Source organism: Peromyscus californicus, unplaced genomic scaffold (assembly GCF_007827085.1).
Source record: "Peromyscus californicus insignis strain IS unplaced genomic scaffold, ASM782708v3 Scaffold_15__1_contigs__length_86483966, whole genome shotgun sequence".
Taxonomy (NCBI): Eukaryota; Metazoa; Chordata; class Mammalia; order Rodentia; family Cricetidae; genus Peromyscus; species Peromyscus californicus.
In genome coordinates, this window is record NW_026294447.1 from 86251232 (window position 1) to 86395410 (window position 144179).

General features: G+C 42.3%; 3 protein-coding genes across 6 annotated transcripts in view; 1 reads left to right on the forward strand and 2 right to left on the reverse strand.

Annotated features, from left to right (window-relative positions):
- The first annotated feature begins 23189 nt into the window (after window positions 1–23189).
- Nemf (nuclear export mediator factor) lies at window positions 23190–83208 on the forward strand. Of its 3 annotated transcripts, XM_052739683.1 has the most exons (33): window positions 23204–23353; window positions 24058–24126; window positions 24275–24377; window positions 25873–25998; window positions 28905–29053; window positions 30890–30957; window positions 36561–36647; window positions 39909–39982; window positions 41271–41341; window positions 41418–41493; window positions 41958–42020; window positions 46605–46682; window positions 46768–46976; window positions 47147–47332; window positions 48418–48481; window positions 51052–51140; window positions 61094–61197; window positions 62026–62088; window positions 65740–65852; window positions 68496–68553; window positions 68993–69051; window positions 69133–69253; window positions 70762–71056; window positions 72680–72722; window positions 72848–72897; window positions 75989–76142; window positions 77050–77127; window positions 77478–77678; window positions 79781–79813; window positions 82046–82146; window positions 82252–82295; window positions 82377–82456; window positions 82657–83208. In XM_052739683.1, the coding sequence occupies exons 1-33, from the start codon at window positions 23295–23297 to the stop codon at window positions 82732–82734; spliced, it is 3246 nt and encodes a 1081-aa protein (XP_052595643.1). In that variant the 5' UTR covers window positions 23204–23294; the 3' UTR covers window positions 82735–83208. The 3 variants fall into 3 exon arrangements, 2 of the variants coding, with proteins under 2 accessions (XP_052595643.1, XP_052595644.1); XR_008218547.1 differs by lacking the exons at window positions 82252–82295; window positions 82377–82456; window positions 82657–83208 and having other exon boundaries at window positions 23190–23353; window positions 78709–79813; window positions 82046–82136; XM_052739684.1 differs by lacking the exons at window positions 23204–23353; window positions 24058–24126; window positions 24275–24377 and having other exon boundaries at window positions 25881–25998; window positions 28955–29053.
- A 600-nt stretch (window positions 83209–83808) lies between these two features.
- Klhdc2 (kelch domain containing 2) lies at window positions 83809–97348 on the reverse strand. The gene is made up of 13 exons (XM_052739685.1): window positions 96922–97348; window positions 93656–93735; window positions 92308–92425; window positions 89838–89953; window positions 89476–89557; window positions 89012–89095; window positions 88446–88526; window positions 88309–88367; window positions 87078–87187; window positions 86650–86722; window positions 85005–85092; window positions 84230–84282; window positions 83809–84118 (listed from the first exon to the last, which is right to left on the reverse strand). The coding sequence occupies exons 1-13, from the start codon at window positions 97072–97074 to the stop codon at window positions 83995–83997; spliced, it is 1221 nt and encodes a 406-aa protein (XP_052595645.1). The 5' UTR covers window positions 97075–97348; the 3' UTR covers window positions 83809–83994.
- Window positions 97349–130202: 32854 nt separating this feature from the next.
- Klhdc1 (kelch domain containing 1) overlaps window positions 130203–144179 on the reverse strand; it is a 44589-nt gene continuing 30612 nt past the window's right edge. For both annotated transcript variants that reach the window (XM_052739687.1, XM_052739686.1), the window contains 3 exons: window positions 140730–140814; window positions 138449–138501; window positions 130203–132941 (listed from right to left, as the gene is read on the reverse strand). In XM_052739687.1, the coding sequence (XP_052595647.1) occupies window positions 132755–132941; window positions 138449–138501; window positions 140730–140814 (325 nt within the window). In that variant the 3' untranslated portion in view covers window positions 130203–132754. The remainder of the gene's footprint in view (window positions 132942–138448; window positions 138502–140729; window positions 140815–144179) is intronic.

The following is a 144179-nucleotide window of genomic DNA, read 5'->3' on the forward strand; positions in this document are numbered from 1 at the left end:
AGGCCAGCCTGGACTACCAAGTGAGTTCCAGGAAAGGCGCAAAGCTACACAGAGAAACCCTGTCTCGAAAAACCAAAAAAAAAAAAACCAAAAAAAAACCAAAAACATGGTTTTATGCAGCCATCATGCTGGCCCCGAACTCATGATATAGACAAAACCAACTTGAATTACTCTGATTCTCCACCAAGTGTTGTGGTGACAAGCATACACCATCAGAGATGACTTTTATAGTATTTTTAAAAATTAGGTCTTATTATGTAACCCAAACTAACCCCAGAATCAAAATCTTCCAGCCTCAAACTTTCAAGTGTTAAGAAAATTAAGATTTTTGGCTGAGCGGTGATGGCACATACCTTTAATCCCAGAGGATTAAAGGGAGGCAGAGCGAGGCGGATCTCTGTGAGTTCCAGGCCAGCCTGGTCTACAGAGTGAGCTCCAGGACAAGCAACAAAGCTACACAGAGAAACCTTGTCTCGGAAAAAAAAAAAAAAAAATTAAGATTAAAAAAAAATCCATGTCTGGCATTCTTTTTTTCTGTGAATTATTGTATTTATGGGTGACCTCAGGAAGCTGCCTAGATCAATGGCTTTTAGCATTGACTGCACATGTGAATCACCTGAGGAACTTTGAAACCACATCCCAGATCAATGAAGACAAGATACCTGAGGCCAGAGGTTGGGGTTTTTCCCTTTCTTTTTAAGAATTCTGATTTTCTTGGTTTATTTTATTGACTGGCTACTTTTGATTTTCCTGAGACAGGGTTTCACACTGTAGCCCAGCCTGTCCTGGAACCCATATGTAGCACAGGCCGGCCTCAAAATCATGGCAATCTGCCCCAACCTCCCAACTGCTAGGGTCACAGGCATGTACCACCACTGCTGGCTGATGTTTTAGCTGAGTTTGAGGCTCATGTGAAGCTGAGGTTGAGAACTACTTGCTAAGTTCTTCTCACATTCAAAGTTCTGTGAAGTTTGAATGCCGTTCACTGTCTCTCATCCCTAAAATGATACACCCTACACATCTCTTTTGCATAGTGTGATCTGAGAATGGATCGTAACCTATCACGGTAGAGCTGTCCGCCAAAAGCATAAGTCATTCGGAAATGCTTTTTTTTTTTTTTTTTTTGGTTTTTCGAGACAGGGTTTCTCTGTGTAGCTTTGCGCCTTTCCTGGAACTCGCTTTGGAGACCAGGCTGGCCTCGAACTCACAAAGATCCGCCTGCCTCTGCCTCCCGAGTGCTGGGATTAAAGGCGTGCGCCACCACCGCCCGGCTACGGAAATGCTTTTACTTACATAAAATAAGGGGTTTTATTCTGAAACTGTCATTGATACACGTTATTGTACCGTATTGTATTTGTTCATAACCCCCACCCCATTATCCTCCCATATTCCCATTCATCATTTCTGAGATTGTTTTTGGTTTTTTGAAACAGAGTCTCACTATGTAGTCTTAGCTCGCCTGGAACTCACTCTGTAGACCAATGTGGCCTCAAACTCATGAAGATTCACATATCTCTGCCTCCTTTCTGAGAGTCGTAAAAGCATTTTGATTCTACAAGAGCGACCCTAGCAAAGGCTCCTAGTAAGGGGGGATATGGAGCCCGAACTGGCCATCCATATAACCAGACAAGGCTTCCAGCAGTGGGACTGGGACACCAGCTCAGCCACCAAACCCTCAACCTACAATCTTTCCTGCCTGCAAGATGTGCTGGGGTAATGGTGGTGCAGAACTTGTGGGAGTGGCCAACCAACGCCTGGTCCAACTTGAAGCCCACATCATGAGAGGGAGCCCACCCCTGACACTGCCTGGATGACCAGGAACCAGAGGCAGAACAGCCCAGACAGTCAGGATAGAACCAAATATGACTGGCCAAAAAAAAAAAAAAAAAAAAAGCAAATGAAATTAGTCCTAATGATATTCTGTTACACTCATAGATCAGTGGCTCGCCCAATTGTCATCAGAGGGGCATCATCCAGCAACTGATGGCAGCGGATGCAGAGACCCACAGCCAAACACCAGGTGAAGCCAGGGGAACCCCACAGAAGATGGGGAAGAAGGATTGTGGGAGCCAGAGGGGTCGAGAGCACCACAAGAACATGGCCCACAGAACCAACTAAGCAGGGCTCACAGAAGCCGAAGTGACAAGCATGGACCCTGTATGAGCTAGATCCTCTGCATGTACCTGATGATCTAGCTTCTTGCTCCTGTGGGACTCCCAACAGTGCGAATGGGGGTGTCTCTGCCTCTTTTGCCTGCCATTGGGACCCTTTTCCTCCTGCTGTGTTGCCTCAGCCAGCCTTGACAGGAGGGTTTGTGCCTAGTCTTACTGTAATTTTTTATGCCCTGTTCAGTTGATATCCCTGGGAGGCCTGCAGTGTTTTTTTAAGGGAAACGGAGGAGGAGTGGATCTGGAGAAGAGGAGATACTGTGGTCAGGATGTAATGTATGAGAGAAAAATAACTTTAAAAAAGGTATTTTGGCCGGGCAGTGGTGGCGCACACCTTTAATCCCAGCACTCGGGAGGCAGAGGCAGATGGATCTCTGTGAGTTTGAGGCCAGCCTGGTCTACAGAGTGAGTTCCAGGAAAGGTGCAAAGCTACACAGAGAAACCTTGTCTCAAAAAACAGAAACAAAAACAAAAAACAAAACAACAACAAAAAAAGGTATTTTGACAACATACCATAATTATAGCTTAATTATTAGTAGAACCAGAATCAACTAATTAGTGCCACTAAAAGAAGGGACTCAGGCCAGGCATGATGTATTCTTGTCATCCAGCATTCAAGAAGCCAACACAACAAGATCTTGAGTTCAGAGCCTGCCTGAGCAACACAGTGAGACCCTATCTAAGAAAAATAAAAGGTAGAGGGGAGAGGCTAGAGATATAGCTCAGTTAGTAATTGTCATTATTATTAGTTATCGTTATCATTATTATTTTCTTTTAATTTATTTTTATTTCATGTGAGCTCATGTTTTGCTTGCATGTATAACTGTGTGAAGGTGTCAGACCATCTGAGACTGGAGGAGCTACAAACAGTTGTGAGCTGCCATGTGGGTGCTGGGAATTGAACTCAGGTCCTCTGGAAGAACAGCCAGTGCTTTTAACCTCTGAGCCATCTCCAGCCCCATTATCATTATTATTGAGACGGGATCTCTCTACATAGCCCTGGCTGTCCTGGAACTCACTGTCACTATGTAGACCTGACTGGCCTCCAACTCACAGATATAAGTGCTGGGATTGAAGGTGTGTACCACCATTCCAGGTCAGCAATTGTCTTAGCCTACAGGAAACCAAGAAATTGATCCCTAATAGCACGTAGAGACAAAAACCGTGTGCCTGTAATCCCAGCGCCTCGAGGGGTAGAGACAGGAAGAGCAGAAGTTCAAAGCCATCCTGGGTTACATGAGATTGTGGAAGGGCTAGAAAGGTGAGAGGGAGATGGGAGGTAGTGATAGAATATTTAGCAACCATTATCATCTACAGAATTCATGCTCAAGAACCTCAAAATTGAGTTACCCAAAAGAAAAACAGAAAATCTCATTTTTTGAAAGTGAGTTTCTAATTTTGTGTTGGGTCCATTCACAGCTGTCCTGGGCCACAAGCCTCCCTCTGGCTGCAGGTTGGACACACCTGCTGAACTAAAGTTTCCTACGGATCCTTGAACCATTTAACTACCCAGTGTGTCAAAATCTCTCCTGTTGGCCTTATCCCCAAATCAGGAAGAAGGGAGGATGAAGATGAGCGATTAAATCCTCTCTCCTGCCTTGGTGTTCCATAGGATAGGTGTGGGTGAGCAACACTCAACCAATCAACTAATCAGTGTGTTGTTCCAAGGTTTGAATTTTGAGAGATTGAAAGTTCCAAAGTTTTAGCTGGATGCACATGCTTTACTCCTGGCACTCCAGAGACGGTGGCAGGTGGACCTCTGTGAGTTCGAGGCTAGCCTAGTCTACAGAGTGAGTTCCAGACCAGCCAGAGCTACATGGTGAAATCCTGTTTCAATCAGAAATTTGACTTTTTAAAATCTGAAGGTAGTTTTAAGCTAAAATGAGACTACTATTTCAGCAGAAACTGACACAGACTTTCCACCGCTGATAGTCTTCAGTTATTTTTAAAGAATGGAGAGGCCCAGTCATTCAGGCTGTTTCATTAGCTGAATAGTCCAAACTTAATCATTAAGTAATAAAACAACACTGCGTACAGCATCTGCGGTGACAGTTGTTGGGCCTGTATTATCAGCTCCTTGGTTGTACTGTCAGATACAGTAACACAGTGGCTGCATCTTGGTACAGATGGTTCAGGAGATCAAGGGAAACCAAGACTCTGATGGCTCCTTCTTGTCCTTCAAAGGACACTGCCATCTGACATTGTCATTTTCAAATACATTGGGCTGCCTTCCTAGCTCTCCTGGGACAAGTGCAGGTTGGACATGTTCTGGGGATTTCAATGTAAAATTTCCCAACATCCAGATTTTCTGCTTTGTTCTGGTTTTACTTGTTTTCTCCTCTAGACGTTGACTGATGATGATGATATAGATTCAAACACTAACTTCTAGTTGGTGACATCACAATGGTACTAAACAGAGTCAATCATTTAAAGTATCTTACAAGATACTCTGTGTTGCTCTTTTGCCTCTAGATGGAATTTTGCATTTTAGCTGCCTAGCTTGATAACTTGTAGGTTAAAGGGCAGCTTTTCAAGTGAGTCCTCCTAGTGTCTAGCTTGTAGTAGTGTCTAGCTTGTCTAGGTGGTAACCACGAGTTAGAACATACCAGTCATAAGATCCAGAAAAAAAGAGCTAATCTTCCAAATCACAACAAAATAATTGATAAACCAGTCTGGTCTAAAGAGCGAGATCCAGGACAGGCACCAAAACAACACAGAGAAACCCTGTCTTGAAAAACAAAACAAAACAAAACAAAATAATAATAACTTTAGTGCCATACAGTGTTGCTTTAAAGAGAGAGTAAGTAGAGTAATAAAAAGGAGCAGGAAGGATGAAGGAGGAGTGAAGATTAGCGTTACAAGGGTGAGTTGGGAAATGCAGGGCATGTGCTGAATGAACAGCTTCAGGACGGAAGCCACTGCAAACATACCCAGGTAGGTTCCTGTGAGACTTTCTGTTCCTTATCCTTTGGAGGTTTTGCTTTGTAAGCACACATAGTACGTGTACCAAGAACAAATACAAATACTGGAGCAGCTTTGATGCGCTCAGAACCTTTGAACCACCAGTATGTGATTACCTGCAGTAGCTTCTACCCTGAGATACAGAGTATGGAAAAGGTTGTAAAATCCTAGGTAAATGTTACACTGTAACCAATTTAACAACAGTTTAGCTGAGCACAATTTATGGGTCTGTTTCTATTCTGAGAAAGAAGGATTTACACCACAGTAGATTTAGAAAGACACCTACTGGATTTTATGTCCACAAATAACAGCCCTGTCACACAGGCTGTGGTGCTGAGGACTGGGTCACTGGTGTGTGACCCTCTCTGGTGGATACTGGGGCAGCCGTTTCTCTGCTGTATTCACTGTGTGAAGGTCAGTTAGTTACCCTGTGCACTGATTTCAGAGTCCACTAGAACCACCACCGTCCAGCTTCTATGGTTAACGAGTGGCTAGGTCCACCCTCTGATCTCCAGGCAAGCTTTATTTGTCAGAACACAAACAAAATATCACCACAACAAATGCCACAAAAGGGAAGCTCCAGCAGGGGCTTTGCAGCAGTTTTTAAGGCTTGACTTCACTTACAAATGTAAGAACGGATCTTTCTTCTGCTCGTTTTATCTTATTACCACCACAAGAAAAACAGGTCCTATGAATGAACATGCTTATTATAGAGTAGTAACCCTGGTTATGTAAGAAGATTGAGCTTTGGCTGGATACATCTTTAACAGTGTGTTAAAGAATCTAGGAATAGAACAAGTCCTGCTGCATGGACACTCAGATGCCTTCGGGAACACCACCCCCAATGCAGAACACAGAGTCGAGTCCTGGTGTCCATTTTTCAGGTCTCCCCCAACACAGACATCCACACCACCTGAACCACAGGTAGACAAACTATTCTAATTACTGGCTCTTCCTCTCTCTCTCTCTCTCTCTCTCTCTCTCTCTCTCTCTCTCTCTCTCTCTCTGTCTCTCTCTCTCTCTCTCTGTCTCTCTCTCTCTCTCTGCTAGGGACTGAACCTGCCTACCAGCATGACCTCTAAGGTATATCCCCATATTTTGTTTTTTGAGATGCAGTCTCACTAAGTAGCCTAGGCCAGCCTCAAACTTGTGATTTTTCCTGTCTTCGCTGACAAGCACTAAAATTTTAGGTGTGCACCGTGCTTGGCACTATCAAATTAATACTGATAATTTAGAATTAGATACAAGGAAAGATGATGTGATCTGTCTCTCCTCAGCACATCTACATGCTACTAACCAGGATCTGTGTCAAAGTCTATCCTTTGTGTTGGTGGATACTGGGTGACAATATAAGTTTTCTTTTTCCAGGAGAAAAAAAAGGAACAGATATGTGGAGGGAGCAGACTACTCCTCTATAGTTCCAGGTCCTTCCTTAGCTCTGTAAGTCAACTCTTGAGCTTTATGACACAGATTATATCTTCATATCAAATTACCTTTCTTCAGCTAAGGCAAGCTCTAGTCAGTTTCTGTTACATGTAAACAGAAGTTACAGCTTTACAAAACACAGCAAGGGAAAATATGCAGGTAAAATAATTTTAACATCAAAACAATTGCATCAAGCTGGGCATGGTCATCCATGTGTGTAATGTAGCACTCGGGATGGTATGACTGAAAGACGTGTTCTAGGCCGACCTGGACTACACAGTGAGCCCTATCTGGGAGGTGGTCAGGGCAGGCATTGAGGCACCAATCTCAGTTTATAAAGAGCACTAAACTGCTATGGGACCTAGCCCTTTGGCCTATCTCTAAATTGGTTTATAGAGTCCTTAGAATAATTCAGTGCATTCCAATCTGGATGTGGTGGTACATGCCTGTAGTTCTAGCACTTGACAGTGACCAGAGGATCGAGTTCAAGGATAACCTCAATGACTTGTGAATTAGAGGCCAGCCTGAGGCACATAAGACCCTGTCTTTAAAAAAGGGGAGGAGGAGGAGAAAGCAAAAAGTCAGGCAAGCAGGTACACAAGAATACAAGGATACTCTAACACATCTTTCAGGCTCTAGAAGTAGTATTCTTGCTCTTGTTTGGCAGAGTCCCACTGCGCAGTCTAAGCTGACCTGAAACTTCCGATATAGCACAGGCTGGCCTTGAACTTGCCTCCCACGTACTGGGATTACAGATGTGTACCACCATATGGGGCTAGAAGTAGTTTTCTTTTTCCATCCTTCCTCCTTTCTTTCTCTCTCTTTCTTTTCCTTCCGTCTTTCTTTCTTTCTTTCTCCCTCTCTCTCTCTCTCTCTCGTGTGTGTGTGTGTGTGTGTGTGTGTGTGTGTGTGTGTGTGTGTGTATGTGTGTGTGTGTGTGTGTGTGTGTGAGAGAGAGAGAGAGAGAGAGAGAGAGAGAGAGAGAGAGAGAGAGAGAGAGAGAGAGAGAGACTCTCACTATGTAGCCATGACTAGCCTGGAACTCACTATGTCAGTGTGTGTCACAACCCCTTTGTGTATCAAACAACCCTTTCACAGGATCACATAACAGATAGACTACGTATCCGATATTTACATTATGGTTCATAACAGTAGCCAAAGTACAGTTATGAATGGCAACAAAATGGTTTTTATGGCTGGGGGTCACCACAACATAAGGAATTGTATTAAAAGGTCACAGCATTAGGAAAGCTGAGAACCACTGCACTATATAGACCAAGATGAAGCTGGCCTTAAACTCGCAAGAGATCTACCTGCCTTTGCCTCTTAAGTGCTAAGATTAAAGGCGTGCACTTCCATGCCCAGTCCAGAAGTAATTTTGTTAATGTGGGAGAAGAAAGGGACATCATAGAATCCCTGGGGCAGTCTCTCAAATAGCATCATTAGCCTAAATAGAAAATAGTCATAAAAAATGCAATGGACATCTAGTTCTTGGATGTTGGAGTAGGTATGTATTTCTACAATTCTTCTTTCTAGACAGCACTGAGAACCATGGGCTCTACACACAAGACATGCACAAGACGACACTGGGGTGACTCTCCATTAAGGAACCCACACACTTGAGTCTGTCTTACTTTATGTGACTATTTGGAAAAACCCAGAACCCATGCTCTGAGGTGTGTCTTAATTCCTTCTAGGCTCCTGTCTGTCTCTTAACCATCACGCTTAAGCCTATATTAAAATATCTTCATTAAAACCCAACTCTGCTTCATTTAAAACAAGGGGAAAAGAAGACACTAGAAGGTAGAGAGAGGTAGACTGGCCTTGTGGTGAGTGCTCTGAATTTTCTTTCTACGTCATATCTTCCAGATCTGGAGCTTAAGAAGCCAGCTACTGAGAAACGGCAAACTCCCCAAACCAAAAACAACCAAACAGAAACACAAAACCCAGACACTTGCAGAAAAGCCTGCCCTCTTGAGAAAACCAGAAGGGAAGAGACAAGCTAAAGACTGGAAAACTTGTAGAAATGGTGGCAAGGGCTAGGTGGGGAGTCCCCCTTTGCTTTCTGTACCTGCCAGGCTCCTGAGGAGCTACCCCAGTGCCCTGCACCCTCACTAGATGGAGGAGGGAACCTGTGTGTCACCGCAGGATGGAGTCACAGGGGGGCCTGGGCTCGCATTGCCACTTGACAGCACCGACCACTTGAGCACTCTGTTTCCCACTGGGGTGATGACAGAAGGCGCGGTGGAGAGCCCGGACATTCACCACAATGAGACCAGGCCCCTCTCACTGTGTCCTGATGTGACATTGTGGCACAATATGTAATCTGTATTTGGGTTTTGTCCCCAACTTATAGTACAGAGCTGACACGGTTGGAATTCTCTGAACAATCAGCAGAGTGAAGGAAACATCTTATTATTCATTATAAACCTTTCCAGCCACATCCAAGTTTATTCTAACGAGGTGACTCGAGAGGAGGTGGGTGTTGCCTGATGAAAGAACCATGTGATTAGAAAGGTTGGAATTTTGAGATCTCAGGGGAGTGGAGGAAAGGTGTGGAGATTGTCAGCCACTTTCAGTCAATGATAGCCAATCACACTTACACCATGGAACCTCTATAGCAGCCTGAATGTTCAGAGAGCTTTTGGATTGGTGAATACATCAGGGCCCCCCCAAAGCCTGGCACCCACAGAAGGGCATAGAAGCTCTGGGTGCCTTGTACCACCACACCCTGACCAGACATCTCTCTCCCTTGACTGTTCCGGTGTTACACTGTGTAAAACAAGCTGGTAGTAGTCAAGGTCCTGCCTGAGCTCTGTGAGTTACTGCAGCATATTAGGAATCCTCAGGAGGAAGCCATGGTTCATAGGCAGTTGGTCCAAATACAGATTAACCCACACCTCAAAACACAGCTCCCATTTCAAAGGGACCAAGAGATGGTTTACTCTGAGCCAAAGACGAGTGACCACAGCCTAGGAAGACAGAGCCAAGTTGCCCCAAACATGTTCCAGTATGGAAGCAGTTGCATGAACTTTTATATACTCACAGGACAACAAAAAGTTCTAAATCAAGATATTTTCCAAATACATTGGTGGGAACATCAGGTAGGCAAATTCCAGCAAAGTGGAGAGAACTTTGCTAGGGGTCTCAGACACTATCTGATGACATTCTCGGCTTCTGAGGCAGTGGAAACTCGTGGTCTAAGTTAATACATTCAACCATATAGTCGAAAGGATGTCGTGTCAGACATAGATGTCTGCAATAAATGGCTGCTAAGGAGACTGAAGGTGGCCCGGGATAATTCGGCTCTGGATCTGCACCATCCCAACTATCTAAAATCATGACATTCTAATCAGTCAATCAGCCTTGTGGAATATCCTAAGTTTGGCTTTTTTCTGGAACCAGCAGCTCGTACTTGGGACTTGAAACTGATACTCGAAACAGGAACATTCTGTTTATTTATGAATGTACTTATTTATTCAGGGTCTCATGCCACCCAGCCTGGCTTTGAACTTGCTGTGTATCCAAGGATAACTTTAAATTCTTGATCCTCCTGCCTCCACCCCGCAACTGCTGAGATTATAGGCCTGTACCACCAAACTAAACCTTTAGCCAGTAGGATCTGCACTGACTCTGGGTACCTCCTGTCAGAACCGAATTGTAGGGCACCCATTGGGGTCCAGAGAGTTACTAAATGGCTTAATGTGAGGGGAACTCCCACATTTGGTTATTCTAGAAATGTTGTGAGTGAATAGGAAATGGTTTTTCTTTTACTCTTCACCCTGAGTATCATCATCTCCTGTGATTAAATGTCACTGAAAACCAAGTGGGTCAATTAGAAGGTAAGGTGGTTTATATGAGTCTGATGAGGAACCAGTGTCCCCACATCCACCCAGCAGTGACAAGGACTTCACCCACCCCTCACCACGTCAACAGAGGCCAGTAGGAAACCTAGACCACTGATTGTCCTTACCTGGCAGAAGCAAGGTTCCTTTTTTGTCAGGAGTTAGCTAGTTAGATATTAGCAGGCTTGGACGCCTTTAGGGTCTGACAGCTCCCTCGTGAAAGCAGCTCGTAAAAACAAGAACTGAAACCACAGGACTCTGACTACTGGTATACAGAATGGAGTCTGAGTCATAGCTCTGACCCTGGGTGGAAGCATGACATTCAAAACTGCCTGAAAGGTCCTTAGCAGATAGCCACCTAAGCTCTATGAGGTCATCATCTATCTGGAGGCTTTGTGCTGAAGAACAAGAATATACTGTTGTTCTCTCCCAAAAATGTCTATCCAAATGGATCTGTCAATCACTTGGGCAGGAAAATACCCCCTGTAAAAAGCTGTCTCTCCTCTGAAGATTTCAGAAATAGTAAAAATCCTACCTAAAAAGTAGTTCAGGATGGGTAGGGTGCTGGAGAGATGGCTAGTGGTTAAGAGCACTTGCTGCTTTTCCAGAGTCCCCAGGTTTAGTTCCTAAGCACTCAAACACCAGCTCCAGGGGAACTGATGCCCTCTTCTGGCCTCTGAGTGTATCTCACACATATTGAACACACATAATGTAAAAAAAAAAAATAAGAGAACAATTTAGAGGAGACATACAGTGTCGTATAGAGGAGAGGTTGTTTCCAGCAGAGTAGATGAGAGCACACTCTCAAAGGGTGACAATGAATAGTAGATCCACTGACAAGATATCATTGTGCTGACCTACTTGTTTTTAAAGGTGTGTGTGTGTGTGTGTTTGTGTGTTTCCCACAGTGTGAATGTGGAGGTCAGAGGACAACCTAAATGAGTCAATTCTTTCCTTCCACCATTGGGTTCTAGGAATTGAACTCAGGTCTGTGGGCTTGGCAGCAAGTGCTCCCCTCCCTCCCTCTCTTTCTCTCCCTCTCTCTCTCCCTCCCTCTCTTTCTTTCTCCCTCCTTCCCCCTCCCTCCCTGCCTCCCTTCCCTTCTGCTCCCCTCCTCTCCCCTCCCCTCTCCTCCCCTCCCCCTCTCTCATCTCTCAGGCTGGCCTTCAATTAATATGCAACCAAGGATGGTCTTGAAAGTCTAATCTTCCTACTCTACCTCCCATGTGCTCTATTAGAGGTGTACACCACCACACCCAGTGTCATAGTTAGGGCTTTCATTGCTGTGAAGAGACACCATGACCACAGCAACTCTTATAAAGGAAAAACATTTCATTGGGGTGCCTTACATTTTCAGAGGTGTAGTCCATTATCATTATGGTGCAACATGATAGCATACAGGCAGACACGGTGCTGGAGAAGTAGCCGAGAGTCCTACACCTTGACTTGCAGGCAACAGGAAGTGGTCTATCTCATTGGGTGTAGCCTGAGCATAAGAGACCTCAAAGCCCACCCCCACAATGACATACTTCCTCTAACAAGGCCACACCTTCCATTAGTGCCACTCCCTTTGGGGGTCACTTCCTTTCAAACCCCCACACCCAGTTTACAGAATACTGGGATCAAACACAGACTTCTTGCATGCTAAGCAAACACTCTACTGGCTGAGCTACATCCCCAGCTCCTCATCTGAATTCTTTTGCCAGAGATCTCAGGGACTTGTGGGCTGGGAGGTGGGGGTGATCCAGAGCCATCCCAGTAACACTTTCCTTGTTGGAGAGGCACTAGAAGAAGCCAGCTAAAAACAGAAGTCTAAGTAAAATCTAGAAATATAATGCTCAAAATATTCAACTTTCAACCCAAACCTACTCATCATAATAACTCAAAGTGATTTGTTTAAGATAATAAATGCCAATACCAAGATGGAAATCATGTTTGACTCTCCAATAAAGATCTCAGCTAGAATAAAAATGCTGTAAGCAATTATGAACATAGCTCAAAGAACTGAAAAAATATAAAATCTTGGCCAAAAAACAGTCTCAGCAGAAATATAGAAGATAGATGTTGGGCGTACTGACCTATGCCTTTAATCCAGGAGCCCAGCTGGTAGAGTGCTTGCCTAGCTTTCAGGAAACCATGAGTTCAATCCCTTGTACCACCTCTGTGGGAATTAGGGTACATGTTGTAAGCTCAGTACTTGACAGGGGGAGGATGGAAGGTCAGGATTTCAAGGTCATCAGTTGCAAAGTGATGCAACTAAGCCACATATGACCCTGTCTTTAAAAAAAATCCTGACTGGATGTAGTGGTACACACATCCTTTAACCTAGCAGTTGGGAGACAGAGGCAGGCAGGTCTCTGTGAGTGAGTTCAAGTCAGCCTGTTCTAAAGAGACAGTTACAGGCCAGCCAGAGCTGCATAATGAGATTCTGTCTCAAAATAAAAAAGCTGGCAAAATTTGTTTTATTGTTTGCTTATCCGCTTATATTTCTTTGCTTGAGACAGGATCTTGTTATGTAGCCCAGGTGACACAGAATTTACGTAGCCCAGGTGAGCCCCAAAATTGATTCTTCTACCTCAGATTCCTATACATTGGGACTATAGGCATGTTTCACTATTACATCTAGCTGTCCTGGCAAGATTATTTTTTTAAGATGTAGGAAAGATTGTTATAAAGCATACATAGGAAGCTGAGCATGAAAGCACATCCCTGTAGTTCCAGGACTCAGAAGCTTGAGGCCAATCTAAGCTACATAATAAGTTTTGGGCTAGCTTTGGCTGCATAGTAAGACCGTACCTCAAAGATCAAACAAACCCCAGGGCGGTGGTGATGCACACTTTTGATCCCAGCACTCAAGAGGTGGGTGTCTGTGAGTTGAAGGCCAGCCTGATCTACAGAGCGAGTTCCAGGACAGCCAGGGCTACACAGAGTATTGCAGTTATCATAGTAGGTTTGGAGTTACAGCTGATTGTGCTTTTGTTTTTGCTGTTTTTCGAAAGCAGAATTATTTTTCTAGAGATTTTAAAGGCTTTATTTATTTACATAGAGGTAGTGCATGCCACAGCATGTCCAGCTGGTGGCAAGTATCTACTCGATGAACCATCTGCCTACCCTGGTTTTTTGACATATGGATACATGGAGCTTAGGCAGACCTTGAACTCCATGTGTAGATAAGGATGACCTTGAACTCTTGATAGCTAGTCTGCCTCCACCTCCCAAGGAATGGGATTACAAGCATCTGCCTCTTCTCCCAGATATTAGTAAACCTTTTAATCAGAGTAGATAAACTACTTCCTTTATAGTTTTCAAAATGATAATTCAGAAAAATAAGTATTATTATTATATACATACCCTTCTGTAGTATGCATATGCAACATTGTTTGTATACAGCAGTGACAACAGATTGTCCATCTCTCTTGCTCTTTTTTTAGGCAAGGTCTCAGCTATGTAGCACTGGCTGGCCTGGAACTCACTATATAGACCAGGCTGGCCTTTAATTCAGACCTCTACGTGCCTCTGCCTTGAGTGCTGGGAGTAAAAGTGTACATCACAATGCCTGGCTATATTGCCCTCTTTTACAGAATGTGACTTATCTGTGGTGGCTTTCCTTTCATCTCTTGCCATACCTCAGGCCATGTTCCTCTTTGAGAATAAACTGTGACACAAATGAATCAGAGCGTTGTCATTGTGTAGTGGGGTGGCATACACAGAGGTCAGTTGTAGCCTGTGCCTTCTGTATTCTACATATAAATAGGGTTGCTTGCTGAGGGCATTAGCCCTAAATCCAACCTCTGAGGAAAGACTGAATCCTTTTAATGTGGTCATTAAAAGTGGAACAGAAGCCACAGTGTAATGCAACATTCTTAAATTTTTTGGTTTTTGTTTTTTGTTCTTTGTTTTTCAAGATAGGGTTTCTCTATGTAGCTTTGGCGCATTTTCTAGAACTCAGTCTGTAGCCCAGGCTGGCCTGGAACTCATAGAGATCGGCCTGGCTCTGCCTCCCAGAGTGCTGAGATTAAAGGCGTGTGCTACCACGCCCGGCAACATTCTTAATTATTGACAATGTAAACTGGGTTAATATACAGTATTTAGGAAGCACCCCCTAGCATGAATCTTGACTCTATGTACTCAATAATTACATCACAAAATTGAAACGAAATATTAACAAGTTGACTAACCACACAGAGAAAAGCTTAAAATTCCCCTCCACAATAAAAGAAGTGAAAGTGGGTTGCCATTTGAGCCCGGTAAGGCTCTTTATAGTTTCAATATTCTCACATCAGTTCTTGAGGAGAGGAGGTCTCCTGGAAGATGTTACTCCCCTAAAACCTCCACAGAAGGAAAGTCTTTGGATTTTTGTGTTACTGGAGGTCAAGACCAAAGGTTAAACAAGATTGTACACATTTTCAGTCCTTACTCAGAAATGATGCCCTTTCCCTGGGATTCAAGATGAACAGACATAAATTTGTACATGGTTAGACTGTCTGTAACATGTTGAGAAAATGATTCCTGGCTTATAGTTTTAATTTCAATACTTAACACTTATCCCCCAAATTAACATTTCAGGACACCCAGAACACAGCAGTCTCAGTATGTATTTTTTTTTTTTTTTGATGAGTAAATAGAATGGTTTAGAGCTACAACCCAATACAAGTTCCTCATGTTGTGATCCTCATGTTAGGATCCCCCTAACCATAAAATTATTTTTGTTGCTACTTCATAACTGTAATTTTGCTACAGTATGAATTGTAATGCAAATATTTGATGGTTATAAGTGACCCCTGTGAAAGAGTCATTCGACTCTGAAGGGTTCAAGACTCACAAGTTGAGAACCATTGATTTACACAAAGAATGTTATCTTGATCTCTCACCTTAGTAAGTAATTTGATTTCCTATCAAAGCTAGGCTGTTCTAGGATTAAATGTCAGCATTCACATAAATTAGATGAAGTGGGACTCCATTTTTACAACCTGCTGTACTTAGTCTTTGGATTTAGAAGTAAAAATAAGGTATCTCTGGTTTTCTGTTTTAAACAGCTAGCCTGTTTAAACACATTAACTTTGGCAAACAATTAGACTTGAGAATATAAATTCAGGAAGGGCAAATTGATATGCCCATTATTTTGACTGAGTGTGACATCAGGCTTAGGGACGTCCTTCAAAGGAAGAACCCTTCCAACATTGGTTGACTTAAATGAAGTCTTAGAATGATTTTCAAAATAAATAGCAAAGAGCCTCTGCCCCACTGCAGTGAATGGGCATTATATATATATATATATTCCACACTGTAATGAAATTCTGTTATATTCTAAGATGTCAAAGCATTCAGAGTTGTCAGATGCAAATTAAAAATATATTCAAGTAGGAGAAAATAGGCCTACCAACTATGACATTGGTTAAGTAGCTTTTAGCTGTTGGGATTTAGTCTGAGAGTTAACCTGACACAAGAAATTCGTTTTTGAATTTTGTTTTTGAGATGGTTCCTCAACTACCTCCAACTGGCACGAAACTGCTACTTACTCGAGGCTGACCTTGAACTTTGATTCTACCTCCACTTCTCAGGTGCTAGGATTACCGGTATGCGCCACCATGAATGAGATTATGGGATGTTGGGGATCTAATCCAGAAATCCAGGGTTTCACGCAAGTTGGGCATGCCCAGCCTGGTTTTTGTTTTGATAAGAAAATATTAATTCCATTCAAGTTAATCCCTCCAAGCAAGGTGCTGCCATTAAGTAAACGTGTGCTATATCAAAGTGTAATTCCAGTTACTTCGTAGCTCAATTATTAAACGTAATAAGAGTCAAGGTCAGACTACAAGGTACATGTCCCTAAAAGGCAAATAAAGTCTGCCTTAATAAATATCCTGTATGCCGTATCAGGTAACCCCATTATGGCGAACCGCAGAAAAGTCTATCCACGATGGGGAAACAGGGTTTGGTCTGGAGGGCGCAGCTCAGGGACAACCGCGGAAGTTCCACCCGAGTTCACCCTGGGTGATCAGTTTTCTTCTTGCTCAGCTGGGGCCCTGTCCCGCCTCCCCCTGGCTCCGCCCTGCCATTTCCAGCCCCGCCCTTCCCTCCGTTACTGGCCCCGCCCTTCTCGTTGTCGCCCCGCCCTTCCCGCCCGCGTAGGCTGTGGGCTTTCCGGCTACTGCGAGTCCGCGCGCCCTGCAAGCTTCCGCCCTGAGTCCCTTGAGTTGGAGATGGGAACTGGACTCCTGAATCCCCCCTGTGGCAAGCTCGGCTCTAACCTCTGCACCGCCTCCAGCCGCACGGCGGCCCTTCTCCAGCGTCCTCTCCGCGTCCAGCCTCCCCTGGTCCTGTGTGGCTGCCCAGGTGGCTGCCTTGGCCAAGACCCTGCAGAAAGCTGTTCCCTCTGACCCCTTGCTCTTCTGGGATTAATTTAGAAACATCATGAGTCCTAAGGTGTGCTTTGTAGACAGGTTTACATTCCATTTGTGACGAGGGTGTTACCTACAACAATGTTCAGGGCCCAGGATTCCCCATGGTACAGGTTACATTTCAAAAGAGATTGCCTTTTATCCCATCACTGCTGCTCCCAGGCAGCAACAGGAGGATCTCCGAGAGTTGGAGGTCACCTTGACCTTCAGGGGAAGTTCCTGGAGCATAGTGACACCGTTTCACCAATAATATAATAACAATAATAATAATAATAACAATAACAATAATAATCTTATCGTTGGGGGCCACCAAACATAAGGAACTGTATTAAAAGGTTGCAGCATTAGGAAGGTTGAGAACCACTGAGTTAGAGCATCCTGTGATGATGCAGAGGCCCCCAAATATAGTGATTTAAAAGCCGGAGCTGGCCTACTGGCTCAAGATTACTCGTGTTTAGACCCTGGTTTCTTTCTTCCTAAGGCCATCCCAGGTCCCGGATGGGATCCCCGCATCTCTTCCTGATCTGCACGTTAAGTTTAAAGCTGGCGGCACTGCGGCTAGCCTTCACTGACGCCCTCTAGCGCCGGAGCAAGGCAAATGGACAAAGGGGAAGAGGGATTCTTCATTTACTTTCGGTTTTTCGAGACATGCCTCCAACTCCCAATGTGGCTGAAGATGGCTTTGAACTCTTGACCCACTAAATCGCCTGTTGAGTGCGGGGATTCCAGGAGTGTGCCACCCTGGACTGAAGTTATTTTATTTTTAAACAAGTATCACAAATTACACCACTCTTCATTCTTGTGCCACTAGTGAATAGGGAAACTATGAAATGTGGTCCACTAGAATAAAAATATCAAACCAAAATGTATTAGCGTAATAATGGGGGTAAGAAGTTTTGGGTACAACCAACTTTAAGCAACATCCTCGTTTTTATTTAATTCCTTAAGAGGAGCTCTTTAGTTTACATTGGGTCTTTGTTACTTTCAACCAGAATCACTGCGACTCCTTCAGTTCTCAGCTCTTGCTTTACTTTGGAAAGAGGCATCCAGGGAATAGTTGTTTTTATAGTGAAGGCTCGGGGTGGAGTGGGAGAGAGCGGGAAGGAGGAAGATAGATTTGGTAGAGGAAGTTTTACAGAGTTAAGAGACCACGGAGGGTTTCCCTTCCCGGAAGGTCTAAAGATTAAACTTAGAGGAGGGTTGGAAACGGGAACGGGTTGAGAGACTTCTCCCCTCTAACGGCCAGAAAGTGAAGTTATCTGCTGCAAGGACGGACGGAGGGAGCAGGGAGAAACTCAGAAAGGGTCTGCTGCAAGCAGATCCGTGGTCGGAATTTTTCTCTCTCCCCATACATGCCTTCTTAACCTCAGCTTGTTCTAAAACACTCTCCAACTGTAAGGAATCCACGCCCACTCCCGTCTGCCCACTTGCTCTCTTTCCTCCAACAACAGAGGAACCGAAAGCAGGGGTAGGCGCGGGGAGACTGACGTCCTAGGTTTCCTTCCTTCCAGTGAAGACCCCGCTAGTCTCGGCACCTTTGCGAACCCCTCACCTCTGCCGCTAGGGGTCGTGCTACACAGCCTTTAGATGGCTCGCTTGTAAGCAGCATCTCCCAAAAAGATGCAGCAGGGACTTCGGGCCTCAGAAACAACCGCAATGCAGAGCAACGGGATCGGTGCTCTGCCTTCGCCTCTTGCGGCGTATACACCTACGGGCAAGAAAACACAGGCCAGTTTTTGAAGAATACGCACGGACTTGGAACAAAACGCCTGGCTCCAGCGGAAGAAGGCGGGCCCAGGTGACATCACGCCGCCTCGGCCCCCAGACCGCCCGGCGCTGGGCGTGTCTGAGGCGTTGTGACCGAAGGCTTCGCCCCGCCTCCGGTGACGTCACGCCAGCCCGAAGCTCTAGTATCTCCCCGGCCGCGTTCCCGACCGCCGGGCGCGGTGGCGCACGCCTGTAGTCCCAGCTACTCGGGAGGCTGAGACAGGAGGATCGCTTGAGTCCAGGAGTTCTGGGCTGTAGTGCGCTATGCCGATCGGGTGTCCGCACTAAGTTCGGCATCAATATGGTGACCTCCCGGGAGCGGGGGACCACCAGGTTGCCTAAGGAGGGGTGAACCGGCCCAGGTCGGAAACGGAGCAGGTCAAAACTCCCGTGCTGATCAGTAGTGGGATCGCGCCTGTGAATAGCCACTGCACTCCAGCCTGGGCAACATAGCGAGACCCCGTCTCTTTTTAGTTCTATCTACCACTGCGGGTTTTTTTGTTTGTTTGTTTAAAATGGCATTTCGCTCTCTAAAGTTAAGAAAATTCGGAAAAATTATGTTTTTAGGTTTCAAAGGAATTGGCTAACACAAAGTTTAAAAATATATACTGCCATTTTTTTTTCTAACTTAAATCTCTGGCTTCCTCGTTCCCACTCTTCCCCCCGTGTATTTACCGGTTTTATATTTCCTTTGGGGTTAAAACGTAACAGGTTCGCGCAAGATTTTCAGGGACTTGTAGCCTCTCACTACTGACTCCTACCGGAGGATAATCAAAACATATCCCAAAACAGATGTTATTACCCAAGGAACCAGCAGGGGCTGCTAGTTTGTTTAAAAGCGGCTGGAGAAAAACTGCCATCTGATAAAAAGTGCTTTCCCAAGCAGCTTACTACGCTGAGTTGCAGCTTAGTGGCAAGTGATAAATTTAGCTGTCTGTGTTCCCGCGTTCAGTCCTTAGCTGGAGATTTTTCTGTTATGTCTTCTGAGCTTTTTTTGTTTTTTTTTAATGCATGCCTCTGCATTCATTTGTGATGATAAGTCTTATTGCAGATGAATACAGAATGACTTTTAAAAACTTGGACGCCATGCCTAAGGATGTAGCCCATGGTAGTCCTAACTTAGAATGCATAAGGTCTGGCCTCTATCCTTATCACTGCAAAAGAACAGAAGGAATTTAAGTCATACATATTTACTAGATGGAAACAGCAGAGATGCCAAATATTAAAAACAACAACAAACGTACTGTCTCCCTACTACAAAAACAGAGACAAAACAATTTTGGTATATCTCATTCTGGTTTTTGTTTTTTGCTTTTGTTTTTTGTTTTTTTCCTCCTCTTCTAAATAGGTCCCTGAATTTGAGCCATAGCAGCTTAGTTGAGCCTGTAAGTACCACATCAGAGTAGCTAGCTTCCTTCTTAGCCCTGGAATTCTTACCCCCTTAGTCCTTTCTGAGACTTTTAGAAGAACTTCTCAGCTTTGTGGAACCTAAGAGTGACAAGTGGCGTAATTCCTCTCTCCTCAAAAGATGTCTGTATGCTAACATCTGGAAATGGCCATACAGACACAGGAGGGATAAAAAGACTTCATAGATTCCAGTAACTTTGGGGTCATGAGGTAGAAAGGTTATTCTGATGGGGCCAAATATAATCCAAGGGTCCCTATGTGAAGACAAGAGTGCTAGAATTATGGAAGGAGATATACCTGGAAGCAGAGATCAAAGCCATTCAGGATCACTGATGAAAGAATATGGCAACTTTGGGAGCTGTGAGAGAAAATGCAGGGGATTTTCCTGAGACATCCCCCCCAACATACACACACACACACACACACACACACACACACACACACACACACACCACACACACACACCACACACACACACACACACGGGGGTGGGGGGAATGCAGCTCTGCAGACCCCTTTGGGACCTCTGACCCTCAGAACGCTCAGAGAATAAACTCGTGTTATAGGAGTGGAGAAAGCCTCAAGTGAGTATGGGTTGTTGACATAGGCACAGTCATAGGGAGGGACTCCAAAGACCCCCATTAAGACCCGGGAGGAATGGCAAAGCCTTCCCCTAGGGTGAGGTTTAGAGGCATGGCAAAGCCTTCCCCTAGGGTGAGGTTCAGAGGCATGGCAAAGTCTTCCCCTGGTCCAAGTATGGATGTTGGCAGTGTATGCAGAAAATGTCCACCATAGCTTTTTCCCTCTATGTATTTACAGTCTGAAGACTGCTCCTCTACAGAGACTGCCCCTACTGAGACGAGCTAAATCTGTCTCCAGCTGTATACCGTAAACTCTGCCTCCTTGTTCAACTGTATACAATAACCCACCTCTCTGTTCAACTCTAGATAATAAACACGCTGAGCTCAGGGCAGGGGCTGGCGTTTCTCCCGCAGAGAGCCCTGGCCATTTGATCCCAGCTTTCTGTCTGTGTGTCTATCTTTTTCTTCATTCCCTTACTGCCCTAGTCAGACCCATCCCTGGATGCTGTGCATGGACAAGGCCTTGCATTCTTTCCATCTCCACACTTGTGGCTGTTACAACAGTAACAGGAGCCGTTTACAGAGAGAGTAAAGCTTCATGGGTACGCAAAAACAAAACAAAACAAAACAAAAAACAAAACCCTGAGAACTGAAGAGATTCTTGTCTGTTGCTCTCTTCCGTAACATGCCTGTATTTTATTTTAAATATATTATGTTGGTCACTTTTTTGTCAGTTCTTTCCCCCATGCCTGTGTCTCTGGATGTGTTTTGGCCATACACTGAACCTTCTAATTGTATTTAGGACAGAAAAAAAATTTTTATGCTCATTACAGAATGCTGTGATATGGATAGGGTTTGAGTGCTGGAATCTTGGTGCCAGGCGAAGTGGTGTAGAGGTGACAGAATCTTTAATGGTTGGGGCTTAGATATTACCAGGTGGGTGGTGAGAACACTGGGGTCCCTGTATCTCGGGAGAAAACAGTTTCACTCCCATGAAAGAAAACTTTCATAAGGAGCAGCCTGGCCAGGTGTGGTGGTGCATACCTTTAATCTCAGTACTCAGGAGGCAGAGGCAAGAGGATCTCTGTGAGTTCCAGACCAGCCTGGTCTACAGAGTAAGTTCCAGGACAGCCAGGGCTACACAGAAAAACCCTGTCTCACAAAACAAAACAAGAAAAGGAGGAGGAGGAAGAAGAGGAGGAGAAGAAAAGAGCAGCAGCAGCAGCAGCAGCAGCAGCCTGGCCTCTTGAGTCCCTGCTGTGTCCTGTCTCCCCTTGTAACTGTTCCCTCCTTCTCACACGTGATGCAGCCTGACAACCCTCGTTAAATTTGAAACAGACAAGACCACTCCATCTCAGATTTCCAGCTTTCCAAATTGTGAAGGAAGTAAACTATGTATCGTCTAGCCTTTGGCATTTTGTTACAGCAACAGCAAACAGATCAAGACATTTGCCAATGTTGAAGGCTTATGATGTGGGCATGGCAGTGTGTACCTGTATTTCCAAAACCAAGGAGACTGGGTGAGGGAGTATGAGGCCACCCTAGGTTATATGGTGCATTTAGACCAGCCTTGACAGTACGCTGTCTCAAAAAACTCCAAATAATAATTACAAAAATCCTTATGTATTTAGATATACTAATCTGACCCTTTTCCTGCTTTTGGTGTTTTGTTCTGCAGGGTCTCACCCATCGGTCATTTGAATGCTTATGACTTTTAACTTCTAAGTACACACATCACTGGTCTAAAGTTTGCCCGCTTTGCTAAGAGTGTTGGTAATTTCAGCTGAGGCAAGAGCATAGAGAATTCTAAGGCAGCCTGGACTACGTAACAAGACCCTGTCTCAAAACCAACCACACACACACACACACACACACACACACACACACACGCCCTTTACTGTCCAAAACTAATAGATCTTTCTTCTTTAAATTTGTTTATTACTAATACTAGAACTTTAAAAAAGAAAAAAAAATAGACTAATTAATTAGCATATATTTGGACCCGGAATAATTCATGAATCAGTAGCGCGCAGAACCAGAAGAAGTTCAGAGAACGCTGGGATGTGGGCGAGGAGTAATTATTCTCCTTCTCCCACAGGAACTCACGCTTTATTTTTATCTGACATCTTAGCTAAATTCTTGAATATTTGAGGTGGTAAGAATTTATGGAACTCAGGCTGTATAGCACACCCACCACATTCAAGCTGAATGAGAATCCTGCAGTACGCTGCAGAATCCTACTTCGGGTCCTACCCATCAAAAGAGGAACCCCTCTCTAGGGACTCGTCTGGATGCGGAAATGCCAACAATGCGGGTTTTCTCTGGGCTCAAAATCGCGTTTGGAAAGTGCCCTTGTTCTTCCACCCTGAGCGCCAGCGCCCTCCAGGGGAAATTCTCCTCCAACTCGCTTCAAAATTGTTACTGACAAGCTGTGCCGTTGTGGAGGTCGACATGAACTAATCCTGTCAATGTTCAAGGAAGGGACGCGGTTTCGAGAAGGTAGCTGGCCCTATTTCGAGTTGTTTTAATACAGTGGGGAAAAAAACAAAAAAACAAAAAAACCACGAGCTGATCATGATTGAACCAAAATTCCCAGTCACACGACGCACTTTCGCTTCAAGAAATATTGGGTCGTCTGGGCTGCCGTAGAGACGAGCCAAGCGCGCGTGCGCAGAAGCCTAGCGGCCGGGCGTCGGGTCAGCAGCCGAGAGGACTGCGGTAGCGACCGGGACCCTAGCCATGAAGAGCCGCTTCAGCACCGTTGATCTCCGCGCGGTGCTCGCGGAGCTGAATGCCAGGTTCGGTGGTACGGTGGTACGGGGTGTGCAGGCTCGCGCGAGGAGCGCGGGAAGCAGAGGCCGGGCACCGGGTGGCCGCGAGACGGGCCCGGGATCCCCGCGGTCGTCCCCGTGCCCCGGGGATTGGTGAGGCCTGGGGGCCGACCTCCGGGGCCGGGGCCCTCGGGAGACCCCCGGGGACGTGTGCCCGCCTGCAGCCTGTCCCTAGCGCTGGCCCAGCGGGATCCTGCCGGGTCGATCTGATAAACACTGGAGGTGCCAGAGTGATGGCCATTGCCCCGTACTGGCGGCCTGGTTTCTTCGGAACTCCCGTCCTTCCATCCCAAAGAGGGGGACCCATGCCATTTTTTTACCCCCAGCTGTAATTCGCAGTTTTGGACCTGGATGCTGAACTTGTCTTTGACTGTATGAGCTTTGTCGTATTTTCGTGGGGCTCGGCTACTCTCACTCGTAATAAATCAGTGAGATTAAGTTTTACTGTATTTCCCCCGAAGTCCTGGGCTGTTTCAGATGAAGGCAGTTATCTGGTGTTCCTGAGGCCAACAGACCATTTTTGTGCTTAAATGTCTATTTGGATGATAACCTTAGCAGGTGGTCCTGATATCCTACTGAAGAATACCCCTTCCTCAACCTTAATAAATGACGGAAAGTTTTGCTTCAAACAAGAACATGATTTTGTTATTTGTTTCTTTTTATCTTTGCAGCTTGCTAGGGATGAGAGTAAACAATGTTTATGATGTGGATAACAAGACATATCTTATTCGGCTTCAAAAGTAAGGATATTTTATAGACTTACTTTTGGTAAAAAAAAAAAAAATGACATTCTTGTTGGTTTTTAACCTGCATTTTAGGTTTGTTTTTTTTTCCAGAGAGTAAGCTTTGGCAATTCCCTAAAGAAAAATTTGACTTTCTCTTGAACAGACCTGATTTTAAAGCTACATTGTTACTTGAATCTGGTATACGTATTCACACAACAGAATTTGAGTGGCCTAAGAACATGATGCCATCTAGTTTTGCCATGAAGGTAAATTTTAAGTTTGAAGCTAATTTTTAAAACTACGTTTATGTATTGATTGTGTGTAAGTATGTGTATGTAGGTGGAAACAACAGACAGGCACAAGTTGGGGCTCTCAAGTGAATGTCAGGACAGCTTGTGGAGAGTCAGTTCTCCGAGGGGAAGGGGGTAAGATCCAACTCAGATCCTCAGAGCTGGTATGCTTTTTCTGTCCGACCTGCCAGCTCCCAAATAACTACATGGAGACTTCTTACAATGAAAGCTCAGCTGATACCTTAGGCTTGTTCTTAACTAGCTCTTATAACTTAAATTAACCCATATTTTTATTAATCTATGTTCGACCATGTGACTTTTACCTCTATCCTATTTATGTGTCCCACTCATTTCGAGGCTCTCTGGCTTCTACATCCTTCTTCCCAGCATTCTCTCTGCCCTGAAAATCCTGCCTAGCTATTGGCTGTTTAGCTTTTATTTAAACCAGTCACAGTGACAGATCTTCACACAGTGTGTTCTGGCCTGGAACTTGCTCTTTTTTGATGTTGTTTTCGAGACAGGGTTTCTCTGTGTGGCCCTGGCTGTGTAGACCAGGCTGGCCTGAAACTCAGAGATCATCTGCCTTGCCTCCCTTGCCTCCTGAGTGCTGGAACTAAAGGCATGTGGCACCATTCCCAGCTTGAAATTTGCTATATTAGACCAGACTGGTTTCAAATTTAGGATGATCTTTCTTCGTGTGCTAGGATTACAGGAGTTTGCCATCATGTGTCACTCTAAAAACATTCTTGAGCTGGGTTTGGTGGTAACCCCAATGTTCAAGGGGCTGAAGTAGGATGGTTGGTCTGGGCTACTGGGTGACATTTTGCCTCAAAAAAAAAAAAAACCCCAAACAAACAAACAAAACAGAAAACAATAACAAACTCTTAGCAATCTGATGAGTTAAGTATGTTTGTTTACTTAAATGATAAGTTTTTTTTTTTTTTTCAAAAGAGCAGAAGGTATTTTAGATAAATAAAGAGCTATTGGTATATGACATAAGCAGGGTAATGCCTAGTGTATGGTAAGTCAGTAGTTGCCCTGGTTCTCATCATTATTCTGAAAAATAGAATACAAAACAACCATTTCAGTTAGAAGTTATTAGAATAAAGGCTTAAGGATTTTCCCGCTCATGAGGGCCTGGCAGGATGGCTCAATGGACAGAAGCTACCAGCCTATTGACCTGAGTTTGATCCCTGGAGAGTGGAAGAGAACTCATTCGTGCAAGTTATTTACTGACCTCCACATGCACACTGTGGCATGCATGTGTTACCACACATACCCCAAATAAATAAATATGTAAAAATTTTTTTCTTCTAATTATCATTTGTAAGCTTTTGTTTTATGACAATACTGTTTTATTTACCATTTAAATATTCTCAGTGGCATAAAACTAATTTTCATAAACTAGTACCAGGTAGTTAGGAATTTACTTTTACTGCATAAATGCTTTTTTTCTTCTGTTTCTTGCTAGTGTCGAAAACATTTGAAGAGTCGGAGATTAGTCAGTGCAAAACAGCTTGGTGTGGATAGAATTGTGGATTTCCAATTTGGAAGTGATGAAGCTGCTTATCATTTAATCATTGAGCTCTATGATAGGGTAAGTTAAATTGAGAGGAGTAAGGAATAGAGCAATATGCCCTTTTTGTTTTTCACTCCTTTCATTCAGTGTTATGTTTAAGGTGTTCGTCATGTTTAGCACTGTCGTTATAATTGATGATATTAAGAGTTATTTTAGCCAGGTGGTGGTGGCGCACGCCTGTAATCCTAGCACTCGGGAGGCAGAGGCAGGCGGATCTCTGTGAGTTCGAGGCCAGCCTGGTCTACAGAGCTAGTCCAGGATAGGCTCCAAAGCTACAGAGAAACCCTGTCTCGGAAAAAAAAAAAAAGAAAACAAAAATTAGTTATTTTAATTCTACATCTTTGCTAATAGTCTTTTTTTTTTTTTAAATTTTTTCAAGGCTGGGTTTCTTTGTGTAGCTCTGGCTGGCCTCAAACTCCCAGAAATCCACCTACTTCTACCTCCTGAGTGCTGGGATTAAAGACACACGCAAGTGCGCACACACACACACACACACACACTTTTTTAAACTTGGACATAACACCACGTTCTTGTGTATTGTACACTTAGTTTTTACTAATGTTTTATAATATTTGTTAAACAGTGATACATAATGTTAATTGCATTGTAGGCTGTCTTCATTCATGATTTTTCTGTTCCAATGTATCATTGATTTTAGGGAGTTTCCATTTGAAGGATCTGAGCAAGGAGGTATGCATACTGTCTAGGTTCTAGAAATCCAATAAGTGATGAATTAGTGGTGAATACTAAGAATTTATGTATGAGAATGTGCGCTTGGAAATCTTTTTAGTCATTGTGGTATTTGTGAAAGGAAGTTGTTAAGAATATATTTTAAGCTGGGCGGTGGTGGCGCACGCCTTTAATCCCAGCACTCGGGAGGCAGAGGCAGGCGGATCTTTGTGAGTTATATATTTTAAAGATTGCTCTTTCCTTTCTGTGGACCAGAATTTGACCTCCTAGCTTTCTTTCTTTCTTTCTTTCTTTCTTTCTTTCTTTCTTTTTTTTTAAAAGATTTATTTATTTACTATGTATATGGTGTTCTGCCTGCATGCCAGAAGAGGACACCACATCTCATTACAGATGGTTGTGAGCCACCATGTGGTTGCTGGGAGTTGAACTCAGGACCTCTGGAAGAACAGCTAGTGCTCTTAACCGCTGAGCCATCTTTCCAGCCTCCTCCTAGCTTTCATGTCTGGAATTTTGAGGATTAGTGTTTCTAGGGTTGATTAGACTGTGTGTAAAGAGGATCACTGCAACTTAAGACCAACTTAAGAAACTGAGAAATATAAATTTATGATAAATTTGGGCTGTTGAGATGGCTTAGGAGCTAAAAATGCATGCCATGAAGCCTGAAGACCTGAGTTCATTCCCTGGAACCTGTATAAAGATGGAAGGAGAGAACCGACTCCACAGACCTGTCCTCTGACATTCACACACAGAGTGTGACACATTCATATGCCATCTCCACCACACACACAGCATATATGTATATGTGTGTGTGTGTGTGTATGCATATATACACACAAAAATACTAAAAATTCAAAACTTTTTTAAGTTATGATACATTTAGTAGGAGCAGTTCTGAGAAAAGTAACATAAGATGAGAAAGTAGTGTAGCAGGGGAGGGATTATTTAATTAGTTTTTTTAATTTTGTAAAAAAGATTTTCAGTATTGGGGCAATGGTGGCACCTTTAATCCCAGCATTTGGGAGGCAGAGGCAGGCAGATATCTGAGTTCGAGGCCAGCCTGGTCTACAGAGTGAGTTTCAGGCAGCCAGGGCTACCTAGAGAAACTCTGTCTTAAAAATAGAAACAAAAACCTCTGTCTGGTTGCTGTAGAGGGCAAAAGGTCAAAAGAAGGTGCTGAATTCCATGGAACTGGAGTTACAAATGGTCGTTAGCCACCCTGTAGGGACTGGGAATTGAACCCTGGTCCTCTGGAAGAGTAACAGCTTCTCTAAACTGCTGAGCCATCTCTCCAGCTCCCTAATTTTTAAAAATGAATCTTGTAAGTCTTAATTATGTGTATTTGTGGGCATGCACGAATGCATTTGAATGCAAATGCTCACAGGGGCCAAAAAAATAATCCTCAGATTCCCCTGGGACTGGAGTAAGAGGCAGTGGTGAGCTGCCTGCTGTGGGTGCTGGAAATTAGCTCAGGTCCTGTGTAGTAGCAGTGTGCACTCTTAACCACTGAGCAGTGTCCCCAACCTGCTTTTTTTTTTTTTTTTTTTGGCTCTTCAAAATAGGGCTCCCTACGTATCCTAGACTGGCCTGGAATCTGGAATCTTCCTGCCTCAGCCTTCTGAATGTTGTGATTATAGTTGTGCCCCATCACACCTGGCTACACCACACTGTTGTCCTTTATCAGACATTTTATACTATGCTATTTCATACTTTCATGCATTTACATTTCATGTTCTCTTGACCTGAATTTTTTTGAAACTTGGAACTTTTGTTGTTGGTTTGTGAGACAGACTCAACTCTGACCTCAAACTTGCTATGTAGCCAAGAATTACCTTGAACTCCTGAATCTCCGACCTTCTGAGTGCTGGGATTATAGGCAAATGCCATTCATGCTTGGCTTTGGCACGCTTATTAAAGGCACTCAACTGTTAGGTTTTCACAGTTAGTACTACAGGTAGCTTGTGCAGTAAGCAGACAAAGAATGTAAAGTTGCTCTGGGTTCTTTGCTCTAGGTTCTTTGCTCTAGGTTACTCTAGGTTGCTTCCAACTTGGAGTCCTTAGAATTCATTTCACAGCCTGTTGGGTCAGTTCAAGGAGCCCTACTTAGATGGCCTGCTGGGTTTTGTTTTGCAGTTTCACTTCTGTAGCTATAGGTCTTCTGAGACATCTTTTTCAGTTTTTAAGATGCTTCAAGACTGATTTGTAAATGCATTAAATTATATTTTACTCTATTGCAGGGGAACATTGTTCTTACAGATTATGAGTACCTAATTTTAAATATTCTAAGGTTTCGAACTGATGAAGCAGATGATGTTAAGTTTGCTGTTCGTGAACACTATCCCATTGATCATGCCAGAGCTGCTGAACCTTTGCTGACTTTAGAAAGGTAACAGTGTTTATACAATCATCATATTGTATTAAAACGTAAACTAGGTTAGATTTCAGAAAAAATTGAATTAAATATGTTTAATTGTATAACACTGAATTGTATAAACATGCATATGAGCAATTACATTTTATTTGTGGGTAGCAGATGTCTCCTTCTCTCTCTCCCTCCCTGTTTTGGTGCCTGTTCTGGAGCTCACTTGGTAGCCCAGGCTGGCCTGGAACTCACAGAGATCCACCTGGCTCTGCCTCCTGAGTGCTGGGATAAAGGCGTGCACTACCACCGCCCTGGCTCTCCCTCTTTTTAAGGCAAGGTCTCACTATGCAGCTCTGACTGGCCTAGAACACTGTGTGTAAACTAGGCTGGCCTTGAACTCACAAAGATCCACCTTTGCCTCTAGACGGCTGGGATTAAGATATACACCACCGAGCCCAGCCCTCAAGTAGATGTCTTTTTATATACAGTTTGGATTTTTCTTTCTTTCTTTTTTTTGAGACAAGGTTTCTCTGTGTAGCTTTGGAGCCTGCCCTAGAATTCACTCTGTAGCCCAGGCTGGCCTTGAACTCACAGAGATCCACCTGGCTCTGCCTCCCGAGTGCTGGGATTAAAGGCGTGCGCCACCACCGCCCAGCGCTGTTTGTGTTTCTTGGTGCTTCTGATTTCTTGGCAAAGTGAGGTGCTGACTTCACTGTTCTGTGAGAAGACAGATACGTTAGGCAGGCAGAGTGTAGTGTGGGTGGTTCTGATTTATTCAGGAAAAAGTGAAAGGATAAGGTGAGATTAATTACAGCCTCTCTGACTGTCAGGCTTTGCCACCTAGTAGTCCACTTGATGTTCTTCAAGCTCAGCATTCATCAGAATCAGTGGGAGGGCTTGCTGAACTGTAAACTGCTCCATCTTGCCATTGCAGTAGATCCAAGGGGGACTCTCTTTTTGGTTTCTCGAGACAGGGTTTCTCTGTGCAGTTTTGGTGCCTATCCTAGATCTCGCTCTGTAGTCCAGGCTGGCCTCAAACTCACAGATCTCCCTGGCTCTGCCTCCCGAGTGCTGAGATTAAAGGCGTGCGCCACCATTGCCCGGCTCCAAAGGATACTTTTTTTTTTTTTTCTGAGACAGGGTTTCTCTGTGTAGCTTTGCGCCTTTCCTGGAACTCACTTGGTAGCCCAGGCTGGCCTCGAACTCACAGAGATCCGCCTGCCTCTGCCTCCCGAGTGCTGGGATTAAAGGCGTGCGCCACCACCGCCCAGCCAAAAAATACAGATTTCTTATAGAAAACCTGGATTTGTCTCAGGTTAACATTCAATAACCTTCTAATTGTGAATAAATCATGAGAGTGTGTATGTGTGTGTTGATATAGAGTCTTGCTGTGTAGCCTAGTCTGGCCTTGAACTCAGGGTGTTCCATCTACCTCTGACTCAAGATTATAATCATATATCACCATACCCAGCTCCGGCTAAAAAAATTCCTTTTAAAGTGAGTGTGTGTGCACATGTTTGCCCATGTATGTGCGTGCGTGTGTTGTGCGCTCTACAGAGACTAGAAGAGGGCATCAGAGCCCCTGGAGCTGGAATTACAGATGGTCGTGATCTACCAGTTGTGGGTGCTGGGAAGGGACCTCTGGTCCTCTGCAAGAGCAAGTGTTCTTAACCTCTGAGCCATCTCTAGCTCATGGATAAATTACTTTTAGGACTAGTTTTTTATATCTACAAGAATAATTTCAGACTCTTGTAAAGAAAGATTAAATAAATTGATGTAGATGAAGGTAATATGAATGTGAATAATGCTATAAAGTTTATTAAGTATAAGATGATAAAAATGTGCCAATTTTGTCCACAGATTGACTGAAGTCCTAGCTAGTGTTCCTAAGGGTGAACTGCTGAAGAGAGTTCTTAATCCATTACTTCGTGAGTACTCCTGCATTTTGCAGTAAGATGTTTGTGTGACAACACTTTCACGAATATATTTAAATTTTTTTTTCCCTTTCAAAAAATTGAGCAAGGGGCTGGAAAGATACTTAAATTCAGTTCACAGCACCATGACCAGTGGTTCATAACCGCCTATAACTCCAGCTCCAAGGGATCTTATACCCTCTTCTGGCCTTCATGGGTATCCACACACATGAGGCATACATTTACATAACATACACATAAATAAAAATAAAGCATTATTATTATTTTTTTTGAACAAGAAGTTAAAAGGGATCTTTTGAGTAATTATGGTTTTATTCTCAAAGAAAGAAGTTTTTGTTTGTTTTGTGGTGCTGGACATTGAGCCCAGGGCTCTATGATGATCAGCAGCCGTCTACCACTAAGCTTCATTGTCCTGAAAGATGGAGATTTTTATATTGGTTCGATCTTATTTAAAAACAGTACAGATGGAGCTGCTTATAGCTCAGTTAATAGAGTGCCTGCTTAGCATTCACAGAGCCCTGGGCTCAACCCCCAGCATTACGTCAAAGTGGCCTGATGGTCCACACCTACAATCCCAGTACCCTTGGGAGGCAGGAGGATCAGAAGTTTGAGGTCATCCCTTGACTTTGCAGTCAGCTCAAGGCCAACTTGGGACAGATGGATGAGTAGCCCTTTTCTCAAATATAAACACAGTGGCTGGAGAGATGACTTAGTGGTGAAGAGTGCGTGCTGCTCATAAAGATCTAATTCAGTTCCCGGTACCCACTTGTTGCTCTCAGATGCCTGTAACACAACCAGTTCTAGGGCTTCCGATGCTGTTCTGGCCTCCATGAGCTCTTGTTTGCCCTTGATGCAAGTAAACCTACATACACACATAATACACATAAATAACACATCTTTTTAAAAAATAAAAGTGGCCAGGCGATGGTGGCGCATGCCTTTAATCCCAGCACTCGGGAGGCAGAGCCAGGCAGATCTCTGTGAGTTCAAGGCCAGCCTGGTCTACAGAGCAAGGTTCAGGACGGACACTAAAACTACACAGAGAAACCCTGTCTTGAAAAAAACCAAAAAATAAATAAATAAATAAAAGTGATACAGAATATGTTATCAGTACCTCAGTATTGTAGAATACAGAGTATTTGCTTTTTTTTTTTCAAATAACTGTTTTGTTTAAAAACCACTTAGCTTAGTTGTTTGTATTTATATTACTTTATTTATTTATTATGTATACAACATGTATGACTGCATGCCAGAAGAGGGCACCAGATCTCATAGATGGTTGTGAGCCACCGTGGTTGCTGGGAATTGAACTCAGGACCTCTGGAAGAGCAGCCAATGCTGTCAACCTCTGAGTCGTCTCTCCAGCCCAGTATTTATTTTATAATTTTACAAAGTTTGTGGACCTCAAGACTGATAGCCTCTGCCAGATATTCATTCTCTCTCGTCCCTCTCAGCCTTACCATGTCCTTTTGTCTGTTTGGTTTGCTTTGGTTTTGACACAGGCATGGTTCAGCTAGCCTTGAACTTGTTATGTAGTGCAGGCAACCTTAAATCCATGGTGATCCTCCTGCTACAGTTTATCTTGGCAGATTTCTATGGCTTTTGAAATTAGGTAATTTAAATATTCTTAGATCTTTCTTTTTTCCTCCGAAGCCTTTGACTATCCTTTTGCATTTCATTGTACAGTTTAGAGTTGGAGTATTACTTTCTACAACAACAAAAATTTGCTAGGATTTTGATGAGGGTTGCATTGATTCTGTGGGGAGAATAGCAGTCTGAATTTGCAGAGTCTTTTGTGAACAAAGAACATCTTACCATTTATTTGGATTTTTCTTTTGAGTATTTTATAGTTTGTGTATATAAATTTTATTTTTTTTTTTAAAAAAAAGATAAATTTTATTCTTAAATGCTTGGATTTTCTTTTTGTGTTGATAGTTTTTAAAAATTACTAGGCATGATAGCTCATGCCTTTAATACCAACACTTGGAAAGAGGCAGTCAGGTCTCTGGGTTTGAGGCTAACCTGGTTTACATAGGGAGTTCCAGGACAACTATGACATAATGAGACCCTGTCTGCAAAAATAAAGAACAAAGCAATAATTATATTTTAATTTGTTTTGTGAGAGTGGGCACACTCAAGCCATGGTGCACAGTGGATCTCAGTCAGAAGACAACTTGGCGGGAGTCAATTCTTCCAATGTGTGGGGGTCTTGGGATTGAACTCAGGTCATGAGACTTGGCAGTGGCAACCTTTACCTGTGGAGCCATCTCACTGGCCCATAGAATTGTTTTCTTAGTTTCATTTTTTTTTTTTTTTTTTTTTTTTTTTTTTTTTTTTTTTCCGAGACAGGGTTTCTCTGTGTAGCTTTACGCCTTTCCTGGAACTCACTTGGTAGTCCAGGCTGGCCTCGAACTCACAGAGATCCGCCTGGCTCTGCCTCCCGAGTGCTGGGATTAAAGGTGTGCGCCACCACCGCCCGGCAAAGATATTATTTATTTATTTATTTATTATGTATAGTGTTTTGTCTGCACATACGCCTGTAGGCCAGAAGAGGGCACCAGATCTCATTATAGATGGTTGTGGTTGCTGGGAATTGAACTCCGGACCTCTGGAAGAACAGACAGTGCTCTTAACCTCTGAGCCATCTCTCCAGCCCCTCTTAGTTTCATTTTTTGTTAAGAATACAATTGATTTTTTAAAAATATTTGTTTTTACTTTTTATATATATGTGAGTACCTACATGTATGTCTAGTGTCCACACAGGTCAAAAGAGGTAGTCAGGTCCCCTGGAACTGGCATCACAGTGGTTATAAGCCACTGTGATTGTTGAAACTAAACCAACATCCTCACTAAGATTAGCAATTTCTCTTAATTACTGAACCATCTCTCCAGCCCCCAATTGATATTTATATATTTTGATATTTATATAAACTTAATTTTTATATATTGTATCTTTCAGAGCTGATAAAGTCATTTAGTCTAGAAGACTGAATGTGTGTGTGTGTGTGTGTGTGTGTGTGTGTGTGTGTGTGTGTGTGTGTGTAGTCTTTAGGAATTTTTAGCATATAGGGTCATATCTCCTCTGAGAATAAAGCTGCTTTTTCTGTTTTACTTTGAATGCTTTTGGATAATTATATCTTTTAAAAAATTATTTGTTTTATGTGTATGGTATTTCGCCTGTGTGTATGTCTGCTAAGATTTATTTATATATTTTATGTATGTGCATGCTTTGTCTACACACCAAAGAGGGCATCAGATCCCATTACAAATGATTGTGAGCCACCATGTAGGTGCTGAGAAATTAATTCTTACTATACCAACTGTGATCTAGAGTACAATGCTAAGTAGCTGTGGTAAAAATTAATAGCTTTGCCTTTTACCTCATCTGAGAGAGAATATTTTTAGTGTTTTATTAGTAAGTATGGTATTAGCAGTAGTTTGTTTTTTTTTTTTGTTTTTTTTGTTTTTTTTTTTATAAGTATCCATTGACAAATGGAAATGGTTCTTTTATTGGGTGTTTTCAAATAGGAATCGGTGGTGGAATTTTCAGATGGTTTTCTGCATCTCACTGATATATGATTGTTCTATGAATATGAATATGTTCTGTGAATATGGTTTATCTTATTAGCCAGTTGTTTTGTTTGTTTTAATTTAAATATTTTTTTCTGAGTTTGATATTGGTTGAATCCTCCTCCTTACACCAAGCTATGTCCTGGGCTCTTTCTTTTTATTTTAGTTTTTTAATTTAGTGTTTTGCTTGCGCGTGTGTGTGTGTGTGTGTGTGTGTGTGTGTGTGTGTGTGTGCGCGCGCGTGCGTGTGCGCGCGCCTGCCTGCCTGTGTGTATGTGCCTGATGCCCAGGGAGTCAGAAGAGAATGCTGGATCCCCTGGAAGTGGACTTATAGATGGTTATAAACTACCATGTGGGTTCTGGGAACTACCAGAGTGTGCCCAGGTTCTCTGCAAGAGCAGTAAGTGCTCTCTTAACCACTGAGCCATCTCTGTCTAGCTTCCTACCCACCTGTTTTTAAATTTTTGACATGTCTTTACTGTGTAGTAAAAGCTGGATTCCAACTTGTGATCTTGCTGTTTTCAGCCTCTTGGGATGGAAAGCATGTTCCAACATGCCCAACATTTTTTTTTTAAAATCTGGTACCTAATAAAAACTGTATATATTATTAAGGTAACAAGATTTTAATATACATGTGCAGTGTTTGTGTTATCTTTAGTCACCCTACTATGCGGTAATATACCACAACTTTATACTCTCTAACTCTGTCGAACTCAGTACCCACTGATCAGCCTTTCTCTAACCTGTCATGCCTGTTCCCCTGTTTACCACTCTCTGTTTCTGAAATTTAATATTTTTAGATTTTACGTACTGTGAAATAATGTAGTTCTTGTGTTTCTATACCTAGCTTATTTCATTTAACATAATAATACACAGTTCCATTCTTGTTATTGCAAATGACAAAATGACAGGATTTCGTTCTTTTTAATATCCAAATAATATTGCAGTCTTTCTTTCTCCCTTTCTCTCTCCCTTTCTTTCTTTCTTACCTTATCTTTTTTCTTTTCTTTCTTTTCTTTTTTCTTTTGTATTTGAGACAGGATCTCTCTGTGTAGCCCTGGCTATCTTGTGTAACTCACTTTGTAGGATGTTACCTCATTATTGTTTTGGTTTGCATTTTGTGGATAATTAGTGGTCTTGTACAACTGTATTTTATTTTATTTATGTGTATTGGTGTGTGGGTATGTGAATTTGTGTGCCATTGCCTGTAGAGCTCCCGAGGCATCAGATCCTCCTGGAACTAGAGTTAGGTCCGGTTGTGAGTTACCTGATGTAGGTGCTGGGAATCACACTTGAGTTTAACTGCTGAACTGTCTCTCCAACCTGTGTAGAACATGTTTTCCATAACTTTTGGCCATTTGTGTATCTTTTGAAAAGTAGTATTGCACATTCGTTAATTGTAATATTTTAGTTGATTTTTGTAAACCAAATCAACCTTGAAATACAATGACAAATCCTTCCTGGTCATGGTTTATAATTTTCCTTATGATTTCTTTGTGGTATTAAGGGTCAAGCCTAGGGGTTTTTGTTTGTTTGTTTGTTTGTTGTTTAATGTGCTAAGCAAGTGCTCTGCCACTGAACTACATTTCTAGCTAATCTTATATGTGTGTTGCTTAATGCCATTAAATACCTGTAACATGCACGAATTCTCTGCTTGCTGTAATTTCAGACTCCTCTCTTCACTTCAGGTCTTAATTCTACTACCATTTGAAAAGAAGTAAAATTACTTTCCCTGGCTATTTATATTGAGTAGGTTATTCATACTGAGCTATAAATTTTTTAAAATTTATTTAAGTTTATCTTATGTGCATTGGTGTGAAAGTGTCAGATCCCCTGGAATTGGAGTTATAGACAGTTGTGAGCTGCCATGTGGGTGCTGGGAATTGAACCTGGGTTCTCTGGAAGAGCAGCCAGTACTCTTAATCACTGAGCCATCTCTCCAGCCCCCTGAGCTATAAATTTATACTATGTTTTAAATGTGAAGTCCTAAAGGAAAATACTAACAACAATGCTCTTTGCTTTTGTAGCCTATGGACCAGCTCTTATTGAGCACTGTCTTATAGAAAATGGATTCTCTGGCAATGTCAAAGTGGGTGAAAAACTTGAAAGCAAAGGTATGTATGTCTGCATGGTCCAGATTTTGTACATTTTCACTTGTTTCCTTTTTCCTTTGATCCTTTTTCTTTGAAGTTTTATGGTACTGGAAATTAAAACTAAGAACCCACAAGTCCTAGAAAAATGTACTGCTGATAAACACCTCATTTATTTACTTTTTTCCGATTTGATTTTTTTTGGAAATAAGCTTTCTCCTACATTGTAGTGCAGTGTCATCTTGAGCTCTGAGCCTTCTGCCTCCGCCTCCTGGATGCTGAGATCACATGTGTGTGCTAGCACACCTAGCCCGCCCTTCCTTCTTTCTTTCTTTCCCTTCCTGGTTTTTGTTGTTTTTTTGTTTTGTTTTGTTTGGCTTTTCGAAACAAGGTTGCTCTGTGTAGCTTTGAAGCCTGTCCTGGAACTTGCTTTGTAGACCAGGCTGGCCTCTAACTCAGAGATCCGCCTGGCTCTGCCTCCCAAGTGCTGGGATTAAAGGTGTGAGCCACCGCCCAGCCTTTTCCTTCCTTTTTAACGTGTAGGAATGTTTTGCTTCCTTGTGTATCTGTTTGCTACATGCTTGCCTGGTTGCCTGGTGCCCTGGAAGGCCAGAAGAAGGTGTCAGGTCCCTTGGGACTGGAGTAAGAACCCATGTGAGCCACCATGGTGGATGCCAGGAATTGAATTTGTGTCCTCTGGAAGAATAGCCAGTGCTCTTACCTACTGAGCCATCTCTCCAGCCTTTGGCCCTTGTTTCTTTACTAGGAATAACTTAACTTTTTAAAGTTAGAAGTGAAAGGATAACTCTAGACTTAGAAAACTTTGGTCTGGGATTGGTAAAATGACTCACCAGGTAAAGGCCTTGCTGTCAAGCCTGAGGATCTTAAGTTTGATCTCCAGGATCCACATGTTGGAAGGAAAGAACCAGGTCCAGCTTTTTATTTGTCCTCTGACCTCTACATTTGGGCCCTACCCCTGTCCTTTTACATACATACATATATATGTAAATATATAAAGATAAATAATGGTAGTTCATACCTGTAATCTCAATGCTAAGAGTGGATTTTGGTGAGTTTGAAGACAATCTGGGCAACGTAGTGAGTTCCTGTCTCAAAAAAATATTTTTTTTAATTAAAAAGAGCAACAAAAAACAACAAACAAACTTTGATCAGAGCATCCTACACATTTGGCTTTTCCCCCACCCCTCCTCCAGTGTGGACATTTACCCCTATTAATCAGCACTTTGTCTTGTCTGCCTTCATGCCTTTGAACTTTAGAACTTTTCTTTTCATACCCTCTAGGTTTTGCACTGAATACTGAGCTTGGGATAGTAGACATCTTGATTAGTTGGATTACTAGCCTTTTGACTAAAAGCACAGGGTGCATCTAGAAATAGCATTCATCATACATTTGAATTTCTGCGGTCCTGTAAAGTGGCTGCATGATGAAATTAGGCTCTAGTAATTACTTATGGAAGCTAACTTATCAGAATGAGAAGAATAAGAAAGTAGGGCCAGTGAGAGGGTACCTGCTCCCAAGCCTGATGACCTGAGTTTGATTCCAGGATCAAACTGACTCCCGAAAGCTGTCCACTAAGTCACCACCTGCACACTGAGGCACACACACAAACATATAATAATAAATAAATATTTTAAAAATAAAATAATAACTATTTTAAAGCTGTTATTTAAAAAGGATTTAAAAAGTAAATGTAAGGAAGATTTGTTCTTGGACAGATTATGACCTGTTTGACTCTATATGATGTTTGAAACATTCCTAGTGTTTGTGTTTGAGTATTATTTATCATTTTCTAAGGTATAGAGATAATTTTCATTTTATGAATGAAATTTTGTTTGTTTAAAAATACAAATCAATGCCAAGTGGTAATGGTGCATGACCTTAATCCCAGCACTTGGGAGGTAGAGGTAGGCGGGTCTCTGTGAGGTTGAGTCCAGCCTAGTCTACAAAACAAGTTGCAGGATAGCCAGGAGTGTTACACAAGAAACCCTGTCTTGAAAAACAGCCAAATAAATAAACAAAATACAAATCAAATGCTTCCTGAAATATACTAGTGCCATGTATCTTCTTTGTCTCTAGTGACAACAGATGGTGGTGTGTAGCTGGAGTTTTCTCTCCCTCCTGGGCCAGCAGCTGCTCAGACCCAAATAAACACACACAGAGGTTTATATTAATTAAAACTGCTCCGTCATTAGCTCAGGCCTACTACCAAATAGCTCTTAAACTTAAACTCAGTCCATTTTCGTTAATCTATATGTCGCCACATGTTTCGTGATTTTACCTGTGTGCCATTACATGCTGCTCCCTGGATGGGCGGGCTGGCATCTCCTGATTCAGCCTTCCTCTTCCCAGAATTCTCCTTGTTTGCTTATCCCGCCTATACTTCCTGCTTGGCTACTAGCCAATCAACTTTACCTTACTTTACTCATTTTATTAAGCACTTACATTATTTCATTAATACTTTTCCTTTTTTTGTTAAAATTTGTGTGTGTGTGTGCGCATGTGTGCCTGATAAGTGTTGGAGAGACAGGACACATGCCATAGCATCTATGTGGAGGTCTAAGACCAACTCTGTTCTCTTTCCACCTTTATGTTGGGTTCTGGGGATTGAATTCATGTCTCTAGGCTTGTGCAGCCATCTCATGGGCCTATTTTTATTTTTTTATTTTTTTTGGTTTTTCGAGACAGGGTTTCTCTGTGTAGCTTTGTGCCTTTTCCTGGAACTCACTGGGTAGCCCAGGCTGGCCTCGAACTCACAGAGATCCGCCTGGCTCTGCCTCCCGAGTGCTGGGATTAAAGGCGTGCGCCACCACCGCCCAGCTCTATTTTTATTTTTATTGTTACTAGATTTAGTGTGTTTATGTGTGTGTTCAGAGGGCGGCTTGTTAGGAATTGGTCTTCTTCCTTCAACTTCTGGAGACTTGACAACATCCCAGTTTTTTGGTTGTTTTTTTTTGTTGTTGTTTTGTTTTGTTTTGTTTTGTTTCCTGAGATAGGGTTTTACTGGGAAAGTTGGCCTTGAACTCATGATTGTCCTGCTTCAGCCTCCTTACTGCTGGTATTAGAGGCCTGTACTACCATACCTAGCTACCTTCCTGCTGTTTTTGTATTTTAATAAATATATTGAGCCAGGTGTGGCAGCACTGCATAATGCATAATGAGATCCTGCCTCAAAAAAAAACGAAAATAAGTAATACATAGTTATTTAATAGTGGTTAATCAACTTGATTGGCATCCCTTTCCTCTTGTTTTTATTTCTCCATTAGATATTGAAAAAATCCTGGTTTGTGTGCAGAAGGCAGAAGACTATATGAGAAAAACATCCAACTTCAATGGAAAGGTAGCAGCATCGTGTAAATATTTGCCGTGTATTGTTTACATGTATCTGTTTATTGGGGAGGTATCATAGCCCTGAAAAGGTTAGACAACCTGCAGGAGTTGACTAATTCCTTTACTGTGTGGGTCCTAGGGATCAAACTCAGGCTTGTCAGGCTTGGTGACAGACATCTTTACCCATTGTTGCATCTCAGCAGCCTCGTATTATTTTGATCTTACTGGATTTCCAGAAATAAATTATCTTTTATCTATTTAATATCTTTTATCTATTTATTGTTCTAACTTAGAGTTTTGTTTTTCTTATGTGTGGCTTGAATGCAAGGCCTTGTATATACAAATTCATTCTGTACTATTAGACTATACACCTGGTTCTGGGGTAGTCTCTTCGTAAAAATTTTTTCTATCCTTTATCTTTTATAGAAAATACTGTGTTGGGGCTCAAGGTAAAACTCAGTTGATAAGAGTCTTGCCTAGAGTACACTTGGTCCTGGGTTTGGTCCCCAGCACTGCATAAATTAGGCACTATGAGTGCATGCCTGTAATCTTAGCACTTGAGAGGTGGGGGCAGGGGGATCAAAAGTCTAAGGTCATCCTTGCCTGCATAGCAAGTTGAAAGCCAACCAGAGGTTCTAAACAAAATCTTACAAAACAAAACAAAACAAAATCTACAAAAGAGAAGAACAGTTGAGGAATTTGTGTAAAAGAAAAAAAGTTTGACTTTTTTTTAAAGATTTTTAATTGCATGTATGTATATGTGCATATGTGAATGCATGCCACAGTGTGTTAGTACCCTTGGAGGCCAAAAGAAGGTGTCGATCCCTTGGAACTAGAGTTACAGGCAGTTGTGAGCCTCCTATTATGGGTGCTGGGAACCAAACTTGGGTCCTCTGGAAAAGCAACAGGCAGTCTGAAGTGCTTACTCCATCCAGTTTCTCTTTCTTTGATACAAGGTCTTGCTATGGAGCCCAGAATGGCCTTAGTACTCAAGATGTTCCACATCGGCCTCCCAAGTGCTGGGTTTATAGGCAGGAATCACAGTACCTGGCTAAAATGTTTCATCTTGAATTGATTTTAGAGAAGCATTCTTTAATTTGCTAGCACTTAAAAAAAATGGTGGCTTATAATCTCCTCATAGTTAAACAATTAGAAAATTACCTCATACTTTAATATTTTTCTTTCATATTCAAAATGCATCTTTAATTAGAAAAAACAACAGTCATTATGTCAGTTTTTGTTAGTTGTGAATATAGATGAGTCTAATATTAGTTGCTTTTTGTTTTTTGTTTTTGTAGGGCTATATAATTCAGAAAAGAGAGGTAAAACCAAGCCTGAATGCAGATAAACCAGCTGAAGAAATACTCACGTATGTAGCCATGGGTCAGTTTGCTTTGTATGCTAATTAATATTCTTAATTGTGATATAATAAATATGTTTTACAGGTATGAGGAATTTCATCCTTTCTTGTTTTCTCAACATTTACAATGTCCATATATAGAATTTGAATCATTTGACAAGGTGGGTTTTCTAGTTCTGTTTTTTCACTGGTTAACATGACATGAGTTGTAAGAATTGTTTATGCTGTCTTGGGGTTCGGTGTGTAGTGTAGCCCATTGTGAGTGCATGTACAAAGCCCTGGATTGAATCCTCAACACTGCAAAAAAACAAAAAAGAAGAAGAAAGAAAAGTAACTCAAAAAATATTCTTGCCTTGCAGTCAGTGTGAATCTGGGGATTGATTAAAAATCAATACAGTTACAGATACAACTATTAGAAACAGTTGTTGCCATTTTTATTTAAAGATACAACTAAATACTTGACCTTATTTTTATTCTTGACATTGTTAGCTGTATTATTGGAAATGTGGTCAGGTCCAGTGAGGGCACTACAGTATAAAACAGGCTAACACTGTGTGTGTGCAAGGTGAAGTAGAGACCATGCTTTTTTTCCTTATAGCCAATTGTCTTTTTTTTTTTTAATAAGGCCGTGGATGAATTTTATTCCAAGATAGAAGGTCAGAAAATTGATTTAAAAGCTTTACAACAGGTATAGTATTATTTAAAATATTTGTACTAGACTAGCTAGTCAAAGTGGTTTGGAGGTAAATATGCTTTCATTTAAGAATAAGTTGCGACTTTTAAATTATAACCTGTTTTTATGTTCAAACGATCTGTGTGTTTTTTCTCCTCCAGTTGTACATAAAATGTTTTTATGTTAAAAAAAGGGACAAATACTATAGAATTGTATTACATGAAATATAGAATATACAAATTCATAGAGACAGAAAGATTAGACATTATCTCAAGATAGAGAAGAAAGGAATATAGAGCAATGATTTCCTAAGTACAGAATCTCTTATCTGTGTGATGGAAAAACCCCACAAATGGATAGTAGTATCAGGACATAATATCATGAATGTAATAAATCTATACAACTAATGTAATTAATGAATATCATAAATATAAATATTGAATGAATACTGCGAATGGGATCAATGAATAACACAAATGTAGTTAATATCATGAGTGTAATTATTGAATATCATGAGTGTAATTTAAAAAAATAAATTAATTAATTAAAAAAAAGAATAAGTTGCCTTCTAGAAGTAAGGAACATTGTATGAGAGTTCTCAGATCAGACCCCCCGGAACGGGAGTTACAGATAGTTCTGAACTATCATGTGAATTCTGAGAACTGAAGAGCCCTCTGGAAGGGCAGCAACTACTTTTAACCACTGAGCATCTCTCCAGCCCCAGTGTTTTCTTTTGAGCTAGGGACTCACTGCATTCCTGGCTTGTCTTGTCACTCGATGTGCAGATCAAGTTGGCCTCAAACTGAGATCTGGGATTGAAGGCATATGCCACCCTGACCTGCCCTTCTCTTAGTTTATGATAAAAGCCCAGGGGAGTCCCGTGGAGAAGTATGCCTCATTCCATCCTCCCACTTTGGTTCCATTTCTCATCTTTCTAAAACCTGTTACATACCCTAGTATGACTCAGGATCTTTAAAGCAACCCAGAGCTTCTCAGACTTGGAAATTATGAGACTACATTATAAGGAACACGTTCCATGGGCCAGGGGAGAATATTTTCTGTTCTGTTTCTTTATTGTAAACTTTGTATTCTTTTTCTTAAGCTGCTTTAAAACTAAGTCCTTGTCTGTTCTGTATGATGATTTGTCAATGAGGATTTTACATGCACTATTTTTGCAGCATATTTGACCACGTTTTTAGAGCATGTGCTATAGATCTGTTTCTTTTTTTCTTTTTAATTTTTATTTATTCTCTCATACAATATATCCCAAAGTCACTTTTAATTTGGAAGGGATTTGATTTTTTTCAAAAATATTAGCCATAGGGCCTCAACCCCAAAGAACTGTGGGCAACTATGGAATGCTGAGAGTGGGAGAAATGGTCTTCCCCAGGGAAAGCCCCTGAATTGGAGTCCAGTGCTAGGTGGGCAGCACTGAGATCATATACATACTGGTAGTATTATGTGGACTGAGCAGGTTGTATTTTAGTATTTGGCGTGGGGGGTGGGGGAAATGTGTATAACAATGGTTGAAGAAAGGCTGAGTTTGGGCAAAGAGCAAAGGAGTGTGCATGGGAGGGGCTGGAGGGAAAGGGGAAAATAAAATGTTGTTACAAAAAAAGAGTTAAAGGGCTGGAGAGATGGCTCAGAGGTTAAGAGCATGGCTGCTCTTCCAGAGGTCCTGAGTTCAATTCCCAGCAACCACATGGTGATGACAACCATCTACAATGAGATCTGGTGCCCTCTTCTGGCCTGCAAGAATACATGCAGGCAGAACACTGTATACATAATAAATAAATAAATCTTAAAAAAAAAAGAGTTAAACATAACAAAAATAGTGCAAGATTTCAAGTTATATGACTGCCTATACACTTTTTTGTTTTAAAATAGTACAATTTCCAAGCATGTAGTTAAATTAATTGCATCATGTGATTGTCACATGATGGCAGGACACTGGCTGGAGAACAGATATTTAGCAAGAATACTCATTATCAATATTATTATTGTATTTTTAATTTTGTTTTTTGAGACAGAGTCTATACATAGCCCTGGCTGTCCCGAAACTCACAGAGATGGATCTGCCTCTGCCTCCTAAGTGCTGGGATTAAAAGCATGCACAGCGATATTCATTATTTTATTTATTTATTTTTTTAATATTTTTTAAAAAATTTAGATTTATTTATTTTATAGGTATGAATATTTTGCCTGCATGTATGTATGTATGGATGGATGGATGCATGCATGCCTAGTCCCACTGCATTAGGGCACCAATGCAATTTTATATGCATTAGATCAACACAATGATATTGAAAGGGTTTTAGATATTTATATTAGGGTTGCACAGCTGATAGTGTATATACAGGTATTCCAAAATCCAAAACAACTCCATTATAAGAAATGTACCAAACACCTAGGTTTAAGGATACTCAGACTATACCAATAACTTCTTGTGATAATCACTTTTAATAGTCCCCACTCTTATAAATTATATCCTTTAGGTATTTTGTCCAACATTTAAATAATAATTAATTGGTGATGCTATAAAGTTTAAAATAAAGTCCTCAAATCAGTAATTTTGAAATATAAGTCAGGATGGTAGTGTATGCCTGTAATGCCTGCTGATGAGAAGTGGAGTCAGGAGGATCAGGAATTAGGCTAGTGAGTGTGAGGCCAGCCTTGTCTGCTGCATATAAGACCCTGTCTCAAAAAACAAACTCTGAAGTATAAATTATGTCTGATAAATGTTATACAGGAGGGCAAATAACTTCTCTGAACCTTTGTATTATTATGTGAGGGAAAGGTGTTAATGAAAAGTACTGGAATTTAATGCTGAGATAACTAAACGTCAATAAGACAATAATTTGTGCCTTTAAAAAGTTGATTTTAGTGAGGGTGGGGTTGTGCACACCTTTAATCCCAGCACTGGGGAGGCAGAGGAAGGTGGATCTCTGAGTTCAAGGCCGGCCTGTTCTACAGAGCGAGTTCCAGGACAGCCAGGGCTACATAGTGAGACTGTGACTTGAAGAAAGAAAAAAATAAGTTGATTTTAGATGTACTTATTTTATGTGTATAAGTGTTTTGCCTGCATATATGTGTACCACATGTGTGCCTGTTGCCCATGAAGGTCAAAAGAGGGTGTCAGATTGCGTGGAACTGGAGTTACAGATGCTTATGAGTCACCATGAAGATTCAGGGAACCAAAACTAGGTCCTCTGCAAGAACAGCAAGTATTCTTAATCACTGAGCCATCTCTCCAGCCCCTAGTTTGTACTTTTAAAGAACTTACTGGGAGGCCAGAGAGATGGGTAAGGGTGCATAATGCTCTTACAGCGGCCCCGGGTTCAGTTCCCAGCAGCCATGCCAAGAGGTTCACAACTGTCTGTAACTCCAGTGCTAGGAGATTTGAACCCTCTTCTGGACTTCACATATAGAAATCCACACACATACACACATACAATCTTTAAATACATATTTTACACAAGAATTTATGGGGGTGTGGAGGGAGCTCAGCTGTTAAGAGCACATGATGTTCTTGGAGAGGACACAAATTGAATTCCTACGACTCACATTGGGCTGCTCAAAATCACCTCTGATTCCACCTCCAGGAGATCCAGTGTTCTCTCTGGCCTCCATGGGCACCTGTAATCAAGTACACATTCACACATACATGTAACTAAAATAAACTAAAAAACTTTTTATTTGGAGCTACTGATGTAATTCAGTGGTAGAGTGCTTTCTTGGTATTCATGAGGCCCTGGGTTTGATCTCTAATGCTACATAAGAAAGAAAAACTTACCAAAAAAAAAAAAAAAAAAGGTAGCCGGGCGGTGGTGGCGCACGCCTTTAATCTCAGCACTCGGGAGGCAGAGGCAGGCGGATCTCTGTGAGTTCGAGGCCAGCCTGGTCTACAGCGCGAGATCCAGGAAAGGCGCAAAGCTACACAGAGAAACCCTGTCTCGAAAAAACAAAAAAAAAAAAAAAAAAAAGAAAGAAAAACTTAGCCAGGTGGCGGTGGCACATGCCTTTAATCCCCAGCACTCGGGAGGCAGGCAGATCTTTGTGAGTTTGAGGCCCTCTTGGGCCACAGAGTGAGTTCCAGGAAAGGCACAAAGCTACACAAAGAAACCCTGTCTCAAAAAAACAAAAAAAAGAAAGAAAGAAAAACTTACATGCCTTAAGAAATCTTGAATTTTGCCTGCTTGAATAATACCAAGGGAGTTGGGGGTCATATTTTATATATAACTTACTTGTAACCAAAGCATACAGGGACTGGGAGGTAGACAGAGATAATATTTCAACATGACATGTCTTGAGGGAGTGAACTATGGGGAGACTTTTTTTCTTTTTGGTTTTTTTAAGACAGGATTTCTCTGTGTACTGCTGGCTGTCCTGAAACTCAGATCTGCCTGCCACTGCCTCCCCAGTGCTGGGATTAAAGGCGTGCGCCACCGTCACCTGGCTTATGGAGAAACCTTCCAGCTGCCTATGTGATACCATTGACGGGTAGAGGAACCATTAGGACAGTAAGTTTTAGGAATTGGGGGTAGAAGTGCTGTGCATTGAAAGAAACCTAACCTGAAAATTCTGTTTTGTTACTGAAAGGAAAAACAAGCCCTGAAGAAATTAGATAACGTTCGAAAGGACCATGAAAACAGACTAGAAGCTCTCCAGCAGGCTCAGGTATTATGCCGAGCTTTTCCAGTTCTTCTCCGAACGTGATCATCTCAGCTGGCTTTATAGTAAATACATTGGGTTTGTTTCTTAGGAACTGGACAAACTGAAAGGAGAGCTCATAGAGATGAACCTACAGATAGTCGACCGAGCCATCCAGGTCGTCCGAAGTGCATTAGCCAACCAGATAGACTGGACAGAAATTGGAGTGATTGTGAAAGAAGCCCAGGCCCAGGGAGACCCTGTGGCCACTGCAATCAAAGAACTAAAGCTGCAAACAAACCACGTTACCATGCTGCTACGGTGAGTGTGCTCCTTACCAGCTAGTGACTGCTTTTATTTGTTAATTGTTCGTTGTATTCTTTTCACATAGAAAATATATAACTAAATCATTTCTAATTTTATTGAGGAAAATTTGAAATGAAAAGTGATGTCATTGACATTAGTGAAATACTATTGAATATTTTTAATAGAAATCCATACTTGTTATCAGAGGAGGAAGATGATGATGGTGATGCCAGTGTTGGGAACAGCGATGCTGAACCACCAAAAGGGAAAAAGAAAAAGCAAAAGAACAAGCAGCTGCAGAAGCCTCAGAAAAACAAGCCGCTGCTTGTCGATGTGGATCTCAGCCTGTCAGCCTATGCCAATGCCAAAAAGTAAGCCATTTAACTATTCCTTTTAGCTTTTATTCATATGTATGAGTAGTTCACTGGCATGTATTATGTGCACCAGTGTATGCCTGGTGTCGGAGGAAGCCAGAAAAGGGTGTCAGGTCCCCTGAGCTGGGGTCACAGATGATTGTGAGCAGCAGTATGGATAACAGGAACCAAACCAGGGTCCTCTGGAAGAGCAGCCAGTGCTCCTAACAGATGACTCATATCTCTACACATAACTATGAATTCTTGGTAAAATATTACTTATGGTAAATCAGTAGGATGTTAAGAACAGGTGTCATTTTGCCTGTTGTATGAGAGACTTTCCCTGGGGAGATGAAACATAGCACACGTACATATGCACATATATATCTATTCACTTTAGAGAGGGAATCCACAACAGACCAAAGAACACACACAGCCCCTCTCTCTCTCTCTCTCTCTCTCTCTCTCTCACACACACACACACACACACACACACACACACACACACACACACACACACACACACACACACACGTCTTTTCACCCCAGAAAGGGAATCCACAACAGATCAAAGTAAGGACTGCACCAAAGTCTCCCTTGGTGAGCCAGTGAGTTTTTCTTGGGTTACTGACTGGAGTCCGAGTGAGGAGGGCTGGCTTACAGGAGCAAGGATAAGGCTGAAACAGTTGCCTCTCAGCATGGGTGGTGATGCCTCAGGAAAGCTGTGTATCTGGAGCCCTGTGCTCAAGTTAGAGACACCTGGACAAATGCAAGGCATCTCTTGCTCTTCAGCTGGAGTCTCCTCAGGCAGTTGTTTACTGCTTCTCTAACTTGAAGGAGACCTTGAGGAATTGTACTTACTGCAGGCTACAGCTTTCTCAGACTTGCGAAGTGTGTTCACTTCCTGGGTCTCTTAGCACCCCCTCCTGGAAGGGAGTGTTTCAATTTGTAAGAAACTGCTACAGAGCATGTATACATACTTCTTTTGGTAAAAATTAATTTTGTGCTCTATACAACTTGGTTCTATATGATTTAGGACTGTAAATTAAAAATAGAAACTATGAAGGTTTTACTTAATATTTAAAATAGATTTATTTTTCTAGATATTATGATCATAAGAGGTATGCTGCTAAAAAAACACAGAGGACCGTTGAAGCTGCTGAGAAGGTAACTTGATAGTACGATATTCATTGTTTTCTGTAGCTTTAATGACTTTTCTGTTTAAGTGAGCTTTTCTTTTTTCTTTTTCTTTTTTTTTTCAAGACAGGGTTTCTCTGTGTAGCCTTGGCTGTCCTGGAACTCAATCTGTAGTCCAGGCTGGCCTCGAACTCACAGAGCTCCACCTGCCTCTGCCTCCCAAGTGCTGGGATTAAAGGTGTGCACCTGGCTAAGTGGGGTTTTCTAATTCAAAAAACTCCTCCATTTTTAAATTTTGCTTTAAATATGCTTATTTCCTGCGTTTACTTCTTCCCTAAACCTGCACCTCCCTCTTTTTTCCTCATCTCAGCAAATAGCACTGTCATCCTTGTCTGCTTCAATGTTAGAGATATCCAGAACTCTCTTCTCATGTCCAAATCTGTCATTTCCTGTGTTAGTGTGTGTGTGCATATTCATGTGTACATACCACAGGGAACCTGTGGGCTTGAGGACAGTTTTGTAGAGTTGCTTTTCCCTACCTTTATGTGGGCTCCAGAGATCCAACTCAAGTTAGCAGGCTTTGAATCACGTGTTGTACCCGCTGAGCCATCTTGCCAGTTCCTCATTTTTATTTTTTTTTTGTTTCTCAATTTCATGTATAACCAGAACCTACTGGGTCCTTTGTCACTTGACTGTGATTTTAGAACTTGGAAAGTGGGGGCAAAATGATCATGAATGAGTTCAAGGTCATCCTAATCTGTCTAGTGAGTTTGAGACCAGCCTTTGACACACACACACACACACACTGTACACAGAATTTGACCACGTATCGTATTCCTTTGGTTTAGGCCTTGGTTCCCTGTATCCACATGGCTAGACCTTTTCTCCCACTGCAGTCTGTTCTCAACTTAGCAGCCATAGTGATACTTTTAAACTACAAGCAGACTCTGTCATCTTTCCTGCACTCAAACCTTCCAGTTTCATCCCGTCTGAGTACAGTCAGTGCTGTCTGCCTGGCCTGCAGAGCCCTGTGTGATCTGTTCCCCTTTGACTCAGTATATACTCTTTCTGCTACACTGGCGCCTCGCATTTCTGAAACCGGAGTGCACTGCTGTTCTCAGAATCGTTGTCCGTGCTAGTCTTCTTAGCTGAAGTGATCTGCCCTCGGATTTTCAAGGTTTTCTCTCCATTTGTTCATTTACATATCTGCCTGAGTGAGACATCAGAGAAGCCTTTGTTGACCATTTCTACTAAAAATAATGCCACTCTCAATCTACTTCCCTGTTTTTTTCAACTCCTCAACTGATATAAAATTATTTGAATATTTGTCTATTTATCTTTTAGAGTGTAAGTCCATAAAAGTATCATTGTTGCTGGGTGTGGTGGTGCAAGCTTTTAATCCCAGCACTTGGGAGGCAGAGACAGGTGGAGCTCTGTGAGTTCAAAACCACCCTGGTCTACAGAGTGAGGTTTACATTGGTGAGTTCTAGGCTAGCCAGAGCTACGTAGTGAAACAACACAAAACAAAAACACCACCACCAAAAATTACCATTGCTGTTTTGTTCATTGTTGCATTCTAGTCTTCAGAGATTGTCTGGAACAAACCAGAGACTTTAATTTCTATTAAATGAGTAACCTCCTTGACCTGCCCTCTATAATCCAGGCTGGCCTCACACTTGTATATCCAGGCCAGCTTCAAACTCGGGATCTTCTTGCCTCTGTCTTTCGGGTGCTGGGGTTATAGGAATACACTACAATTCCCAACAACAAGAAAGTTCTTAATTTATAGCTCTTAAAAATTTGTGGCGCACGCCTTTAATCCCAGCACTTGGTTGGCAGAGCCAGGCGGATCTCTGTGAGTTCGAGGCCAGCCTGGACTACCAAGTGAGTCCCAGGAAAGGCGCAAAGCTACACAGAGAAACCCTGTCTCAAAAAAAACCAAAAAAAAAAAAAAAAAAAAATTTGCATACAGGGGCTGGAGAGATGGCTCAGAGGTTAAGAGCACTGACTGATTGCTCTTCAGAGGTCCTGAGTTCAAAATTCCCAGCATCCACATGGTGGCTCACAACAATCTATAATGAGATCTGATGTGTAGGCATATATGCAGGAGGAACACTGTATACATAATAAATAAATCTTTTAAGCATTTGCATACAGTAAATATTTAATTCATTTTACTTCTTAAGGTAAAATATCTTTTTTCATTATATATATACTTGTGTGTATAAATCAAGTCACTTTATGACAAAATCTTTTTTCTGTTTTCTTTTTTGCTCATAGTACACATATAGAGACTAGAGCACAACTCGTGGGCACAGGGATCAAACTCAGGTCAGCAGGCCTGGCAGCAGGTGCTCTACCCACTGAGCCATCTCATGGGTCACAACAACTGTTTATTAAACTAGGTGTGATGGCTTGTTCCTATAATCCATGGGGCTGAGGCAGAAGGATCTTTGTGAGTTAGAGGCCAGCCTGGGCAATATAGTGAAAGCTGTCTAAAGCAATTGGTTACGCCATTATATACTTTGATGCTATGTAACTACATCCTAAAATTACTAAAAAAAAGTTGTTTGGTTTTTTTTTTTTTTTTTTATAAATAGGCATTTAAATCAGCAGAAAAGAAAACAAAGCAAACCTTAAAAGAAGTACAAACAGTTACTTCGATCCAGAAGGCAAGAAAAGTGTATTGGTAAGTGTTCTGCTCTTTTTTATATTTTGGGTTTTTTTAATTGGAATTATATATGCATATTATTTGGAAAGTCAGGCAATTATACAGCGCTAGCTCTAAAACCAGTAGTCTTATTACTCTTCATCCTTACCCAATGCCTGCTCTCCCAAGGAAACTTCTTTTTAGTTTTAGTTCTTTCTATTTATTTCCTTATTCATTTATTTCTTGTGTGGGTGTGTAAATGGGGAAACATGCCATGGAGCACGTGTGGAGGTCAGTGGACAGCTTCAGGATTGTTTCTCTCCTGCCTCCATGTGGGTCCTGGGAATTGAGCTCAAGTTTGATGGCAAGTACATGGACCCACTGAGCCGTCTCTCCAGCCTCTGCCTTTAGCTCTTTTAGATCAGCCTGTTAGATACTCCGGTTTCTCTCTGTAATAGCTTGTATTACTACTTCATGGGTTTTTTTTTTGGGAGGGGGTGTATGTCGGGGGGGTTGATGGGTTGGTTGTTTGGTTTGTTTGTTTGTTTTGGTTTTGGTTTAGGTTTTTTGAGATAGGGTCTCTCTGTAGCCCTGGCTGTCCTGGAACTCGCTCTGTAGTTCAGGCTGACCTTGAACTCAGAGATCTGTCTGCCTCTGTCTCCAAGTGCTGGCATTAAAAGCCTGCACAACCACCTCCCGGCTCTACTTGATGATTTTTGTTGTTCTGTAGCCCTTCATTGACCTCTCCTTATAGAAGATGAGAATTTCAGTTTCTTTCCACGTGTCTTCTGTTAGATACAGACATAGTTTTGTCAAGATGGATAATGAGCTTTCACATTTTATGGATTATAGCTGAGCCTTGTAGTATTCTGTCTTCCTTCTCTGCTCAGTTTTTGTGTTGTCTTCCTTCGTGTTAAGGATTATGTAGGGCTGGAGAAATGCCTCAGTTGTTAAGAGCCCATGTTATTCTGGCAAAGGCCTTGAGTTCAGTTCTCAGGATCAGTGTTGGGCAGCTTACAACTACCTGTAACTCAGTCATGTAACACTTATGCACACACACACACACACACACACACACACACACACACACACACACACACCCCTATAAAATTTTTTAAATTTTTTTTTTGTTTTGCGTGTGTGTGTCACAAATTCAGTGTCAAACTTTCATCTATATTCAAATACACTAGAATTTCATTAGTATTACCTTTTTGGATATGTCAGAGATCTTGTTAATATTCTGATCCCTCCCATTGGCGCCACCCTGTGTCCTGACATGAGTCTCTTTTTAAGAAAAAACTTTGCCCATTTCTCACTCGCACTCTCTCTCTCCCTCTCCCTCTTTCTCTCCTTCCCTCCCTCCTCCCTTCTCTCTTCTCTCTCTCCGCCTCCCTTCCATGAGGTGCTCACCCTTGAATCCCCCTCCCTCCCTTCTCTCTCTCTCTCTCTCTCTCCTTCCCTCCCTCCTCCCTTCTCTCTCTCTCTCTCTCTCTCCTTCCCTCCCTCCTCCCTTCTCTCTTCTCTCTCTCCGCCTCCCTTCCATGAGGTGCTCACCCTTGAGTCCCCCTCCCTCCCTTCTCTCTCTCTCTCTCTCTCTGTCTCCCTCTTTCTGTCTCTCTGCCTCTTTTATCTCTATAAACTCTCCAAGGGGATGCATCATCTGGGTTGTGTATCCCATGTCTCGAATGACTGCCTAGCCTGCCGCTGCATCTGCCCAGCATGTTTCCCTGCCCGCGGGATACCCTCAGGGCCCACCGAGCAATTCATAACAAACCTCTCTTGAGTTTTATTTATATTTTGGTGCTAGGCCTTCACATGTTAGACCACATGCTTACTCTTGGAGATTTTCTAGCTACTATATACTTGTTTTGTGTGTGTGTGTGTGTGTGTGTGTGTGTGTGTGTATGCACATATACACACATATATTTTTGTTTGTTTTTCATTTTTTGGTATTTTGTTTTTGTTTTTCGAGACAGGGTTTCTCTGTGTAGTTTTGGTATCTATCCTGGATCTCTCTGTGTAAATCAGGCTGGCCTCGAACTCCCAGAGATCCACCTGGCTCTGCCTCCTCAGCACTGGGATTAAAGGTGTGAGCCACCACCGCTAGGCTATTTTTTGTTTTTTTGAGACGGAGTTTCTATGTGTGGCCCTGGCTGCCCTGAATCTCATTCTCTAGACCAGACTGGCCTCGAACTCACGGGAATCTGCCTGTCTCTGTCTCCCAAGTGCTGGGATTAAAGGTGTGTGCCACCACTCCACCCCTACCCCCAACACACACACACACACACACACACACACACACACACACACACACACACACACAGCTTGTTTTTGTTTTTAGGTGAGGTCTCATTATGTTGCCTAGGTGCGTCTTGAACACCTGGGCTCAAGCAGTCTTCCAGCCTCAGCCTCCTGAGTGGATAGGCTCAGTTGTATGGCACTGCACCAGCTAGTGCCCACACCCCATATCTTCATCATGACCTGCCTTTCGCCCGCCCGCAGGTATCCATCCCGTAACCTTGGATGGACTTGGCAGCCTGTTTGCGGCCTGAGCTTTAGCTCCAGCTCCTCGGTCGTTCCAGCAGCTGATGCTTTGTGCCTTCTGCAGAGCTCTTATGTAGAGGAGCCCTCCACACCCCACACCCCCCCCCACCCCCGCCCCAAATCCCCTTACAGCCTTTTTTCCCTTCAGAATTTCATGGATAGGAGTTGGGGAAAATGTTTTAGTCTGTCATGCTGCATACTTTGTGGGCCCTTTTAGTTTGGAAATTTAAGTTCTGAGACACTTTCTTGACAGTTTTTTCCTCCCTGTGTGTTTAATGCGTGCGTGTGGAGTGAGGGGTGGGGTGGGTGATGGCATTCCTATTAAGGTCAGAGGACAATTTGTGGGAATCTGTTCTCACTTTCTACTATGTAGGGATTGAACTCAAAGGCAAGTGCCTTTACCTACTCAGTTATCTTGCTGACCCCTTTGTATAGTTCTCTTAATGTATTTCCTTTTCTGTGTTTACATATGGAACCTTCTGAGTGGGTCCTCCAATTTTCAACTCGGTGTCTCTTTTCTGCACATTCTCAGTGATGTTTTCAACTTTATTTTTCAGTTCTTCCGCAGAACTTCTTACCTGACTTGTCTCTCTTGTATGTGCTCACCGCTGTGTACATGGAGGTCAGGAGACCTCTGTTGCTCTCTTTGTTTTTTGTTTTTTTGAGACAAGGTCTCACTTTGTAGTTCTGGTTGGTCTGAAACTCACTATGTAGACAAGGCTGGTCTTGAACTCACAGATGTGCTGCCTCTTCCTCCTGAGTGCTGGGATTAAGGGCATGTACCACCACACCTGGCTTCTCTAACTTACTTTTTGAGACAGGGTCACTCACTGAATCTGGAGCTCTGCATTTTGACCAGACCAGCAGCCATTGAGCCTCCAGATTTCTCTTCCCTTACCCTCTCTCTGCACTGGTGTTACAGTTGGGTACTGCGGATCCAAACTAAGGTTCTTGTGCAGTACTGTACTGGCCGAGCAAGCTCCTTAACTTCCTGTCATGTTTTCAAGGGCTAATTAGTTGGTTGGTTTCTCCAAGTACTCTGTAGAAGCTTTGATTTATGTATTACTGTTTGCTGGGGTTGTTCTTTGTTTGTTGATAAAGAGTCTTATTCTATAGCACAAGCTTTCTAAAATCCATTAGGTAGACCAGGCTGGACTATAACTGAAGCAATCCTACTTTTATAGACCCAATGCTGGGAACCAGTCCCCAATGCCATATTACTTACTCTTTTTTTTCCCCTATCAATTATAACTTCCCCAAGTTGTTATAGTTTATTTTATTGTATATATTTTTGTTTTGTTTTGGTTTTGTTTTTCAAGACAGAGTTTCCTAGAACTCACTCTGTAGACCAGACTGGCCTCAAACTCAGAGATCCGACTGCCTCTGCTTCCCGAGTGCTGGGATTAAAGGCGTGCACCATCACCGCCCGGCTTTTATTGTATGTATTTTAAAGTATACAACATGAAGTTTTCATGTATTACATGCACAGTGAAATGATTATCACATCCAAGCATATCCAACATAGGCTAGGTGTGGTGGTGCACGCCTGTAACCCCAGCAGTGGTGAAACTGAGGCTGGAGATTTGTCATGAGTTCATGAACCAACTTGGACTAAAGAACAAGCACTAGGCCAGCCAAGACTTCAGAGCAAGATCCTGGCTCAAAACATAGGGCCTGTTGATAGGGCTTGGTGGGTGTAAAGGTGCTTGCTGCCAGGCCTGCTAATCTGAGCTTAAGCTCCAGGAGCCCTTATGCATATGATCCAAGGAGAGAGCTCCTACAGGTTGTCCTCTGACCTTCACTCATGCGTGATCCTACACAGAGAGAGACAGAGAGACAGACAGACAAGGCACTGGACATATAAATGTAGTTTTAGAAAAAAAGGTTTAAAAAGCAAATTTCTATTTATCATGTTTCATTGAATACCCATTTTGTTGTTGTTCGGTGATAATACTCTGATCAAATTTCCAGTGTACAATAAGCTAATTCTTCTCTTCTCCTTTTCTCTTCTGTTTCTCTGTCTTGACAGGGTCTCACTGAGCAGCATTGGCTGTCCGATAACTCCTAGAGATCCACCTGCCTCTGCCTCCCAAGTGCTAGGATTAAAGGTGTTTGCCACCACACCTGGCTTTTCAATTCTAATTATTAATTATATATAGTCCTCATGTTGTACATTAGATCTACAGATTTGTTCAGCCTGTGTAACTCTAACTCTGTAACCTTAGAATTATATTTGCCTTATGACCTTGCTTGCCTACCCACTTTTTTCCTGGAATCTCCAGTTTTCGTAGGAGAGACATTCATTAGTATTTGGTGCCCCTGGTTGTCACTTACATTTCAGAGGAGGATATTAAAATGCTAATGAGATGTTCTCTGGGTGGTTGGGCTTGTGACATGATCTCTGTTACCTGTTTGTGTAGACCTCTCAGTCTAATATGATTGATTCTTTCTCATTTATCAAGTTTTTGTTGTATTTCTTGTTTCCCCTTTCTTTCTGCTTAATTTGATTACATTTGACATCTCTATTGATCAGTCTGACCTTTAATTTTCATTTTCTTTGTAGTGTTCTTATCAGGTAGTCATATCTAGGTCATAGTGCCTCATAAAACAAGCTAGAAATGTTCTTTTTCGAGTTGTCTTTAAATGTGGATCAAATTTTCCTGTAAAATGGAGTAGTCCTGAAATTTTCCTTATGGGAAAGTGTTTCAAAAGCCTGGTATGGTGATATACACCTTTAATCCTAGCCCTCAGGTAGATCTGTGAGTTCGAGGACAGACAGGACTGACTACACAGAGAAACCGTCTTGGGCGGCGGGAGGGAAGGAAGCATTCCATTACAAATAAGGGTTTTGTTTTGTTTTTTAAGACCAGGTCAGTCTCTCTGTCTTTGGCTGATCTGGAACTCACTGTGTAGGCCAGGCTGACCTTGAACTTGCAGTTTTCCTGCTACAACCTCCCAGATACTCTAGATTATAGGCCTGCATCAGCCGAGTATGCCTGGCTTTCTTTGTAGAATTTGACTGTTAAGATTCTCTAGTTGTAGTAATTGGGGTTTTTCTCAGGTATATAGTTTATAATAATCCTACTTAAGAACTTAATATAATTATGGATTTGTCCATTTCTCCTTTTCTGCCACTTTTGCTTTATGTGAGGCTATAATAGATACAGATGTGGAACTGTTATCTGGTTGGGCTTCTTTTCATTAGTGTGTGTGTGCACTATCTCTTTGTATTTTATTTCAATCTTTCTATAACCTGTATTTTACACACACGCACGCACGCGCTGTTATTATTATTTTCTGACCTGATAGTTTTCCATGTTTCACTGAGGGCTCTTACTATGTTTATGCCACATGTAACTTCCTGTTATTTGCAGCTTGCACGCACCCATCTTGCTGTCTGCTTTCTGTTTGTCCCATCTGTCCTGTATTTGTCTTTCTTATTGCACGTTTGGTAGTCTTTCCTGACTTCTGTATTAGTTCCCTTTCTCATTGTTGTGACAGAGTACTAGGAAAAAGCAAATGAAGAAAGCGTTTATTATGGCTCCTCTACAGACCTGCATGCTGAGGCGGGGGCATGGCAAGGAAGGCATGGTGGCTGGGGCAGGAGGCAGCTAGTCACTGTGTCCATAGTCAGGAAGCAGAAAGAGAGGAAGGCAAGTGTTCAGCTCGCTTTCTCCTTTTATTAGTGCAGGAGCCCAGCCCTTGGGATTGTGCCACCCATATTCTGGGTGGGTCATCCCTCTTCAATTACACCCTTTGGAAACACTCTCTTGGATACACTCAGAGGTGTGTTGGTTCCTTGGTGATTCTGAATTCACTCAAGTTGATAAGTAACATTAACTGTCATAGCTTCTTAGCTATATATTCCTCTTCAAGTGTGTGTTCTTTTACTAGGCTGATTTTAGGGTATGTATTTTATCTCTCCTATTCTGTTTGTTTGCTTATCCTTGTTTTTCTATAGATATCTTTTCTGGCGGTGGTGGAATTAAATAAAGAATTAAAGGCATTCAGCAAGGATATTTCGTGTGAAAAAATAAAGAAATGTAGAACATTGTATACTTTGTCTGAAAAATGACAAGGCTGGAATAAATGTTTTGGCTTCTTTGTACATAAAGAAACTAGAGTTCTGTATGCAGGAGCTAACCAGTTAGACAGTGATGAGAAGCTGAAGGGATGCACCATGTCTTTTTGTAAACCTTGGCCTGCTGTTTTTGAACCAGTGTATACTTCCCAGTCAAAAGCCAGAGTGGGGCGTAATGCCAGCACTCAGGAGGCAGAGGCAGACATGTTCTTTGACTTTGAGGACTGCCTCGTCAACATAGTGAGACTCAGTCTCAAAAACACCACCAATAACAAAATTAGATTACAGGAAAGGGATGTAACTCATTAGCTAAAGCACTTTCCTGGCATGGCCAAGTCCCTGGGTTGTATCTCTGGCAATGCTAAAAACATACAAAAAAAAAAATATGAACTAGGCACAGTGTCATCTTTTTATAATCCTGGCACTCATGAAGTTCAGGCAGGATGATCATAAGTTCAGGACTAGCCTGAGTTACTTCGTTGAGACCATGTCTCCAAAACAAAGGATGGGGGATGTTGCTCAGTGGTAGAGCATTTGACCATTGTGTCCAAGTTCCTAGACATTTATTAACAAATCAGTCAAAATTAACTCAAGTTCTGTCTCCAGCAACAAATAAGTAAATAAACCAAAAAAGAAAACCTTTTCATATTGTATTTTGAGGGATGTATTGATAGATTATTTTTTTTTTTAAAGATCTATTTATTTATTATGTACACAGAAGAGGATGCCAGATCTCATTACAGATGGTTGTGAGCCACCACGTGGGTGCTGGGAATTGAACTCAGGACCTCCGAAAGAACAGTCGGTGCTCTTAACCTCTGAGCCATTTCTCCAGCCCCCTTGATAGATTATTGCTTGGTGTATATATGTCATATTTTAACTGGAAGTTTTTGGTTCTATAGATTGACTCATATAGAAGATATCTGTTATATGTAATATAGCAAATCTTTATTTTCATCTATATTGTCTGTCATTTTCTAAATGTCACATAAACACTTACTGTTAGACCTTCTTTTATTTAATTTTATCTTATAAATATGGCTGTTCAACATGCATGTAGGTCTGTGCTCTAACCTGAAGTGTCAGATCCCCTGGTACTGGAGTTACATATGGTTGTGAGCGGCCATGTTCATGCTGAGAATCAAACCCAGGTCCTCTGAAAGAGCAGCGTGTGCTCTTAATCTCTGATCCATCTCTCCATCCTTTTATTCTTTCTATCCTAATAATAAATTAATGAGAACCTCAGTTACTTTGTCTTTTGAGAAAAGCTATATAATGTTACTCTGTTGGAGGGGAGACACATGTCAAAGGGAATGATGAGACAGGGTGTCTTAGTTAGAGTTTCTATTGCTATGAAGTGACACCATGACCACAGCAACTCTTATAAGGAAAACATTTAATTGGGGTGACTTATAGTTTTAGAGGTTCAATCCATTATCATGGCGGGGAGCATGGTGGTGTGTAGGCAGACATGATGCTGGCTACATTTTGATCAGAAGAACAGGATGCAGACTGAAGCTCTGGGTGTGGCTTGAGTATATATGAGACCTCAAAGCCCACCCCTACAGTGACATATTTTCTCCAGTAAGGCCATACCTACTCCTACAAGGCCACACCTCCTAATAGTGCTACTCCCTGTGAGTTTATGGGGGCCAGTTACATTCAAATTATCACACAGGGTCTCCCTTGGTAGCCCAGGCAGGCCTTGCACTTTGATTCTCTTGGGTCACCCTCCCAAGTGCTGGGATTACAAGGATCTACCACCCCTGCCTGGCAGTTTCTTTCTTTACCAGTGGTCCAGAACCTATTTAGTATCCCATTGAAAGAAAGCTGAATCTTAGGGCATTTGGTATTTTGTACTTTCGATTTGTGTAATTAACTCATTGTTATGCCATCCCTATGTTTAAGAATGCTGCCTATATAGAATAAAGAAATAATTTGGGAGTTGGGTAGATGGCTTAGTGGTTAAGAGCACTTACTACTCTTCCAGAGGAATGGAGTAAAGTTCTCAGCACCCATATTGTGCAGTTTACAATCTTCTGTAACTCCAGCTCCAGGGGCTTCTGTACCCCCTTTTGGACTCCCTGGGTGTTAGTGGAAGTTTCTGTTCCACCAACACCTCCAAAATACTCAGCAGCCACTTCCCAAATTACCACACAGAAGCTTATATTAATTATAACTGCTCAGCCATTAGCTCAGGTTTATTACTGACTAGCTCTTACACTTAAATTAACCCATAATTCTTATCTATGTTTAGCCATGTGACTTGGTAACTTTCCTGAGTTTGTTATTCTCATCTTGCTTCCTGTGCATCTAGCTGGCAACTCCTGACTCAGCCCTTCCTCTTCCCAGCATTCTTTGTTTGCTCGCCCTGCTTATACTTCCTGCCTGGCTACTGGCCAATCAGCATTTTATTAAACCAGTTCGAGTGACAAACCTTTGCAGTGTAGAAGAGCATTATCCCACAGCACCTGGGTACCTGCTTTCACGTGTACATATCCATAAACAGATACACACATGAACATACACGTATAATTTTAAAAAGGTTTTAAAGAAATAAATAGAGCCAGGCAGTGGTTGTGCACACCTTTAATCCCAGCACTGGGGAGGCAGAGGCAGGCGGATCTCTGTGAGTTCAAGGCCAGCCTGGTCTACAGAGTGAGCTCCAATCCAGCTAGGGCTGTTACACAGAGAAACTCTGTCTCGAAAAACCAAAGCAACAACAACAACAACAAACCCACAAAACAACAGCAACAAAAACAAGAGGAACCATCTTGAAAAACCAAAAGAAGAGTTAAATAGAAATAACTTGGTTTGTGGGTTGTTGTTTTTCTGATAGCTTAATATAGCCTAGGCTAGCCTTAAATCCAATATGTAGCTGTGGCTGGCCTTGAAAAACTCTTGATTCTCTAGCCTCTTCCGAGTGGTAGGAACTTAGGTATGTCTCGTCCATCATACTGAGTGAGATGTTTTTATAGAATTCATTTAGTTCATCCTCCTCCTCCTCTTCCCCATCTTGTTCTCCCTGACCCCACCCCACGACAAGGTCTCACTGTATCAGTGCACTGGTGGCATAGAACTCAGAGGGTCCCTTACCTGCCTCCCCAGTGCTGGCATGCACCACTATGCCCTGCCAGAATGTAGTTTCTTTTAAGACTGTTGTAAAAAATACATTACAGGTTTTTGTTTGTTTGTTTTTTAATTTTTAAAAATTTTACTTGATCCTTGAAAAGTAATTGGATTGTTGCTATTTTATTCTATATAGGAATGGCAGCTTCCTGTTTTGTTATATTTTGTTTTAAAAGTGGTATGAATTCAGGCAGCTATAAAGAAAAAATGTTAACTTTATTTTCTTTCAATTTGATAGGTTTGAGAAATTTCTGTGGTTCATTAGCTCAGAGAACTATTTAATTATAGGTGGTCGAGATCAGCAACAGAATGAGATCATCGTGAAAAGATACTTGACACCAGGTAAGATTAAAATCTATGAAATTTTCTCTTAAATGATTTATCAGTTGTTTCATTAATAGGCACTGGTTTTCATTCATCTTATTCTCTTGTTTGACAGAATTGGGGGTTTAATGCTCTCTGGCTTACAATTGGTTGGAGAAGTCTTTGCCAAATCTTGTTAAGTGGGTATTACAAAAATAGTATTGATGAGCTAATCTGTGTTGTTGGACTTTTGATCTGCTGTATTTACAAAATAGTTTCCAGTTCTCCAAGTGATGGTGGATCAAAATTTTTAAAGCTTAGTGTTTAAGTGCTAAAGTCTGTGACCATTTGTCCAGCTTCCATGCTGGGTGTGTAGTGAATGCCTGTAATTGCAGCTGCTAGAGGCTAAACCCAGAGGACCACTTGACCCCAGAAGTCCCAGAATAACCTCAGAGCATAAAGAGACCCTGTTTCAAAACCAGGAAAGAAGCAGGCAGGAGAGGTGGCTCAGCACTTACGAGCACTGACGACTGTCGCAACTACCCTGAGTTCAGTTCCCAGCAATGACATGGTTGCTCCGCACCACCTGTGACTACAGTTCAGAGGATCTGATGCCCCTTTCTCCCTTTCGTGGGTGCTGCATGTGGGTAGTTCACTTACATCCGTGCAGGCAGAACAATTGTGATAGGAAATAGAAGACTGAATGGATTGATAACTAAACCTAGCAATATCTCTAGAACATGGCCTCACACGTATACAGAGAACATAAAATCTTAAAGTAGAAATTTAGAAGAAAACAAAACAAAAACCAACCAAACCAAAAGAAATAGGACCTAAAGTATCATTTCACATTTGTCTTTCTTTAAGGAGATATTTATGTGCATGCTGATCTTCATGGAGCTACCAGCTGTGTGATTAAGAATCCAACAGGTACTATAAGTCCATTACCTGGAAATTTCTTTCCTTAACATTTTGTTTGTTTGTTTTTAGTTATGTATATATGTGAGTGCATGTGTGGGAATGTGCACATGCGATCCATGCCGGTGCCCATTGTGTCCAGAACAGAGTGTTGAGTCCCCTGGGTAGAGTCACAGTCACAGGGACACAAACCATTTGGGCTCTGGGGACTGGCCTCAGGTCCTCTGCCAGAGCAGTATGCATTCTTAACTGCTAAGCCATCTCTTTGGCCTCCTGAAAACATTTTTAATGTTACTGATAAACAAGAATTAATATTCAGCTCCCAGTATTGTAAACAACAAAAAAGAGATGAAGAAAGATTGTAATGATATAAGAACATTGCATGAATGTAAGAGTCATAACGTGTGTCTGACACATATATACATGTGTCCTATAATAAATGAAACATACAGTAATGGGGTGGGTAGACACAGGTACATACAGTAATATTTGGAAATGTCAACATTGAACATGAACATGAATAGAATAAACAGTAGATTAACAAGGAAGTAGAAGACTTGAACAGATTGATAACTAAACCTAACAATATCTCTAGCACACAGCCTAACAAGTATTCAGAGAACATTCTCTACATAGATCAGATGATAGAAACAGAAAATTGGGGAAAAAAATTCATAACAAGTAAAGAGATTGAAACACTTCATAAAGAAAATTCCAGCTAGGCAATGTTGGCGCACACATTTGATCCTGGCAATCAGGAGGCAGAGGCAGGCAGATCTCTTTGAGTTTGAGGCCAGCCTGGTCTACAGAGCAAGTTCCAGGACAGCCAAGGCTACACAGAGAAACCTGTATTTAAAAAAACAAAACAGCCGGGCGGTGGTGGCGCACGCCTTTAATCCCAGCACTCGGGAGGCAGAGCCAGGCGGATCTCTGTGAGTTCGAGGCCAGCCTGGACTACCAAGTGAGTTCCAGGAAAGGCGCAAAGCTACACAGAGAAACCCTGTCTCGAAAAACCAAAAAAAAAAAAAAAAACAAAAAACAAAAAAAAAAAAAACAAAAAAAACAAAAAGGAAAAAAAAAGAAATCCCCAGATTTAGATACCTTAATTGATGAATCTTTTAGTTAAAACAAACAAACAAACAAACAAAAAAAACCCAAAAAAACTAGTGCTTCAAAAACTCTTCCTTCCAAATAAGAGAGATAGGAATACTTCTGATTAATTCTATCAGCTGGTATTTCCCAGTAATAAAACCAAATAAGATAATCAATACATATACAAATAATAAAACCAAATACATCACTAGAGAAACAGCAACTTCACTTAGAGTACAGGCCCAGAAATCCTTTACAAGGTATAAGCAGCCTGAATCTAGCAACAGTCTGAAAGGATTATACACCATGTGCTTTATTCCAGGATTTCAATTGATGTAGAAAAATCATTGGTAAGCTGTGTGTGGTCATGTACACATGAAATCTCAGTACTCTGGAGGTTGAGGCAGGAGAATCTCCGAATTTAAGACCAGACTAGACTACATAGTGAGATTTTGGCATTAAAGTAAGTCATTTGATATGGGAGGGCCCAGCCCATGGTGGGTGGGATAGCCCTGTGCTGGTGGCCCTAGCTGCTGAAGGAAGCAGGCTGAGCAAGCCATGAGAGCAAGCCAGTGAGCAGCACCCCTCCATGGCCTCTGCATCAGCTCCTGCCTCCAGGTCCCTGCCCTGTCTGAGTTCCTGCTTTGGCTTCTCTCAGTGGACTATGACACTGGATATGCAAGCCAAATAAACCCTTTACTCCCCAAGCTGCTTTTGTTTGGGTTATGTTTTATCACAGCAATAGAAGTAGAAACCCAGACTAAGACAACAATAAAATGAAAGTTAAAATGCTCAAATTGACAAGAAGTAAAACTCTTGTACCCAAACTATCTTTTACATATATATATATAAAATAGACACACACACACACACACACACACACACACACACACACACACACACACACGCAGATTTGTTTGGTGTGTGTGTGTGTGTGTGTGTGTGTGTGTGTTTGCTTTGGTTTTTGGTTTTTGGAGATAGGGTCTCTATATATGGAGACACTTAACTATGTAGTCTGAGATATCCACCTGCCTCTGCCTCCTAAAAAAACAAAACAAAAACACACAGCTAAGGACGTTACCAGATTTGAGTTCTAATAAAAAGCAACAATGTTCACACAGCCTATGATGAGTACAAAAATAAGTTGTAACTATAAGGATGGTGGCACAGGCCTGTAATTCCAGCAACTGTGAAGTAGAGGCAGGAGAATCAGGTGTTCCAGGTCATTCTTAACCAGTCTGGACTATGTGAGACTCTGTATCAAAAAAAGAAAAGAAAATACATTGTAGTTCTCCATACCAGTGTCTTAGTTACTTCTCTATTATTGTGACACCATGACCAAAACAACTTATTCAAGAGTTTAATATAGACTTACATTTCCAGAGGCTTAAGAGTTTTTGATGATAGACAAGGCACCAGAGGCATGGTGGCAGGTAACTGGAGCAGCAGCTGAGGGCTCACATGCAGATCCACAAACAGGAATCAGAGAGAGTACATTGGAGATGGCAGGAGGCTTTTGAAACCTTAAGCCCATCCCGATTGACACACCTCCTTCAACAAGGTTACACCTTCCACCCGAATCCTTCCCAGACAGCCATCAGCTGGGAATCAAGTATTCAAATGCCTGAGACTTATGGGGCGGGGCGGGGGGATCTCACTGAAATCACCACAACTAGCAATGAATAAACTGATAAACGAGGCATGATAAAATTAAATTAAATAAGGAGTATGAGGATGTAGTCAGTTAGTAGAGTGTTTGTCTAACATGCATTAATCTCCAGTGCCACATAGACCAGGCATGATGGTGCAGGCCTATAATCTTAGCATTCAAGAAGCAGAGGTGAAAGGATCAGAAATTCAAAGTCATCCTCAGCCACATAGCAAGTTTGAAGCCTGCCTGGGCTGTATAGACCTTATCTTTAAAAAGGAAGAAATAGAAGTCATGGCTCAGTGGTATAGTACTTTTCTAACATGCATAAAGCCCTGGCTTTTAATCCATAATACCGTAAAATTAGTAATAAACTTGCCAAGATAGAGAAGGCTATAGGTAAAGTCTGTAAAATATTAAAGGAAAGGAAAGAAAGCCAAGTGTGGCAGATCATACCTATAATTCCAGGAGCAGAGGCAGGAGGACCACTCTAAATTCTAGGCTAAACACAAAAGGCTACATATAATTCCATTTATCTGAACTTCGCAAAATATGTACAGAAAGTAACTTAGTGATTGCAGATAGCTGAGTTTGGAAAGGAACATTGCTTTTGGTGGGGCGGGGGTGGGGGGGGTTGGGGGTGGGGTTGTGATAATGTTTTGGAATTATATAGTGGCAGTGGTTACACTGCATTATCTCGTGCTCATGAGCACACACACACAAATAAATGTAAAAGATAAAACTTTTGGTCGCTAACACTGCAACAACAGGTGAGTAGATAGGTAGATAAAATCTTGAAAGAAAATGTGGTATAAATATTTAAGATAGATGATGATTAAAACTGTTGTACTAAGTATAACTTTGGCGTCTTGCTCTGTAGAAACCCTGTACTTTGGTATTGAAACATAGCATTGCTGTTATAGGAGAACCCATCCCTCCACGGACTTTGACTGAGGCAGGCACAATGGCACTTTGCTACAGTGCTGCTTGGGATGCACGAGTTATCACTAGTGCTTGGTGGGTGTACCATCATCAGGTAATAAGGGCTGTGGTCCATTTTCTTAATCTCTTGAGCTATACCTCATTACAAATGGTTAGGCTATAGAAGGTAGACAGAGAAAAATATATGCATACCAGGTGGCAAGTGCTGTGAAGAAAAAAACCAAATTTCTCCTTTGGGTTTTTGAGGCAGGGTCTCCCTGTGTAGCCTTGGCTGGCCTGGAACTTGCTGTGTAGACCAGGCTGGTCACAAAGATGATCTACCTGCCTCTGCTTCCCGAGTGCTGGGATTAAAGGTACACAGCACCACATCTAGCTCAATTCAAATTTTTCTGAATTCTCTTTTGCCCTTCCTTAGAAACTAGGTCTAACTTGTGTTTTATGTATTCATTTGGTTTTAGTGATTGCCCTTCTTTATGTTCAGTGTTGTTGGGTTTGCTTTTGTATACATGTTTGATTTTGTTTTTGTCATACTGGAGAGTGCACTTAGAGACTCATACATTCTAAGCAAGTGCCCTTAGCCCCTTTATTACTTTTACTTTGTGAGGAGATCTAAGCTCCTCCAGCTGGCAGTGAACTCACTGTATCCCACACAGAATTTGAACTCTCAGTCCCCCACCTCAGCCGTCCAGATAGCTGGGATTTCAGGCCTGTGCCACCAAGCTCAGCTGTTAGTGCTCTTTGATATTACCATCTCATAGTTGACTTCCCATTGCAAATAGATCTACATTTTCAAGAGTTATAGTTAATAATGATGCATTAATTCTACAAGAATCAGAAATTATGTGGTGATTAAAGAATAACATCCTTGAGATTTATTTCATTTTATACTTATGTTATTTGCTATTCTGTGATGTGGTTTTAGGAAATTAATATACTTGAGGGATAATACTTTATTTATTTATTTTAAGGCCTTTGTTTAAAATTTATTACGAATACAGTGTTCCATCTTCATGTTGCCTGCACACCGGAAGAGGGCACCAGATCTCATTATAGATGATTGTGAACCACCATGTGGTTGCTGGGAATTGAACTCAGGACCTCCGGAAGAGCAGCCAGTGTTCTTAACCTCTGAGCCATCTCTCCAGCCCAGGGATAATACTTTATACCTCTACTATTAATTAAAGTAGTTTTCTAACTGCTTATAACTAATAAAATACACTCAAATTTAGAAAATTCACAAATATGTAAAATCTTTGGAATAAGCTCGCTCACTTTGTTTTACCAAACTACATTTTTAAAAATTCTGTTATCTTTATTTCCTTCTAGGAAAAGCTGTTTTAGCAGCTGGGGAGGTGGCTCGGTCAGTAAAGACCCTTGTCATCAAGCTTGATGACCTGAGGTCAGTCCCTGGGACCCAAGTGCTGGGAGGGGAGAGCCAAGTCCTTGCAAGCTGTCTTTTGACCTCTACAGTGCGGTGTGTACACACACACACACACACACACACACACACACACACACACACACACACACTTTTAAATTGTTAAAGTTTGGGAGCTGGAAAGATGGATTACAGGTTAAGAGCTCTGACTGCTCTTCCAGAGGTCCTGAGTTCAATTCCCAGGAACCACATGGTGGCTCACAGCCATCTACAGTGAGCTCTCTGGTGCCCTCTTCTGGTGTATGTATACATACTAAATAAAGAAATCTTTTTGAAGGAAGGAAGGAAGGAAGGGAGGGAGGGAGGGAGGGAAGGAAGGGAAGGAGGGAAGGAAGGAAAGGAAGGAAAGGAAGGAAGGAAGGAAGGAAGGAAGGAAGGAAGGAAGGAAGGGAAGGAAGGGAGGGAAGGAAGGGAAGGAAGGGAGGGAAGGAAGGAAGGAAGGGAGGGAAGGGAGGGAAGGAAGGAAGGAAGGAAGGAAGGAAGGAAGGAAGGAAGGAAGGAAGGAAGGAAGGAAGGAAGGACTTTCAAAGCCAGGCATGGTGGTGGATGCCTTTAATCTCAGCACTCTTGAGTTTGAGGCAAGTAGCTTAGTCTATAGAGTGAGTTCCAGGACAGCCAGGGCTACACAGAGAAACTCGGTCTCGAGAAACCAAAACCACAAACAAAACAAAACTTTCAAAATATTTTTTTAAGGAAAAGAAAAGCTGTTTTACTATCAAAAAGAATCCTGGGAAAGGATTTTAGTGACTGTAGCTTTATCTTCCAGTAAGGTTTTGTGCTAAGCTTATTAAACTTATTCTTTTCTCATTATATCCTATGCTGGAAGAAAAAGCTAGTTCCAATCTAGTCCATGTCATTTTATTGGACTAGTAGATCTTTTGTTATTTCTTTATAATGTTGTCAAGTATATCTATCATTGGGAGGATATATCTGTGTCTGCAGTGTTGAGAATTTTTGCTAAATTATAAAGTTTTCAGGACTTAGAGTTGCTTGCTTGAATATGATTATTTGTTCCTCTTGGGTAGAAAATTTTTGAAAAGAACATCTTAGGAGACTAAAGGTGCAATTCATTTGGGTAGAAGGCCTTCCTAGCATGCACAAAGCCCTGGCTTTAATCCCCAGCACCACTTACAGGAGGCATGGGAGGCACAATGGTAATCCCAGCGTTTGGAGGTGGAGGGACTTGAAATTCAAGGTTGTCTTGAGTTACATAGCAAGTTCAAGGCCAGCCTGTAAGAACTGAGGCCTGTCTCACTTCTTTCTTTAGATAAGAATATCATGCATTCTTGTGTTCCTCAGGTGTCTAAAACAGCACCAACAGGAGAATATTTGACAACAGGAAGCTTCATGATAAGAGGTAATAGCTTAATATGAAAAATACCCTTAACTTGTATTATGAAGGCAAGAGCCATTTTACAGATATTCTTAAGTAGAAATGAACTGCTGTAATTGCACATACAACGTTATGTATAGGAAATAAGGGAATTTTTCCTTGGCATGGCAAATTCAGCATTTGTCATCATCACACATTTATTGATGAATAAGATAAGAATTACAGCCTGACCTTTTAAAATTAAAAAAAAAAATAGATTATTATGGTTCTGACAAACCCAAAAGGTGGGAGCAAGTATTCGTACTTTTTCTTGATAATTATTCCTATACATAATACTAAGTATTTTAAATGCTTATGTCTAGTACAAAGTAAAGATGGATATAATCATTGGTATATAATACTTTCAGATAAAAAAGTGGAGAAAACTGATTTTTATAACACTAATATGTATTATCTTTTACAGGAAAAAAGAATTTCCTTCCTCCTTCGTATCTAATGATGGGGTTTAGCTTCCTTTTTAAGGTACTCATCTTGACTTTCTGTGGGCTTACTTTATATATACTCTCACTAAAGTTCAGCAGTGAGGAAGAACTCTTTCTCCAGGTAGATGAGTCTTGTGTTTGGAGACATCGAGGTGAACGGAAAGTCAGAGCCCAGGATGAAGACATGGAAACGCTGACAAGCTGCACCAGTGACCTCATGTCGGAAGAGATGGAACCACTAGGTAGTTGACGTGCTATAGTAAATGGCTTGTGATGTGTGTCTGTGTGTTCATGTGCACGTGTGTGGGAAGCCAGAGGACAGCACTGTCTGCTTTCTCTGGAGACTGAGCTTCTTTCTGTCTGGAGCTTGCTGATTAGGCAAGGCTGTCTGGAGCGAGACTGCTCCTTATTACCATCGCTGTTGGGGTTACAAGTGCGTGCCACCACACCTGGTTTGTTGTTGGTCTCCCCGTCACATGGTCTCCTGAAAGAGAAGCACTTGACCAACTGAATTGTCATCTCCCCGCCAGGCTTGTGACTTTGTTTTCCTCCTGAGACGACTGTAGCTCTGGCTTACCTGGAGCTTATCATATGGATCAGATGGCATTGAACTTGCATCAATCCTTGTGGCTTTGTCTCTCAGTGCTAGGATTCTAGAATTCATCATCAGATCTAGTCAAGCCTCGTGAGGTTCACTCTCGGGTTTTATTTCTAAATCTTAAGAAATTGTGTCTTTTCTGTGATAACCAGAATTTCAAAAGTAGCCCAAAGTACTATCAGTTTTACTGATTTTCGTTTCTGGAAATGCTGAATTTTTTTATACTAGGGATTGAAAAAATATTCTAATGAATTAAAAAATAGTTAATGAAATACATCACCAAAATACTTTTGGTAAAACTTGAGCATTTAATGGATATCTTGTAAATATATTTAACAGATAAACTTGGATAAATATGAATTAACATTTCTTTTTGGGTTTAGGAGTTAGAAGTGATAGGAAGATGAATTTATCTCAAGTATAATTTCTAATATGAGAGTTTTGGTTCAGGCCAGGCTTTTGACTACCATCCTGACTCAGTTTTCAAATTCTGATATTACAGGTATAAGCCAGTATGCCCAGCTTTGATTGATTTTTTTTTTTTTAAATAATATATTTGCCTCAAGTAGAGAGATCTACTACCTAGAGAAAGGGTACCGTGAACTACTTCTGTGGTTATCCTCTCTCCTAGGGTCATTCCTTTTTGGAGTCATATTGCATTGCTTAATTTAAAACTACTGTGTATTAGAGTCTATTGATTGATGCCTACCATTTCCCTGTCATAAAGTGATATATGAATAACAATAATATATATTACTTAATTTCATGATAATCCTTGAAAGATGGCAATCGGACCCAGTTATTAGTATTAGTATTCTTTCACTTAAGTGTGAAATTAGTTATATAATGAATGTGTCTTGGATTTCATTTGCAAATTAATAAAACTGTAGAATTCATACAACTACTTTTACCGTCTTGCCTTTTAGAAGTAGCTGTGGCAGAAAACTTAGGTTTGTTACAGAAATAATAGCAATGTCCATCTGTGGTAGAATGATCTTGGTCATGTCAGAACTGTCCTTTTGTCAGAATAGAGTATAATACATTGTGGAGATGACCAGGAAGTTTTGGTGACCTTTTGGGCAACCTAGGAATCGTTGGGATCGAGTGGCTTCGGTGGGAGCTGCATCCTGACTTTCCTTTGGACTTCTACAGACGGGGGTGACAGCAGTGAAGAGGAGAGAGAGGAGCTCCATGGAACTCCTGCAGAAGGAGAACTCGGGACTCAGCTCCAACGGGAGGACGTGGCTGCTCAGAGTGGCCGGGATGAAGTAAGTGAGGAATTGATACCTGAAGAAAGCTCTGAAGATGAAGAAGCCAACAAAGTCACGAAAGATGAGGAGCCGGTTGGTGAGACGAAGGGTGAGGAAGAGGAGGAGGAGGAGGAGGAGGAGGACACCTTCGATTATCCTGACACCACCATTGACCTGTCCCACCTGCAGTCCCAGAGGTAACTGTGGACAGAGTGGAGTTCCTTTATAGACTGGAAATGGTGTTGAGGGAGCCCATAAAACAGTGTCCCTAAGATGACTTCACCATGTTACGTCACGCGGGGTTATGCAGGTCCTTTCACCCTCCTCTGTGTTTTGACTTTGTCAGCATTTGATTGGTCTCCTGCTGGAAGGCCCAGGACCACAGGAAAAAAGTACATAAAGTAGCCAAAGTAGGTCAGACTAGAAACAAGCAGGCTCCGGATGTGCTCAGTGGTAGAGTGTTTGCTTGGCGTGCTTAGAAACCTGGGATTAAACCGGCATTGCAAAAGCAAATTATGACATTTTCAGGAAGATTAATGGATCTGGAAAATGAAATATTAAGCAAAGTGATCCAAACTCAGAAAGACAAAAGCCACATTCTCTCCTATATGCAGATCTTTGTCTCTATGTCTATAGAAATGGGTATGGAGTAAAGCCTAAAACTCTAGAAAGGAGGCCAGGAGAGGGTCAAAATAAATGATGAAGAAGCATGGAATCCCCGGGGGCGGTGCAAAAGGACCCAGACCGTGACAGAGGAAGAGAGACTGCAGTGAGGGGTTCCTAGAGGAGCCAGGAGATGGTGGGAGAGAAGACTACTAAAACGTTGATTGGAAAATACTGCAGCGATGGCAGGGCCAGGAGATAGATGACTCAGAAGAAAGTATTGCTTTTGTAGGGTGCCTGAGCTTGGTTCCCAGCACCCCTGCTGGACCATTCACAACTGCCTGTTACTCCAGCTTCAGGGAATCCAGGGCTGTCTTCTGGTTACCTCCACTCATTTGCACATACAGACACATAGACGTAATTAAATATCAATCTTAAAGCTGAGTGTAGTGGCACATACCTTTAGTCTCAGCAGAGGTGGTAGTCTGCTCTACAGAGTGAGTTCCAGAACAGTGCTACACAGAGAAACCTTGTCTCACAAATCAGTCAATCTTTTGTTTGTTTGTTTTTGTTTTCAAGACAGAGTTTCTCTGTGTGGCCCTGGCTGTCCTGGATCTCGCTCTCTAGACAAGGCTGGCCTCGAACTCACAGAGATCCACCTGCCTCTGCCTCCCAAGTGCTGGGATTAAAGGCAGGCACCACCACAGAAGATAATTTTTTATTGTTGGTTTGTTTTTTGTTTAAAGCATTATTAGTAGAAGTCAGACAGATCAAAATTAAGTCTTTAGGGTGTGTCCTTTTTTTTTTTTTTTTTTTTTTTTTGGTTTTGTGTCCTTGAGTAAGCTACTTTAAGCACTGATTTCTATCTTAGAAAATGGAGTATCCCTTTCACAGGGTTTCGGTGAAGATTCGTGCACAGCATCTAGCAGCAGCTAGCACAGAGTGAGATATCAGCTGTACAAGTGGGTGTAATGCTGCGTACCTGAGATTGGAAGAGCAAAAGTTCAAGGTCATCCCCAGCTACATAGAGAGTTCAAGGACTGTTTGTCTCTAAAAGATTTAATACATGTTACATGAAGAATGTATATAAAAGCATGGGAAGATGATTTGGTTGTGTTTTGTCAAATTTGAAGGTTTGTAGGATTTTAAGTAAGATGGGAGTTTGAGGACTTAACTGAATGGCTTTCATAGGCTAGTAAATTCTTTTGTTTTCATAGGCCTCTGCAGAAACTGGCTTCCAAGGAAGAACCTTCTAATTCAGTAAGCTGTTTTTGAAGTTACGTTTAAAAAAAAATTGTGTTTCTCTGAATAATTTTCTCTTAAAATTTACCTTTTGAAAAAAATAATAGTAATGGTCTCATGATTCCTTGTTTTTGTTTTAATAGAATGACAGTAAGTCACAGAGCCGAAGACATTTGTCAGCCAAGGAAAGAAGGTAAAAGTGCTTTATGACTGAAAGGGTGAAAATGTGTGCTGTATGAGCGTGATAACCTTATTGATCCCCAGTTCTCATTGTAGGAGAGAACTGACTCCTGAGGGTTGTCCTCTGATCTCCACATGTATGCCATAGCATGTGTGTGCCTGTATTCACACATCATCTACACAGAAAATAACCAATAAATCTAATCTTTAAAATAACTTAGCTAACACATATTTGACTATTTTGAAGACTCCTTAATCACTAAAATTCTTTTTTGTTGCTGTTTTGTTTTTCAAAACAGGGGTTTTTTTGTGTAGCCCTGACTGTCCTGAACTTGCTTCTATAGACCAGGCTGACCTAGATCTCAGAGATGCACCTGCCTCTGCCTCCCTAGTACTGGGATGAAAGGCGTGTGCCACCACCATTGGGGACTAGAGAGATGGCTCAGTGGTTAAGAGCACTGGCTGCTCTTCCAGAGGTCCTGAGTTTGATTCCCAGCAACCACATGGTAGCTCACCACCATCTATAGTGATCTGATGCCCTCTTCTGGCATAAAGACCTACATGCAGGTAGAGCACTCATAAAATAAATACATAAATCTTAACAGAAGAAAAAAAAAGGCATGTACTACCACTGCCTGGCTATCAGCAAGATTCTTTTTGTCCAACTCTAATGTGGTTTTTTTGTATCTAAGACTCATCTGTGATAGGTGAGATAAATAAGTAGTAAAACAGACCTTTTATTATGTAACCATGTACAGTGATTATAGAACATTACAGATATAAGTTTTTAAAAATTCATTTATAGTAGTTGTACAGGTTAATGAATTTCACTGTGATATTTCCATACATTTCTATACCATGCTTTGATTTTTTTAAATTATTTATCTTTTAAATTTTAAGTGCATTGGTGTTTTGTCTGCATGTATGTCTGTGTGAGGGTATTCTGTTCTCTGGAACTGGAGTTACAGACAGTTGGGAGTGCCATGTGGGTGCTGGGAATTGAACCCTGGGTCCTCTGGAAGAGCAGTCGGTCATATTCTTAACCACTAAGCCATCTCTCTAGGCCCCATGCTTTGATCTTATTTCCCTTTTCTCTCCTACCCTCTCTTGCCCTTCCCTTTTTCCCCCCTCTTTAATTCTAGGATATTAATAAGAATAAATAGAAATTTTTAAAATTAACTAGGAAAATTTTGAATAACACAAAAGCCTAGAGATGGATTAGGTAAGTAAAGTATTTGTCAGGTGTGCGTAAGGACCTGTGTTCCAATTCTTAGTCCTCTTGTAGAAAGCTGAGCACATCAGTGAGCACATGTTGTCTCAGTAATAGGAGGGAAAAACAGGAGGTTTCTTGGGTCTTGCTGGCTGGCCAGCTTAGTCATAAACCAAAAAGATAAAGAAACTCCCAGTTCAGTGGGAGATCCTGCCTCAAGGGGATAAGGCAGAGTTTGATGGAGCAGAACACTTACCGTCCTCTGAACTCTCCATGCACAGACACACAAGTATACCTAGCCGGGCGGTGGTGGCGCACGCCTTTAATCCGAGAACTCGTGAGGCAGAGGCAGGCGGATCTTTGTGAGTTCAAGGCCAGCCTGGTCTACAGAGCAAGATCCAGGAAAGGCACAAAGCTACACAGACAAATCCTGTCTCGAAAAACCAAAACCAAACCAAAACAAAAACAAGAAATATACCTTAGATATTTTAGCAGGGAGGTACTTGAAGGTAAAGAGAGACTCCAAGGAGAACTACCACTAAAACAAGGACAGAGAGGTTTGGAAGTAAAATGTATATGTGATACTTTGGAAAAATGATAAATAGACTTGAGGGGAAAGAAAAAGTTTGTGTATATGTTATAAAGTCATAGATGGTTAGATTAGAAGGTAAATTTAGATTAAAAATAAGAGGACTTGGAAATTTATTTTACAAGTGATATTAGGGGAAATTTGGAAATTTTTCAGTGGGACTATGACTTAGGTAAGGAAACAGAAAGTTTTAAGGAATACAGAGGAAGTCTAAGAGCAGTGAGGACCTGGACTAAGATAATAGCATTGGGAATAGAAAGATGCCAAAGCAACAGAATGTACCCTTCTTCCTTAATGTGTTTATGTTTGGATACACTTATTTATTCCACCAGCTAGTCAACAAATGTATCAAATATCCAAGATCTGGCAAAGCCATGCTGATAGAATACTAGAAGTCCCGGTGTCTGCCTATCAGTTGAATAAATGAATGTGTAGTTGAGGAGGGATAAGCAGAAGTTATAAGAGTAAGAGCTAGACATGTTAAATGTAATTTTACTATGTTAAAGTTAAAACCTTCTTTTTTGAAAAAGAAGAAAAGGGGAAGTGCTGTGGATATCGTTCTATATAAATAAACACTGATTGGCCAATAGCCAGACAGGAAGTATAGGTGAGACTAACAGGAGAATTGAGGAAACAGGAAGGGAAGGGAGAGACCGGCTGGAGCCGCCGCCAGGACAAGGAAGATGTAAGGTACCGGTAAGCCACGAGCCACGTGGCAAAGTATAGATTAATAGAAATGGGCTGAATATAAGAGTAAGAGCTGGACAATGATAGGCCTGAGCTAAGGGCCAAGCAGTTTAAATAATGTAAGAGTCTGTGTGTTTATTTTATAAGTGGGCTCTGGGACTGGCGGGACTTGGCGGGAGCTGAAGAGAAATTCTCCAGCTACAAGAAGTAATATTTTTGAATCTAGATGACAGAATGATAAATCTTTGAAAGATTTTTCAGTTCTTTCTTACCTGATAATGTGAGCCTCTTTGTATGCAGTGGTCTGGTGATTATTAAGTTAAAGAGGCAAACATTGTGCTGTTCCCCTTTCCTTTACACATTTTTAGGGCACATTTGACATTCTTTTTTTTTTTTTTTTAAAGATTTATTTATTTATTATGTATACAGCATGTATGACTGCAGGCCAGAAGAGGGCGCCAGATCTCATTACAGATGGTTGTGAGCCACCATGTGGTCACTGGGAATTGAACTCAGGACCTCTGGAAGAGCAGTCAGTGCTCTTAACCTCTGAGCCATCTCTCCAGCCCCACATTTGACATTCTTAAAATTGGGTATTTCTGCTTGGTTTCTATTTAGAGAAATGAAAAAGAAAAAGCTTCCAAGTGACTCAGGGGATTTGGAAGTGATGGACGGGAAGGACAAAGAAAAGGAAAATGCTGTGCACACTGAAGCTTACCAGAACACCAGCAGAAATGCTGCAGCTGGGCAGCCCATGAAAAGAGGACAGAAGGTAAGAAGTGTGCTTCTGAAGGATCCGACAGTGGAGTGTGGCTCGCGGGTGAAGACCCAGGTCCAAGTCCAGCACTTGCGTGGCCAGTTCCAGGAGCTCCAACCCCCTTTGCTGGTCTCTGGGGGGCACCAGGCATGCAAGTGGTGCACAGATACACATGCAGGCAGAACACCCATATACATACAGTAACTTCTAAGTGTTTTTAATTCTGAGACTGAAAGCTGGAAAGGTAAGACTGGACCTGATGCAGGTGTCCCGGGAAAGAGCTTCTGCTAACACATACCAACTTCCTGATGTTAAACGTAGCTGAGAAGTCCTGAGTGCTAGCACGGAGGCTGACACGGTAGAGAACACCTCCCTTCGTTGTTGCTGCACTGGGATTTGAAAGTTGGACAAGGCAGTAATTGTGATGTAGATGTCATGTCCTCACTGTGCCAGGACCATCCCAGGGGCCATCATTTGCTTCAGACAGTGGGAAGCAGGAAACAGGAGATGCATGTTCTGACAAGAGGGCTGCCAGTGTGTGTCACTAACAACCTAAGTCACCTGTGGAGTCACTTAGAGGAGCCTGCTCAGTTCTGGCCCTCCACCTACTCAGGGATCCACTGGACCTCTTGTACCATTCTTGCAGAGGAGCCCAAGAAGGAAGGCTCGTAGACAGTGGGAGAAGGGCACTTGTATTGCAAATAAGTTGTGGTGATTTACCCTTACTTGTATATCTGTCTGCTGTCTCATATGGCAGATTCCATAAGGGATGAGGGCTATGGTATACTCATCTTCCTGTCCTCCATACTGATTGTTCTTTACAATGGTTGGTGCCTTGTTCAAAAGCTATTTGATAGAATGAAGGAGGCATTTAAAATAATAATGGTTTATTGCTTTTTTTCCCCAAATCTTTTGATTTCAGAGTAAAATGAAAAAAATGAAGGAAAAATACAAAGACCAGGATGAAGAAGATCGTGAACTTATTATGAAATTGCTAGCAGTGAGTAACATCTTAAATCATTTCTCTTGGTTTTCATTGGGCATCTAGGCTATGATAAACATTTAAAACCTTAACAATATTTGGGCCAGTGAGGTGGCTCAGTGGCTAAAGGCACTTGTCACCAAGCTTGGCAGCCTGAATTTAGCTCCTAGAACTCACATGTTCAAAGGCAAAAACTAACTCCTCCATATTGTCCTCTGAACTCCACATGTATAATATGACATGGACACCCCTATACTCATAAACATACACAAAAATGTAAGGAAAAAGAAAAAAATGGATTCAAAACATTAAAATGATTTAAAAACCGTAGTAATAATTACATGGATTTTCCCCTTATGAATTCAAAGTCTGCAGGTTCAAACAAAGAAGAAAAGGGGAAGAAAGGAAAGAAAGGAAAAACGAAGGATGAACCTGTGAAGAAACAGCCACAGAGACCCACAGGTAGACCGCAGCGGGCTTTAGATGCCGTTCAGAAGGAACCTCCATCCCTTCAAGTTGTAACTCATGACTTACAAGACTTAGCTGTAGATGATCCTCAGGATGACAAGGTAAGTGTTCCCAAGTGGGGTGACCACAACCTGGGGTGACAAGGTTACAGTCTTCATCTTAGAAGCAAAGCCTCAGAGGCTAAAATTAGTTTCATAAAAATGTGCAGCCAATAAATTGATTAGAAACCTTTGGAAAATTAGTCTGGAGCTAGGAAGAAGGCATTTTATAAAATGCTTGCCACGGGGCCTTAGTTGTAGCCTCAGAACTAGGTGTAATTAATGTGCTTAGGATCCCCACACTCGGGAGGCTGTTGGCCAAGGAGCAGAGACCACTAAGCAGGCTCCAGGCCAGTGAAAGATCTTATCTTACAGTAGATGGTGTTCCTGATGACATCCAAGATTGCCCTCTGACCTCCCCAGAGGACACAAGTGTCCATGCACATAGCACACACAAAATAACAGTTTTATGGGAGAGGTTTCACATGATTTCTAAATGCCAGTGGAACTCAGTGAAAATAAGAGAAAGTATTGGGCTTATCTTGAGAAGAAAATAAGCTTCTACTTTCAAGCTTTTCTATAGGATTATAAGCTTTATCATGTTATATAATATTAAAAATAACTATATTATCAGGGGTTAGGTCTCAGTCATAGAAGCAGGAAGAACATTTTTTTCAGCTAAGGTAGTTACTTAATTGCTTTATCAAATAAATCATTTAAAAGCCACAGTTAAGTATATCTTTGTGCATAGATAACATTCTTGAAATGCTGAGCTTTTAAAAATACATCTGTATAAAGTATAGGCTGAGGGTTGTCACGTGTGATGATCACTGTAATCTGGACTCTGTACATGTGTATAAAGTACAGGCTGAGGGTTGTCACGTGTAATGATCACTGTAATCTGGACTCTGTCAGCTGTTTAACTGTTTTTAGTTAACTTGAATTACACCTTCACTAGTGAGACGTTTATAGGGATTTCTTGTCAGTAGCCTTTTTCCTCTACTGGACAGTGTTGTTATTGGTTCTAAATTTCATTTTGGTTCGCAAGTTTTTATACTATTACCATATCTGTAGTTTTATCTATAAACTTTAGGCTCAAAAATATCCATGCCAGATATGGTGACATATAGCTAGAATTCCAGCACTTCAAAAGCCAAAGCAGAATGAAGGAGCGCAAGTATGAGGCCACCTTAAGATAAGTAGCAAGTCATGCAAAGGGAAAAATTCCTAAGAGGTATCATTAATCTTCTTTCATGGGTGTGGATTATGGTCTAAATGCCAGTGTGGTAATATTAACAAGTGGAGCTTTAGGGGCCTGGCAGTAGTGGTGCACACCTTTAATCCCAGCACTCAGGAGGCAAAGAAAGGTGCATCTCTGTGAGTTTGAGGCCAGCATGGTCTTCAGAGTGAGTTCCAGGACAGCCAGGGCCACACAGAGGAACTCTGTCTCAAAAACAAACAAACAAACAAAAAAACAAAATAAATAAAGTCTCATGCGGCACAGACTGGTCCTAAACTTGCTGTTGCTGAGAAAACTCCTCATGCCTGGACCTTTTAGGGGCTGGGGTTACAAGTGTATGCTACCATACTCTACTAAGGTACCATTTTGAGGCAAGTCTTCACAAAACCTGCTGTCCTGATCTTGAACTTTTAGCCTGCAGAACTGTTAGGTGTAAATTTATTATTTAAATAGTTGTGCACTCTGAAGTCTCTTGTTACAGCAGCCTAAACAGACTGAGACTAGTTTGTCTCCAAATAGGTATTGTCCACATAACTTAAATACACAAAATTAAACTTACCTCAATATTGTTGGCAAACGTTTTTTTGAAGTTCTTTTTGTAAGATTATTTTCTGTACAAATATTGAACTTAGTTCTTACTTCAGGTTGTCTCTACAACTTAACACGACTTCAGCATATACTTTAAATAAAAGATTTTGTCACACTGATTAAAAAAACCTTATTTTTCTCTTTCAATGGCAATGCTTTCTAAAGTATTAAATACGTACACACTGATTCACTTTAGAGTCTTAGGGGACCTAAGTTGTATTCTACAATTTCCTATTTTATGAGTTACACAATAGCCTTATTATATCAATTTCTTTCTGCTTTTGGCTTATTGGTACAAAATTTCATATCTGACTTTAATCTTTATGTTTGGAACTAGGAAGAGCATGATCTGGATCAGCAAGGAAATGAGGTATGATTTGAGTGGGGGTTTCTGTCCATCTCACTGTAATCTCTGCCAGAATGGCTGATAGTATTCAGAACTGAAAAGTAAAGACAGCTGAAGGAACTGTGCAGATCTCAAGCTGTTCTTGTATTTGTTGTTTGACATACATTCTGAGAATGTAGCCCTGGCTGGCCTGGAACTTGCTTTGTGTTGTTGAAATATCTTGAACTCGAGATATGCCTGCCTCTGCCTCCTCGGAGCTGGGATTAAAGGTGTACATTACTGTACCTAGCCTGAAAATATTTTTTTTTTAAAGATTTATTTATTATGTATACAGTGTTCTGTCTGCATGCATGTCCACACACCAGAAGAGGGCACCAGATCTCATTATAGATGGTTGCCAGCCACCATGTGGTTGCTGGTAATTGAACTCGGGACCTCTGGAAGAGCAGTCAGTGCTCTTAATCTCTGAGCCATCTCTCCAGCCCCCCTGAAAATATTCTTTATCCCTCCCCTTCCTTTGTGCCTCAGTATTATTATTATTATTAGGATAATAATCACTTTTTAAAGTATTCTGTAAATTACTTTAAAGTTCAGCACCAAGTGTTTTGCCCTTGTAGATAGTCTACAAATGAGAACTAGTTTAAGGAGTTCTGAAAGTTCTCCTTAAGAACAGAGGAGGCAGCCGGGCAGTGGTGGCGCACGCCTTTAATCCCAGCACTCGGGAGGCAGAGGCAGGCAGATCTCTGTGAGTTCGAGGCTAGCCTGGTCTACAGAGCGAGATCCAGGAAAGGCACAAAGCTACACAGAGAAACCCTGTCTCGAAAAACCAAAAAAAAAAAAAAAAAGAACAGAGGAGGCTCAGCAGTTAAGAACACTGGCTGCCCTTCCAGAGGACCCAAGTTCAGTTCCCAGCCTCTACATGGGGCCACTCCAAACCAGCTGTAGCTTTAGCTTTAGAGGAGATTTGATGTCCTTTTCTGGTCTCCATGGGTGCACACAAGTACACACACACAATACACTCTCTCTCTGACACATAAACACACATACATTAAAAAGAGAGAGAGGCCGGGCAGTGGTGGCGCACGCCTTTAATCCCAGCACTCAGGAGGCAGAGCCAGTCGGATCTCTGCGAGTTTGAGGCCAGCCTGGGCTACCAAGTGAGTTCCAGGAAAGGCGCAAAGCTACACAGAGAAACCCTGTTCCGAAAAAAAAAAAAAAAAAGCGAGAGAGAGTAGCCTAGGCTTTCTCATCAACTTTAGCACCGCTAACATTTTGGAAAGTATGATCCTTTGTTGTCAGGCCTGTATAACATATTATAAATTGATTACCCTAACCCATTAGATGCCAATCCTTTCATTCTGAAAACCAAAACTATGTCTAGATATTGGTGAGTCTCCTGTAGCAGGGGCAAAATCCCAGTCCAGAATCACTGGTCTAGCCCAAGTGTGGGAGCACACGCCTTTAATCCCAGTACTCGGGAGACAGAGGTGGGTAGATCTCTGTGAGTTTTATGTCAGCCTGGTCTACAATAATGAGTACTAGGATGGCCAGAGGCTGCCCAGCATGCGACTGTTTTGTCTCATGAGATAGCTCAGTCTGTAGAGTGGTTGCCATGCACACGAGGACCTGAATTCAATCCCTAGCACCCACATGAAAACCCTGGCACTAAGGAAGTGGAAACAAAAGGCTCTCTGGAACTTCCTGACCAACTAGGCTTGCCCAATTTGTGAGCTCTGAGCTCAGTAAAAATTAAGTTGGAGATTAATAGAGGCTTCTACACAGGACAAAGAACAGTCACTGGTGTGGCCCACGTTGAAGTCCTGTTTCCTTGCAGTCCTTAGTGTGCATCTTTTGAATCCACAGTCGCTTCCCTCCCTGCTTAGTTGCAGTGTCCAACTTGTCGTCCTGCCTCTCTCTAAGTCATTAAATGGTGCTTTGACAACTGTCCCATTGTTGACTATCGCAGTCCAAAGTTGTAAAGAATATATATTGAAACATTACTCTTCAGTTCTTGGGAACTATAAAGCAGAGTTTGGGCACTGCTGTCAATCAGTCAGAAAAGCTAAATCTGTATTATACATTTAGATGCTAACTTGTTTTATTTTAGATCTTGCCTTTGCCTTATGATGGTGTGGTATGAGAAAGGGTCTGCACATTGGGCAGGGCTTTGCTATTCAACACCTCCACCCGACACATACTGTTCTTTTTCAGTTTGGCATAAATTCCTTTTATAATTGTTTTTATTTTCCTCTTTAGGAAAATCTGTTTGATTCTTTGACAGGGCAGCCACATCCTGAAGACATACTAATGTTTGCTATTCCAATATGTGCCCCTTATACCACCATGACAAATTATAAGTAAGTCACCATTACTTCACTCATGATAGTTGTCACAATGCCTTTATGAGAAATCTCTTTACGATCTCTATGTAGTAACTCATACAATTTTTTTTTTCTTTTAAGATACAAAGTGAAACTTACTCCTGGAGTTCAGAAAAAGGGGAAAGGTAACTTAGGATTTTAGTTGTAATTTTAAAATAGTTTAAGTGACTGAACCAGAAGTACATTCTTCAGATCTCTATTTACAGCTGCAAAAACGGCCTTGAATAGTTTCATGCATTCCAAAGAAGCAACAGCAAGAGAAAAAGACTTATTCCGCAGTGTGAAGGTAAAGTTTTCCTTCAAAACTCTGGTGGTGTGACTGAGATCATTTCTATTGTCTTAATAAAGTACTGTCTTATTAGGAACCATAAATAAGTACAATCAACTCAGCAAAGTTACAAATGCCTTTCTTCTGACAGTAGAGTATACATAATTATCCTAAATATGATTTACTACATGGGATATTAAGCACTTTTCTTTTTTTAGGACACAGATTTATCAAGAAACATTCCTGGCAAAGTGAAAGTCTCTGCACCTAATCTTCTTCATGTAAAAAGAAAATAGCCAAAATGAAATCCTGAAACACTGTGAAGAGCCAATTTTATAGCCTTGGGAGTTCAAGGATGCAGACATGTTAACAGGACTTCCACATTTACAAATTGCCTTGCTATATCACCAAAAGGACTTAAGAGTTTTTTTCAAGTTTTATATATATATGTATATATATATATATATAAACTATTACAATAGTATTTCCTAAACTATTTGTGAAAAGTTCAGTGATACACATCTGTAATTGTTCTACATTTTATTGAAATTCTTGAGGTTTCATTTAATGATGTAAAGACCTGACGTGGCTCAGCTGCATTAACTACTGACCAGAGGTCTACTGTATTTAACATCTAATACACATATTACAACCAATCATGAGGGGTTTGTTTGGTTTTCTGGGGGCAATTAAACATTCAGGGTTTGTGTCTTGAAAATTTTATCAAGTTTTCCATCAAATGCAAAAAAATAACACCTAGAGGAAAATGACAGTTCTTTCCGTGTGTTCATATACATCCCTTCCACCCTAATTTCTTCTGTGGAATGTTGTTCAGTTGTGTGCCAGGTTCTTTTCCATCCCTAGCAGCCATCAAGTAGTGTCCTAACCTATAACATCAGAAGTGCACTTTTTAGGCTTACCACTAAAGATTCCTGGCCCAGATTTCTCTCCCCTACCAGAACAGAATAAAGTCATTTGGTTTATCTCTGTTCCTTCATGAGGTACAAACTGCCACTTTAATTAACTGGACAGTAAACATGACCGCCTGTTCCAGGATCACACCAACACATTAAGGTTGAAGTACTAAGTTAATTGTAGCTTGGGCTGTATAAGACTTTCACTTCCTCTGCCCCCACCATCAACACACCCAGGTGTGATAGCACGCTTTTAATCCTAGCACTTGAGAGCTGGGGGCTGGAGTATTAATATTCAAGACCAGCCTTGGTTACATAAGTGAAAGACTAAAAATGTAGCATTTTCTACATTACATCCAAATTATCAAAAGATAAATGTAAAAAATATTATACCCATTCTTGGTATAAAAAGCCAATGCAGTAATTTTTTTTTAAACTTTAACAATGGACAAGTACTGGTGTTAAATACATTTATTGTAAACTTTAGACACAAAAATAGGTTCTCTAGGCCATTCACATGCACATAAAACCCAGAAAGCTGCAAACTACAACAATGAATATAATTATACAATGGATGCCACTCTGTGACAAATACAGGGTTGTTTTCCATGCAAGCAGATCAGAATTATTATCTGTGAAGCCTTATGATCCAGAAGTGTTGTTACTACCGAACCTCTGATTAACACTGTGAAGGAGGTGTTTTGGAAGGCAGTTCCACGAGTTGGCTAGCATTTCTTTAAAGCAAATGACTGCTTCTAGGCTTAGCCTAAAAGTGAACAAGGAAAGAGAAAAATAATTTTACATTAACTTGAATGAAGATTCATTATTGCCTTTAAATAACCATCTACCTGGTACCAAGTACCTGGTAAGAACTTACCGTACAAGAGATTTTGGTTGAACTGAAAATATAAGTACTTCATTACTGTGTGCCTGGAAAAAAGGAAGACCATGTTCAAATGCAAGTGCTGAAAGGCTGGTGTGGTACACTCCTGTAAGCCCAGCTCTCGGAGGCAAAGACAGGTCTGAGCCCAGCTAGTGTAGGAGCTGCACCCAGAGCTGGTTAATAGATAATACAGCTCAGTGCTGAAGTGCTACTTAGCGTTCAGTCCTCGTGTTCAGAAAAAGAGGGTCTGGAGAGAGAGAGGGCTCAGCTGTCTGCTCTTCCAGAGGACCTGAGTTCAGTTCCCAGTACCAACATGGGGCTGTTCACAAGCACCTGCAACCCCAGCTCTAGGGGATGTGATACCCTCTTTTGGTCTCCATGAGAACTGCATGCATATGGCACGTAGACATACATGCAGGCAAAACAACCATCACACTTTACAGCCATGTGGTTGTGGTGCACACTTTTATTCCCAGCACTCAGGAGGCAGAAGCGTATGGATCGCTTGAGTTCAAGGCCAGTCCGGTCTACAGAGAGGGCTACACAGAGAAACCCTGTCTGGAAAAATCATAAATAAGCCCAGCAAGGTTCATCTGCTAAAGGCTCTTGTCACCTTGGATGACAACCTGAGTTGGATTCCCAAAACCCACGTCATGTTAGGGCAGCATTAACTGCAAGTACTGTCCTCCTCCTCCCACGGCACACATGCACATGTGCTGCACACACGACATGATGTATCCCATGTGCAACAGCAGTGAAGTATACTCACAGCTCTGTGGTGGACCAGCAGGTTGTTTGCACAGCCACCAAAGACAATGACTTCCCCTTCATCGCTTGCACAAGCTGTATGCCATAACCTGCACGTAAAACAGAAGTTTGAGCCGGGCGGTGCTGGTGCACACCTTTAATCCCAGCTCTTGGGAGGCAGAGGCAGGTGGATCTCTGTGAGTTCAAGACCAGCCTGGTCTGCAGAGCGAGTTCTAGGATAGTCAGGGCTACACTTAAGAAACCTTGTCTCAGGCCGGGCGGTGGTGGCGCACGCCTTTAATCCCAGCAATCGGGAGGCAGAGCCAGGCGGGTCTGTGAGATCAAGGCCAGCCTGGGCTACCAAGTGAGTTCCAGGAAAAGGCGCAAAACTACACAGAGAAACCCTGTCTCGAAAAACCAAAAAAAAAAAGAAACCTTGTCTCTGAAAAACCAAAAAAAGCTTTAGTTCAATGTAACTCAAAAGTCCAAGCTGATTACTTTAACTACATTGTAGAGCTAGTGATAGAAAGACAGAGATTTCGCCAGGCAGTGGCGCATGCCCTTAATCCCAGCACTCAGGAGGCAGAGCCAGGTGGATCTCTGTGAGTTAGAGGCCAGCCTGGGCTACAGAGAGTTCCAGAACAGGCTCCAAAAGCTACACAGAGAAACCCTGTCTTGAAAAAAAACACAAAAAAGATTTCAAAGTAGTTCAGACCAAATATGGTAAGAAATCCAATCTCAAGGAAAAGAAGCTTTTCATAAGGCTGGCTTTGGTGTTGTACACCTTGAATCCCAGCACACTGGAAGTGGAGGTAGATCTCTAAATCTGAGGCCAATCTGATCTACATAATGAGTTCAGGCCAGCCAGGGACACATAATGAGGGATTTTAACCAAATAATCAAGGTCTTTGTTAGCAATGAAAGTCTTATGCATAGGGGCTAAGCAGTGGCAGGGTGAGCTGGCCTCGCACTCACGTGTCTCAAAGACTGAAATTACTAAAGCTTTCCAAGCTGGGTAATTCTGTGGAACGGTCATTTCTGCCAAATGTCTTAGCAGAATGACTGACTATACCTGGGTTAGGGGAAAAGAATGGAGGCTGGCATATTTAAATTCACTTTAAATACCAATGCTAAGTATATAATTGCCTATAGCAATTCCTTTGGAGACTAAAAATATCCCATCAGTATTTAAAAAGGAAAAAAAAAACAAAAAACTTTTTTAGAGTATCTCATGTAGCCCAGAACCCTTGATCTCCTGATCCTCCTCCTAGCTTCAAAGGGCTGGGACTACAGGTACGTGTCTCCTCATACAGCACTTTTTTTCCTGCTTTTAAAAACAGTTGTACTTAATCTTTCTTGAATAATGCTACTACAAACTAGTGAACAATTCTTTGGTTTGATTTTTTTTTCCCCATGTACATGCTTGAAAATTTTAAAGCATTACCAGTGTTCTTCATATAGATGGGGAGAAAGCAAGCTCTGGACACTCAGGTAATATTGGTTGATCTTCTTTTGGGAAGTATGACATGAAACCTTAATGAGCACCAGATTTTCCTAAGCATGTTGGATAAAATCTAGCCAAAACATCTTCAGTTCTTACCAGTTCTGTACACTCATGGGACTTACTAATTAACTGTAAGAAATTATACCTTTCAGGTAGTTCATACCTTGGCTTTTCAGTATAAGGATGATTAAACTGAATCCATTCATTTTTACTGATGCAGTAAGTCCAGGCATCACCTGATTAAACAAAGGAAAAGCTATGAAGTATGTTCATCCTGTCAGTGTGTCACATACAGGGCACAGCTTTAACAAGAAGCACATCAAGTCAATCCTAGTCCCTGTCCTCTGTGGTTACAGAAGTAAGGCTCCCGCTTGTACAACCTTTCAGCAGGGATTTGAAGGGTTCCAAGTCATTTTTTTTAACCAAGCAGCATGTATTTAATATGTACAATTATAAGGTGTTACAGGGTCAACATGAAGTCACCCTGAAAGGGTACAGCTAGGACTGAATTTCAGTGAATAGTATATATAGTAGTATACTGCTACTGAGTGATTATGATACATGATGATAATATATATTGAAAGGACTCACTTAGTGGCTGTTTTTCAGTGGTAAATCCTCCAAAGAGAAAAAGATGATCGGAAGAGACTGGTGTCAGTGAGTGCCAGGATCGGCCAACAGGGCATATGCCTTGTGGAATTCTAAAAATAACAGCTGAGTTAGAATATCTGTGGTTAGTCTGGGAGATAACTCAGTCAATCAAGTGCCTGAGAACCCGAGTTCTATCCGCAAAACTCACACATTATTTCAAAGGGGGGGCAGGCTGGATGCATGCTTGCAATTCCATTGCTGGGGAGGTGAACCCCTAGAGTGTGCTGGCAAATCCCAAGCCAGCCAGAGACCATGTCTCAAAAGGAAAAACAGATTCACACTCAGAATCCCAGCACTTGGGAGGTTGAGGCAGAAGACTTCCACAAGTCTGAGGAAAGCCCAGGCTATGTACTAAGTTCATGCTAACCTGTACTGCAGTGTAAGACCCTGTCACAAGAACAACACCCCAAAATTAAAAAGGTGAACAGCACTGAGTACAGAAAGACTATTCTTAGTCTTCACATGCATATATCATCAACCTTATACACAAAAGTCTGTGTTTAGAGCAAACACCACAGAAATGCTGAGGATTTCTTTAAAAATGTATATGGATTATTAGAAAAAGAAAACTTGAAAAAGGCTTCCTGAGGTCTCAGGAAGTGGCCTAACAGGGAAACTGCCATGAAAGCATGAGGACATTCAGATCCCAGCACCTACGTAAGTAACATGTTACTTAGTGTGTGTAGTGGCACTGAGTGGGCTTAGAAGGCCACAATAAGATCCTGTAAGCAAGCAGGCTAGCCAGCTATATTGGTGAGCTCTGGGTTTAGCTGAGAGACCCCTTCCTCAATGAATACAGTAGACAATGTCTGATGTCAGCTCTGGACCTACACATACCTGCACACACGACATGCACCCACACAAACACACATCATGTATGCACATCTTATATCCAGACACATGCTTCAGAAAAAGAAACCTCTCAGTATTAACCACATACTTATACTGAACTATGTTCTTTGAAGGCAGAATCAACTTTAGACTTTCTTTTCAGCAAACATGCTGTGAACCAGGCACATAGTTAGGGACACTGGAAATAAAAGTAAAATTCCTTCCTTAAGGACCCAGTAATCATGTTTATTTAAACTCAAATTACAGGAACTGGAAGCACGTTCATTACATACTCTAGAGAATGGGAAAGGGTCTGAAATGCATGGAAGGTAATACCTACAATTCACTCCACTCCCATGTGTCCAGGTTAAGACAGTGGAGATCATTCATTCTAGCATCCTAAAAAAAAAGAGTAAGTGAGCAGTTAGCATTTGAAGGATCCAAAAGCAAGTCACTCAAAATGGTTTCTGTACTCACTCGGTATCTGCCGCCAAACACAAAGCCCTTGTTTCCAACAGTCGCACAGGCGTGGGCAGCACGGGGGGAAGGTGCTTTACCCTGTTAAAAAGGCAGAAAAACAGCTTCATAAATATGTGAACTTCATAAACAGAGGGGAAGTATCAGTCTTTTCTGAATATCAGACAACAAGAATATGCCAGATACTCAGGCATTTAAAGGCCAAAGTACAGATTTATTGACAGCAACAGTATTAAAAGCTAATACTACAACTGAACATTTTAATATTTCTGAGACTTACTGAATGAACTAGTTAGGATGTCATATAGTTGCTTAAAAAAAAAGACTGGCACATTGTACAGTGTCTCTGAAAGGAAAGGAATTTGATCTGTAGTAACTTTCAACTTAAAGCTCGATTAGTTCCTAGCAGATGAAGGTAAAACACAGGCTATGTATCTGCTGAACTTCGGAGGTTTGTACTCCCTGGAGAGCAATAAAGCTACAACCAGGATGGACTGTCGGTTTCAGACCCTCCCAACTCGGGTGTACCCTCTTCTCTAAGTACACTTCATTCTTCAGGAACTCACGGTGGTGATGGGCTGGCTCCAGGCAAATGTTTCAGTATCTAATATATGTACATGATCATTCCATCCTCTTGGATGACTTGAATTCTGCAGAAAAAAAGAATCTATGTTACTTTACAAATACTGTTTATTAAATTACACAACCCTTGCTTGTCCAGTTTATTAACAAGTGAAATGAATGAAACTACTGGTGAATGTAAGTGATTTCTGGGTTGGTAAGACGACTTGGCTGGTAAAGTGCTGATGCCCTAGGGTGAATCCCCAGATCCCACATGGTGGAAGGAGAGAACCAATTCCCCCAAGCTGTCCTCTGCCTTCAAAACACTGTGTCACTTGCACTACAGCATGCACTCACACACAATAAAATTTTCAAACTGTAATAAAAATTTCAGAAAGTAAATAAAAACAAAATAGAATATATTTTTAACATACTAAGTAGGCCATGTGCAATATGAAACTTCACTTACCCAAAAAGATGTTTCATCAAATTCAAAAGTTCCCAATACTTTATCTTCAGGTAAATATCCATACCCTCCAAAAAATATTAACCTGTTTGATATAAAACCAAAACATAAAAGATTTAAGTTATCTGTAAGCTAAGTCAGAGGATATTTTCAATCTTGATATATGGAATGAGTTGAGTACAACTGAGTATATGGAAATACTATTCAAAGAATACTGCTTAACATGACAACTAGCTGCTAGTTAAATGAGCTCGTGTATTCATTTACTATGTGACGTGCTCCATGCTTATTTAGAATGCTGACGGGTACTTACAGGGTAACTAAATTCTGCACAAAAGGCCAACCCTACAGAGCTTCGAACGTACTTGTTTTTATAGACCCAGACACCAAGTTTGTCCTTGGATGATGGAGGAATTCCTTGGCAATCAATTCTTTCCCACTGTAACACTCTGTCTGCAGATCTTGAATCCAGCATGTAGAACTGTCAGAAGCAATGATTTCAGTTAGTTGTGGTTCTGGAGAGAACTCAGTATTGGATTTGTTTTGAACTGTGTCCTGTGGTGACGGTGCCATCTACTCAGTGCTGAGTCTGACTGCAGACTGGCTGCCACACGCTCCGGGTCAAGATGATGATTTACAACAGAACAGCAAGTTTTGGGGTTTTTTAAAATTTTATTTATTTATATTTTATGTATGAGCACTCTGCATGCATACCTGCAGGCCAGAAGAAGGCATCAGATCCCACTATAGATGGTTGAGAGCCACCATGTGGTTGCTGGGAATTGAACTCAGGACCTCTGGAAGAGCAGCCAGTGCTCTTGACCTCTGAGCCGTCTCTCCAGCCCCCAGAATATAAATTTCTTAAATCAAAAACACTTTAAAAATGTTCAGCTGCTTTTGTTTGCATTAGCTACACTTCTATGACAAAAGAATTGGCTATGCGGTCCTTTGTGTCTTGGCACAAGCTCCGTATGTTGCCCTAACTTTGGACAAGCAGCTTGAATTTTGCTGATTTGTTTGTTCATTTACAGCAAGACCATGTTACCAAAAAAAAACAAAAAAAACTAGGCTCTTCAAATTCAACTTAACATGTCTTCCTGCCTAATTAATGATAAAAGCTAAAAGATCAATCAATACTTAAAAGGTTAAATACTCAAGAGTTGGCTAGATGACTGAGTGGTTAGAGCACTGACTGCTCTTGGTTTGATTCCCAGCAACCACATGGCAGCTCACAACTGTTCCAGGGGATCTAATACCCTCTTCTGGCCTCCATGGGCACCAGACACACACGTGGTGCAAAGACATACACACAGGCAAGACACTCACACATAAAAATAAATCTTTAAAAAATAAACTTTAGCCGGGCGGTGGTGGCGCACACCTTTAATCCCAGCACTCGGGAGGCAGAGGCAGGAGGATCTCTGTGAGTTCAAGGCCAGCCTGGTCTACAAAGTGAGTTCCAGGAAAGGCGCAAAACTACAGAGAAACCCTGTCTCGAAAAACCAAAAAAAATAAAATAAAATAAAATAAAATAAAATAAACTTTAAATACTGGTCTAAAGACTTGAATCGAGGTAACAGAACACACACACCTCACCTTTCTGAGACACCTAAGTTTCCTTCTGGTCAAATGTAAAACCCTGAACTATAGCAGTGTTAGTAACTATTAATCATTCTGTTCCCCAACCCCTGGAAACCAGCTTCACTCCTTCCTAAGCCTTTTCGGGTAGAATCCACGTATTTTCCTGCCATACCTGCATTTGTTTATATAAGGAAAGAAGGGATGGTCTGGAGCTTAAGTGACACCACGGTGCTCCTCCCAGCACCCAAATCACAAAGCCACCTGACATTTCCACCAACAGAACGGACCTGCAAGTCTCCACTCTGACTTCTGACTGCTCAACTGAAGCACCATCTACTGAGTAAGCACTTGTTCCACACCCATCCTACAGTCCCCACAGAGCTGCTACTGTGCACCAGGCTCCATCTCACCACAGAAGGCCTAGACTACAGTCATTTAGTCATATTCCTTCAGGTGTCTCTTCCGGAACGTGAGCTCCTGAACGCAGGAACTGCATTGTTCATCTCTACTGTTTCCAATGTCCAACTCTGTACTCTGCATAGAAAATGCTTACTAAGTCGCAAAATAAATGAGTTAATAGGAGTTTACCTATAAACTGTATGCCTTGCTGAAACTTCATCTGTCTTTTACTGTCCTGAAAAGAACAGCTGACATCTTTTTCCCTATTTGGAAAAAAATCAAAGCAGCATGTATCTTAGGGCAACATTAGAGGAGTATTACTATTACTTCTTTCTTTCTTTTTGGTTTTTCACAGGATTTCTCTGTGTGGCCCTAGCTGTCCTAGAACTCGATTTGTAGACCAGGCTGACCTCGAATTCACAGAGATCCACCTGTCTCTGCCTCCCCAGTGCTGGGATTAAAGGCATGTGCCACCTAGCTACTTTCTTTTTTAGTATTAATTTATTCCTGTGACTTTGAGTTCACCTTTACCGTTTACTATACATCCTTTGTCTGAAACCGTCTTTGAAAATGCATTCTAGTTAACATTCACCTACCACTCAGAGTTGTCAAGAGGACAGGCAATTGAGAGCACCAAGCAAAACCACCTAGGAAGTGACTACACATAGGCTGCTAACATTGTTTTACAAAGGCCTAGTACAGACTGGTAGAGAAAATCCTACAATACACATTTATACCACACTCAAGTACACACTTAACTAGAGTGCACAAGTATATGCCCAACTTTAGAAATCTGAGGTTGAAAATGAGGAAGGAGAAAACCGCTTCAAGCCACACTCCTTAGAAAACACTAACCTTATTTGTATTGCCCCTGGAATGGTGTCCTCCAAACAAGTACAGCACCCTGTCTACACACACAGCACAGCTCCCAGACATGGAAGGAGGAACGTCACCTTCAGTGTTGATTTTTTTCCTAAAAGGGGGAGAGTTAGATAAGTTTCCCAAAGGGTAAGAAACACAAGGCTTACTAATTTATATCCCACAATAAGAGAAAAGCAGGCTGACAATATCTAGGGTCTTCTAGCTTCAAGATAACCCAAGGAATCAGCTTCCCCATTTTAAACCTGTCCCGACAGTGTCCCGACTGCCTAACAGGCAGAAGGAAAGGCTCTGAAAGCCTTTTCTCAGACTGTTGGCTTTTTATTTATATGGTCTTAACTGACTGGAAGGTCTCTGTTTTCCACTGATTTGTGTGTATGTCTGGGCACAGCTGTGTCACAGCATACTATGCGGGTCTGCACATGGCAGGTGCAGAAGATTTGCTCCCTCTACCATGTGGGCTTGATGGCAATCACCTTTACTTGCTGAGCCATCTCCATGGTCCCAGTCTGTTTCTAAGGAGGCCAAGAAACCAAAAGGAAAACACCAGCATTACTAGTGCTGACAGATCAATCCAACAGATTTTTTTTTTTAAAGTCACCTTTTAGTGACTTAAATAAACCCCTATGTAATACTGCCTGTTATGAAGTCCTGGCTGGCCCAGAACTCACAGAAATCTGCCTGTTTTCTCTTCTCTTCAGTGCTAGAATTAAATGAATGTGCCACCATGCCCAGCTGTAGAGATTCACAAAACTAACAGTTCACCTCAGGTCTTCTGATTACATCATCAGTTATTGTTACTTTATCTTTGCTTAGCTTGAAGTAGGCTTAAATTCTTAATCTTTTGTTGTGTTGTTGTTGTTTCGAGACAGGGTTTCTCTGTGTAGTTTTGGTGCCTGTCCTGGATCTCGCTCTGTAGACCAGGCTGGCCTCGAACTCACAGAGATCCTCCTGGCTCTGCCTCCCTAGTGCTGGGATTAAAGGCATGTGGCACTGCTGTCCGGCCTATTTTTATTTTTAAATAGATCTTTTTTTTTTTTTCTTTTTCTCCAATTGAAAAGTCATGCGGGGTGGCAGTGGCACATGCCTTTAATCCCAGCACTCGGGAGGCAGAGTCAGGCAAATCTCTGAGTTTGAGGCCAGCCTGGTCTACAAAGCAAGATCCAGGACGTGCACCAAAACTACACAGGGAAACCCTATCTCAAAAAACAAACAAGCAAACAAACAAAGAAACGAAGCACACACCCCCTCATGGGTTTTCAACTTCCTCTGCAACCTTATTTGAAGTTTGTAAGCCCCACCACCTGCCCTAATATCCAGTTACCATCTTCCAGTCTCCATGTTGTAGATCCAAAGTTCTTCTCTGGGTAGATAAAAGTCATATAATCCTCTCACTTGATTACTCTATGAAGAATAAGAAAGATTGCAAATATAAATAACTGCCATTTTATTTTTAACTTATTGCTAGTGTGTTGGGGCGTGTAGTGATGTGGTCATTGGACCATGTGCCACAATGCTCATTTAGAGGTCAGAAGACAACTGTGTGAGTCAGTTCTCTCCTTCCACCTTTACGTGAGTTCTGGGGATCGAATTCAGGTCATCAGGCTTGTGCAGTGAGATTTTTACCCAGTGAGCCATCTCCTTGCCCCAGTAACTGGTATTTTAAAGAGGCATCTTATGGGGTTTGTATCCATCTTTTCTGAGATACTATTTATGACAGTGATCATATAAAATTAAGTTTTGTATGCTTATTAAATGCAGTCTTCCAAGACCCAGCTATGTACAGTAATGCTGAGTGCAGACAGGCCTTCAGTCCAGCTTTTGATACAACACCTGCAAATAGTACAAGGGCCCCTGGGGGTCCCTAAGGCAGTGGTCCTCAGCCTTCCTAAGGCTGTGATCCTTTAATACAGTTCCTCATGGTGTGGGGACCCCCCACCATAACATTATTCTTGTTGCCTCTTCATAACTGTAATTGTACTGCTGTTATGAACTGTAATGTAAACATCTGACATGCAGAATGGTTTTAGACGAGCCCTGAGAGTCTTTGGACCCCCAAGGGGGTGGAGACCCACCAGCTGAGAACTGCGGCTCTAAGGTCTGCTGTATCCCAGCAGCCCAGACCGCACACCTGATCCCAGTGGCCTGACTGTGAACGACTTACATGCCCCGCCCACATTAACATGGTGTTCTAGCCAAGCTTTCCTTTCACCCACTCCATCTGAGGGAAAAACCACAAATACGCAAATATTGAGTCTTTCCTTGTTCCATTCTACTCTATGTCTCTAACAAAGACCACGTTTACCGTATGTCCTCAAATTTCCTTTTTAACCCTAACTGAAAACTTATTACAAGATTTCAAAACATAAATGATCTGCCTAGGGTTATTTAACAAGCAGTGGTGAAAACAGGAATCTTCCTTTCCAATGAGGATTGCCTGATCGCATTCCTGGATCCTCCTTGGCAATAACAACTGCACTTCACTGAAAAAGAGTCAGGGCCCCAAACCCTTGAATGTTGTCATATAGTAACCGAGCAGCTAGTCATGGAACTCTTCTTTTCCTACCCGAGTGCTAAGAGAAGTAAAGGTGAACACTAGAAAGCAAACAGTGGGCTGGCCAGCCTGGCTTGCGGGGTGTGTGTGTGTGTGTGTGTGTGTGTGTGTGTGTGTGTGTGTGTGTGAGAGAGAGAGAGAGACAGAGAGACAGAGAGAGACAGAGACAGAGAGAGACAGAGAGACAACTGCTGACCACTAGGAAAGAAGCCAGTTTATTGCCTCTGATATATCGCCAAGGCTTCCTGTGCCTATTCTGAGGGTTACAACCAAAGACATGTACAAGTTGCCAGGAGTGATGGCACACACCTTAAATCCCAGCACTGGAGGCAGAGGCAGATGGATTTCTGGGAGTCTGAGGCCAGTCTGGTCTACATAGCAACTTACAGGCCAGCCAGAGCTAGAGACCTGTCTTTGTTTGTTTGTTTGGAGGACTGCAGGTTCTGTATCACCTACTTCACTGACAGCGACTCTGCTCCCTCTCCTTAATTTCAAGGCATCAAGGACCTTATAAACCCACCACCAGAAAATTTCCACTTACAATTTCCCAACACACTGTGGAAGAGTCTCATTCCCATGTCAACACTTGGGTGACAGAAACAGAAGATCAAGAGTTCAAGGAAAAACTCTATGACACCATGGCTCAACGCTCATTTTTTAACAACAGAATTATGAATAACATAGTTTAGCCTGAAATGTGATTGACCAAGAGGTCTACCTTCCTCAAAGAGAATTTACATTTTTGAAGAGATTAATTTTATGTGTGTAAGTTTTGCCTGCATGACTGACTGTGCACTCCCTGGGTGCAGTGCCAAAAAAGGCCAGAGGAGGGTGTCCGATCCCCGGGACTGGAGTTACAGACAGTTGGGAGCTGCTATGTGGGTGTTAAGACTTCAACCTAAAAATACGGCCAGTGCTCTCAACCATTCAGCCACCTTTCCACCCCCAGAATTTATGTTTTAATAATGCTCCCTACTTCTGAAGCTCTCGACACCAACCTCTAAAAACCTAGTCCCTGGAAGCTGGAGACAACATGATACATTAATTCGGACGAGCAAAAGAACTAATGGTTAGACCAAATGAAGTTATCAGGACAGTTATCTCAAAAACGGCCGACTGTGATCAGGCCACCAGTACCACAAGGTAAACTAAGTCCCTAAGTAAACACTCCCAGCAGCACGGGTGCAGAGAACTGGATTTCAAGCCAATACCAAGGGCGAGGTCATTTTAACATTAAAGCAATATTCATAGTTTTGTGGTTCAAATGGATCAAATGAGTGTGAACCAAACGAAATCCAAGAACCACAGCGCATCGTGGAGTTCTAAAACCAGTACAATTGAACCCGTTAGCACCGTTTTAAATAGGAGACAACAGAGCAGTATTCCCCACCTCGGAGCACAACACGCAGTGCAAATGTCTCTACACAGATACCTGGTCACAAAGGCCAAAGAACTGCACTCCAATTACATATGTTGCTGGGGATTCATTCGTTACTGGTGGAATTTTTTTCCTTTAATTTTCGTAGTAGGGCCTTCTGAGGAGTAAGCCTTTCTCAGCTGAAACTAGTTATGAAAAACGGCCCTGCGTTCATACAGTAGGTTGGTGGACATCAGCACAGGGGTTGTTACAGCTTCGGGAAGGTTGAGTAAGCGAGTCCTGTGGCTTTGGTTCACACAGTGGGCAAACAATATAATATCTGTCGGCTAACTGGCCCCGGCTCGGGATGCTAAAAGCCTTCGCGGGTGAACGGGGCCAAAGGTATGAGTGACTCTCGCACAACCTCGCCTCCACCCTTTTCCATAACTCGGGCCATAGTCACCCGCTACTCAACCCACATAACAGAGCCTGGCTCTGATCGCTCCAAAGACAACAAGGCGGGGGAGGAGGGGCAGGCTGACTCCTAAGTCCAAGAGAGCGGTGACAACAGTCCAGGAGCCTGGAGTCCACCCAGGCAAGGAAGGAGGATGCTCTCCGGAGCCACCCGGAGCCGCAGCGATCGCCCACCGCTGGCGGAGCCCGCCCCGCCCCCGCTGACCTTGTAGCCGCCCCAGACGAACATGTGGCGCCCATCGCTGACGGCGACGTGGCCGCTGCGCTCGGCCGGGCAGGCCAGCTCCATGGCCTCGTAGCTCTCGAAGGCCGGGCCTGGCAGGTCGTCCGCTCGAGCATCCTCGTTGCCATCAGCCATCTTGAGGCTGCAGGGCTGGGCGCCGGGAGCGCTCCGGCCGCCCCGCGGGCGGGAGACAAAGGAAAGCGGAGCCGGGGACGGCGGCGCGCAGCCGGCGCTGGCGACCCGCCTCTCCCGCGCGGCGCCTCCACCTCCCGGCCGAGCGCTGAGCCGCGCGCGCACGCGGGGCGGGGGAGGAGGGGAGCAGCGGCTGCGGGCCTCGCGGGGGACCGCGGGGGCCACCCGCACGGACCCCGGCTCTGAGCGGGAGAGCGGCCGACACGGCTCGCACTCGCAGCCCGCCCCGCCTCCTGCCGCTGGGGCCTTGTTTACGCCTTCGCCGGAAGTCGTCCGCCGCCGCGGCCCGCGCGCTCCGGAAGCGACCCCCCTCCCGCCCCCCGCCCCCGCCCCCGCCCCGCGTTGGTCCTCCGGTGATCGGTTCCTCCCGCCTCCCGGGGCTCCAGGACTAGACGGTTCCTAAGCCACAGACAGACAGACAGACCACCCTTGGGGGAAGAAGGCGAATCCCAGCCTCACAATTTGGGCTTCTAAGGAGGCCAAATGAAAATGACGAATTCTTTAAACACGATTCCTCGCCTATAAAATGAGGCTGGCTTGGGAAACACTTCGGGTTCCTCATCTAAATGGTGTCTGTCAAGGGCTGCTCATCTTTTTCTTTCCTCTCTTCATTTTGGGACTGTCACGAAGAGCAATATACACTGGAAAAACAACAACAACAAAGCTTTTCTCTATGACACTCCCCCAGCTGCTGCAGATGTCCTTGCTGAAACTCAGAATTGAGGGCCTGGAGTGGTTCCCGAAGGACGCTTATTCCAGCACTTGGGAAACGGAGGCAGGAAGAGCCAGAGATCATTCTCAGAAAATTTGAGGACAGCCTGAGCTACATGAGAACCTATCTGAAACAAAACACCAGCAGCACTCCCGAGACTGGTCTCTTTGAGATCAAGGCCAGCCAGATCTACGTGTTGGATTGGCCCTCACTTGAGTGACCGTCGTTTTATTTCATTCAAATCGACTGTCGTATATAAAGCTCATTTATTATGTACAGAATACCCTTATAAATGTCCGTCTGTTTTTTGTTTGTTGTCTTGAGATCAACTGCTGCATCCCTGCCTTTATTTTAGAAGTTTGGGATTACCAGCATGTCCTATCATACCTGGCATAAATGTTCATCCATGTTACAGGCTTACATCCTTACAACACAGTGAAACACTTTTTATTGTTTAACAACAGCCATTATTTCTACCCTCTCCAACAAAGACCCAGACCAGGTGTGTGAGACTTGTTCTGAAAATGTGGGGAGCTACACCTAGCTGGAGAACCCCCAAGGGTCTCCTGCTTTTGGGGCCTTTCAGAGATGGCCCTTCCGACAGAATATTTTTAGACTGTGAGAACAATAGAATAGCCTTTTCTTTCTTTTTCTTTCTTTCTTTCTTTCTTTCTTTCTTTCTTTCTTTCTTTCTTTCTTCCTTCCTTCCTTCCTTCCTTCCTTCCTTCCTTCCTTTCCTTCTTCCTTCCTTCCCTCCTTCCTTTCTTCATTCCTTCCATACTTCTTTTCTTTCTTTCTCGTTCTGTTGTTTTGTTTTTGAGACAGAGTTTCTCTAAATAACCCTGGCTGTCCTGAAACTCACTATGTAGACTATGCTGGCTGGCCTCCAATTCACCGAGATCCACCTTCCCTTACCTCCCCAAGTGCTGGTGGATTGCACCACCACGATCAGCTTCAGTAGGCTTTTTTTGACTGTCACCATCATGACCAGCATCAACCAGGTCTCCCTGTGGCAATGTTACCACAGAGGAGAATGTGAACCCGATGCACTCATTGCTGTGCTGAAGGGGCCTCCCTCACCTACCATTACCAGAGACAGCCAGACAGTGAAATAACCTCTGTGCTGCTGACCAGGTTGCGTTTCTGGCAGTTTCTACCAGCCACTTTGTATTTGATGACTCTGGAGATGAAAATCCATCATCAGTTTCCTGTCTGGTGGGTAGAAGACACCACTTTGTTGGCCACACCTCTCATTCTTCAAGTCTGCCTGTAATTTGGATGATCAGTCTGCACTAAAGCTGAGGTTTGTGATGAGCAACTGATCTCCTGACAGTGGAGACCACCTTGCACTAGGGGTCTGGACCGTGCATGTGGATATTCCCTATGATGTCAGCCTTGTCCCAGATGAGATGCACTTGGACACATCTTACTGCCCCGAGATTGTTGTCTGCAAGAAAAATTCACTAATGTTGTAGGGGTGGCCACCAAGGCAGGAAAGGAAGATGCCCTCTTGAATGAACAGGAGCCCAGTCCACCCCTGCTAACCTTAATGATCAAATGAGAAAACCCTCACAGGAGTGCCCACCTGCTTAGGTTTTAGTTGATTCTGGTTACAGTCAAGTTGACAGCTAAGATTAGCCATCACACCATATAAAGTGGAAGGAGGGGACAGGTTCAACAAAATTGTCCTCTGACCTCCACTGTGGCATGAGCACACCCACTCCTCTCCAACAATAAATTTAAAGGATTAAAATAATTAATGATAATAAAGCAGAGAGCCGTTGAGAAAGACACCCAACATCTGTCACTCACACACACACACACACACACACACACACACACACAGAGCTGGGTGCCTCCACCCACAAAAGTTAACAGAAACTCTTTAAAATAAAAAGATCTACTAATATTGAGAGAGAAGAATCTCTCTGAGCAGCACATTCGGGGCCTCAGCGGGGTTATTCATGCCATTGGGGGTGACCACAGGCCACATCCTGTTTTTCATGGTCTGCCTGGACTTTGGTATCCCAGAGGATCCTGCCACAAAGGCCAGAATGAAGGTGGCCTAAGTCACAGAGCCACGTCTGACCCTGGTCCACAGGAGGCTTCGGCTGTCGCTTCCATGAGACTGTCAGTAGGTACAGAGAGTCCCGAGCCGTCTGCACACTTGAGAGTATCAGAGAGCCTGGAAACAGAACCCAAGGCTGTAACCAGTGAGACTTGAGGCAAAAGATGGAGGACTTAACCTGTGCAGGCCCAGGAGCTGGTGCTTAAGTCGGTGGGAGGAGGCTGGTGGCCAGCAAACTCAAGAAGGGCATGTGTACAAAGAATGAGAAACTCATCTCTGGAGAGTGTAAAAGCTGGTCACAAAGATAGACCACATCCTGAATGCTCTGTAGCCTTGTCTACCCTAGCCAGAGCAGTCCCAGGGTGCCTCCGCTCTCAGATAGGAGTGGGTGGAGTAGAGGAAGGTTGGACCAGGACTAACACAGGCTGGCACATGTGATTTGCAAAAAAAAAATTCAAGGAAAAGGAAAATAAACCCAGGCTGGCTTCAAGCTCACCATGTCACTTAGGGTGACCTTGAACCTCGAATCCTCCTGCCTATACCTCCCAATTGTTGGGATCCCAGGTATGTGCCACCATACCTGTTTTATCCAGTGCTAAGGATCAAACTCAGGGCTTTATACATGCTACACATTCCACCAACTGAGCTACATGTCCAGTACCCTTCTAACAAGTTTTCTGGGTTTTTAAAATTTATTTTTATTTTATATGCATTGGTGTTTTTCCTGAATGTATGTCTGTGTGAGGGTGTTGGGTCCCCAGAACTGGAGTTACGGACATTTGTGAGTTGCTCTGTGGGTGCTGGGAGTTGAACCCAGATCTACTGGAAGAGCAGTCAGTGCTAAGCCATCTTCCAGCCCCTCTAACAAGTTTTCTTATGTAAGGCTGACTATAAAATAAAAGGTAATGTTAGGAGATGGGGGCTGGAAGGATGGCTCAGGGGTTAAAGGCACTAACTGCTCTTCTAGAGGACTCTAATTTAATACCCAGCACCCACATAGCAGCTCACAACTGGCTGGAACTCTAGTTCTGTGTGGACCAAGACCCTTTTCTAGACTCCAGTGGGCCAAGCAGTCATGTGGTGCACACACATACCCTCAAACACCTGTACAGACTACTTTTATATGCTTTCAGAGTTGCGTTATAGTGTTTGTTATAGGCTTTGTAATCCTTATGAAGGATTGCAGGCTTTGAGAGAGCAGTAAAAGATAAGGTAGGAAAAAACAGACTAAATTGTAAAAGATCTCTAATTCTCATGTCATTTATCACAGGTTTCAAAAAAAAAACCAATACAAGAATTCATATGGAATCACAAAAGACCACAAGTAGCCAAAGCAATATTGAAGCATAAGAACAATACTAGAGATATCACAGTGACCCCAGATTATGCTATAGAGCTATATGATAAAGGCAGCCTGGTACTGGCATAAAAATAGATGGGAAGACCAATGGGATAGAATAGAGAACCGGGGGGAAACAGCCAAGCTGCGCTCACTTGTTTTTGGCAAAAGAGGCAAGAATGCACACAGGAAAAAAAAAATAGCCTGTTCAATACGCGGTGCTGGCAAAGTCGGGTTCTCCCTACAGATTGTCCTTCACCTTGTAAAACAAATTGATTCAAAATGGATCAAAGGCCAATTTAAAACCCCAAACACTAGAAATTGTAGAAGGAAACACAAGGGGTACCCTTCAAGATATTGAGGTAGGCAAGAACTTTTTTTTTTAAATAGTGGACCAACAGCACAGGAACTAGCCCCAAGTATCAGCAGATGGGATGGCATGAAGCAATCAGCAGGACACACGGACAGCCCACGGCATGGGAGAACATATATACATACTCTTCAGACAAGGGGCTGACAGCCAGCATTTACAAAGGACTGCAGAAATTAAACACCAAGGAAATAAAACCTCTAGTGAACAAACAAATAGGCAAATTAACTGAATAGACGGGGTTTTTTTTGTTTTTTTGAAAAAAAAAAAAAACACGGCCAATAACTATTTTAAAAAGTGTTCAATCGACCTACCCATCAGGGAAATGCAAATTAAAACTACTTTGAGATACCGCCTCACCCTGGCAGAATGGCCATCATCAACAAATGAATGTGTCAACAAATGCTGGAGAGGATGTGGAGAGAAAGGAACCCTTATTCACTGTTGGTGGTGATGCAAATTAACACAGCTACTGTGGAAGTCGGTTTGGAGACTTCTCAAAAACTTAAAAATAGAACTACCATATGACCCACCTATTTCCCTCCTGGGCACACACCCAGAGAACGCCATACCCAACCGTGGATATTTGCAGCCTATGTTTATCTATGCTTAATTCATTATAGCGAAAAATTGGAATCAACCCAGTTGTCTACTGACAGATGGATGAGTAATGAGGATTTGGTATATGTAACAAGTGGAATACTACTTGTTGGGTAATAGCCTCATTGAGGAATTGAGTCAGGCTGCACTGGGCAATAGCCCCGAGCCATAAAGAATTGCACCAGCCTGACTGTTCCACTCCACCTGCAGAAACAATATGCCTGGGTGACAAAGCAACTCAGCCTGCTTCCAGTCAAACCACAAAGAAATAAAATAAAATAAAATAATAGCTATAACTACCTGGTGTGCGTGCATGTGCGTGTCCCGGCCCCTCTCAGTGTTCTCAACCTTCATCCTGCAGAAAGGTTGGGACCCCTCACTCTTCCAATAAAGCAGTATCAGCCTGTGGAGACTGAGCTGGTCTGCCTCTCTAGTCAGCCTGTGGAGAGGGAGTCTGTCTTTCTGCCTCATTTTTTTTTTTTTTACACTGCTCAGCGCTAAAGAAAAATGAAGTTAAATTTTTTTTTTTTTGCCAGGAAATGGATGGACTTGGAATGTATAATATTAAACAAGTTCACCCAATGTCAGACAGAAAGGTTACGTTCTCTCATATGTGGAGTCTAGCCAATATGTATATATGTAAAGAAGTGTGCATGTGGGTTCTATATCACACAATAAAAGAGAAATACATGGATGAGCAAGGGTTGAGAGCAGGCACAGGACATGAGTTATGAAAGAGGACATAAAGTTGATTATTTTTCTAGTATTTCCATAATCCTGTCATGGATTTTTTTTTTGTTTGAGTGGTAGGTGAGTGCATAAAATATATTCAATAAAGAAAATATAAAATTTAGTGTGAAGTTTCACAGCTTCCATTTTGAGTGCCAATTCTAACTATATAAGTCCATTAAGTTGTATAGACTTTGGGTCTGGTTAATTTTGGTGTCTGATGTATTACTTGCAAGATTTTTTTATAATAAAGTTTGTTTAAAAATAAAATGTAAAAGATCTTTAACATAAGCTTCTGTAACAATGTAATTTTGGAAGAAATAGAGAAATTATTATAACTAAGTCACTGAAATTTTATCTAAACAGCAATCAAATTTCCAAATGAAGGAATAGTTATTTCAACCCCAGCAATCCAGAGGCTAGGAAGGGAGGAGTGCCATGACTTTGAAGCCAGCCTGGGCTACAGAGACCTGGTCAACAACACAAAACAAACGCTTAGTCATCACAGTGCTGATTCAAACATGAGGGTGTGGATTCAGATCCCCAGAACCAACTTAAGAACTGAGCATGGCTGTGGGCTCCATGCTCCCAGCACTGGGGACGTGGAGACAGGTCCTGACTATCTAGTCATCAGAGCTGAGTTGGTACCAGCTCAATGAGAGACCCAGTCTCAAAAATAAAGTGGAGAGCCACTGAGGAAGATGCCCGTGTCAACACATGGCCTACACATGCACATACATGTACATACATGCACCCACATACACATGTATACCACACACACACACACACACACACACACATACACACAAGTTCTTTAGTCCCTACATAGGAAACAGGACGATAAAGTATTTCCTTTCTTTAGATTTTATTTCTACTCAAAGGCAATGTTCAAGAATATTTTCAGAGTCTGAGAAGTTGAGTCACATCAGAACCAAATCTATTTACAACAATATGCTTACAGAGAATTTCTTGGGATAAAATTCAAAACTGAATTGTTAGAATACTGAAGATTTTCAATTCAGTGTTACTGCCAAAAGAACTTATTTGTTCTTTTCCCGGAGCTGAGGACCGAACCCAGGGCTTTGGGCTTGCTAGGCAAACACTCTACCACTGAGCTAAATCTCCAACCCCAAGAACTTATTTGTATAATGTTAGCATTCTGGAGAGAATAGACATAACTGCTATTATGTCTATTATAGACAAGGATTTTTTTCTCCTTCAAAATAAAAGTAGCATTTGGGAACTTGTAAATTGAGTCATAGATGATATGTTTAGTATGAGAAAATGTTGTCAAAAGAAAGAACATTAGCGGCTGGAGAGATGGCTCAGAGGTGAAGAGCATTTGCTGCTCTACCAGGGGATCCGAGTTCAGTCCTCAGCTCCTACATCAGGTGACTCACACCTCCTGGAACACAAGTTCCAGGAGACTGATGTCTGCTGGCCTCAGCGGGCACCCACACACATGTTGCACAAAAGGAAAAACTTAAAAACAGAATTGCCATAAGGATTTCTTGGAGACAACCCAGGGCAGCGAAAACAACCTATATTGTTTTGGGGAGTCTTTTGAACTTTCCTGACCAATAACTTGAATGATTTCTCATGCCTGGCACTGGGGTTTTGTTAGTTTATAACTCTTGGGGAAGCATTGTCACCCAAGTGATGTCAACTTCATTTAAACCCCCCCCCCACACACACCACACACAAACACACCACACACACAACACACATACACAACACACACAACATGCACACACAACACACAACACACATACACACCACACACAACACAACACGCACACCACACACACACCACACACACACACACACACACACACACACACACACCACACACACATTTATTATATGTAATTTTAGGTGTATATAAACTAACTTTTAATTTAATAACTTCATTAAACTACACATACACGCAGACACACAAACATATTTATTATATATAATTTTAGGTGTATATAAAATAATAACTTAAATAACTTCACTAAACTACACATACATGCAGATGAACACTTATATTTATTGTATATAACTTTAGGTGTATATAAAATGATTCCCAGTGGCATTTTAAAGCATCCTTGCTGTTATTGATCCCTCCTCTCCTTTACTGTCCTTTCCTGCCTGAATCCCTCCATTTCCCCCATTACTCCCTTCATCTCACCCATATCTTGCTAGTCACCTCTCCAGTGCGGCCCACCGCACCTTCTCATGGGCCCTTTATACTTTGGTGGTTTTTAGGGTGACACCAGGTTACGTACTCACATCTGAAGATTTGGAGCTAGGAACCACAGATGAGAAAGAACATGTGTTGTTTATCTTTCTGGGCCTGGGTTCCCTCATTCAGTATAATATTTTCTAGATCCTTCCATTTTCCTACCAAGTTCCTGATTTCATTTTTTGTTACAGCTGAATAGTATTCCATAGTGTATGTGGTGTACAAAGTGTACCACATTTTCATTATTCATCAGCTGAAGGACATTTAGCTCTAGCTGTTGTGATTAGAGAAGCAGTGGACATGCTGAGCAAGTATATGAGAGTGGGATTTTAAGTCCATCGGGCATATGCCAAAGAGCATTATAGCTGGGTCATACGGTGGATTCATTTTTAGCTTCTCAAGAATTCTGTGATTTGCATAGTGGCTGCACCAATTTGCAATCCCACCAACAGCGAGTGGGATTCCCCTTCCCCCACACCCTCACCAACTTTTATTGACAGTTCTTTTCTTGATCGTAGCCATTCTGTCTGGGCTAAATATCAAATCTCCAAGTTGTAATTTTTATTTCCCTAACTGCTAAGGATGATGAACACTTTTGGAGATATTAGTTAGCCATTTTATTTCTTCTTTTGAAAATTCTCTGCTCAGATCTATTTTAACTGGGTTGTTTTCTTTATCCTTTGTTTCTTGAGTCCTTTATATGGTCTATTAGTCCTCTGGGAGATGTTATCAGGAGTGTCCTCCGAGCCAAAGGACCACCATCTTGGGGAGTTCAGCTCTATTCCCCCTTGCCAAAGCTCATCCCAGCTGGGCTTCTTGACTGATGGTTTACATACCCCAAAGAGAGTTGAGGAGAAGAGCATGAAATTCTCACCAGTATCCAGCTCCTCCTTATCACTTGGCAGCTCTGCACATGACCTGGGGAACAGAGAAGACTTTGGGGGCTCCATCTGTGGCTACCGAGGGTGACAGATATCCTATCCCTACTGGGTAAGGTTTTGCAGGTGTGGCTGGTTGGGGGGAGAGTGTACGCTCCTCTCAGTAACCCCTCACCAAGACTCAAATGAAGCCCGATAAAGTCATAGGTTCCCTACAGTGAAATTTTGAAGAATTATGATGCCTCAGTTTGTGGTTGGGATCTTGAGAGGTGTAGGCATTTCTTTATGTCTCCCCTAGAAAGGAATTTTGGCAACAGATATACGATTGGCAAAGTTCTCTCCCTCTCTGTGGGCTTCTCCTTCACATCTTAACCATAGAGAAGCTTTTTAGTTTCATGAGGTCCTGCTTGTCAACTGTTAGCCTAACTCTCTGAGCCCTAATCAGAAAGTCCTTTCCCACACCTCTCTCTCTCAGAGGCAGGGCACTGCCTGTGTTTTTTCATGCCCCCCAGAAACTGGACTCAGAGGAATCAAGCTGGATCTGATCGAAAGCCCCTTCCCTGAGGACCAACCTTCATGGTAGCCAAGGTGCTGGGCAAGCTGCCAAGGGAGGCAAGCACTCAATAGTCCTACCCAGCTGTGATGCCTACGGACCACACAAGGCAGGGATGGCAAGATAGCCCCAAAGGTGCAATAGCGACACTCAGATCTTGTTGGTAGCCGACAGCTGTTTAATTGGACTTAGTTAATAGGAGGAAACCCATGCTTAGTACTGGAAACCTAACCAACTGCTGTGGTGAGTGAGCTCATGCTTATTAGACGAGAAGCTGCTAGCCACTTTTCTAAACAAGTATAATTCCTAACTGGATTCTAAACACTTACCCTTATACCCACAGATACACATAGTGCCCACCTCTTATCAAAGAGACTCATCTCTGCAGTATTCAGAGACTATTACAGAGAGCTACCAGCCCTGAACCTGACTTTGATCACTGGGACCCACGTGGTAGGAGAGCCCCAACTCCGGTGCACAAGTTGTTCTCTGTGTGCACACACACACACACACACACTCACAAACACACATACAAACACACACGTAATCACATAACTTTAAAAACTTTTGACAACAAATTGAATACAGAGCAAGCTAAAGAACCTAGCTATCTTCTATTAAGTATATTCATAAAAATGCAAAACAATATATTGCTCATTGCCATTTTGAATTTTGTCTTGGAAAACAAGGTTACTATATATATATATATACACTATATATATATATACGTGTATATATATATATATATATATACGTATATGTGTATATATATAAATGTCTTATGTTGGCCAGGGTGGTGGCGGACGCCTTTAATCCCAGCACGGCGGAGGCAGAGGCAGGTGATCTCTGTGAATTTGTTACCTGCCTGGTCTACATTGTGAGTTCCAAGACACTAGGGTTATGTAGAGACCCTATATGGTGATATTTTATTTGTACTGAAATGTGGTTTTATTTGTATGTTAATAAATAAAGTTGCCTGGGGGTCAGAGCTAATAGCAAGCCATAGCAGAATTCAGCAGTGGTAGCACATGCCTTTAATTCCGATCACATGACAGGTAGATCTCTGTGTGTTCAAGGATACCACCAGCATGGAGACACATACCTTTAATCTCAATACCAACCATAGAAGACCTGGAGGTCTGTACAGAAAGGCAGTGACGAGGAGGTCATGTGGTTGGGTTTACAACCAATGAGAAGGCAGAACAGAAAGTCAATAAATAGGACAAACACACAGGAAGTAGGTCTCTTGCGGAGAGGTAGGACAGCAGCGGCAGTGAAGGGTAAGGTTTTTAGTCTCAACTCTTAGCTATTGCTCTGACCTCTTGGCTTTTAACTCTGTATTTGGCTCTGTGTTTCTTATTTAACAAGATGGTTACATCTACAGACCCTATCTGGAAAAAAAAAAAGTTTTATGTTAATGCACAGCTAGGTTCACAGCTACATTTCAATGGATTAAATGACAATTTTAAATTAATGCTTATTGTAAATTAACGCTAGGGTTTTTTGTTTTGTTCTGTTTCGTGATTTGGTTTTTAGAGATGGGATTTCTCTGTATAACTGCCCTGGCTGTCCTGGAACTCTCTTTGTAGACCAGGCTGGCCTCAAACTCACAGAAATCCACCTCTACCTCCCAAGTTCTGGGATTAAAGGTGTGTGCCACCACTGCCTGGCCAACTTTGGTATTTTTTTAATTTTAAAAATTGTATTTATAGGGGCTGGAGAGATGGCTTAGAGGTTAAGAGCACAGGCTGCTCCCCCAGAGGTCCTGAGTTTGGTTCCCAGCAACCACACGGTGGCTCACAACCACCTAGAATGAGATCTGGTGCCCTCTTCTGGCCTGCAGGCATACATGCAGGTGGGACAATGTATACACAATAAATAAACAAATCTTTTAAAAAATTGTATTTACAATGTTTGTGTGTGGGTGTGTGCCAAAAACCTTGAGTTTCAGGGGTTCTTCGTTCCTACAGTGCATTATTTATCCTACTTCAGGAGCTTACCTATGTTGATGTTTACATATTCCTAAAATCCACCCAAACACCAGACCTCTAACTTTTCAACCACTGCTTATACATCACTCCATCTAATCAAATCCAAAGAATAGTTAAGTCAGCCTAAGACAGCATTCTGGGAACAGCGGTGGTTCAGTGGGTAAAGGCACCCACAGCCAAGCTAGATAACCTAGGTTGGGTCCTAGGAACCCACATGGTACAATTTCTTCTCTGATCTCCTCATGTGCCGCCCCAACCCCTGTCTCAACAAATAAGTAAGAGTAAAAGAAAATTTAAAAAAAAATAACATTTTCCTCATTGTCTTAGTTTCTATAGCTATGAAGAGACATCATGACCACAGAAACTCTTATAAAGGAAAACACCTAACTGGGGCTGACTTTCAGTCCAGAGTTTTAGTCTATTATCATCATGGCAGGAAACATGGTGGCATGCAAGCAGACACGGTGCTGGAGAAGTTGCTGAGAGTTCTACATCCATATCAGCAGGAAGGGAGTATTCCAATCAATCCACATGAGTCTATTAAATGGGTAACAGAATTTATTAAAATATAAATTGAGGAAATACACTCACGATTACAGAACGGAGTAGACAGCATAAGTCGGTCTCTGATCTGACTGGGAGTGAATCTACCTCACAGGCAGGAGTAGGGAGAAGGGACTCCTTATTAGAGGTCATATACAATGGCAGAAAGCACAGCCTCCTTTGGGCCGTATAGCCCAAGGTCATGAGCAGAGCAAATACCACTACATTTCCCATTTTCGTCTAAATAAAAAAGGTTCTAATCTTAATGCAAACTATATTCATTAAGAATAATTATCAAGTATTGTCCAGGAAAAACAAAGGGTAATAGCATAAACAAAAATGGAATTATAACCAACAAGAATAACATCAAACAAGAAAGACATGCTAAATGTCCAGAACATAAGTAAATGACAAATTACCAGGATTACTCCAATAGCTGTCCTATCTTGAAGATTCTGACTCTAGAACTAATATGTTCTAGCTAAGATACAAGAAGATTGTAACTGTAATCATCTAGTCTTCAACTCCATCAAAGACTTGAGAAGGAACATAATAATACCTGAGAAAACAGGAAATGGAGCAAGCAACTTTCGGGAATCTTTTAAGAGTAGACAGAGACAGCTGGCAGCCTGGACAGTCACCTAAAGTTTCTCAGCATCATTAGTGCATTCAAATTGGCTATAGGCCTAGAGTATCTGACAGACCATTTTCAGAAGCAGGAAATTTGAAAGACCATCTTACCCTGTCTAGGCAGAGTTCAGTAGTCACTTTTCCTTGTGTCCTGCTTGTCCAGAAAGGACAGCATTCATACTGTCAGCAGTCTAGGCAAGGGCAGTTCTTTACCCAGCAGGCCATTTTGTGTCAAGAAGAAGACAAACTTCCAAATGGAAATGTCTCAGAAGCCCAACATTCTCTTGGGATCAGACTGGTGCTGCCAGGAGCAATTGTGCCTCACGTCAACAGAATTCCAAGTTATCAAAACATTTAAATGCCACATTCTCTAGGTCTATGAAGTGTTTGAAGATTACCTATGCATCTGACATAAGATTCTGTAAGTCTAGAGAATCTAACCAGCATAACTATAGAAATGACAAGCATGAGTGACTACAGCTCAGTAAGTCTTCTCTACTAAAATAACTTAAGGACTAAATGTAGGGAAAAGGAGTTGGCTAAAGAAACACAGTTTGGCTCAGAGATCAGAGCCATCTCTGCCCCTGGCCAACTGACCTGTTAAACCAACCAATCACAGAGCAGGAAAGTAGCACCCTGGACCTGGAGCCCAGAACCCAGGAAAGAAACACAGCCTGGGTCTGGGACCTAAGCCAGAGAAATGAACACTTTATCCCCAAACCCAGAACCAAAGAAACATGCTCTGACTCTGAAACCAGTACCAAAGAACCACTCCTGGTCCCCAGAATCAGAGTCAGTGAAAGAAATATGCCCTGGCCTTAGAACAGTGTCTAAAAGCCAAGAAAGGCCAGTGAAAGAAACATAGTTTGGCTCTGAAATCAGGGCCATCTCTACCCCTAGCCCACAAAAGTGACCAATTCCTGGACAGGAAAAAACTAGCCAATTCCTGGTTAACTCTGCCTCCAAGACATCCTATATCAACTACCCTGCCTGGTCAGCTGTGAGCTGTTCTGTCCACCCTGGTAGAGGCAGCTACTCTCTTGGACTCCTCCTTCCCAAATAAATCTTTCTCAAGAGTTTTAGGTATGAAAATTTTCATTCACTGGTACAGAGAAGAACCTTGCTGAGATGTCCCATAGTGAACAGAGCAAGGAGGAGCTGAACAAAAGATCCTTGCTGAGATGTCCCATAGTGGACAGAGCAAGGAGGAGCTGAACAGAAAAATCTTGTTGAGACATCCCTCAGTGCACAGCAAGGGTGAGCTGAAAAAGTAACACTTTTCTCTGGAGCCGGAGGAGATTGCTACATTTCTGCAGGGGTTTCCCTTTTTGCAGAGTGAAGCAAAAGAAGCAACATCTTAGGCTGGAGAAGCAGAGCTCTGCTAGGAAGCCCTTTTAAGTGGAGGCTGAGCAAAGCTCAGCTGTAGCAGCTCTATAGGAGAGGAGCAGGATTGCTATATCCTGTGGGGAGACAATCCCACACCATACCAGGTATAGTCTGACTCCTCAATAGTCAGGATACCCTTCCCTGCTGAACTGTCCTAGCAGCTCCAGACCTGAATCTCTCAAGCAGTCAGAATAATTTCCCCTCTAGAGCAGAGCTGTCCTAAGTGGCTCAAGGTATCCAGGATACCTTCAGGGCTGAGCTGTCCTAAGCTGCTCGAGGTATCTGGGATACCTCCAGGGCTGGACTGCCCTAAGCGGCTCAAGGTATCCAGGATACCTTGCCCTTAAGACGTCAGGGCTGTCCTAAGCAGCTCGAGGTATCAGGGATACCTCCAGGGCTGAGCTATCCTAGCAACTCAAGGTATCAGGGATACCTTGCCCTCAAGACATCAGAGCTGTCCTAAGTGGCTCAAGGTATCTGGGATATCTCGCCCTCCTGCCGTCAGAGCTGTCCTAAGCAGCTTAAGGTATTCAGGATACCTTTGCTCTCCAGCCATCAGAGCTGTTCTAAGAGATATCCTGGATACCTCACCCTCCAGGGCTGAACTGTCTCTTTGCAGCTTCAGCTGTCAGAGCTGTCCTAAGCAGCTCAAGATGTTGCCTGACTCCCCAAGTAGTCAGGATACCTGTCCCCAGAATTGCAAAACTCACATTTTGGTGCCAAAACCTGGGACCCAAACCCACAGAGTTGCAACAAAGCTACTTATACTAAGGCTTCACATTAACAAGATGAATGGTCTGTAAGCAGATGTAAGGACAATGACCTCAAAATTGTGACAATACGCAAAGTAGCTTAAACAGAGGTAGGAATGTATAGTGCAATATGCAATATGACAATAATCCTAAATATGTATCAATATACAAAATATCCTAAGCAGACGTAGAACATACATACAGTATGGCAAATATAATTTTACATTTGTATCAATATACAAAATATTTCAAATTTCAAAGGAGTAGGAATATATGTACAATACAACAAATACAGTTTTGTATTTGTATCAACATACAAATTATCTTAAATATGAATATAAGAATAGTTTACATTTGTATCAATACACAAGAATCCATATCAGTGCAAATTATCTAAGTCTGATGTTTTACTGAATTAGTTCACTAGTAAATACAATAATCTACTTTAATATCCTATACCTATCCATTCCCCTTTTTTCTTTTCTGAAAGATAATACTGAGTCCAATATTTTCTTCCACCCCCAACCCTGTAACCATTATCCATAACCCTGAGAAACATGAAACCTTTGGAAGAAAGGGCATTGTTTTCTTAGAATTGCTTCCTGCTGTTTAGGGGGCAATGGTATCTCTGTGCGGTCCTGTAAGAAAGCTCAGATAGTTAAGTCTCAGTTGGCCTAACTGTAGATTCTGTAGCCAGTCTCAGAGTAATGGATAAGGTTGTCTGAGATTCTGACTAGAAGTGTAGTATGATGAACCATCTTATCATGGAACTATCTTGGAGAGTTTTCAGTTCAAGGTTGATCATTAAGTAATGTTTATGAATACCATGGCATCATTCTGGACCAGGTAGAGTTGTTGTGGCACCCCATCTTCCTTCTGGAGACTTCAGAGATTGCTATTGGAAAAGATTTATTTTTTCACTATGGAAAACTTGAACATTTTGGAAAGTTTTGTATTTATACTAGGTAGAGGAGGGATTCTTCAAAGGCATGGAAAAGCATGGAAAGAAATAGAGTCTGGATGATAATGGTCCCTAAATTATTGGTTTTCTTCTGTCACACACCAGTTGGCTCTTCCCATATGAGCAGAATCTCCTAATTTTTCTTTTAGTGACATGCTTGGGTTTAGAGAAAGGGAGAGCCAAATTTCAACTCCAAAGCCAGCTTGATTTATAATTGAATCGGGACCACAACTATTCTAGAGTTAAAGAGATATTGATGTTAGGCAGTGAGAAATTAACCTGTAGAGTATATTGGTACCAGTAGGTTCTTTCCTTCTGTTGGATATATCTGGGTATCCAAGGCCTTCTGATTTCCAGAAGATGAGTATTTCTATTATTCTGTAAAGACAGGAAACAGAACCCTGCCCCAACCCTTGTTTGTTAAATTTTTCTTACTTGTAGAAATGTCACATGGGTGGATGAGCTTTTACTTTTCCTCATCAAGGAGTTTCTCCTGTTCAAATAGAATTTTTATTAATTTTGTTGGTGTTCATAGCTTTTCTTCTCCTGCAGAAATAAAGCAAAACCCCTTCCCCAACGTAGGACATATCCTAGTTTCCATTCTGAGGTGAGCACATCTTTTGAAATAAGCCGGTTGGTTTAGCTCAAAAGATTTTTCCTGTGGTCCAATGTCTCTCTGAAAATGTTATCCTTTCTCATCAGCATTGAGAAAATTCAAGGCTAATAAAGCATTATGCAATCTATTTCTAGGAGTCATTGTTACCTGTTGCTGTTCATTTAAAGTTCGATTGGATCTTTCTATGACTGCTTGGCCTGTGGGATTGTGTGGTATACCTGTAACATGCTTTATATTGTAATAAGCAAAAAAACTGTCTCATTTTATTTGAGACATATGCTGGGGCATTGTCAGTCTTAATTTGTTTCTTTTGTTTTTTTATGAATTCATTCTTCCGTTTTTTCCAGTTTATTAACATGACAGAGCTTTTTTTGAGACAGAAAGCCATCTGCTAATAAGAATAAGCTAAGAAGAGTCTCTATTGGCAGTTGACTTGAAGAGATTATTGAGGATCAGGTTCAGGAAGCTGGAGATGGAACTGGTCCTCAGCATCAGAGGTAGACATGCTGCTAGAATATATCCTTATCTCTTACATCCCTGTGTCTTTTTTAAAATTTTTTCTTAAGAAATTTTCAATTCATTTTACATACCAACCACAGATCCCCTCCCTTCCCTCCTCTCACCCCCCAGCCTTCCTCCCCCATCCCAACCACCATTCCCACCTCCTCCAAGGCAAGGCCTCCTATGGGGGGTCAGCAGAGCCTGATACACTCAGTTGAGGCAGGTCCAAGCCCCTCCCCCTGGACCAAGGCTGTGTAAGGTGTCCCACCATAGGCAGTAGGCTCCAAAAAGCCTGCTCATGCCCTAGGGATGGATCCTAATCCCACTGCCAGGGCACTCCTTGAGCAGATCAAGCTACATCACTGTCTCACTTATGCAGAGGGCCTAGTCCAGTCCCATAGAGGCTCCACAGCAATTGGTTCACAGTTCATGAGTTCCCACTAGTTTGGTTTGGTTGTATCTGTAGGGTTCCCCATCATGATCGTGATGCCCATTGCTCATAGAATCCCTCTTCTCTCTCTTCAACTGGACTTCTGGAGCTCAGCCTGGTGCTTGGCTGTGGATCTCTGCATCTGTTTCCATCAATTACTGGATGAAGGCTCTATGGTGACAGTGAGTACTCACTAATCTTATTACCGGGGTAGGCTAGTTCAGGCACCCTCTCTGATATAGCTAATAGTCTAAGGTGAGGTCATCCTTGTGGATTTCTGGGAGGTGAACATTTAGGGAAATGTTTGTGTTCTCATCCTTATGGAGGACTGATGTCATTGCAAATAAGGGCCTGTTGGAGTGAATTTGCCACCTTAATGGCATGTAATAACATGGTGTTTATCTCTCATTTCTGCTCTATCATTGACCTGTGAGAGGACAACAGAAAGTTATCTGAGAAGCCGGATTCCAGATGCTGCCATCTTGCTCCGTATCTTTACACCCACAGAACTGAGAAAGTACATTTTCTTCTCTCTTTCTTTCCTCTTATTTATTTTTTGGTAATTTTTTCATGTATGATGCTTTGTTGAAACACATAATCATATATAATCTTGTAGCAGGAATCTTAAAAGTTCTTATTAATAAAATCAAACCTGAGCCAGGTATTGGGGTGAACTGGAAGATCAGAGAGACAGAACAAGCCACAGCTAACCTCACCTGGCCAACTTCTCAGCTGGTCTTGTTTCCTCAGACTGGGTGCTTCTGTGTCCTCATCCCAATGGCTCTCAGCTGAACTGCTGCTCGAAAGCCTGAATGCTTAACCAGCTAAAAGCTTAACCAGCCAAAATGCTTCTAGTTTCTGGTCCTCATGCCTTATATACCTTTCTGCTTTCTGCCATCACTCCCTAGGATTAAAGGCTCGCTTTCTGGGATTAAAGGCGTGAGTCATCATGCCTGGCTATATCCCTGAACACGTGGATTTCTGTCTCTGGAATGCTAGGATTAAAGGCATGTGCTACCACTGCCTATCCTCTATGTTTAATATTGTGGGTGTTCTGTCTCTGACCCCAGATAAGTTTATTAGGGTGCACAATATTTTGGGGAACACAATACCACCACATAATCTCATAACTTTATTTTGAAATATTGACCTGGGGTAGAGGGTAGAAAATAGTTTTCACCTTGCCTCCAACATTTCCCGACTTAAGTCGTTATTTTCCTACACTACCTGCATTTTACTACTAATTTTACTACTAGAGATATTGACTTTAAAAATTTGTTGTTACAGACCATTGACATTGGTCTTAGGGGTGCACCAGAAATTGAGGTTAAGACTCCACTGCTGGAAACACTACAGGCATTAGTCACAGGACATAGAGAAATCAAATGTGTCACGAAAAGATGTGTTCTCCATAGTGACTAGATTTATAGTACAGAAATGTTCTATTTAGGTTCATGGACGGGACCAGCAGGAGTTTCCTCCACTGTGTTCCTGTGAACTATAAATAAAGACCAGTGTGGCAAGATGTACCTATTGGTGCAATAGTTGCATGAATGTCACAGGCATGGCTGTCTGATTTACTTGGTGTTGTGACAAGACACAAAGACCAAGGAAACTCAAAGGAGAAAAAGTTATTAGGGCCTTACAGACTCAGATGATGAGTCCATGGCCATGATGGCAGAGATCATGGCAACTGACTGGCATGTATGGTGCTGGAGCAGCCGTTGAGAGCTCACAAGCATGAGTCAGAGAGAAACCTATCTCAAAGTTCATCTCTAGTGACACACCTCTTCCTACAAGGCCACACCTCCTAGTCCTTCCCACACAGTTTTGCCCTCTGTGACCTAATCAAGCATAGGAGCTCATGGGCCCATGTTCATGAAGAACACTGCAGTGACGAGCCACGTTCTCATTGGAATTAAAATCCAACCCACAGGAATAAAAGTGTTCATCATAGTGTATATCTAATATAGTACCTGTGGCTGGCACACTCACAGGCCCCCAGGGGAGCCTACCGCAAGTACTATGTTAAATGGTCAGATCACACTGCCCTCTGAATTCACATCTCTGTACTCACAGGTTAGTGAGCTCAGTCGTCATCAGAGAAGTCTCTTAACGCAGGAAGCTGAGTGTCACACTAGAAACTCAAAATTCAGAGATGTGGAATTCACAGGCATAAATGTGATATTTATATTACACCTTCCTCTGAGTCTCAGAGACCATTCCAGAAGAGGAGTGGACAGATTTTCAGATCCAGAGGTCATGGAATTGCAATAAAGCACTGTCTACGTTACCCGACAGTCCTGCTGCATTTAGGAACGCTATGATCGAGCCAGTCAGTATTCTAGCATGGAAGGGAAAGGAGCCCACTGGTCCCTCCCCTAACCGAGAAGCTGTTGACAGTTGGTGGCTTCTAGAGGAGAAAGAGTCAGTGTTTCTTAATGTGATGATGCAATGGTAGGTTGAGCAAAACTTGTTGGATAGCCTTACACACATGAGAGAATGGGCATGAAATGCTGCCTCAGGTAGGTTCCCCTTCTCCCCCACAAAAAAGGACACCAAATTGGTGCAGTTGAGTGTGAGATAAGGCAGGATTTGAAGAAGCAGAACTAAGTAAAAAGTAAACTATGTTCATGTATGAAATTTTCAAACAACTAAAATATACTATTTAAAACTTCGTTTTTTAATGCTGCTAACATCCGTATGAAACCTTTTTATATTTTAAGGGAAAAGTGTGAGAATTCACTGTCACTGACTATGCAATGGAGGTCATTGTCACTGTAGTTCAGCCCTGTGTGCTATGGAGTAGAAGAGTTTGGCTGCAGAGGCAGGTGATGGGTGGGCTCAGTTCACTCCCTTATGCTTTTCAACCATTTTCTTTTTCTCAGGAGATGTGAACTACTGCCCTGTGTATCTTAATGAGGCCTTTGAAAATGTTTCATCATCTTTGGGGAAAAGGTAACGTTAATCATCATTTCATTTTCTTTGTATTTTGGGGAGTAAATACCTTAACTATGAAGTACCTGGTACCTAAGTAAAACATGAATAATGGAAAGTCCTGGGACTCAGTTACTTAGTGTGAAGAAGATTCATTTTTCTCTCTACCCTGTGTCCCTTACAGGACAGAGTGTTACATTTCAGCACTAATGTGTGCTTAGTGACACTGTATTCGTTCAGGTCAAACATCCTTAGTGCACCAAGAGCAGAAAGACAATAAGCCAGCCATATGCCCTGGCCAATGAGATTTACAAAATTACAAACAGAGGCCAACCTTCCTTGTAGAATCAGTCTAGTGACTGAAAAATATAGGTAAGAAGATGAATTTTACAAAATGATTTTAAGAGCTGTTTCCTATGTAAAGCAGAACTGCATAAGGTATTAATTTTCATTGACTTTTATATGAAATTGTAGTGAGTATTCTTTCTTGTTTGACCCTTCTCCTAGAGTGTCCAACACAAGTAACACTCATCAGTGTAACCTTAGGTAGCTAGGCAGAGGAGCCTGAGTCCTGATGCGCTGATGTGTACTCCACTTGTTGTTGGTCCCTGTCAGAGCAGAACCCTTTCCAGCCTCCACACTGAGGTCAGAGGAGAAGAGTGCAAGATTTGTGTGCTCATGTGCTTCCATCTGCAGCTGTGGCTCTAATTGCAGATGTTAGGAACAGAGCCAGGGTGGTGGCCCCTGAGTCTCATCACTTGAGGGAGAGAGGAAGGAGGAGTGATGTGAGTTCAAGGCTAGGGCTGCCTGCTGTGCACATCTGCATGCTGTGAATGTGTTGCTCTGATTGGTTAATAAATAAAGTACTGATTGGCCAGTAGCCAGGCAGGAAGTATAGGCAGGACAAAGAGAGAGGAGAATCCTGGGAAGTGAAAGGGTGAGTCAGGAGACGCTGCCATCCGCCGCCATGAGAAGCAAGATATGAAGACAGAACTGGGGAAAGGCACTAAGCTTTGTGGCTAAACATAAATAAGAATTATGGGTTAATTTAAGTGTAAGAGCTAGTCAGTAATAATGGCCAAGTGTGTTTACTTGGGTCTGAGCGACTGCAGGACTGGCGGGTGAGAGAGATTTGTCTTGACCATGGGCCAGGCAGGACTAGAGAAAACTCGAGCTACAACTGCCCATGTTGTAATACCTGGTTTAAAATCAAACCAGATATTAGAAATGGACAAAATGATGATTAACTAAAGAGTTGGATGTTCTGTTCTGGATATTGAAAACCACATGTTGAAAAGAATTCTTTTATGATTTGGGTACTCAATGTACTAGATGGAACTTAAACTGCAATATTATAATACTTTATGTCCCCAGAGCTTTTAATTGGTTTTTCACAGTAAATTACATACATCTCAAAAGATTTATTCCTGACATGAACCAACTATCCATATTATTTGCATAAAAGTGAAAATGGTTTAATATTTATGTAGATAATACAAAAGCCTTGTAAGTGCCTTTGAGGTGTGGGGAAATAGTTGAGTTATAGCTAAACCTAATTAGGAAATTGAAAAACATATTTATAGGATAATTCCTGGCTTTCTGGAGTCTTACTCCAGGTACTCAGTACTTAGGTACCTGTATAGATCTGAAACAAAAGGCCAACCAGGGTTCTGCTGCTGCAGTGAGAATTGAGCGAGCTTGCAGTCCTTACTTCTGTTACTTTCCTTCCAGATGAAGGCAGCACAGTAGGGATTGGGTTAATATGAGAGAGGGGGCTTGGGGAAATGTGTGGGTGGTATGGGAGAGGATAGAGCATTATATCCTGGGATGTCAGCTGATTTAAAGGCTGTCACCACAGAACCCCATGTCCAACATGATGTTGCAATGTCTGTATGTGTGTCTTCTTAGGACAAGGGAGACATAGGTGTGGAGACAAGAGTGTTGAAATACAATACAGACACAGGAAAGCTGTTTCACTGCATAAACATTACAATAGGAGTAGCTAACCCAGCCAGTCTTCCATTAAATAGTTACATTTATAATTTGTAAATTGAAAATAAAATCACACCATTGCACTATCCTTCTTGCTCTAATTGTTACCATTTTTCTTCTCTCTCCCTCTCATAATGATGATGGCATGTTTGCATTATTGACAGATTTTACAGAAAAATGCTTAAATTTAAAGCTGTCATAGGCTGTGCCTGCTCAGTGATGCTTGCATGTGTGTTACAGGTCTGAATACTAGGTACTGGATAACCAGGTAGGGGATTCATCTCCCGGGACAACTAATCCTCCCTCTATCAGCAATGCTTAGTTCCCCATAGCTCCTCGTCTCAGGACGAGTCCCCATGAGTTTCCCCCAACCCATAACAGCATGTCCAGTGGTATTCCCCTTATTTCTGTCTCATTTTGGCTCCCGTATTTTGTGTTTTCATGGGTGCACTTTCCATGTCATTTCTATGAGACACCCTTCCTGTGTCTATGAGTATCAATGTGGAACACACCAACAAACCTGCCACCTGTACCTCCCAGGATCAACAGGAGCAAGTCCAGAGCTGCAACCCGCCAGCCTCTAGTTCTCTAAGTGAAGGAGCACAGCACATTTTACTGTTCCTTGGACACGAATCTGTCCGTGACTGTGTTGTGGCACCATGCAGAGGATATCAGTGGGGTCCATTCACCTTCCTATGGAGTCTCACTGGAAGACAATTTCCAATGCCTGGTGTCCTGTGATCCACACTGAGCCTTCCCTTACTCCTCTGCCTCCCAGGCCTTCATCAGCACCTCTCCTAACAATGGGTGCTAATCTGATTTCCTCACTGGATGGGGTTGGGAGCTGTCCCTCCTATTTAGAAATTTTATCCCAGTGATTTTATAACCAGGTGGGGGCTCCTACCTACGTGGGGACTTTAACTAGCTTTTTATTTAATTTTTTAAGAGACTCCCACAAATGGCAAAGATACAAACGATGGACAGAGGTGTACTGATCTTCAGGATGAGGTCTGAGCATACAGGTATATGCTATATACATGGAGCTACCTATACTTCCTGTTTGTGATAACCATCACAGCCTGTTCTTAAGTAGTTCAATGTTAGAGCTATAGGGAAAGGGCCAAAATAAACATTTCAGGATAAACCATGTAGTAGATAACCTTATATTTATTGAAAACTATATACACAATGTTAGGGCAAGACATGTACAATAAGACTGATTACTACAAGGCTTTAGATCTGTATCATAAGAGATCTATAGAAATCAGGTTATAATTCTGCCTTCTTGTATGTAGGCTCTGGTGAGGGTTTAAGGAAGTCTAGGAACACATGTCTCATCTTTGAACATGCCAACAAACATGTCTCCAGAGGAGGAAGTTCTGGGTTTTCCCATTATACATTGTTATTGTATCTGTGCTCCTGGCTCAGGACATTGTAATCCAATGAGTTACTTGATGTTTCTAATCAGGTCAGGTTGAGGGCCAAAGTCAACAGTGAGAGGGAGAGAAACCTGAGATGTCAAGACATGAGGGTTTGGACCGCAGTCTGGACATTTGTGAGGGTGATGTCACATACCAGACTACCAACTCTGGTCGTTATGGTGGTTCCAGGTTCCTCAGAGGCTGTGGTGTTGGCCAACCCACACAAGATCATTTGTCCTGGATCTCTTGAAGACAGCTGGGCACATAATGGCTCCTGGGTGTGGCCCACACACCCATCATGCCAAATCTGCCCAGATTGTTTCTCTGGTGTGTCTCATTTAATGAAGGCTAGGTTTTGTGGTCCCGGGTCCTCTGAGTTGAGCATATCTCCTGCGTTTGATGAAGAGAGGATGTAGCCCACAACCCTTGAATTTAAATGTGACACAGGCTTCTTGGTGGTAGGTGAGCCCCCAGCTTACACTGCTATCAATTTGGAATCAGTCATCAGCTTAGAAAGCATTCCTCATACATTTGAGATTTTTGGTGAACGGAGTCAAGCCTGGGATAAAAATCAGGTGAAGTCACTAGAGGGTTGGGTGCCATCTACTCATTCTTGATATTAAGGCATGACCATGTTTTTGATCAGGAGAGTGGGTCCTTCTGCCATCTGAGTCCATGGCGTGTGGTCCTGGCTCCCTTATTATGAGCATAGTGCTGGGTCATGTAAAGAGAGGGTGCGGCCCATACACCCTTAGATTACATTAAAGTTTACATTAAAATTTAATCTAGACCCAGGGTACTGGTAATCAGGGAGCTGGCAGGGCCCCATTGATGTTGCTTTTAAGGCCTTTGCCCGTACATCCTTCAGGCAGTCACCTCCTGGTGTTATAGTGTGTAGAGCCTTCCTGAAATAGTGTATGTCCTAGGTCAGACACAAGGTCCAACTGCTGTTCTTGATCTGTGGTATTCCAGATTAAGACCTGGACACAGAGGACTTCCTGGGTGCGGCCCACACACCCTTGATCCCAAGCTGTGCCCCTGTCCTTTAACATTCAGGTGTGGTCCAGATTACCTGAAAGCCGTGATGTTGCCTTGACACATCAGATGTGAGAATGTTGCCTGTGTTGGGAGGATCGTGGGTACAGCCCGCAAACCAGAGTGGAACCAAAAGGAGCTTCCAGATCAACTCCTCAGTGATTGGAGTTCATGGGCTTGTGATCTGATGTCACTCATTGGTGAAGATTCCAATTGTCTTGGTGATCGTGGCATGGCCTGGATCACAAATGAGGCTATGGTTTGTCCAACAAAATAAACTGACATGAAGATAATGCCTGTCTTCAGACCAGATCATCATTAGTGGGGTGTCCATTTCTTTTCATCATTGAGGTGGGGTTTGGTCCCTCTAAGGCCTGGCTCCTTTATGGTGGGATTTGGTCCTGGCTTGGATAGAGGGTGTGGCCCACACACCCTTGAAGATGATATGGGCCCAGGCTAATTGGGGTTCAAGGAGCTGCCGATTTCCTTTGAGGTCTCTTTATGGCTTGCACCTGGGTTAATAGTCAGGTTATCAACATCTGGATCTTGGAGGATAGAATGCGTCCAGATGTCAGTTACTCAAAACGAGAGCAAATTTGGGTTATTCCAAGATTCTTGGAGAACAGGCTGTGGCCTGAGTTACAGTTGAGAACTGTTTGTTCCTAAATAAATCACTTAAGTCAAGATAAGGTCTTGTCTCAGACAGCCTCAGGGTGCAGTTTGACACCCTTTTTGGCATGGTGTGTCCATACCGATAAGTCATTTCGGTGAGCCCTTGGCACATTATGGCGGTAGTGTCATCCTGGCTCACATGTGTTGAGGATGTGGTCTGCATGGAATGAAGTATGTGTGTGTGATCCACACACCTTTTATTCAGATGTCAGCTTACAATAGTGGTCAGATAGGGAGTATTGTACTCAAATCCAAGATTATGGATGAACAAGCTGGGCTGTGTCTGCATGACGTCTTGGTTGGTTGTAAAAGAACTGAAAATGAGGCATTGGATCAGAGTGACAGATGGTGCACACTCTAACCACAATGTGGATGTACCCCTCTTTAGGCCCAGGTACTCTTCTGTGTTTGGGTTCTGGGTTCTTTGGGTGAGAGTGAATCTGGCTAATTGTGCAGTAGCATTTTGAAATGGACTTCCTGAGTATCAGGGTTTGGCCTAGGCACAATCTTTTTCCTGGTTTTTCTGGATCTCTTTCAGGTCTCACTTTGGACCCTGACATCTTCAGTATTGAGGATAAGCCCAGTCCCATGGCTCTATTTGTTCTGGGACCAAGATAATTGTGGTTCTGATATATCCTGACCACACTTCTTTTTGTTTGGATTTTCCTGGCCCTCTTTCATTCTGTATTTTCCAACATGTCTTCATGCATTGGGCCCAGTATTCTTTAGGGTCAGGGACTGGCCTAGACTCATTTCTCATCTTATTTGAGCCTAGAACTCTTCAGATTCATAGATAGGCCCACGCCTACATCTCTTCTTGCTTTGGTCCTGGATCTCTTCACTGTTAGGAATAAGCCCAGGCCCACAGATCTCCTTTGGGCCCAGGCATCTTAAGGGTTAGGGAATAGCTCAGGCGCACATCTTTTCTTTTGGCCTGGGACTCTTGTGATTTATGGACAGGCCAACACCCACACTTCTTCTGTGTACCCAGACCTCTTCAGGATAAGGATAGGCCCAGGCACACATAACTCCTTTCTTTGGCCCCAAGCATCTCTTCAGGGTTAGAGATAACATAGGCCCACAGTTCTTGTTTGGTCCTGGGGCACTTCAGGATAGGCGGTAGACCCAGGCCCATATCTCTACTTATTTATGCCCAGGTCTTTTCACTGTTAAGGATAAGCCCAGGGCTACATCTCTTGTTTGAGCCTGGGCCTCTTCAGGGTAAGGGATAGGCCCAGGGCTATCTCTTTCTTTTGGTAGGGACTTATTCAGGGTCAGGGATTAGTTTAGGCCCACTTCTTTGTTCTTCAGCACCAGGCCTCTGGGGTTAGGGATTGGCTCAAGGCCACATTTCTTCTGTGGACCCAGGCCTCTTCTGGGTAAAGTATAGGCCCAGGCCCACATCTTTGTTTTGGGCCTGGGCCTCTTTAGGGTTAGGGAAAGGCTCAGGCTCACACCTCTTCTTGTTTGGGCCCAGGCCTCTTCAGTATCAGGGGTAGGCCCAGGTCCACATCTCTTTTTTCAGCCCAGGCTTCTTTAGGTTTATGGACAGGTCTAGGTCCACATTTCTTCTTGTTAGGGCCCAGGCCTCTTCAGGCTTAGGGGATGGCTTAGGCCCACACTTTTTCTTCTTTTGGCCTGGAACTCTTCAGGTTTAAAGGTAGGCCCAGGCCTACATCTCTTCTTGTTTGGGCTCAGGCCTCTTCAAAGTTAGGGAATGGGCCGGGCGGTGGTGGCACATGCCTTTAATCCCAGCACTTGGGAGGCAGAGGCAGGCGGATCTCTGTGAGTTCAAGGCCAGCCTGGGCTACAAAGTGAGTTCCAGGAAAGGTGCAAAGCTACATGGAGAAACCCTGTCTCGAAAAACCTAAAAAAAAAAAAAAGTTAGGGAATGGCTTAGGTCCACATTTCTTTTTCTTTTGGCCTGGAACTCTTCAGGTTTAAGGTTAATCCCAGGCCTACATCTCTTCTTGTTAGGGCCCAGGCCCACATCTCTTTTTCAGCCCAGGCTTCTTTAGGATTATGGACAGGTCTAGGCCCACATTTTTTCTTCTCTTGGCCTGGGAATCTTCAGGTTTAAGAGTAGGCCCAGGTCCACATCTCTTCTTGTTAGGGCCCAGGCCTCTTGATGGTTAGGGATAGGCCCAGGCCCACATCTCTTCTTGTTTGGGCCCAGGACTCTTCAGTGTCAGGGATAGGCCCAGGCTCATATCTTTTCTGTGTGCCCTGGCCTCTTTAAGTTTATGGATGGGTCTAGGCCCACATTTCTTCTTCTTTGGCCTAGGACTCTTCAGGTTTAAGGGTAGGCCCAGGACCAAGTGTTTATGCAGACTTTAGTGCACCCTGAGCAGCTGAGTGGCAGCCAAGACCGTTACCATGACACCCAGGATATGGCATTGTCATCACCATCACCCTCCAGTCCCCACCCTCAGCACGGTAAGGTAGAACATACAGTATGTGGGGTTGCACGCCCCAATGCCTCAGGGGCCCTCCTCACCAAAGATAGCCTAATAAGGGTGACAGGCAAGAGGATAAGGGAATTCAGGATGAGACCCAAGGTCAATAAATGCCTCACCATCAGCATGCCCTCAACTTCGGTTACTAAGGCAGAAAACTAAACCACAAGATGGCACACAACGGCAGATCCCCACGCTCTCTAGACTGAGTAAATGGAAGCCATTTTACCAGGATCATTACCTTGTGCTAGAGGTCCTGGCAGACCCGTATGGGATCTGATGTGTGTTATATATATAGGATGTTCCCTATTTCTGATGGTTTCCTGTAATTGTATGAATAGTGAGTTAATTCTGCATTATCGGGAATAAATTCAGCAGTTTCAATACGTAAAACAACTCTCTCTGCATATTGAGAGTCACTGACTATATTGAGGGGTTCTGTGAAGTCCATTAGTACCATAAGAATGGCATACAGTTCTGCCTTTTGTACAGAGTTGTATGGACTTTGAACCACGTTACTTAAGTCTCCTGATTTGTATCCTGCTTTCCCTGATTTATTTGCATCAGTATAGAATATAGGGACTCCAGAAATTGGCTTTTGTCGTATAATGTGAGAAGGGACTCATTCAGTTCTCTTTATGAATTCTATTCTTGTGCTTTTAGAACAGTTGTTAATCTCTCCCAAAAAGTTTCTGCAGGCTCTCTGCCAGTATTCATTATCTTTCCATAGGGAGGAAATTTACTTATTAGTTAAAGGTACTACAATTTCTGCTGGGTCCATTCCTATCAACTGATGAAGTCTTAATTTTCCTTTTAGAATCAAATCAGAGATCTTTTCCACATATATCTTTAACTTCTTACTCAGTTTACATGGTAGAAATATCCATTCCAATATATTATCTTCCCTCTGCATCAAAATCCCTGTGGGGGAGTATCTGGAGGGGAGTATGACCACAATGCAGTTAAGTTCTATATTCACACAATCCATCTGCATTTCTTGTATTGTCTTTCTACTAGAGCCAATTCCTTCTCAGCTTCAGCTGATCATTCTCTTGGACTATTTAAGTCCTTGTTCCCTTTTAGGGTATTGGCCAAATTTTTAGTCCATCTTTAGGTATTTCGATGATAATCTGTAAGTTGGAAATGCTTCCTAACAATTTTTGAAAATCATTAAGAGTCTGCAATGGATCTCTCCCTTGTTGTACCTTTTGGGGTCTAATTTTTTGTAGCTCTATCTTATATCCTAAGTAATTAATAGAATCTCCTCTTTGTATTTTTTCAGGAGCAATTTGTAGTCCTCAGCAAGGCAAAATTTTCTTTACTTCTTCAAACATGCTTTCTAAGGTACCTAACTTTGGATCAGCTAATAAGATATCTTCCATATAATGATAAGTTATAGATTGTTGAAATTTCGCACGAATTATCTTCAGTGGTTTTTGCACAAAATATTCACACAGGATAGGGCTGTTCAACATTTCCTGTAGGAGGACCTTCCATTGATATATCTTGACTGGCTGGGAATTGTTATAATAAGGTACTGTGAAGGCAGTTTCTTCTCTATAATTTTCTTGTAAAGGTATGGTAAAGAAACAGTCTTTTAAGTCAATAACTATTATAGGCCATTCTTTAGGTAGCAGAGAGGGCAAGGGCATCCCATTCTGTAGGGAGCCCATAGGCTGAATTACTTTATTAATAGCTCTCAGATCTGTCGGCATTCTTCAATTGCCAGACTTTTTTCTAATTAATACAGGAGAATCCAAGAGCTGGTAGATTCTTCAATGTGTTGAACATTTAACTGCTCTTGAACCAGCTGTTCTAAAGCTTGTAGCTTCTCTGTTGTCAAAGGCCATTGTCCAACCCAGACAGGATTATCAGTTAACCATTTTAAAGGTAGGGCTGTTGGTACTTTTGAGAGTTCAACAGTAGTTGTGCTCTGTTTATGTACAGCCTGAATGGTTGGTGGCTGTTTTTTTTTTTATAGTATAATATTCCTAGAAACATGCATTTGTCTGTATTCCCTTTCTGAGAGTGTAGGAATTTTAATCTGGGTATTCCACTGCTGTAACAGATCTCTGCCCCAAAAATTCACTGCTACATTTGCCACATATGGCTTCAGCCTTCCTCTCTGTCCTTCTGGCTCTATGGATTCAACCCATCTCGTACTTTGTTTTCCCTGATGTAGGGTTACAATTCCTAGAAATTGGACATCTACCTCTAGAAGAGGCCAATTTGGATGCCATGATTTTGGTGTAATTTTAGTCATATCATCACCTGTGTCTACCAGGCCCTCTAGAGCAATGCCATTAATTCAAAGTCTGAGCTTTGGTCTTTACTCATTTATGGAAGTCTGCCAAAATATTCATTTTATTATGTTCTTTGGAACTTTTGACTCATCTATCAGAGATGTTCTATCCTCCAGTGCAGTAGAGTTCTTTACATTAGACACTGGGCTATCTAATTGTCCTGGAGAGGAATTTCCTCTATAGCGGCTGTAAACATTTGGACCACATCCAATTTGGGGGCCTGCAAGAGGCCCTCTGAGGCATTTCCTGCTGGTAAAGGATTGCCTTGTGTATCTATTGCTTATCTGCACTCATTAGTCCAGTGTCAGCCTTTGCTGCATCTTCTACAAAATCCAGAAGGTTGGGTTCTCCCATTTGGGTTATATCTAGAGGGAGTATTGTTTCTAGGAGCACCCCATGTACAGTTTCTACTTATATGACCTGGTGTACCACATTTAAAGCATTTGGTACCCCGAGGCTTTCTACCATCTCTGGAAATTGCCTCTTCTATCCAAGCCTCATTACTATAGTTAAGAGACTCAACACCATTAGTATACTAAATCCATTCTTCCAAAGGAGCTGATCTGACCTTTAATGGCATAAGTATTCTTTTGCATTTTGTATTAGCATTGTTAAATGCCAAGGACTTAGTTAATACTTAATTATTTATCTTACAAAGCTTTTTCTTTATTGCTGTGGTCAGCCTTTGTAAAAAACCGGTAAAAGGTTCTAATGGTCCTTGCAATATCTTTGTGTATAACTCAGTTGGTTTTCCTGGTTCTGGAATTTTCCCCCATGCATTTAGAGCTGCTGTATGGCATAGGGATATTGTAAGCTCATTATAAGTGGTTTGTATATTTCTATCAGCAAAATGTCCCTCACCAAGAATCTGATCTTGGGAGATCTCAAAACCTCTGGTCTTACCCTGTTGTTCTAGGATCTTTGCTTCCTCTCTCAACCAGCTTTTCCACTGTAACTGCTGGCTATATTCTAGAACAGCTGAGATTAATGGAGTTCAATCATCTGGTATGATTCTATTTGTGGCAGACCATGTATTTAACATGTTTTACATATGTTGTGTGTATACCATAGGTGACCACTGCTTCCTTAATGTTTTTTAAATCTCTCATAGGAATAGGTTGTGACATATATTCTACATATGGCTCAGGATATCTATCATCTGTTGGCCTCTCACAGATGATGATGACAGGATAAGCCATTGTATGACAGCCATCTGGAGATGTTATGACTTGTATGGCCTTGCCCTTCTGCCTATTAGGTCCCTTGTCATCCTTACTGAGAGTTTCTTCTAGGGCTTGTAGATGAGCTCCTAGGGTCTCTTCCAGTGAATGAACCTCCTCTGTTGTAAGAGATTCCAGAGATTTCTAGGAATCATGCAACCTTTTATGTTCTTTTGAAACATAAGATTCCATAGACCTTATTTTATCTGTTAACAAAAATCTTTCTTACTTATAAAGTGTTTGCATAGTGACAACTTCACACTGGAGAGCTATTTTTCTATCCATTAAGTATTCATATTTATTATCAAGAAAATCAAATATGTTTGTACATTTATTATTAATGGGCTGAATTTCTTGTAGTAAGTTAGCAGATTCCAAACTAAGGAGCCTTTTATTTAAGTTACTACCTTGTAAATCCTGTGTAGCTGATTCCAGAGAAAGAATCTTTTTATGTAAGTCTTTATTGCTACCTTGTAAAGCCTGTATCGGTCCCAATAATGACTCATCTTTGTTATTATTATTAAAGCATTTTTCAATGCTATGTGAATTATTATAGTAAATGCCAAAATGGTATATTATATACACCCAAGAATGGTTGAATATGTCCTGTAATAGTTCATTCATCATAAAAGCAAAAAAGTTTTTAAATCCTTGTGAAGTAATATTTTCCACCATGTTTTGAGAAATATTCAAAATTTGTAAAGAAAATTGTATTGTTTATTTATTAATCAATTTTACGGTGTAAAATTATCAAGTACTCTTACCTGGAATGAAATTCTTGCTTGCTTGTGTTTTCATCCTTGCGATGTTTTTTGGGTGTAGTCATTAGCCAGCAGTTGCAGGTGTAAAGCTAAAGCAGGTCTGGTGCAAGCTGACTGAGGTCCCTGAATAGCTCCTGTGAATTAAGCACTTACCCAGGCAACCCTTGAGCACTAGGTAGTGTTGCTGGTACCACAACACACTGTATACAACAATGAGGCAATATACTAATGAGCCGCCAGTCTGGTTGGTGCTATAAGGCTGGTGATAGCAGGCAGGGGCTTGGTGCCTGGACTAGACTCAGCCAGAGTGGTAGAAGCCGGGTGGGCAGGCAGGCATGATCTCAAGGGCAGAGCGTGGTGTCCCCAGATGTCCTGGAATTGGCAGGTACTACACTGAACAATTTTTTTTTTTTTGAGCTGAGGACCGAATCCAGGGCCTTGCATTTGCTAGGCAAATGCTCTACCACTTAGCTAAATCCCCAATCTCAACACTGAACAATTTTAAAAGTAAAGAAACAGTCTGCTAGTAATTGCTAAACAGGCGGGGAACTGTGACCCAATCCTGTTGCTAAAAGCATGGAACTGGAAAGGCACCTGGTGCTGCCTTGTGAGTCACCTGGCCAGAGAGTGACTGACTCACACACGGTGTGATCTGCCTGGTCTACAGGCTCCCCTCTAGGTTGCTGTATGCAGCTGGTCACCTGAGCAGGGGTCAGGCCCTTCCTGGGGTGTTTGTGCTGCGCAGTCTCTGCTGCGTAGCAGCCTGTGTGTGTGTCAGGCAAGTAGCCCCAGTAGAGACATGAGGGGCTCAGATCCACGTGGTCAGGACCAGGTGGCTCTAGGGTGCTAGTGTGGTTGACCTGCAGTGAGCACACAAGCTTCTAAGCCAACCTGTCCCCGCTGCTGCAGAGGCTGCGGGCAGAAGCTACAGGGAGTGTGGGGGCTTTTTGTCACGTGGGCACCACTTATTATGATCAATGCACGTGAGTCTATGAAATGAATGACAGAATTTATTAAGATATAAATTGAGGAAATACACTCACCATTACAGAACGGAGTAGACAGCAGAAGTTGTCCTCTGATCTGACTGGGAGCAAATCCACCTCACAGGCAGGAGCAGGGAGAAGAGGCATGTGACCCTTCTCTTACTCATTATCAGAGGTCACTTACAATGCACAACAGCAGGAAGCACAGCCTCCTTTGGGCCGTACAGCCTAAGATCATGGGTGGAGAGTGACCGTGGGCTTGGCTTGAGCTGAAACCTCAAAGCCCCTCCCCAGTGACACACTTCCTCCAACAAGTCCACACTTCCTATAGTGCCGCTCCTATGGGGGTCTTTCTCATTCAAACCACCACACTCATTTAGTAAGTACAAAAATGGATTGACTACAGGTCACTCATCATTCAAGGACTGATGAAGTCACCGCTCTATCCTAACAAGTATCAGTCCTGATCAACCTGAAAGATCAGCACCTGTTGTCAGGAGGCACCACTCCTCGGCCACAGCAACCAGGTGTCCTGCCTCAGTGTCTGTCATCCTCTGACTGATTGTGCTAGAAGATTCTAAGGTATGGAACAGGGACACCCCAGAAGCCAGGCATGCTCAGAGTCCAGGTCCAGGATTCTGTCTCCTCTGCTGTCAGCTAGATCCACAGGGATGGTGCTGACATCCCTAAAGCCAGGTGATGAGTCTCAGAGACTCTGAGCTGGGCTTTCTCAAGGGTCTTGGCATTAAGACTCTAGGTGATAAACCAAATACACGTGATGTCCATGAGCCTGTGGGGCTAAGGATAAAATATTATGGTTTGAAAACAAAAGCTCCACACGGGGTCATGAATGAAACACTTGGTCCTCAGATGGTGGTGATATTGTGGGCATCTGTGGAAACCAGGAGGTGGGACCTAGCTGTTAGGAGAATGTCACCGGGGTGTGCTTCTGAATGTGGCACTGAGCCCCAGTCCCTGCTGTTCCCTGCCTGCAGTGAGGGATAAAGGCTCTGTCCGTGTCTCATATCTTGTGCCATAGTGTTCCGCCTTTCTGTGGGCTATTTCTATATATTTATGTCTTAATTATTATGACATTATTAATTAATGCTGATATTTAAGTTCATAATAATAACTTCCCCTAAGAAGTATATTATTTGTAAAAATCAGTTTCCAAGTCTGTTATGTAGACTAAAAATGGTAAGGAAAAAAATTCACACTGAAATGTTTTATTTGTATTTGATATTGTGTGTGTGTGTGTGTGTGTGTGTGTGTGTGTGTGTGTGTGTGTGCATTATATGTTTGAGCACATGTGGCACAGCACACGTGTGCAGGTCAGAGAGCAACCGTTACGGCGTTAGTTCTCTCCTCTCCCCTTAGGTTGGCCACCAGGCTTGTGTGGCAAAGCCCTTTCACATCCTGAGCTGTGTTGCCAGCCCCACGCCGAAATGGACTCTGACTGGTTCACACTGACCAAACTGTGAGGCAAGAATTCTATATACTGTGTTCAATAAATAAAATGTAAACACAAACTATTCCAATACATAAATAGAAGCTTTACACATCCAAAATACAGCATGTATAAAACATATCTACAGTTTAAAGAAATACTACAGTTTTCACTATAAATTATATACAATACAGAAATATACCGTCACAGCATTTTAAAGTTCAGGGATAACTTAGGTGGTGACAGTTACAGGAACAATGTCATATATTGAACCCTTTAGTAATTAATCATAACAAGTATGTCAATGGAAGGACAAGACTGAGCATATGAAGAAAAAAGTCTCAAAATGGTCAAAGTACCATTGTCTCCCGTTCCTGGATAAATGATGTGGAGAGTGAGGACTTGTCATCGTCAGGACCTGTGGCGTCTAGAGCATCAACTCTGTAGAGCAGCGTAGCTCAAATGAGGGATTAGAGAGGCCAAAACACCAGGTTATCACCCACATTACTTGCAAATATTACTTTAGAAACCCTTTTCCAAGGCAATGTGTATTGCACCACGTCTCAAAAGCTACACATATCACACACCCAATATTTCAAAGCCTGTGAGACAAACCAACCTCCACCCATGTGGTCCTAGGGGGTGGAGCCAGAACTATCTAAATATGCTTCCCTGCTCAACACAGGATGGAAGGTTCTAACTATGCTATTTAAGGAGACACTTGGGTGATCTTAAAGTAATGGAAGTTAATGAGTATTTTTATATCTACATCTACAGTTGTGTTAGAGGATTTCTGAAGATTTTAAGGTAATTTCTGTTTTTCAAATTTACATAATCTTTCCAGAAGAGTAGACGTTGAGTTAAGAACTGTTGTTACCGTACTTATTTCTAGAAAGAATACTTATTCTGTCTTTTACAAGTAAATCAGTTTACAAATACACAGATAAATCTTCAATTAGATCTTATTTCCATATATTCTATATCATGTAATCACATTAGCAAAACATTTGTTTCAAATTTTATCCTTTAAATAAAGCCTGTGGCTGGAGGGGAGGGTCAAATGTGTAGTCTGATGAAAATGCTTTGCCATATTGGACCAAGAGCAATTCAGTGGCTACTGATCCATTGGTCCTTATTTTCTGTTTCTTCTTTTAGGATTCTTTGCTCTTTTCGGTAATTGGCTGCAGTCCAAAACGTTATTTTTTTGAGAACTTGTTGCAGAAGTTTAGGAGGTAATAAAGATATTTGACTTTTTAAAACAACAGCATTTTTCCCAACGCAGTCAAGACATGACCTGTCAATAAAGCATGAGAGAATGGTTAGCTTCTGAACCCAGGGTTCGTTACGTTATTTTATATGTGTGTGCATCTGTGTGGATGTATGCCATGAGAATACAAATAACCCCAGAGGCCAGAAGAGGGCAGTGTGGCCCCTGGAGCTGGAGTTACAAAGGGTTGTGAGTCACCTGCCATGGACGCTAGGAACTAAATCTGGGTCGTCTGGAAGAGTCACAAGTCCTCTTGACCTCTGAGCCACCTCAAGCCTTGTTTGCTTATTTTTGAGCATTTTTGCATATCATGAGCACTTGGCAGCATGCATGAAGCCCCAAAGAAAACAACAACAACAACAAAAGCATGGACCCACTTTGTAGCCGGGGGTGGGGGGCGTGCCTCAAAGTTAAGGTGATCTTCCACATCAGCCTCCCCCAAGTACTGGGGTTACAGGAGTGTGCCTATCATGACTAGCAAACTAAGTATTTGTTTTTTCCTTTTCACAGAATTGATATAAAACTCTAGATGGCAATTATATATATATATATATATATATATATATATATATATATATATATATATATATATATATATATATATATATATCCTTTGTATTATTTGGAATATGAGAGGGTTTTTTAGATCATTACCATAATCATGTTTTTATGTTTTATAAAGAGACCCATATCTAAGCAAAGTTCAAGGATAGAAAATGCAATTCGTCACATATAATATTCCTTAGTTTAAAAGATTCAGGGGAAAAAAAGATTCAGGGGATAGAGATGCAGCTGAAAGGTAGAACACTTGCCGGCAAGCATGAAGCCCAAAAGAAAACCCAAAAACCAAAGCAAAACTCAGACTTCAGGGCAGGAAGACCAGAGGTGAAAGGAGAGAAGACAGGGAAAGACAGACAAGATGTGAGTCACATGAACTTATAAACTTGGTATGTGTCAGTAATTATAAATAAGGGAGATGGAGGGGAGGGAATGATACAAATACACAGTATACTCATGTATGAGATTCTCAGAAAAGTTAAAACTTAAAAATGTAAGAGATGCCGGGCAGTGGTTGGCATAGCCTTTAAATCCAGCACTTGATTAAAGGGTCAGAGGCAGGTGGATCTCTGTGAGTCTGAGGTCTCCAGAGTGAGTTTCAGGACAGCCAGGGCTATACAGAGAAACCCTGCCTTGAAAAACAATACAAAAATTATGAAACTTGTGCTGGAGAGACAGCTCAGTGGTTAAGAGCCCTGGCTGCTCTTCCAGAGGTCCTGGGTACGATTCCCAGCACACACTTGGTAGCTCACACACATCTGACACCCTCCATGGAAACCAAGCATGTATGTGGTGCAGAGCCATACATGCAAGTAAAACACTTGTACATAGAAAGTAACAATAATCTTTTTAAATAATCAATAATAAATCTTTTTAAAAATCATGAAATGCGTATTTTCTGTCATCTTTTTTTGTTTTAACTTTCTGTTTTTCTCTTTTTTAAATACTTCTTAAATTTGTTTTTGACAATTTCAAACATAACTATAAAACAAAACATTTCTGATCTTCTCAAAGAAAAACAAGAGACTTTCTTTCTCTGTGTTTGCAGGACTGGAGACCTGGACACGGGTACTCTAGCCGCACCACAGGCCTCCACCCGCCACCTGGGCTTGGTTGTCACACCACATACATTACATGTAGGTTTGAACTCAGGCCCTCCCCATGCAGGGAAATATCTACCTCCAAGCGACCCCACAGCCCTTGTTCTTATTTTAATGGAGCCTTTTCCTTCCTATTACTAACTCCAAATAAGAAGAGTTAAGAAGTTATGGGTGCAGAAGTATAGGAAAATTTGAGTTTTATCCCAGGTATATGCCCAGCTCTGCTGCTATGCTGGTACCACAACGCTTGTGCCCTTGTCATGGGGAGACAGAGGAGGGGGCAAAGAGGAGCCAGCCTATGAAAGTAACTCTCAGTGGGCATGCCTCAGGAGCAGGAAATCAACACAGGAAAACCTCGTGTCAACATCCAAGGAGCTCATGAGATAGCAAAGGAAATGAACATCTAGCAGATAGAAATGCTGAGTCTAGGGTGATGTGAGTAAGTCTTATGGCTCTGACGGGCTCTGCAGGAACCAGAGACTAATTAAACAAAACAAGTCAGGGGAACTGTCCAGGTGGGACCCCCATGCAAGACCTCGAGACCTCGACAAACACAGAAGACAGCCACACTCCCAAACCCTGGAGAGGGAAGGTTAGCTTTATTAGAGAAAGCACGATTCAGCCAGTGGGTTAAATACAGCTGGAGGCCAGAGTGGGCACAGCATGGTGGAGGCCGCCAAACAGCATCACAGTGCAGCCTCAGACTGACCCATCGATATTCCCTCTGGGAATGTCTCCTGAAGGGATCTGCATGTTTTCCAAAGGTGCTATCCAAGACAGCTTCATGCTTAACTTTTTGTAATGGCCCCAAATTGTAGACATACTAAGTGGCTCTCATTAGTCCGGTCAATTGTGTCCATAGGAGAGAACCTTAATAGCCTTTGCTAATATAGGTGTAGACCTACTAAGCTTAATGATTATCCACATCCATGAGAGATACCTATGCACTGTAAGAAAGACTTGAAGACAGCATACCTAATCTGTATATAATACACACACACACACACACACACACACACACACACACACACACACACACACGTGTTGTTACTAAGGCTTCCAATGATCTCTGTTCTACCCATGTCCCATGTCCTACTCGGGATTCTTTTCTCCTGGCATTTCAGGACAGTCAGTGACAAATGCCTTGACCTAACATTTAAAATAAAATGATCACATTCACTGCAGTGTGGATGTTTCACCGTAGTGAGGAGGCATCACACAGTAAAACTATTACATTCCTGTCACACTCGTGTGTGTGTGTGTGTGTGTGTGTGTGTGTGTGTGTGTGTGTGTGTATGGAGGGTGTTGTATATGAGTATGTGCTGTATATGTGTGCACATGTTCACATGTGTATGCATATGTACATGGAGTTTGTAAAGAGACCAGAGGTCAACACTGTCTTCCCAGTCACCCTCCACATTATGACTATAATGATGATGATCATTCACCACTTGTTATTATTGATAATGATGTTGATGATGATTTTGACACAGGGTCTCTCACTGAACCTGGAATTCAATAATAATAATTTGACTAGCCTGACTTGTGGCTAGCTAGTACCAGGGCCCCGACAGTCTCCACCTCCCCAGTGTGGGGATTCCAGGCACCTACTTTTGTGCCCAGCTTTATCACGGATGCCGGGGACCCACAGTCAGGTTCTCATGTCTGCACAGAGAACACTTTACTGACTGGGCCATCTCATCAGTCCTGACGGTCAAATTCTGAGATATCAAAATACGTTCAGCACCAGCTGAGTATGGTGGCCCAGTGTTGGTCCCCAGCTCCCAGGCCACCTTATTTTTATTTCTGCTCATTCTAGCCCAATCATTGAGAAATTCGACCCTGCTCACCATAAGCTCGTCTCTACCGATTTTAGCTTCTATGTGGAAATGCTTTTCAAACATTTTAAAATATTTATTTTTATGTGTATGTTGTGTGCTTGTGTGTGTTTTATGTGCATCAAAGGTATGTAGGTACCCAGAGTCCAGAAGAGGAGGGTGTCAGGCCTTCTGGAACTGGGTTTATGGGCAGTTTAGAGTTACATAGTGTAGGTGCAGGGAACTAAACTTGGACGCCCTGTAAATACCCTGTAAACATAGCACGTCCTCTTAACCACTGAGATATGTCTCCAGCCTGATGCTGCTCTATCCCCCTTTTACTTCGTAGTAGGTTGGCCTTGAACTCTCACTCTCCTGCCTCAGTCACTCGAGTGACTGTGTCACTGTGCTTGATTCCTTTATTCCCTTGACTCTCCCCACTTCTCCACATATTGAGACCCTTCAGCTTTACCCTGCTTTCCTATCCAGTCCAGAACATCTGCCCTTCATTCTCTCAGCAGCAGCGAGGCGCCCCTCTCCACTGTTCCTGTTACATCATGCTGGCCAAACTCCAACCGTCCATCAGTTCCTTTCACCTGGGATTAGCTGCCTTGAGATGCTGAACACTCGCACAGCCAGGACATCACTAAACATGGATCACTCTCTCTCTACCACACATCACAGTGCCACACAGCCTGGCCAGAAAGCTGCCAGTGAGCTCTAGGGATATTCCAAATCTTCACCATCTTAGGATAGCTCCTCTTCCTTACCAGATAACCCACTACCAATAAAATGTTCTCAATGGCCTGTCCTAACCAATGCATTTTCCCATTTTTACATATCCAATTTTGCCCACTATTTTCTTTTCTTTTCTGGTGATTTTGGGAACCAAACCAGCAGCTTTCACATGATAGGTAGACACTTCCTACTAGCTGTACCCCAGCTGCTGTGTTAAAAGAAAAGTACCCTGTTCAGCCAATGTCTGTTTTTCTCTTTTGTTAAAATCTACTTCCTCTGATTCTGTCATCTGGGCTCAAAGGCACGTGCCTATCCATCATCCCTGCAACTTGGAAACAGAAGGATCATGTGTTCGAGCGACTAGATAACAGCTTTGGAGTTAAAATAACTGCCCCTTCTATCATCATCATCATCATCATCATCATCACCATTTGGTTTTTTGAGACAGGCTTTCTCTGCTTATGTCTGGCTGTCCTAGAACTCACTCTGTAGACCAGGTTAGCAATGAATTTAAAGATCCGCCTGCTTCTGCCTCCCAAGTGTTGGGATTAAAGGTATGTGCCACCAATCCCAGCTTAAATTCTTGTAAGTGTATATGTATATATACTTATACCATATATTATATATGACATTTACCAGACATATTCTGATTTCCAGAAAATTGAAATATAGCCTCTCCTTCCCGAGTGATGAGATTAAAGACATGCACCACTGTGCCCAGGCTGGAAATATACTATCTTTGATATTACTGTATGAATCATAAACAATTTTATAAAAAACAAAAATATACTGTATATTTTAACTTTTAAAAAATCATACTAGTCAGCTGGGTGGTGGTGTCGCACACCTTTAATCCCAGCACTCGGGAGGCAGAGGCAGGCGGATCTCTGTGAGTTCAAGGCCAGCCTGGTCTACAGAGTGAGTTCCAGGAAAGGCATCAAAGCTACACAGAGAAACTCTGTCTTGAAAAACCAAAAAAAAAAAAAAATTTAAGTTTGAATATATTTTGATCATATTCTTCCCTACCCCAAGGCCTTCTAGATCCTCTCCCCATCCCTATCCACCCAACTTTAAGTTCCTCCTTTAAAAACAAACAACGACCCAACACAACTACAACCCTCAAAACCAAATTCACCGCATAGCCAAAGAAGACTCTGAACTCCTCATTCCCCTGCCTCCCCCCGACCCTAATTCTGGGATTCCAGACGCCATCCAGAGCCGCAGACTGTGCCTAGAGCCTGTGAATGCTAGGTATGTGCACACACACACATACACACTTTTATGCATTGACATCATATGGAAAAGTACTGAAATTACTTACCTGAGCAGTGAATAGGGCTGTGTTTGAAAGATCAATAAATCGTTACAGTGACCCTAGTCAAAAAAATAAATAAATAAATTTCTCTTTAATAACACATATGTATACAAGCATACATATCTACAGACATACATCTGCACATATATACATATTTTTTCCATTTGGAAACGTGAGATATATGAATACCAAATTTCATCGATGCCCTATATAATTACAAATTTAAAAATAGGAACTAGTTCTCTGAGAACAGTGAGTCACAGAACTAGTTAACATTTGCACCCCAGCTCCATTTTGCAGGCGGCTCTCTTCCTGAGAGGCAAGCAGGTCCCTAGTAAGCGCCATCTCCTCCTTGTGTTTGTTGTCTTCCTCTCTTGAGACAAAGCTTTGCTAACAGCCCAGGCTAACTCAGAACCTAGTGGTAATCCTCCTGCCTCAGCCTCCTGAGTACTGTAATTGTATGCATGGGCAACCAGACCACACTTGGCTGCCCTGTGAAATCTTCCTTTGTATTTAAAATATTATTATTATTTTTGTTTTTGTTTTTTTCGAGACAGGGTTTCTCTGTGGTGTTTTGGTGCCTGTCCTGGAACTCACTCTGTAGACCAGGCTGGCCTCGAACTCACAGAGATCCACCTGCCTCTGCCTCCCGAGTGCTGGGATTAAAGGTGTGCGCCACCACCGCCTGGCAATGGTAACTTTTGTATTCTAAGTAGAAAGTTTTTTTTTGTTGTTTGTTTGTTCATTGTTCATTTTTTAATGTCTTGAAACAGGGTCTCTTTGTGTAGCACAGGCTGGCCCTAAGCCCTCAGTTCTCCTGCCTGAACTTCCTGAGCAAGTGCTGGGCTATAGGAATGTACCACCACGCCTACCTTCTAAACAAGGACTTCTAGTGCCAACAAAAATAAGACAAGCCACAAAGTTCCACTGGGGGAGGGGCGGTGACAGGACTTGAACCCAGGGCCTTGTGCATATGGGAAGTCTTTTCTACTTAAGTAGTCGGAGTCCTGGCTCCAGTGCTTTGTGGAGCTCCTCATCCTAAACTGAAAACAGCTAGAGCCTTCACTGTACATGTCTGAGCTGGTGGCCACAGACTACATCAACCAAAGCCCCTGCAGAGGAGCCATCTTCTTTTAGGTTTGCCACTCTGTGGAAGCAACCTGTGCCTACGGACAGGAGAGGAGCTGGTGCCTTGTCGGGGGACTCTGCTAGGTGTGCGCCATTCCTGTTACTCAGAGTCTTGATAGTCTCCAGCATCCTATGCAAATCGGAGCATTCGGTGCCTGTCTGTCAACTACAGCGAGTGTGAGGGGCCCGCTGCTCTGCACTTCCCATGGGCCATGAGGGGAGGAACAGGGCTCTCCAAATGTGAGCCGTGTATTCCTTTGACTTGAGAGCACATTAAAGATGCAATGTTTAAAACTCAGATAGAAAGCAGATGGGAAACAGTGCTAAAACCCCAATAAAACACAAAGAAACAGAAGCGTTTCCTCTTGGGAGAAGCTAGCCCATGAGATTTAGAAGGATTGGCCATGTCTTGTTTCTTCCATTAATAAATTCTATGGGTGTCAGGTGTGGTGGCACACATCTTTTAATCCCAGCACTAAGGACGAAGAGGTGGGTGGATCATAGTGAGTTTGAGGCCAGCCTGGTCTATGTAGTGAGTTACAGGACAGCCAAGGCTACATAGTGAGACCTTGTCTCAAACAAAATTAATTCTCTGGGTAATTATTACTACAATAATGTATTCTTTTTATCTACAGACTTTTTTTTTTTTTTTGGTTTTTCGAGACAGGGTTTCTCTGTGTAGCTTTGTGCCTTTCCTGGAACTCACTTGGTAGTCCAGGCTGGCCTCGAACTCACAGAGATCCACCTGCCTCTGCCTCCCGAGTGCTGGGATTAAAGGCATGCGCCACCACCGCCCAATAAACTACAAGTGCTCATGTTGTGGTAAGGCTCAGAGAGAAACAGGAAAGGGAGCCAGGGCTGTGGCTTGGGGGTTGAGCACTAGCCCAGTGTGTGTGACAGCGAAGTCCTAGGTTCAAGCCCAGCAGTGGAAAGAGAAAGCCCTTTTTAGTAACGTAACTAGTGAAATTAATAGACTGAGCTTGGTCTGTAAACCTGAAATATTCTGATATCCATCGAAAAGCCTCTGACTTGGAAGGGTGGTCCTCCAGGCAACACTTGTGGTCCTACTGTGCTTTGCAGTTACCATAGCAACAATGCTGCTGAGTAGCTGTTTGTCATAATTACTCAGAGGAAATGTTTAAATATAAGATTTGCTTACTGTATCCAGGAAAAGTAAGTTATCTTTGCTCCCACCAAATACCATTATTTCGTTTTCTTTTCCCAAACAGGCTGTGTGCCATAACCTATGATAGAAAAGTATAAACAGAGTGAGGCACTGTTATGGAAGAGAGCGCACATCACAGAAGTTAATTCCAAAGCACATACTCCAAAAGGTGATCTATTTCACGGGTTCTCTCAAATTCACATGGTATTTCAGTTAGAGGGATGGTTCCTAGGAACCCCGTCTCAGCTCCCAGCCATGCTAAGCCCTTTATCTTACACACATTATCCCTGAAATGAATTTAAAAGGCTCAATCCCTCGGATGCAACAGGCACCTGTCCTGGCCTCCATGTCAGTTCCTGTCACCTTTGTCCCTTCTTTCCTGCTCTGTGCCCCGTCAGCTGACAAATGTACATGGAACCCCCTTCCCACGTCTACTTCAAACCCATCGCTCTGGGTACAGAATATCATAACGTGTTCCTCATTTCCCCCTATCATCTCCCTCAACTACACACAGTATTAAATAATACTTCTGAAATACTTTTTGCTGTCTCAACCACTCCAGAAAGTTTTAGCTGGTCCCTACCTGCTCGTACATACGAGGTACATTTCGGTGATTCACTGGTGAAATCTGGGTAACCAGCTCTTTGTCCCTCAAACATCTGTGTCAGGAATCTTCAGGGTTTTCTCCTCTGAATATTTTGAAACACACTGCAGATGTGTGTAGGGGGGGGGGATTTGGTTTTGTTTCAGTACTGGGGGCTGAAGCCGAGGCCTGTGTATGCGGCAATCCCTCTCCCACAGAGCTACATCCCCAGTCTTATGGCAAATTGTCTTGGGAAATTCTTGGTCAGGAGGTGTCTCTGCTAGAGGAGCTGGGCTTTTTAGTCCAATATTTATGACCAACAACTATTTTTCCCCTACGAAGCTTAATATTTCCTTTCCCCAAATGAGCCCTCTGTTTCCCCCAACTCCACCTGCCCTATGGTGTACAAAACCCCAGGCTTCTGTTGCCCTTCTTCGCATGCTGAGATTCAGTTGCTCTGTCCTTCACAGGCTCAACCCCCAGGAACTGTTCCAAACCACCCCAGCAAACAGGTTCTGTGTCTGCCCTTGACATTGGCTCGCTCACTTCATACTCTCCTAACTTACGTTTGAAGATCAGCTGCTCTATATGCTATTGAACGTGACTTCTAGCTCCCTAAAAAGCCTGGAGTCCGTGAGGTCAAAAATGCCATGGCGGCATGCTGGGACTGGGTCACTGGTTATCTGAAGCTGAGTTTGCGGATGTCTGTCCAGCTTCAGGTTCAGAGACACCACGTTGGTAGGTAGATTAGTATCGGTCATGGTGGGAGTTTTTACACCTTTGAAATCAGCAAATGCTACACATTAGGTGCTCCTGCTTTCAGGAGTGGTTGTGACCATATACGGGTACACCACTGCAACTTGAATGCACTAACTTTCCTTTCCAAAAAATGCCCAGTATGGTATTCTGCACCCAGGAGGTACTACAAAACTTTCGATTAGCCAAAGCAAACACATAAAAAGATTAATGTATTAAGTCATTAAATATACAAATTATCTCATGAAGGAGTAGAGCATCTAGTGTTCTTTGAGAAACAAAGATAGGTAGTTCATATCTATCTCAAATTTCACATTATTCACCAGAAACAATTTTATTGCTTTATAAAGTCCAATATTTCCACAGGCCCTAGCTCTCGGAAAAAACTGCAGGTAAATTCTCAATTGTACATGATACACAGAATTTTACAAGGTCATTGCTTTGACTTTAAGAGAGCATTCTATTTCTCTTAAGCAAAAACAGGGCCTTTCTATGTAGACTGGCCTGGACTGTGCAGGCTGGCCTGGAACTTGCTATACCTTTCTCTGCTTCCCAAGCACGGATTGCAGGTGTACACCACCACACCTTGCTTCTGTTGAGACAGGGTTTCATACTTGGTCTCAGACAGGCTGGCCTGGGGCTCACTATGCATCCCAGGCTGCTCTCAAGCTCCTGGCATCCTGATTTTGGATGCTTTTCTTAAGAGAACAAATTACTGATATAACAGTCAACAAAAAAAACTATATATTACACTTATTTATTGTGAAAATTTATTTTTATACATTAATACCTCTTACTTAAACCCACAAGTGCAAACAGAGGGACTCTGCACACTTTCTTCACTCCCACACACACACAATGACAAATCACTCGTGACCCAGGATGAGCCATGTGATATGCTGTTGGGTAAACATGCTGCCCAATTCTCCAAGTCACCTGCTGGGGTACAGATTGGTATAATATCAGCAGGAACCAGATAACATCGCGGGGTTGGGCATGGGATTAGAACGTCCTCACTTATGGGAGGCCTGGGTTAATGTCCAGGACCAACGCCACGACGCCATGGGATCTGGCAGAACTTAGGGTTCTACGGACCAGCACTTCCTTTGACATCTTTGCAGACAGAGTCATTTTTGACGGCCATCTGTAACAAACAGTGCTCTCCGGAGAGCTATATAACCAGCCTGGCACAGATTTACAGACAGTGGGACCTGGAGAGGGAGAGCTTCATCGGAGCAGTGAGCCGTGGGCAGGATGCTTTGAGGCGTCTCACAAGGCACAGGGCATTCCCAGCAACGTTGAGTTGTTCCCTTCAAAACGTCAACAGTGCTGAGCCTGAGCCTGAGCCTGAGCCTCAGCGCTCTAAGAGGAGAATCAGGCAGCTGTCACTTCACATTACAGCGTGGAAAGGCACACAATGCGCCGAGATGTGGCCTCACCTGTCGCTCATTCAAAAGCACACACACACACACACATATATGTTCTCCTTACACTCAACTCTACCCCACCTGCTCTCCTCCTCACCTCATACCTGAAGGCAGATCTGCCTCTGTCTTATCTGCCTGAGGGGAACTCGGACCTGGATCTCCTCACCGAAGAACACTGGGAAGCCTTTCTTTCCTGCCTCGGTTTTGGTGGCATCTAGCTTGCAACCTGACGTTTCCTACAGACTGACAGTTTCTGTCCTCTCCCAGCTGCGCTACACTTATCACCTAAACATCCTAATAAAGCATAGTATTGACAGGACATGTCAGCTCAGTCAAAGAAAGCATGTTACACAGCTCTAGTCTAACTCACGTTGATAACAATTACTATTGATAACAGTCGTTTTGCTCTACTTACTCATTAAGGCTTGAAATATAAGTCAGAAATGTTTAAATTAAACATATTTACTACCACGTTCATAATAATTAATGTATTCATAAAAAACCTAGAGGAAACCAGGAGTCCTCTCATTTCACAGACGAAGACAAATGTGCCATAAGTGACTTTGTAAAGCCAAAAGCTAAGCAGTAGCTGAACTTGAATATTGTCTCAATGTAAAAAAAAAACACTTTAAATAAAACAAGTATGTGTCAAAAGAGCTAGACATGTTAATATATTCT

Bases quoted from the DNA above. Each gene is read 5' to 3' on its own strand.
- Nemf (XM_052739683.1), top strand. From the start codon at position 23,295: ATGAAGAGCCGCTTCAGCACCGTTGATCTCCGCGCGGTGCTCGCGGAG. The intron at 24,127-24,274 runs GTAAGGATATTT...TCTCTTGAACAG, and splicing joins TATCTTATTCGGCTTCAAAA to ACCTGATTTTAAAGCTACAT. The intron at 61,198-62,025 runs GTAAGATTAAAA...TCTTTCTTTAAG, and splicing joins GAAAAGATACTTGACACCAG to GAGATATTTATGTGCATGCT.
- Klhdc2 (XM_052739685.1), bottom strand. From the start codon at position 97,074: ATGGCTGATGGCAACGAGGATGCTCGAGCGGACGACCTGCCAGGCCCG. The intron at 89,954-92,307 runs GTTAGTGTTTTC...TGCTTCTGACAG, and splicing joins CCAGGGGCAATACAAATAAG to TTCTACATGCTGGATTCAAG. The intron at 84,119-84,229 runs GTAAGTTCTTAC...GTTCACTTTTAG, and splicing joins CAACCAAAATCTCTTGTACG to GCTAAGCCTAGAAGCAGTCA.